Genomic DNA, 143,529 nt, shown 5'->3' with positions numbered 1-143,529 from the left:
GAAGATGCACAGCGTGATCCTGCAGAAGAGAGAGAGCTTTAATGCCTTGTGTCACCACCACCTGCCTCCTCTTATGAAATCTCTTCATGTTCCACCCACTGAGTTTCCAATCCTCCATTCTGCCCTTGAACAGACACTAATTCAACCACCAAATCTAATCCCTAATGTAAAGACCTGATAAATTCTTTTCACTGCCACCATGTAAATGTTTATCATTAAATGGGTGGTATTCATAGAATTATCACTGAGGGGCGTAATGACTTTTTATGAGGTCTGACTAAGGTTTGTGGGTAGATAACCTAACAAAGAGTGCCTAGGTGCTCTCTGTGTGTATTATCCTCCCTATTTGGCTTTGATCGTTTTGGCATTTTGCTGCAGACACTTTAGATATACAGCTGATGCAACCAAAATGTCATCCCTCTTTTTGTACAACCGCTGGAGAGAGGGCCTTTTCATTTAGGGGGAGAATTTGAAACAGCTCTAACCTTTCATCAACAATGCTGCCACTTTACGCTGTGGAATTCCTAATTCAATGAGAGGCGTACCAAGGCACCTGCTTTCATCAGCGCTTAGGCCCTCAGAGAAAGTCTGTAGGAAAAGAGAAAAGGGATGGAGACAGGCATTAGCAACTTGTTGACAAGACCAGGTTGTCAACAACAAAATGAAACAAGCACCTAAGGGCCGAAGATGTCACAAACAAGCTTATACTGTTGGGACAATTGCAAAGCATTTCACACACAAACAAATCCAGCCCCACCTCACAGAAAACTATCTAACAAGGTGTCCAATGCAGCAACCTGGGAGCGTGAAGTGGTGCAATCTTTGAATATCTCTGCACAGTCATAAACCAAACAAAGCCTGCACATCTGCTGCAGTTTTAGGTGTAGGGTTTTGTTTACTTCATGTTGAGTTTACCTAATCAAGAGGAACGTTCGGGGTTCTGACTGACACCTAATCCAAATATGGTCAAAGGGGATGAGCACGCATGGAGCTGAGCTGGGCGGGTGGCAGCATAATGAGTCACCCCACAGGCTGTTTACTTCTGCTGTACAGTTGTACATTTTAGCCTGGAGGTCAATGGGGACTGTTTTGATTTTGGAGCCAGCCTCAAGTGACCATTTGAGGAAGTGCAATTTTTGGCACTAAGGCAATGGCTCCATCCATTAGAGCTGGAAGTGGCTGCTTGGTCAAAAGCTGCACCACAGTTAACAGCCCATTGGTGTAACAATTTTACAACAAAGGTTTTGAAACAGAAGGGTATATGTTGAGTATCATTATTTCCCAGAAAAAAAAGGTGACACAAAACAAACGTCTCTTGGAAAAAGTTGCATGCTTGACTATATACTCCACTGTATTCTTCATCCAGTTGATGCATACTTCATGCTAAATCTCACAACTGCAAAGCTTTTATTGTGATTTGAACGTTTCCATTGTGGACCTACAATGCTTGTGCATCCTTAAGGGATGTACACTTAAGGGCATATGTGCATGTGTGTGTGTGTCCAAATGTTCCTATTGGTGCTTTGTTTGGCATGATCTTGTTCATGTCCATCCTCACTCTATCAGGAGAAGGCAGAGTGGAAAACCCTCAGCCATGCAGTGCACCCTCAATCAGCCTCTACTGCATCATGGACCCGCACGATGTGTCATCACTGGCTTTGTTGTTACATTCCTGTCCCCCGTTCTCCAGTTACCACACAAACATGGCTCTGACTATTATCATGAGGGCCATTTGTTATTTTTTTATGTTTTACTCAGTCTTTTGTCATTTTTTTGACTTCTTTTCTTCTCCCTTTACCCTTTATATCCCCCACATCTCTGCCTCTCATGGTCCCCTCATTCCCCTCCCTCTCCTCACATTCCTTGGTGAGTGGGTGGAAAGTTCAATGGGGATGTGGGATCCCAGAAGGGCAGGGGGTTTGCTTCTAACTGGAGCACAGTGAGTGTGCTAATCAGGGGCTTCTTATCAAGCAATTCAGCCTTCCTGCCAACATCACCACATCTCTAACTCTGCTCCTATACTGTCAGCAGTGGAGGTGACTACTGGGTGGCTCAGGGCTTGTAGAGAAGGGTGAAAGGTCCAAAATACGACCCTGATAAACAGTCTTTAAAAACAGGGAGTTTTAGCATTTAAAATAACTAGATGGAACATGTTTGCCTCTGTTTTGTTTGCATCTGTTGTGTGTTATCACTGTAACACTGGAGCTGTCATGGTTCACCTTCGTCACCTTTTACTGTTCCCAGCTTCAATATAGAGACAATAAACTGACAACACTTAATGAGACAAGGACCTCTGCTGGATATGTTTTGGTACTGCAGCTGAATCTTCTTCATCTTTGTTTGTCTGTACAGTTATGATGAATACATTTTTGTTGAATAATGTTTAGGGTTGTGAAAAATCGGGACTATGATCATACAAAGACAGCATGAAGTCAGCAGACCACTCATCATTTAAAGAGCGATCTGTTATCTGTGATTGCTTTAGTCACTGTACGCATGATTGCTTCAAAGACAATGAAAGGGTAGGGCAGTGTGGATTAAATCATCTCCAGTCAACTTGCATAACCTTCCTATAGGAACAAGCCCATCCCTGTTTTGCTGGCAGTGTTGCTCATGCTGTTGTCACTGTGTTTACTTTTGGTGCTGTCTTATCTTTGTTGCACTGCAAGCAAACAAACTGGTTTTAGAAGCAGCTTTGGTCCGTGGGCTGCGAGTGTAGGAGACACACAGGAAGTGGTGGGCGACCAGCAAACTGTATTTCCCCTTCCTGTCTATGTCCTCCCTCCCTGCCTGCCTGCCTGCCTGCCTGCCCTTTGGCTATTAATGTAACTCTAAGCTACCCACCACACACCCACGTGGCCACTGGGAGCTGCTGTGCACTAGAAATCACAGACGTACATGGACACACACATACATGAACAAAAACAGTCCCAGCAACAGATACCAAGTGATATCAGTGTAAATAATTAGAAGCTAAACAAGCAGGCAACATATTAGGCTGCAAAGTGTTCAGAACAGTATGTGCTCCTGTGCCTGGCTTATGTGTCAATCCATTAGTGCCTGCTTCTGCTACCTACCTTGCTGGCACTTACACAACAGACAGCAGGGAGCAATTAAATAGGTGTCCATCACTCAATCAGCATGTCTATCACAGTCGAGGAGGAGGTGATGTACAGTGTGCCTGCTCAGTGGGAAAATACCAGCAGCGTGATAACAAGGTTTCCCATACTTTAAGTATACCTGCACCTGCACACAAACACACATGTGCAACACACAGTATACATGTACTATTACAGTTCAATACAGCAGTGAAGAAAAATACTCGGTCATTTCTCTTTGCTATTTTTTCCCCCTCCTTCCTTCAAGTAGGCCTGTTATTTCTGAAAGTGGGCTCAAAAGTGGGCCGACAAATTTGGCACTTCAGCTGTGCACTTTCCAACTCTCCATCTCTTTCTCTCTTGGTTCAATTTACCACTTTACACACGTGGCACAGCCTGCACACACACACACGTTCCCAAGATACATGTTCCCATTGCAGTCCTTATCTCCTCCCTTTGGTCATCCAGCTCTTGTGTGTGAGAACAGAGAGAACACACACGCTAGCATGAATCACAGTGAATCATGCAGCCCAAATAGCACCCAAAGAGAGGTGTTGCATTTAACCAGGACACCGACTATTTATAATGGCCTGGGCGTGCACGGTCTCATTATAGGCCACGGAGGATGCTGACAATGGACAGGCAGATGAGGGGTTAGTGAGGTAGTGACTCCTTTTAAATGTCACCAGCAATGTATCTTCTTATCCACTGCTCTTCAGGTGGCAGTCTGTCTGAATACAATATTTAAAGCAGGATGAATCAATTGGAATAGATAGGGGAAAAGAAAAGGTCTTTAATAAGACACGATGATTTGCAGATATTGATTTTTTTTTTATTAAGTCCATCATGGGGAAGCACTTTTTACCTGCAGCTATTAAATATTATATCAAACATGGACTATTGATTATTTATATAAAGATATATACATTTTTCTTTTTTTTTGACAAAAAAGAGAAATGCTTCCTACAACATGAACATGACAACGAACTCCCATACAGACCTCTGCCTAACAAGCTTGTTAAAGTCTAATTAGTGTAACAAGTAGCTGGAAAATAAACAAACATAATTATCATATCAAATACATTAGCTGTTGGGGGGGATGATAGACTAATTTGACAAACACTTTGTTCTTCTGTTTTCTTCTGGCTTATTTTCTCTCCTCACATGCCAATCATGCTCAATGCATCACATCAGGGTAGAGTTGGGAAGTGCAGGCTCATCAATCTTTGGCAAGCTAACACTGAAAATTACACTGTGTCTGATCTTGAAAGCAACAATGCACTGAACCCAACCCCCCTGAAAATTGCCAAATGGCGGGATGGAAAACACATTTCAGGTGAAATGCGGCTTCAAGAGGCAATCAGTGCCTCAGCAATTACATCTTGTGAATTGATTAGATATTGATTGAGGCCAGCCAGACACCTGACCAGAATCTGCAGATCCACAAAACCCACATTGCTGATTAGCATAGTCCTATAACAATGCAACAACACAACAGTGGTGTCTTTCTTCTGTTTCAGTGGAAGAGGGAGAGGAGAAGAAAGGAGGGGCCATTTCATTATCACCCAACATGTAGGCTCTTGCCGCATGGCTTTACCCAACCAACCGTTGTCATGGTAGCAGCTTGTCATGTCATCTGTGTCTCACCTTGAATGAATGGAGACCTGCGGGACATGTGCCCTCCTCTGGGAAGATGAAGGGGGGGCGTAGTGGAAGTGCGTCAGCCTTATGAGCAGCTGGGGACACACCCACGGCAACCTGCATTACCGCCTGTGTGCAAATGTGTATGTGCGTTTGTGTTTGTCTGCTTTCACACAAAGGAAGCTGGCAATCTCAGGACCACGTTGTCACCACAGGGACAGAATCAACAACAGCAACAACAACAACAGCAGCAGCAGCAGTCTGCCAGATGCTCCTCCATTTGAACATTGCACTTTGCTTAGGGGCTGGCCAAAGGAGGCCTATTCCTCTTTACATTATAATCAAGGGTATTTCAGTGTTTGGTTAATTGGAGTCATGAGCTCTAGCTTACAGGTTATCACTGCTAAGTCTCAGTTTTTACATGTTCAAAGTACAGTAGCCAGTATTAGTGGTGGCTCAGGTGGTGGAGCTGTTGTTGTCCCTAGGCAAGATGCTTAACCCTAAGTTGCTTAACCCTTTAACACCACCCTCAATAGTTGATGAAACGCCTGTCAAAGGCATACCCAAATTAAACTACAAGCTGTTTGTGACCCCTTAGGAGTATGTGCAAAAGCTTGGTCTCATTGTGAAGGTAACACTCTGAAATTTTTATTTTAGCTGTGTGATTTACTGCAATTGCAAATGGTTAACAGTGAGAGAAGTCTAAACACAGAGAAATAAAAAGATTTTGTAGCTCGCCTAAATTTTTTTTGTAAAAAAAGGCTGCTTGACAACTGGAGCATGGTGATGTTGATTAGATGACAATATAGTGACACAGGCTGAAGTCTTACCTATTCCCAGTTAAAAGTAGATAGTAATTGGACAAGAAATGACCATTTGGGACAGGTTTTTCTGTAGGTATTCCCAGGCGCTCTCCAAAAAGTGCCATTTGGAGTCTCCAAATGGACACTTTGGCACCAAAGTGCATAACTCTGGAATGCTTCAACATACAGACATCAATGAGAGCTCTAATGAAAGGTGCCACTTAGAGGAACCTCATTCCATATTCAGATTCACTATTAGTATGATTGAAATAATGTTAGTGAAGCAAAAACACATTGAATGCTCATTATTCTACTGAAACTGAAATTGTGCATCACAAGAAAAGACTCAGAACAAGAGATATGGTCAAAAACAACACCTTTATCTAAACAAATACCCAAACTACTTACAGCAAACTGTTTACATGTTTACAATTCCACAGGTTTCACAGCCACATGTTGTTCTCAGTATGCCACTGTTACAGTCACGGGCTGCTACAAAGCACAGCTAGAAAGCTTGATGGGTGTCTTACTGTCACCAGAGATGTAGACTGGCTTGTGATGTTGTACACTGGGAGTAGGAGGCTGCTCTGGCTCTGGTGCTTGGCTCCCACTCTGTATCTGAATCAGTTTGCCTAAAATGCAAAAAATAAGGTTTTCATTCACAGAACAACTGTATCTGCATTCATTGTTCACCTCACAAATCAATAGTAAAAGTGCACACCACACAGGTAAACAAAATAGAACAGTGTTTGCCTAAAATGCAAAAAATATATATAAAACAAAATAACTATAGATGTATGTATGGTTGTATGTATATATCAGATATTCATTCACAGAACAACTGTAGCTGTATTCATTGTTCACCTCACAAATCAGTCCTCCACAACTACTTTTGGAGGAATAGTAAAAGCACACACCTCCCCCACACAGGTAAACAGAACAAAGGACCCACACAGGTAAATGAAATAGAACACAGTGTTTGCCTAAAAATGCACAAAATATATATAAAACAAAATAACTATAGATGTATGTATGGTTGTATGTATATATCAGATATTCATTCACAGAACAACTGTAGCTGTATTCATTGTTCACCTCACAAATCAGTCCTCCACAACTACTTTTGGAGGAATAGTAAAAGCGCACACCTCCCCCACACAGGTAAACAAAACAAAGGACACAACACTGTATTCACTAATTCTTTGAAACGTCTACATTCTATTTATAAAACTGCAACATGTATAAAAGTTACTTACTTGTCATGGACAATATCTTCTCCTTCAATGAACATGTCCTCCTCCACCGAGTCAACAGACGACACATAACTTTGCGCATCCGACACATCCTCGTCAGAAAAGTCGCTTTCCCGTCTCGTACACTCTTCAATAACTTCTTCAACAGTGTAATTCTTCTTTTCCATGCGTTTCGCCATCTCTCTGGTCACTGGAAATACCACTGGAATGGAGATATACGCTCACTCTCACTATTACGCATTTACGCATGGACAGCCGGCATCCATTGTTCATGTTTACGCTTAGGCCTGTAGCCCACCCTCCTTCCACAACCCCTTCATGTGGGACATCCCCGTGACGGAAATCTTATTGGCTATACGTCCATTGCATCAGATTCAGCGTCAAATATAATTGGCTGAAAATACAAGCGTAAGAGTGGGGGGAGGTGCTTCGCTCGATATAGTCGCTCATTGGATTCTTTTGGCTAGGGACAGGCCCTCGATCCTTTTGTATGGTCAAACGAGCTGTCAATCAATAGAGTAGGGAAGTGGCTTTCCAACGAGGTGTAGGTTGTCAACAAAGAGCACAAAATGGCTGCGCCCAGACGGAGATATTGCAGTGAAAACATGAACCGTCCCGTCCTCGGGCCGCGTGTACTTAAAAGACGACAAGCTCTTTGAGTACCTTCATGCAGTTAGAAAAAGGTGGGTACCATTTACACTTGAATAAAAAAGTATCCTTTATTTGTATGTTTCAGTGCCCTCTATGCATTTTCTATCTGGCTGATGTTTGTTTGTTTTGCTTCTTGAAGTCTTCCTTGTGTCTGTTTCTAGAGTAAGACAGCAGTATGTGTTCACACACATGTGGATGAGTGTGCGTCTACAAGTTTGAGCGTGCTGAGGGGCTGATGAGAGGAGGAAAGGCATGGCAGGTTTCCATGACAACAACTTTTTATTGCGCTTCCTTAACAGCGTTGGTGGAGAAGACAGACATACAGACATAGATAGATAGATAGATAGATAGATAGATAGATAGATAGATAGATAGATAGATAGATAGATAGATAGATAGATTGTGGGCTGGGGTGCATTGGCAGGTGGGGATGGAGAAGGCTGCAGAGTTGTATGCCTGCCCACCAGCTTTGTCTAGAACAGAATGTCTACATTATACATACTTGTATACACCCCTCCCTTGTTGGGAGACAAGTAACCAACTTTCTTGCAGTCATCCAGAAATGCTCTTAGGTGTGTTTTCTGCATGCTTGCACGGTTGGCATCTAAATAATATGCCACTGTCTCAGAGCAAATATCTGTCTCAAACTCTACAGATTACAAGAAAGTGACAGAAGGGACACCGAGTGGAGAACGTTATTAAACTGTTACTGTAAGCTCTTGCTGCCGTGGTGTAGTTTGATGTTGAGGTCACATGAATCTGACGCCCACCTTTCTGTAGCAGAGTCAAAAACAAAACAAAGAAAAAACTCACTGTGCATCTGCAATGTCAACAAGTAATTATCCACAGCAAATGCAAGTATAGATCACCTGCAACTTTTGCAACAGCTCTTTGGATATTTTTAGTCACAAACAATGCATAATGGCTGTAAAACCTGATAACTATTATTATTTGACTCTACTAAAACTTCCGCTTGCCCTCCTTTTTTTTATGCTGAGCCATGTGAAACTGACGCCCACCTTGGAAAGTCAACCGAGTTGGTCTAAGGACAATAGATAAAATCGCTTTTCATCTTCAGAATGCAAAGATTATTCCGGTAGATCCACTGCACACTGACACACAAAACCACAAACACACCAAGAAATGCACTGTGTATACAGTGGCATCCAATCTTTATTGCTGACAGCCCTGTTTTATTCTCTCGACAACGATTTGGACATACACATGCGTACTTTCACGTGCACACACACACACATGCATTCACACACACTGATAGACTGTCTATCTGTGTGGGAAATGACTCACCTCCTCCACCTGGAGTAGAGCCAAGCCTTTCTCGCCTCCTCCCCCTTCATCTGTGTGAGCCCTTCACTTCACTCACTCCGGCTCCACTATGGAAGCATTTCAATCATTCAAATTAGCTGTAATCACAGCCAAAGGCATAGAGTGGGAATGGCAGCACGTCACTCTGCATACTTGAGAACACTTAATACATTGATTTTATAGTGAGCATGCTGGGTTTCAAAAAGAGAGCTGGGGAGGAAATAAATAAGCTATCCAGGCCAAGCCTCTTTTTTGCCACACATGCTTCTAAGACAAAGGATGGAAGCAGGGATGAGAGGCCAGCTTTATAATGAGGAGTGCTAAGACTCCTTTCAGTCTTTAGCGCTGACATGTGAGAAGCAGTGCATCAGTAGCACCAGCTGCAGTCTGCACATAATGACACAAATTATTGGCTCGTTAATGGGCAGCTTAGCCTTGAGTGTTCAGCCTGCAACACCATTCTGGAGGAGAGGGGGACACAGGATCAATCTCTGCCTCCTTGGATGTGCTGTAAAACATGGAATGCATCTAAAGGACATCTTATGCACATCTCTCTCTCTCTCTTTCTCTGTCTCTCTCTCCCCTCTCTTTCTAATCCATACTGGCCTCTGGAGACTCATATTAGGAGACTCCTACACTCACCCCTCCCACACCTTCTCCCTCCTCCGCACACCACCCTCAGAACCACTATCTGTCCACCTCCACAGTCGGCTTGTGGACAAATCCAGAATAACAATGTGATCTCGCCTCTTAAAGGCACACAGGCAGCTTTTTGCATCATTATCTTTCGGTTCAAGTCTGTGTTACTACATTTATGTGATCATAGAATAAATAAAAAACAGACTCGGACATATCCTCAGAATTATTAGTTCGAAATATATGCATATATTTAATATGTAGTCCAATAAATAACTTAAATGCATCAAATTCGACCAATTTAGCATCAGACACATTGAGCCTCTGCAAAGCTGCAGCTCCAGAATAGTAATCAACATCAAACAGAGAGTCAAGTGCAGGACACAGCACTTGTATGTTGTAGTCAATGAACCTCTCAGAGAAGGTACTGCTCTACACTCACAACCTGCGTGAGGTTTGCTTAGGGTGCCCCCTTCTGCCATAACAATGAATATTAAAAATGACATTGCAAAAAAAGAGGAAGGTAGTTCAAGAAACAGTGTCACACACAGTGTTACTGTTCTCTCACTGCATGGCAGATTTGCATGCTTTTTATTTAGGAGGTTGATTGAATTAAATATACAAAAAAATATAAATGTTAAATCAACAAGTGCATCAGTAAAACACAACACTACACTGTTATTTCCTTTTCTTTCTTTCTTTTTTTAATAATTAGCTAAAAACCCAGTGCATCTTTACAGTATGTTGTCTCCAAATAGCATGTTTATTTTGCAGCTTCTCACCTGACTAAAGCTGTCAGTGAAGCTTGGCAGGCCCGAGCCGACCACAATGGAAAACTGCGGTGCTGCACAGGAAGCCGTAAGGTGCTCTTGTGTAGGAGGTGCTGAGGTAGAAAAGGGGTTAGAGTTAGAGTGCTTACTGCAGCACTATCTACTTCTATTTTTAACATTACTGTGGTCTTAACTTTCTAATCTTAATTGCCTGCACCGAGTGCATTTTGTTTACAGACAGTCCAGGAAGACGGTTTCAAAAAGTACTTTATAGTTGTGCGTTTTGCTGAGTTGGCTTTAGACAAATTTATATCATATTTCTACTTCTGCTTGTGTGCCTTTTATTAATATCATACTTATATCACACTGATCATTTGGTCACTGGTGACTCTAACTTGCCCCTAGGTGTGCGTGTGAATGTTGTCTGTGTATTGCCTTGTGATGGACTGGTGACCTGTCCAGGGTGTACCCATAGATAGCCTCCAGTCCCCTGTGACCCTGCACTGCAGGACAAAGCGGGTTCAGATAATAGATGGATGGATGATTGTCTTTACTGATTTAATCTTTGCTGTTTATATAGTTTCCCTAATCTTAACCCCAAACATAACCCCAGATTGCAGACTGTCTTCTGCCACTAGTACTCCATGAATCTGCAGGAGTTGCCTACAAAGTTTTGACTAATCTAAACTAATACTCAATATGTCTCATCACACACTTAAAGTGATCTATTATGCATAAAAAGCAATAGAAACGTCTGTTAAAGTTTTAATGTGTTATAATGTTGTGGATATAAAATCAGATTAATATCAATAATCTCTTTGTATTTCTGTTATTTTAGGACCTTCAGTGTTTTACTGGGACTTCATGATGTCCATAACCGTGTAGATGTGCAGTCACTGTCTGTGGAACAGTCATTTCTGTTAAAAAATGTTTTCATTAGTTATACTAATATGTTCCACATATTTGTAATGAAATACAGATGTGAAAGTATCAGTTGCCAACTGGCAGTATATATATATATATATTCTATATAGTATAAGTAGTAGTGTATTTTCACTGTAACCTATGACTCATCAAAGTACTGAGTGCAAAGTGACTCAGTAACTATATATAATAATATGTTGCATATTTGAGGTGTAGAAGAACTTCACCATTAGAATCTATGTCTGTTGTAATGTGTTTTTTTTTGTAGTAAATAATAAAACTCACTATACTTTAAACATGTTGCATTGATATTGCACTTTGCTGCTGAACTTCCTACTTTGTGCCTGAATGGGGGAATGACGTGTCTGTGGAAAAAATCTCCAGCAGAGAAACAGTGGCCCCTAGAGGAGAGCTTTATAACATTATAACGTAACCTTGCTGCTAACATGCTTTAGGTTCATAGGGATCAGTATAAAGACATAAACATGTGCTAATTATGTGACTTCATATTGCTATCAAATAACCTGATAATGATTTATGTTATCAGGCTAATCAGTATCACAGTATCATTCAGTTAAGGCAGTTTTTTTCCTCTAAGAGCTGCAAAGTATGTTGGTGTAGCCTTTAGCACAGTGTCTGTCCTCTATTAGTTTTTACAGGGAAATGTCCTATCATGTTCTCTTGGTGCTTTTCTTGCATCACAAAACATTTTTTGAGATACCAAATATGATGTCAATAAAGACTCTCAGTCATCCAGATCATTCTCATTCAAAAGGCTGAGGAGACATGTTGCTGTTCCACCAATTAGCTTCATCAGTTTTCTGAACTGGACTTATCCAAATACAGTGTAAACCTAAACAATAAAACCCATTGTTGATGTTAACGTGGTTTAAAAGAGAAAAAAACATGTATAGGTTTATCTTTGTGAGGTTAAATGTGATGTGGTAATATTACAACAGTGGGGGTTAAATTGTACACTCATGTAAAAATGGACACGTCCTGATGGTGGTGCTAAAGTCAAGCCTGTCATCCACAGTGGGTTATTTCAGGTATTAGCACTGACATGTTCATTGAAGATCAGAAAATGTGTACACAGATAGTTTAATGTGTTTCCTTTAATGGCTTTACATCTTCAGTAGTAATGAGCTGTGGAACTGGATTATGAAGAATGGAGTGAATTTAGTGTTAGAGTACAGAAAGCATATTAATCTATTAATGCCAATGCAACGTAAAGCCATTTTGTGGTGGTCAGGTACTGTTCTATGACAATAACAACCCAGAAACACTATACTTACTGTAACAATTTTTAATCTTTATATTGAAATGCATTAGAAATTACAGCCCTAAGTACAATTATTATTAAGTATATCATTTCGAAGCATATCTTAGCATAGCAGAATATGATTTCTACATTTGCTAATGTAGACATGCCTAAATGAGGTTGCTTTGCAGTTTTGCACAATTGCACAGTATAAGACAAATCACTGTTATATATTTTGGTTAAAAAAAATATGCACAATGAGAAAGCAGGTTTATTGTTTATGCAGTAATCAGTAATGTCGTAATCAAATACTCAATAGTTAAAGTGATATATTGTAGTAGACAACATGTGACATTTTTTGACTTTTAGACTCTATATCTCTAAATGTCACATTCAAATTACTCAGATTTCTGTCTCGGGTGAGTCAAACTTTGAAATCCAGATATTACTTGATTAGTTAAGCATTATATACTTTAGCACTTTGCTTTGTTCTTCATAACGCAATCAGCCCAGTCTCGGTAATCGGGTATCTTAGTATATTTGGAGGTTGTTTTGCGTTTGCCAGACACCACCCCATACGCCATACCTTCACAGACCAGTGGGCCACCAGAGTCTCCCTGGAAGTACATACACAGTATTTAGCAATAGTGAACAACATGCAAGTGAACATTCAATAATAATTACAAAAAACTATACCTACCTCACCCGGTCCAGTCTCACCCTCAGAACAGTAAAACCTTTGCTTAGGACACCGCTGATCTTCGATCAGCGTTACATTGACTTCCATGAGTTTTACAGACATGTATGGACTATTTTCTGTTCGTCCCCAGCCAGAGACCGAGCAAGACTCTGGCAGGCCGAAGTCATCCTGGCCAGCGAGAGCGATGGGATTCACATTGTTGTTGATCTGTGCCTTGGAGCTCAACTTAAGGAACAAAGAGATAATAAATGAACCTTTGAAAAATATTAGCAAAATATAGAAATAATCTGCTTCAATCATCACTTGAAATACTGTTATTGTTTTCTTTTACCTTAAGAAGCATGATGTCATTTCGTAAATCAGTCACATTATAGCCTTTATGTGGAAATGACTGTTCCACAGACAGTGACTGCACATCTACACGGTTATGGATATCATGAAGTCCCAGTAAAACATTGAAGGTCCTAAAATAACAGAAATACAAAGAGATTATTAATATTAATCTGATCTTATATCCACAACATTATAACACATTAAGACTTGTGTGTTATCAAGCCAGCATGATAACAATTTTGAAATTTTGTGTCTAGCACACAGCTTCATTTCAAATATAACTGACTTGGCTTGACAGTGGGCTGCAGTCATCACATAATCCTCACTCAGAAGGAATCCACCACAGTGTTTGATTCTGCTGTCCTGCATGTGCCTCTGCAACAGCACCATGTATGGACGGCTGTGTGCCTGAGCCTCACGGCCTCCAATGACTTCCCCTGTATGAACTAAAGTAGAAATATTCATTTCAAAATCAGACATTAGCTGTGCTCTGTCCTAGTCTGACATACTATAAGGCCATTCCATGCCATGAAAACAGACTTACCTTGCCCATCAAGAGTCAGTGCGAGCATCAGTACTGCCACTTCACAGCGGAAGAACATGGTGAGATCACTGCCTGAGTGAGCCCCTGAAGAGCTATGACACACAACCGTGAAAGTATCAGTCTTTAAATACGGAAGGAAAAGGAAAGGGAAGTGTGTGTGATATCTGCAGGTGTGTGTGCAATCAGCAGATGCTTACATTTATAAGAAGACTCTATCAGCCTCATTAAAATTCTATTAAAATTCTACTGTTTCTTTAGACATGGGAACTGGACAGTGGGAATGCCACATCCACCCTCAGGCTGTTCCTGACTAGCTTGCAATGTTGATGGAAACTGTAATAACTAAGTGTTCAAGAACTCAACACTAAACTGCTTTTTTGGAAGGTGAGGAGTACTTTTGCACCTGACGTGTGCATGTTTGAATCTTAACATTAAAATATGATGGTTGCAAAAGATAATAACATATCTCACAATCCATCAGTTCACAGTGACTTCTAGGAGTTTGCAAGACATGAATTTAGATATTTTTGTAGACAGCTCTCCAGCCTGGAATTACACATCGCTCTAGCAGAAATGCATCACCCGTCCAGCAAGAGCAATGTGTTTCACAATATTGCTGAGCTCAACTTGAGGGCAAGAACACATACAATATATTAGATTATTGCTGTGATCTGGGTCAGATGCAGACTAATAATGGAGTAATGTGGACATCCTGACAATACTAAGTTGCAGTAGTCCAGTTTTATGTCCTTAAGATATGCCTGTATTCTGACTAACGGCTCTGTTTCTTGAGGCTTCATGGCTAAATTCAATTCAATTCAATTCAGTTTTATTTATATAGCGCATATTACAATCAGACATTGTCTCAAAGCGCTTCACAGGAACCCCCCTAAGAGCACTGTGGCAAGGAAAAACTCCCTTTAAGAGGAAGAAACCTTGAGCAGGACCCGTCAACTTAAGGGGGAACCAGTCCTGCTGCTAGTCAGAGAGGATGAGGGAGAGAGAGAGAGAGAGAGAGAGAGAGAGAGAGAGAGGAGCAAACATGATACAAACATGATACAGTACAGAGCAAACATGACAGCAAGATGAAACAGTGATATATTGTAATGATATCTATATATATCGTCGGTCCATAAGTAGGAATAGTAATTTGATAGTAAAGATGAGCAGCAGGGGCTAGTGAAGTCGATGAGCACAGGAGAGACTGCAGGTCAGTATGCAGGTCTTGAGCCCTGCAAAGAGAGAGAGCGAGAGCGAGGCACAGAACTACAAGGAAGACAGTTAACACAGATTATGAGACGATATTACCCAGTATGATCCAGACTAAGGAGAGTGGAGGAGAGGTCAGAGGGTGTTCAGAGGATCGTGTTTGTGCCCCCCGACAACGTAGAGCAAGAGAGACTTCACGGGCCGGACTGCAGGTCATCATCCAGGTCTTGAGACCAGTGTGAGCCAGACTAAGGAGAGAAAAGGAGAGGTTAGAGGGTGAGAGGGAAACTGCTCAGTGGATCATGTTTGTGCCCCCCGACAACGTAGGCCTAGAGCAGCATAGCTGTGCTACACACTAGGTCTAAGGCTAACTGTACGCCTTACTAAACAGAAAAGTTTTAAGTCTAGTCTTAAAGGTGGAGGCAGTGTCTGCCTCTCGGACCCAGATTGGTAACTGGTTCCATAATAGCGGTGCCTGATAGCTGAAAGCTCGTCCTCCCATTCTACTTCTATGAATCCTAGGAACTACTAGTAAACCTGCACTCAGAGATCTGAGTGTCCTATTAGGAACATATGGTACAATCAGGTCCTGCAGATACAATGGAGCAAGTCCATGAAGAGCCTTGTAGGTTAGAAGAAGGATCTTGAAGTGTATTCTTGAGTCCACTGGGAGCCAGTGAAGAGACGCTAGGACAGGAGAGATATGATCCCTTTGGCTGCTTCCTGTCAGAACTCTAGCTGCTGCGTTCTGGATCAGCTGCAGACTGTTGATGGAGTAATGTGGACATCCTGACAATAAAGAGTTGCAGTAGTCCAGTCTTGAAGTGACAAAAGCATGGATGAGCTTTTCAGCATCACTCTGAGAGAGGATGCTCCTGATCTTAGTAATATTACGCAGGTGAAAGAAAGCGGTCCTGGAGACCTGCTTAATATGAGAGACAAACGACATGTCTTGATCAAAGATAACTCCAAGGTTCCTCACAGTCGTACTGGAGGCCAGAGTAATTCCATCCAGAGAGAAAGCATTATCTGATAAACTAGTTCTGAGATGTTTCGGTCCAAAAACAATGACCTCAGTCTTGTCTGAGTTTAATAGTAAAAAGTTGGAGGACATCCAGTCCTTTATGTCCTTTAGACACGCCTGTAGTCTGACTAGCGGCTCCGTTTCTTCAGGCTTCATGGATAAATACAGCTGGGTATCATCAGCATAACAATGAAAGTTTATGCCGTGCTTCTGGATGATGTATCCTAGAGGGAGCATGTAGAGGGTGAACAGGATCGGTCCGAGCACAGAACCCTGTGGAACACCGTGGTTAACCCTTGTACCTGTGGAAGACACATCGTTAGTGTGAACAAAATGAAATCTGTCAGATAAATATGATTTAAACCAGCGCAGTGCTGTTCCTGTAATCCTGATCTCGTGTTCCAATCTGTGTAGCAGGATGCGATGGTCTACGGTGTCGAAGGCAGCACTGAGATCCAGTAGAACGAGTACAGAGACGAGACCCCGGTCCGATGCCATGAGGAGGTCATTGGTGACTTTAAGCAGTGCTGTTTCTGTGCTGTGATGGGCTCTGAAACCAGACTGGAAAGCATCAAACAGACTGTTACTACACAGGTGGTCGTTTAGCTGACTTACAACAGCTCTTTCAAGTAGTTTGGAGATAAAGGTGAGGTTGGAGATCGGTCTGTAGTTTCCTAGGACGTCCGGGTCCAGTGAAGGTTTTTTAAGTATCGGAATGATCACAGCAGTTTTAAAAGCCTGTGGTACATATCCTGTTTCCAGAGACAAGTTGATCTGTCCTAATATAGAGTCTCCGATCAGAGGAATAGCATCCTTGAGGAGCTGTGAAGGGATCGGATCCAGAAGACAGGTAGTAGGTTTAGACTGCAGGGTATTAACAGCATAACAGTGAACGTTTACTCCATGCTTCTGAATGATGTTTCCTAGAGGGAGCATGTGTAAGGTATAATATCTAAGGTAAATATATGTATACTTCCTGGTCCATCCTCTCCCTCAGAGCAGTATATTCTTTCCTGATGCTCCTCACAGTCAAACAGTGTAACATTGACATCCAAACGCGTGTGAGACATATGCTCATCTTTCGTTTGTCCCCAGCCAGCATGACTCTGGCAGAGAGACATCATCCTGGCTGGCAAGAGTAATGGGTTTCACATTGATGCTGAATTTTGGCTTGGCAGGAACAAGAAGAGATCAATGTTTTTAAGTAGCCTAACATGATCATCGCTACACTATATACAGTATTTAGTACCTCATTTAACGACTTAATAAGAAAAACGTATAAATGATTTGATTTCTTTTACCTTAAGTAGCATTGTGTCATTTTGTAAATCCGTTCACCTTATAATTTAGCACCTGCCTGCCAAACTATATATTTAATAATTTAATACTTGAGCAAAACAATAACCTCTGATGGTACACTGTACATGAGCGGGTGCAGGGACCAGTGACAAGTCAAAAACACCCTGCACAGCAAAGGGAAAAAAAGAGGAGAGAGTTTACAAGAAGTGATTCTCATTAACAGAGCTACATTATAGCTACTCTTTTATTAGCAGGGCCCCAGCTGAATGAAGATGTAATAATAATCAGATTAAGTTTAAGGACAACAGGAACCAATAGTGCAGATGGTTGACATGGAGAAATGGCTTGCAGTCACCATGATGAACAGATATATACAGGCAGCAGCAGTGCAAAGATCAGCCAAACCGATTTAGACTAACAGGAAGCTGTAAGAGGAACATGATTAGTGCAGCAGTTGAAACTCCTTCCAGCCCCTCGCAGGGGGCCCGCCATATGAATCCAGCAGTAAAGCTAGAAGTGCCTATAAGGCCTTAACATGACCTTGTTTTTTCTAGTTCCCTTTCAATTGGGTCTGGTACATAAGCAGCTGCAGATGGAAAGACACTTTTTCTTTGAATACGATGACCTGACTGAACTTTTGCTGAACTTGTGTCATTTCTTCTCTGAACCCTCAGTTGCTACTGTTAACAGTTCAAATCATCCATCCATCATCCGACCCACTTTGTCCTACAGTGCAGGGTCATAGGGGGCTGGAGCCTATCCCAGCTATCTACGGGTGAGAGGCGGGGTACACCCTGGACAGGTCACCAGTCCATCACAGGGCAACATACAGACAGACAACCATTCACACTCACATCTATGGGCAATTTAGAGTGACCAACTGACCTAACAAGCACGTCTTTAGAATGTGGGAGGAAGCTGGAGTACGGTACCTGGAGAAAACCCACACAGGCACAGGAAGAAGGTGCAAACTCCACACAGAAAGGTCCCAGTCAGAATCAAAGCAGAAACCTTTTTGCGGTGAGACCAGTTCAATTCAATTCAAGTTTATTTATATAGTGCGTTTTACTATCAGAATTGTCTCTCTGCACCCAGAACCTGAACCCCCTTAAGAGCAACAGTGGCTCATAAGGGAACCTTCCAGCTGATAGTAAAAAGAGGAGAAGAAGAGGTAGAAAGGACAGATGAAAGAGAGATAAAGGAACATACATGCACAAACATCATACATTACAGGACAAATATGACTGGTTGTTGATGTTGTCAAGCTGAAACTAGTGTGTTTATATTGTAGTGGATGTATATTTCATGGGTAATTATGCATTTTGGAAAATGGATGATGTCAGATTGAAAATAGTTAATGCTCAGAAATCTTTATACTGGAGCTTTAATCTAAATACAAAATAAATAAATGCTATCTGAAACAATGTGCATCACACATCAAAAGTCAGAAATGTTTTAATGTGTTTTAAATGTGTGCAACATTCAGCCTCATTGAACAGGAAGAAGATTATTATCAGGCACCATTTCCTCTGCCTTACTTGTGAAAAAGGCACGTCACAGCTTATCTTTCAGTTTATGTGTGGTTATTTTTTTTTTTAGCACAGCCAGTTTGAAAATGTTAAATCTTAACTCCTGTGATTTCAGTATATGAAGAACGTTTTAGACATAAAGTTAAAGAGTCCTCCTTTGATATGTGACTAATCATATCTGGTGAGCTGGAATCATCAAATAATCCTGGAATTTGAAAGCAAAATGTATCATTCATAACTATTTGATATCTTTCAGTTGACTTATGAATCAATCAATCACACAGTCAGAAGCCTCCAGACAGACAGGCGGGCCACGTGCTAAGATGGAGGACATCCTTATATGTCTGTATTCACAGATCAATAGGACTACAGCATCAAGATATGTAGTTATTGCTTCAGCAGTGAATAAATTAGCATTATTGACTAAAGTTTGTTTGTTTATGTAAATATTTTATAACCTACATAACACAGGAGGACATGCTGGAATGGCACTGATGTCTGCAGAACATGATAGCATTAACATGTGCTTGCCTTTGCTAGAGCTGCCCTAGATCACAGTGGCCTGGAAGGGGAAATCTGATTTCTGCACTCTCTGCAAATAATGGAAAATGGCTAACATTACTGCATCCTTGTGTGGCACACACATAAAGTTCAAAGATGAATAAAAGTATTTAAATACCTTGTGATTATTGTATTTTTAGTTTTCATTTAGTGATTCTCATATGTATTGATACCAAAGAAATGTTGGTTTTGAACAGTTTGTCATGTGGGCATTCTGGTGGGAGCTACAGTAACATAGAGAGGCCACAAGATGGCGATGTTACCCTGGTAGTTGACCATTCATACGCTTCATGTTCTACTACCACTCCAATAACATTTGCTCATTTTGGTCAAAGTTAATAAAGTCACTAAATCATTCCTCCTGTTTAGCAAATGTCTGATGTTTGGGTCATAGAGCTGATAGTGATGCTTCTTCTGATCAATCAATCACAGGTCTGCTGTATGGGAGGACGAGCCTTTAGCTGTCAGACACTGCTAATGTGGAACCAGCTTCCTAATGGTGTTCAGGAGGCAGACACCACCTCCACCTTTAAGATCAGACTTAACACCTATATAGCTAGGCTAAACTGTGGTGTGTGGGGCCATTAGCGAGGATGCAGTCACAGGGAAGACAGGGCCGACGAACTCTTAACCTTTAGCATAGTTGAGTGCTAGGCCTACGCTGTCAGGGGACACAAACATGATCCCCTGAGCAGTTCCACCCCTTCTTACCTCTTCTGATCAGGCCGATTCATACTAGTAATTCTTGTCATTAACAGTGTCTTTCTCATTAACTCTTTGCTCTCTCTCTGTGTGTCTCTCTCTCTCTGCCTCTGTCTTTGCATGCTGACCTGCAGACCAAACCAATGCTTATTGCCTGCACCAGACTCAGAATCTTGTTCATATTAGTTCTACTGGCATAATTAACATATTATATACACATCAGCTGTAATTTACACACTGTAGTTATAGCTTGCTTGACAACAACATCAAGAACCTGCTATGTTTGGCCTCTGTAATGACCTTTGTCCTTTGTTCAACCTTAGGTATTTCTAGAACTAAGTAACTAAGTTACTATAAGTCTTACTGAACTGAGAGAGAAATACTGATGACATTGCTGTGCATCATTACACACTAATCACAAGGAGGCAGTGTTGTCTTTTTTATTGACATGCTGAAAGGCAACACATATTTCAACCATGTATTGTTTACAAATATGATACAACACAAACTGTGTGTTCATTTGATTTATCAAAGGGTACACAATGCAGCATACGCATTGTGTATTCTATAAGCAGAATGAAAAATCTAATATAGAAAAATATATCCTCGGTGTATGCTTCCATTTTTCCTGCAGGTTTAGACATCAAATTAAAGAATATTTTTCTGAAATCAAAAGCAAGCAAGCTATCTTATCAATGAAGTATAACGTCTTTGCATGTCAATGATAAGTTCTGTAAAAATTATGATGACATCATTTAAGTCTTACAGGCATTATGAGCTTCTGAGAGCTTTTCTAATGGTCGAAGTGATCCATTTTCTGTAGTCAGGAATCTTAGCAAACCTGTGAATATAAGGGCCACCAGAGTTTGGCGTAAAGGTGGAGGACACCACCCCATACGCCTTTCCATAACAGACCAATGGACCACCAGAGTCTCCCTGAAAGAATATGCACATTATGTAATTATTGCTTCTAAGACATCAGTGAAATAATTATAATTAATACATTTATTAAGTTACAAAGATACCTACCTTACCCTGTCCAACGTCTCCCTCAGAGCAGTATGCGTTTTCCAACTCACACTTCTTATTGTCTGTAAGAGTCACGTTAGCTTCCATGAGTTTTGGTGACATGTATTGATCGCTTCTGTTGGTTCGTCCCCAGCCGGCGATTTGGCATGTTTTTGGCACGGGGTCATCTTGGCTTGCGAGAGCAATGGGTTTGACATTATCGCTGAAAATTGCCTTGGATTGCAACTTGACAGATAAAAACAGATAAAGGAAAGGTTTGTAATATCAACAGCTTTTGTCTGACTCCGAAGTATGTTCTGAAATATATACTTTAATGTGTTAGTAACAGTTTTCAGATTTAAGTTGTAATCACAATACATTTACATTTTAACCCGATAAACACATAGAGGATTGCTTATTATTAACTAAATTAAAACAATTGCATTTCAAACTGCTACCTTGTGAGGCAGCAGGCTCTAGTTGTATTCCTACTTGACTGTAGATCTACAACTGCCCCACTAGGTGCAGCATTGCACATTTACTTTACATGAATTCAAATCTTCTTTTTTCTCTTCTTTGTCTAATCATCTTACTGATTGCTTTGTACTCTGACTTGTTCACAACACACCCAAACACACAAACATGTTGCAAATATACAAGAACACACTGCTTAGCTTGAGCAGCTAAAATACTAATTAACCTTGTCAATGTTCAGTATTTTTTTAAAAATGTATTAACAAAAATGACAGACATGAATTTCTGTTCCAAGATTAGCCTTACCTTAAGAAGCATGACATCATGTATGAGGGCGTCTGGTTTGTAGTCATTATGTGGAAATGCTTGCTCCACAGGTATGCGCTGAGCTGTTTTACGTTCCTTTGAAAAGTCATGGAGACCTAGAAAGACCTCGTAGGTCCTAAAATGATTAAAACAAATGTTTAAATATTAATCAACATCTTTTTCTTTCAAAAATAATTGCAACACACAAATGTTCAACATTCATGAAAACATTGTTTTACATAAATAATACATATTTTTGTGGAACCTTATTCTCACTGCATAAACCTTGTTTACAAGCTTAAACCATTATGTCTGTGTCTGTCTGTGTTTAAAACTTTTTGATAACAGTTTGAAAAACAGTTTGATAAACTTACTCAGCAATACAATGGGCAGCAGTCATCACAAAGTCCTCGTTTAGAAGGAATCCACCACACCATTTTTCTTGGCTGGTCTTGTTCTGCCTCCTTATAAGCATCATGTATGGCCTGCTGTGTGGCACAGCCTCATGGCCTCCAACGATTCTACCTGCAGAAACTAAGAAAATACATTTTATAAGGAACACTCACACACACACACACACACATATATATATATATATATATATATATATATATGTATATGTTGTATCAACATTTACTTGAAGCATTGTTTGTCCCAATAAAATCTAAAAGGCTATCTTACCTTGACCATCAAGAGTCAGCACAAGCATCAGAATTGCCAGTTTACAGCAGGTGAACATGGTGACATCAGAGTCTGACTGAGCTACCGAAGAGCAGTGGCGCACATCACTGATATTTCAATCTTTAAATACTTCCTTGTTCTAGAGAGACGAGGAAGTGTATACGCAGTTTGCATATGCAAATAATGTGGCTTTGGAGCACAGTCACAGACTTACCACCAGAGCATGACTACATGATTTACTATATTCAGGTTTTTAATACAATTATATATGAGAGCAATCAATTTGGAATGTGATTATTTTAACTTACAATATTTAGGCTTGGATTGAACTGACTTCCAGAAAAGAAATTCTTTTCCCTGAATACTCTTTGTATTGTAAATAAAGTGGTCTTAATCCCTTCTTTTCTTAAATTTATAACACATAAAAAAACACCTCTGCAGAAATGTGTGTGATCAAAGCTTGGTGCAAGCTTGAACATAAATCAGATCAGTGCAGTGAGCTGTGATATAGTGATTTATCCACTGATGCCTCTCTGGTGATATTTACATTTCTGAATGTCTCTATTGACATTTTATGTTCAAAAGTTTCTCAGAGGAGCCTCTGTGTCTGTCACAGAGCTCCAAACAGAACATTATTCTGATGTTATCACGTCATGAGACAGCGCATAATAATAAGATTTCTTTGAAAGTGTGGTCTCTGGAACCAGAGGTGAAATGTGACCCGTGAACCAGAGGAGAGGGAGAAGTCGTTAGGATTCTGTGGGAGAAAAATGAGAAAAATTTTCCACATTATGCAATTTATGATGTCTGTGTTTGATTTGTGTAACGCATTCTCACCAACAACAGGACTGAAAAATAGTGAAGACGGCGTAACTGGAAAAATGAATGCTAACTTTCTCAGGGGTTTATGTCTACACAGCAGCAACCTCCAGACAACCTAAAACACAGTCTAACATAGACTCTTATGTTAAAATGCCAAATTTACAGGCAACATAAACACAGTTACAGCGTAGTGCAAATGCTGTTGGTCTCTCCACGTACAAAGGATGATTTACAGCAACTGACCACCCGCCTCAGCTCCGATCCACCTTTTTTTGCCTGTACTTGGACTAACTGGGAATTTAGGTTCACTGACATGTACTGACTATAACGGCTGGGTGTTCATAGTTACCTGTCCATCGTTAGGGTCTTGTATTCATCACTTTTCTATTTACCTTCATGTTGCATTTTAAAAGATCAGAGACTGCGCAGCCATTTTCTTGGCTAGTCTAACAAGAAGATTTTACATACAATCATATTTATACAAACACAGGAGGGTTTAAAAATAACTCTTAGAAAAATTTAGCTGATGAAGTTATATTTTTAACACCTTGGCGAATATGATCACCTCCCAGTATAACCTAGGTGGCAACAAATCACTGCACTTATGCACAAGTATATTAAGTGTAATGCTTGAAGCAACACTTTTTTGATTCTTGACTACTACCAGTCTTTTTTTTTACTTAGAAAGTTGAAAACAAGTGAAAACTATTTATTTACCAGAGACTTGAATAAATGACTGAAAAATGTGAATTAAATCAAATATTTAAACAAAACTGCATCCAAAAGATTTAAAGAAATCTGCCACACTGAAAACCTCTTTTCTTTTTAGTCAAAAGTATGCAGCTTGCTGACCACAGCATACTGATATGTCGGTTACATCACTTCCTCAGTCTAGACTCAAGTATGTCCCTCTTATATCACAGTCAAAAATGTTATTGTAATTGTTTTGAATGATGCACTGTGGAGGTTTAATGTGTAGAAGAATGAAGAAAAGAGGCTTTTGAGGACGAGGAGAAGGAAATGAGTGAACAGATTCTGGGATGTGAGTTCCTGGAGTCCAGGGCAATAATGGGAATTACAGGAGGAGACAGAGAGAGAGAGGAACTTGCTTGGTAGAACAGGGCCTTTACCGTTAGCCCGTCACTTTTATGGGGACCGGGGGGGCTGAAAGGATGGGCTGGTTTAGCCATTGGACAGGAAAACAAGGAAACAGGGAATATAATAGCCGCCATCAATCAAAGTGCAAATTACATGTTTATTAAGAAGAAAGGAAAATGACAACAATAAAACCAAGACACAGAGAAGCAGACATTCTGAGAACAGTCACACTAAACGTCTAACTGGAATCACATGTGGAGACAGTAGTTTACAGCCTGAGAACCATGTGACACCGACGGTGTTCAGCCAACCCCTTATCTGTGCTAACAAATGAACTTCTTTACACAACATTCTCCCCCTTAATATTTTTTTAACGAGTGTTTCAGTTGTTTTATGAAATAAAAAATATGTTCTGTATCAGCAGGACTCGCTCTGGAGATGGAGGTTGTTAAACCAAAGCACATTTTGTCTGCAGCAGAAAAAGCATATTTAGTTTCAGTCTAGCTAAGCTGTGGTGAAGGAAAAATGTCACAAATAAGACCACTCAAACTCATTGACGTGTCAAGATGGTTATCATCTACACAAAAATAGGTTTGATTTGTGTTTGTTAATGATTCAGCAAAAGGCCATTGTTTCCCCCATTACTTAAGGTCATGAAATAAATGTGAGAACATGTGCAGAGGCGCACTACTGTGCGAGTATTTTAGTATTCTAATGCTTGAACAGTGCCCACTAATTCTGTGCTTTATCAAAATGGCATCTTGATGTACTGCATTTTTTTGCATATTGTGTTATTATTTTGAACTAGTAGACAAGTGACAAGTATTACATCAACTATTAAGTAACTAAATAGCTTGTGTAATTTCTCCTTCAGCACTGTGAGACAGTCTGCTGCAGTCATTAGTGCAATCTTGATGTTAACACTCATTTTACGTCCACTGAAAGGGAAGCAACAGAGGAGATCAGGCACGTAGACATGATAACGTTCAAGAGACTGTTTTTTTTAACAAAGCAAATAAAAACTGAATTCAACCTATTTAACTTAATTTAATTGAAGTGATGGAAGCCCAGCTCCTGACTCAATAGGAACATTCAAAGAACTGGAAGGAGTGGACCAGTGTGAGAAGCTTCATTTCTCTCCACTCAAGATACTGTTGTTTTTAATAGAATGGGCTGCTATTTGGAGAGAGAGAGAGAGAGAGAGAGAGAGGGGGGTGAACATATCAGCCTGGAATAAATATTCATGACTGTTTTTGCATGTGTGATATAATAAAGTTGCGAAACAATCCATGTCCATGCTGTCAAACAAAGCACATTCATGTTGACAGCCTCTGAAAGGAAATTACGTGTTTGTGTATATGTGCTGGACACATTGGGAACTAAAGAAGTTTCACTTTCCCACAGCAGTGACACCATTTCACTGATGCAAACACACTCAGTTCCACCGCAGTAACCAGAGCTTCATAATGTTAGACATTGAGATTCAAATCTATATCCTTTAATACTGATTTATCTTTTGATTGTTTGACAGAATATGCTGTCATTTTCAAGTTCAGGGATACTTTTTTCATATAACACATAACTCATCATTGTGGTAGTGGAAGTCACCCAGAGAGTGTAAATGCTGGAGTTACATGTAATTAATGACTGTATGCAATTACAAAAAATAAAAGACAAGTCACTTCTTGCTAAAATGAGCTGCTGCTCATGTGACATGGGCAGCGAGAAGGAGAGAAAAAAAGAGACAAAGCGTTTGACTGAGCCTTGGACGGCATAAATTATGTCAGCTCTATGGGTGTTTTTCTGTTCAGCTTCAAGCAGTTCAATCCAAAAAACATATGCTGTCTATCCGCTATGGACATGGGATTCATATTTAGATGTATCAGATTTAAACCAGTATAATGAGAAGATGGGAATTCCAATAAAACAGTTAGGCCACATTTTTTTGGGAGAAAACTGATACCAGTAGCTAAAAGCTTCCATGTCTTAAATGGTGCTATTTATCAGGCCTTTGAATAGCACATGTCAAAAGTGAAGAAACAGTATAAACCCCACTTGTGAAGTAAACAGCATGTTCTTATAAGAAATGTGTGTTGGCCTTTTTTTAGGTTAGGCTTTGAAGTGAGCATAGTGTAGATGGAATTTCCATTATGCCCATAAGATATCTGCCCTTATGCATTTTACTGATAACAGAGCTATATCCAGAAGTTTTAAAGCTCAGGCAGCTACTCATAAAATCAGCAGAGAGGAAAAAGATCATACAAAGAAACTCTAAACTCTGTACCACTCATCTGAAAAATCTAATAACCTGATATAGAGAAGGGAGGACATCCTTTCTAAGGAAAAAACCTTTCCAACCAGAAGAACCTGTTTTGGCTAAAGGTCTAAGGCTAAAGGTCTGGTTGTTGATCTCATACCTGCCACAGAGTCAGCCGTTAGGAATACCAACCAGAAGCAGATCAGCTGAGACTGAAGGCATCAATAATGCAAAGGCACCCTGTCCAACCTCACCTTGGAGCCAAGAAAAACAGTTACAAACTGACACAGACACCACCAGTGATGTTGAATATTTAAGGCTGCCACTCCAAAGACACAGCTCTCCACAGCCATCTATAAACAGTAAAAGAGGGATCCCACCAGTCAATACAAGAAAACAATACAAACTCACTACCCAACCTGGAAAAAAAACAAGTAACATTTGGATATAACATGACCTGGATGACCGGTGACATAACAGATGATATTAGCTGATATGATCATTAGTACATCAAGGTGTTTGAAAATGTTGTCGCACAGACTCACAGACTTTGTAATAAAGGGCATTTTACTTTAAAGTTAGAATCCTCCAAATGTGGGATTAAGTATGAAAAAGAGGAAAATGTGAATAAAATGTCGTCTTGTTGTACTGTAAGACTTTTTTTAAGCTCGCTCACTTGGAAAGCAAAATAAAAGTTTATTAATGCCTCATCTACTCACAATGTTTCAACATCACAAATCCGATTTGCCATTGCTGTTGATGAACATTAGACAAAGCGATAAAGGTTTTACATTACTTGATAGAAGCATCTACTTAAAGTCATGGGGTTCAACAACAAATGCTAGCCTAATAACACACTAACATGTATAAATTACTTCACACTAGGTAGACAGAAACTATTCTATTGCAGTTTGTTTGTTTGTTAGACATTGACTTGTACTTTCTTCTACAATGTGACTTAATCTCATCATCAGTGGGTGTACACAAGGTACTGCAAAAATGTTTGTGTGCTTATTCTATATTTTGCAGAAGAATAACCACTTGCCACTTATATTACTTTTGCATTGTGATTTTGGAAATGTTTAAGTTGTAAAAATGGTCAGTTCCAGCTCCATCACAGAGAAAGCACAGGCGTAATGGTTGTTTTTTTCTTTACAGTATGAAAATTCTATCTGAGGCAGCCTCAGGGTAGCAACAGACATAACACAAGGTGACAAATCACACACACGCATACATATGCACACACATGTACAGAATAGCTTTGCAGAGTTTCCTCATCAGTCTGTGTGAGCACACAGATCCAGTGTTCTGACCACAAAGAGCGCCTCTGAAAGAAGAGCATGTTGGTCAAACAGAGTGGAAACAAAAACAGACCTATGAAAGGGTGCGGGATAGGTTTTCACTGTGGTGCAAAAGAGGTCTGTAAGTAAGGCAGCATAGACTAATACATCAGCCTTTTTTCACGGAGGGCAACGTCAGGGTCAGATGTAATTAATAGGAAGGGTAAGCTAATACAGAGACATTCCTGTTAGCCCCGGTATAACTAAAAGAAATGATTGAAGTGCCAGATGTTGAATTTAGGACTCGGTCTGACAGTGTCACATTGGGTCATGGAATCCACTGTATCGCCTGCTGAGTTCAGGATCAATCTCTACTTTTGTGATGGCTGGCAAACATTCCGTCTCTCTGTCGTTCTTTTCTATAGATTTGATGGGTAGAATTGGAAAGGTCATTTTGTCTATGATCAGGGCAGGTTCACAGGTAACACAGGATGACAGCTCTATGGTATCTACCTTCCTCCTGTGGGCCTGGGGATGACAGGAATCTGATATGAATGATGTGCCGTTTTGCATGTTCTGCTTCTGAAGCAGCCCACATGCTACTGTGTTGGTGTTACACAGAGCTTTGTGGCTACCCTTGTTTAGGTTTGCGTCCGACTCTTTTTCTATGTTTTATGCAGCTTCCTGAGTTCCACCTGAACTCAGGGCTGGTGTGTGTTATTCACTTGTGTGCACGTGTGCTGCTTTTATTTCGTGAACCAGGCCACATTCTTTATCCTTGTTCAAAGTACCTTCCTTTTGTTTGTATGCAGATTACATATAAATATGGCTGAAAGGTATCTACGGTACTATCATTTCTTTGTGCAAAGCAGGAATTTTATTGTGGCCAAGCCTCACTGCTCAGTTCCCCAGAGTTCTCTTTAACACAGGAAGCTTTGACTAGATTGGTCCCACCAGATGGGAAAGGATGCAGGTATTCTGAGTATTTGGCAGCCAGTGGGGAGAGAGAAAGGCAGGTATTTGGAAACATAGCGGACAGACAGGAGGTGGATAAAGAAGATGAGAGTGAGAACAATAGAATGTGTATCTTTGGAGTGGCCTGCCTGGAGGTGGAAGAGGACTCAGACAGTCTGTGTTTGTCATTAAAGGATTTTTAAATGGAGATAACAGATGGGCACTTCACTTCTTATCTGATGATCCCTGACAGCTAAGATCACGCACAAGGGGAATGTTTGTGTGTTTGTACTGCATGAAGGGAACACTTTGCATACCTCCATGTATGTTTGTTTAAACATGAAGTATTTCTGATTCTGATTCTGATATAGTTGTGGCAATGAAAATGTATTATGGCTCATTTCTCCCAAAGACCACCCATGCTACTGCAAATATGCTCTGAGAAATCTGCTGCATTTGATCAACACTGTAAGGCAGGCTGTACATTGATGAACTTTCAGTAACCTGTGGCTGAAACCTACAACAGAAAATCTGTTTAATTGCTGATCAGTGATTAATATTTCTGGTGTTATGCCAGAACAACTTTTGTTTTGTTTTGTTGTAGGCATGTTCCTTTTATGATTTAGTAGCTGAATAGCATGACATCAGCAATTTAGTCAATCACTTAATAGCTGCTATATATCAATGTCACACCTGCTGTTTACTGACCGATCACTGACTCTGTTTGGCTGGATAAAAAACTCATTTAGACCTTTCAAAAAGAAACAGAGACAGCTCCCAGGAGCGCCCAAAGTAATGCATTTTTATTATTTAACCCTATTTATTCGTCTACTGTGATCTCATATTAACAAAGTATTAAAATATTGTTTGTATAGGATGTGCATATTGTTTTGAAGCATAAAAGCTTGTTCCCACGGATCAGAGTAGAAGAAGTAAAATGTTTCACCTTGTACATTAGATTGAGTGCTTATGAAATGAACAATCACTTGTTTGCCACAATGAGTCATGTCTCAGACTTTCAGATGCAGCCCTGGTGTATTACTCCTTTCAAGGTCTCAGACTTCTAGGATTACAGGCCATTTGTGATTTGACAAAACAAATAAAGCAGTGAATGGCTGAGGCCAAATGCAAATGGGATCACGTAAGAATTTAAAATAATTCCTCTCTCGAGCATACGTGTCAGCAAACCTGCAAAATGATGAAAATATATCACTGTGAGAGTGACAAACCCTGAGCAGTAACACCCAGCCATGCTCTAAAGCCCAGCTGATTCTGATTCTTGTGTCAAGACAGCAAGAACAAAATTATTATGAAAGAAGGTTTCAGTCATAAACTGTGCTTAGTCTAATAATATTTCAATTGAGGCATCTGCAGATCTATGAGAAAGGCATTAGCAGATAAAAATAAGCACAACCCCATCACTGAGTACAAATGAAAGTGAAAAAGTTAAACCCTGCAGGGTGCATTATCTGCTGTGAAAATGATGTCAATCATATGCACTGATGCCTTAGTAGATCTTGAATTTACTCAACACAAGGTTTGGTATTAACAAAAGATGGATTGCAGTTTTTATCTTGTGTTGCACAATTACACATCTATATGACACATCTTCACATGAAAGGTCATGTCGGGTTAAACAAAAAAAGACAATTTTACTTTTTTGTTTCATTTTTTCATATTCAGTCACTACTGTATTTTTCTGGTGAGGATGAACTAAACTGAGCATCATTGGGGTAATTTGGATTGATATGTTAAACAGTGTTCTCTGTCATCATTAGGGCCAGATGAATGGATTTCTGTAGGAAAATTGGTGTTCCATCGCTCCTGTTGCCTTCCAGAGACCCGTTGAAGTTGTTCTGGCAGCATGTGGCAGTGCGACACCTTTCTAAGACATATTTATTATTATTCCTTTAATTTAATCACCTGTCTGTGTTTACTTACTGTAGGATGTTGTTTAAGAAAGCTGCTTAATGCCCTTACATAGTTTAAAAAAAATATATGAACAAGGTCAATGTGTTGATTTAAAAAGAAATTAACTTCCCATGTCTGCAGAAGTGTTTAGCAGCAAGTGTGTGGAAAACATGAGTAAGCTGTCACGACTGAGGGATGGTATTTGGAGCAGAAGGGAGAGTTGAATTTGCCATTTAAAAAAAAAATGCATAACTGCAATCTTAAACAGCCCTGTGTAAGTACAGACTCAGCAAACCCTTGCAGGAATTCATTTTTAACCTGGAGGAAGTGGACCATTTCATATTATCCACATTTGCTGAAGTCATTTCAGTGTTCCCCTCATTTGTTCTTCTTTTCCATTCCTCCACACTTCTTCACTCCCAATTCCAAAAAATATAAAATGTGAAGGAATGAGCATTTCTGAGGCCCTGTAACAGGGTCATGCTAAAGCAGACAGCCTACTCACACCAGTCTGATATCTTCAACATGCAACAAGTCCTACAGCTACTTCTGCATGGGTATCACCCGTCATGATTGTCAGCAGCTGCTCCAGTGAACTAATATTTGATCTGTGGCCCTAGCAACAACACAAAGAATTGTAGATTGTCATCATTAACCACTTCCTCAGCATGCGTTCCCATTTTACATTGTGTGAGGGCTTCTTTTCAATGCTACGTGCTCAGAGGCCAGAATTCCACCCCTTCCAACTCTAATGGAAGTATTGAACTGGACAATCACAGGACCTCTGGACCTCCACATAAGAGACTGGAAAGTCTCTCAGCACCTCATTAAGTGTTCCACAGTGACTCTAATGCTCCTACTGTAGCTCACACTCCAGCACAGGCAGGGAGACACAAGGATTCCCTAAACACATTCAGCAAGGTAGCTCTTTCCCTGGCGTACTTTTTAACAAGGTATTATAATAAGAATCTCCAGTTCTGAAGGTAAAAGGAGGAACCAAAAGTAGGCCACAGCCTATGTGTTTCTGCAATGTGGTGAAACTGCAAAACTGCAGCCGCTCCCCTGTTACACCAGGTCCATTTCATAAAACATCTGAATCTTACACAGTGGTCTGACCCAGGAGAGGGCAACTCACCATGAGGGTTTACCCTGAAACACCAATATTCATTGTGTGAGAGTAGGTTTGTGGTAACTGGTTGAAATAGGGTGGTTTGGTTATTTGCACAACTTCACCAGAGATTTAATGAAGTGTCTAAGAAATGCCAATGCACTGCAGAAATTAACAATACATTAACAACAATCACCCACTACTGATAAGAGGCAAGCTTTACAAACATCTACACACTTTTTGGGGTAGCTAGAAAGAGTGCTTGTGTGGTGGGTGTTTTCACAGGTTGAAGATGCTTTCTTTATGTTTTATCTTAGGTTAAAGTGCATTGACCTTTCTATGCCACCATAAAATCAGGCCTGGACTAAGGACATGTCATTAACTTTGTATATGCCATATATACAACCGTATATGCTGCATATATATATATATAGACTGTATATGCCCAGTGCAACTTTCCTTCTGAATGAAAAGTCATTTCGACTTTGCATCTTTGCACTTACACACAGTTCACGTTTGAGCGCCACCACACCAAGATATGGATGATAAGAGCTGTGTAGGAAGTGGAATCATGATATGTTAATTTTGCAAAGACAACATGCCTTGCAGATAAATTTCCTTTTTGAAACTAGATGCTTTTTGTAACAAAAAAAAAACAAATACAACATAAGAGTATTTTGTCACATTATTGGCACAGAAATCTTCATTGTTGTGGGGATAGAATCCCATGTTGTGCATATGTCTGTGTGCGTCTCTCTGAAAAAGGTACCAACGCAGCTAACATGCTGTGTTTTACTCAGTGAGAGACCTTTGTTTCTAAACACTCACTTTCCCAGAAGGACTGGTGCTCCTTTACTGATCGGCCCCTCCACTCTAAGCATGTGCTGTCATACTCAAGGAGATGGCCTGGTTAGAGAGAATATGTGAGTGCTGTGCTACATTGGCGCGCTGCTCTTAACCACATCATAGCTCACATGTCCTCTCTAACCAGGCCATCTCCTTGAGTATGACAGCACATGCTTTCCTTTCATGATCTATCAAATGGCCTTTTATAGAGCTGAGCTTTCTTTTTCTTAAATCCTTACATTTATTGTGAATAGCTTACACATAAGATTGATGGACATGTCCAGTTTGGTGTTGTTTTAGTAATCTTTTATAAGTCCTCTGGCCATTACACCATCCTCTCTGATGGAAACTAGGGGAGCATGTTAGATCTATTGGAGCTGGAATGCAGTTGAGCGTGGATTTATTGTGAATTGCTTCTGTTGATGTTTTGAGCAACCACAGAACAGACTATGTCTCATAACCCATACAGCCGGCAGTACTTGCAAAACAGACTGCTTTATAATATGTCTGAAATAAAAACAAAGCATTCAATTTTTGTTTACTTTGTGAGAAAGCCATTGACGGCCATTAACCAGTCTCTGCTCTATCTTGTTCCAGATCGTAATATTCTTTCATCCTGTCTAAAAGTTAAAGGCTAGGAAGTACAGTATGTCCCTGTGAGCGCCGTCATGAGACGCATGGAGATCACTGAAGCATCCTTTAGAGAAACAGTAAGACAGCAGCCGCAGCCTGACCTGCTGATTTAAACAGAGTGGAACAGGTTTAACATGTCTCCCTGGACTACTTTTAAACGCAATGTTCTAACACACGTTTCTGTCGTTTTCTTATTCTCACGAGAGCCTGGACACGAATATTTCATGTCCACACTTTGATCCATATCAGTGAGTCAAATGACTGCTTCCTTTACTCTGTTCTATCTCTGGTAGGTCCAAATCCTCATAGAACTAAAGCAAAAGGAAAAACTGAAGCTAAATTGGCCTCATGGTTCACAAACCATGACAAATTACAGGTTGTTGGTGTGGTAGAGCCAAAATTGTTTTTATTAATATTGTTAAATATTGCTGGGCTCTGGATGCCTCGGGATGGATATGAATAATATTCTGATGTGTTTCAGAGGGTCTGGTGGTGTAGACAGAGAGAGGGTCAAGTGATTATATGTCTGTTAAGGGAGCAGTGTGACCTGTGTATGAACAGTCTTATTATGTAATATATTTATAGGTGGCGTGTGTTTTATAGCAGCATTGTACGCAGGCTTGTCTGCTTCCTCTGATATCTGTTTCTGTGGGCATGTTTGGTGCTCTAGATAAGATGTGTGACTTAATGAAGGCATGTGAGCGTGTGGGTTTGGTTAGATAGGCAGACATTTTCAAAATAGTCTCGTTGCCAGTTCAATTTTATAAAAGGTGCAAACTAATGCTTATTCTGTATTTACAGAAAGAGGGGAATAACCACAAAGTGACTGTTAAACAGCTATATGGGTGCTGGTCATGTAGGTTATTGTCAGTAAAATAGAAAATGACTTCACTTTCTCTCATACAGAAACCAGGGATGTTATGCTTGGCCGTTAACCCAACACCTGAAGTGTCTGAACAGGGAGCAGACAGGGGCTCACAGTAGAGTAGCTGTCATGACAAGCCTCTATGATGACGATGTTACAACCCTTGTGTCCCAGTGTTTTTGCCACTATAACAGCAGTTTGGGTCACTCATGGCCTCCAAAGGACAAATCCTACTGTCCCAGTGAGGGACTACTTGCCGGCATGTTTTGAACTCTGCTCCTGTTGCTGTTTTTACTTTGTAGCTGCTTGTTTTTCTGGATGACGTTCCTGTGTGTCTGTTTTTCTCAGCCTGTCTGCTCTTCATCTGTTCCCAATTGTGTAGCTTATGTTTCCCTCCTTGTCAGTTTGCCTGTGAATCCTTCTGTGTTCCTTTCACCATACCATGTTTGTAACTAGTTTAGACCTTATCTACATGCACTTTTTTTGGAACAAGGTTTTCAGTTGGCCATTTTGGTCAATAACAATCCTGGGAAAGAAAAAAAAACAGTTCACTGGCCTGCTTCTATTGTATTGGATCAGGCAGGAGTGTCCTGTGTGGTGCATTTTAAAGCCTCTGTTACTCAATAGTTGGAGAGTAATATGTTTTTTTGGCAAGGTTAGGACCAGTTTCAACACATACAAAAGAGGATAGTGCACAATGATATCACAGGCTGTTTATATACTGCAAATAAGCAAGCTGTCCATAAGGTCACATCCACCCATATGTTAAGACTGTCTGACTGAGTCACACAAACCACTGTCTTCCCAGTACCTTTGTAAACTGTGTGTTTAGCCTGGTACATTCACATTTTGCAAAGTATTATCTATATTATCTGTTCATTCACATAGCATGAACTGATTAAATCCAGGCTTCCACAAAGCTTTACGCAATGTTTCACTAACAGTGTACCCGATTTTATTTCCTCCAATCAGCAGACTACATCAACACAGTCCAACATAAACCATATGGCACACCGTAAAATCATCATCACAGAGGCACGTCATGACAACTACATGTCTACATTTTCAGATGGTGAACTCCTGCCTTCTTCACTCTTCAGACGCTGTGCCTCCCCAAAGAGTTTGTCTGCTAAGCTGGGAACCTTGAAGAACAAGACGTATTGTGTCTGGATACAATCAGGACTGAGGACATGAAGGAAGGAATGTAGCAAAGGTCTAATCACTCCTGCAGACATGTATGCTGGGGAGGTGAAGGTGGAAGGGGGTGTAGATTTTACAGAGAGTGACTCAGCGGCTCGGTGTCATGCTCATGCTGTCTCACGGGTACAATTAAATGATGTGTTTCCTGTACAAAGCGGTTGGAAGAAAACATACCAAGATTTAAGATGTTTTGGAAGCAAATAAGGTAAATTTTATTGAGTAATGTCATTTGGATGTCTTGCTTTCTGTCTCCTGTGATATAAACGATGTTCTATGGCATCCCTTCAGATCACATGGCCTGCATCTACAAAATGTCAGTAGATGTCAAGTTTGCAGAGAGATGAGTGAAGGCCACCGCTGGTCTCACACTCACAAAATCAAACGTCAACATTTCCAGCAGAGCCCTTTGTCTCAGTTTGAAGTACCTGTTAAGATGATTGTCAATTAGCAGCAAGTAGCTGCCTGCACGTTCTCTTATTTTCTTGAAGTTTCCAGTAACTCAGATGAAAATTTGGTCTGATGAGTAATTGTGCCTTTCACCCTTTTTCCTTCACTCCAGCAGCTTTATGTTTGGAAAAAGCCAGAGGATGCCTTCAGTCTGCATTAACTGCTGCCAACAGTTTAATATTGTGGATCTGTAATGGTGTGAGCAGCCACCTCGTGTCATTAGATCTGATTATTGCTCTGCATGGTTCTGTTCCCTAACCACGATCCTGTTTTCCAGGATCCTGATGCACCCATAAACACTGCTAAACAAATCAAAGGCCGCTCTCATGAACACTATTAAGAACAAGAAAGTGGCCTCCACAGTAACCTGATTTAAACATCATCAAACTTTTATGAGATCTGCAGCGGAGTGTGTTGTTGCTTTCATCCCATCCCTCCAGCTGAGGATTTCCATCTTGACAAATGATTCAATATCCTACTCTGCTTACTTCAGGATTTGAGTTGCTTTTTTCTAGTGGAGTTTGTGTTGTTTTCTTATTTTTTGCTATTTTGATCTTATTCAACACCGTGTTAACCCTGATCATTACCTTCCTGCATTTCTAAAACGATACATACAGTACATACAGTAAGGACCATGCTAAGGAGGAGTAAGGTTCTGGCTGATATTCAGGAACATTAGATCTTGAATAACCAGCCTATCCTCAGAAACTGTTGTTTTGTAAAGATGCAAATAATGTTGTGACCTGAACCCTAACCCTAACCCTAACCCTAGAGCACATTGTGCTAACTTGCTTTTTGCAGTTTATTTAATGTAAAAGTATAATGTCAAGTTTCTCAGCAAGTAGGCTCAAATACCTCATGAATATAGCCTTTCCTTTGATGAAGAGCTGGTTTGTGAATCTGTGAGTGTAGACACTGGGACTGGACTGAGGAGTCAGCGCTGGCTTCAGTATCCTGCAAACTTAACATCAAAGTTAAACCTGGATTTGCATTTACAGTGATATAATGGCACTGTAGCTGTTCCTGTTCCAGAGGACAGTGCAAAACATTAGTGTTATCGTTATGATCTCCATCTGGGGCCCTTTTAAATCGGACTGCCTTCATATCAGTACATGAAACAAGAAGCATCTTCAATGTCAAACTCAGACAAAGCCAGCAGGGACCTGCGTTTTGAGTTTGGACTATGCTGTTGCTTAGCTAATGAAAACCACGCTGGCTGGAGAGTTGGTCCTCCATCCATCCTTGGCGGATGAGTTAGGAGACTTTTGAGGGTGGTTGCTGGGTCGTGGACAAGATGAAGCTAATGATGGATGAGTTTTGGCTTGACTCTCAGTATAATGTGTCATCTAAGCCAGACTTTCTCCACGCCAAATTTTGCCCCATGCAAATAGTTACACTGTCCATTGGTCAGAGCACTGCAATGAGAAGTCAAAGAAATTTATGGACAGTGCAATACTCCTGTGATCATTTTTGGCCTGTTGCTCACCGTCTGCAGCTTTGTTTATTAATCCCATCCAGCCGGTCGATTCAAACTTTCCACAATACATCATTTTCATTTCTGTAATTATTATTTTTTTCTTTCCAAAAATGCAAATCCCTTGGAGGTCAGTTAATTTGATTCCCAGCATGTGCACAGCATGTTTTGTCACCTTTCAGCGTGCCTCAGCAGAGGCTGTCAGTTTGTCATTGCCACCTCAGGCTTTGCAGACTGTTCAATTTACTGTACAGTTCTTTTGGCTACAGTCCTCTGCGGCCTATTTTATAACTTTGGGACCTCACCCTCTTATAACTCACCTCACCCTCTACTTGGAAGCACTGTTGAAAATAAACACCTTTGGGGATTTTCCAATCTAACCCTGCTGTATTAAGGAAAGTCTGCATGATTCCAGCCCACCTGTAATCAGCATGGCAAAACACTCCCAGCTGTGTTTCCTTGCTGCTTGTTTGGGCTGTGTTCCGTATCCTTCCACAGAAATGCTGTTAGCATACGCTGTTGAACACTCACACAAGCTGAGTGACAACTAACTATGGATTATTTATCCTTCTAGTTAATTAAAACTGAATTAAATAATAAAACATTGAGATACTTCATCTCCTTGTATTGGAGTAATGAGTCAAGCAACTAAGTGGTTAAATGCCAATAAAGGAAGTTTACACCAGTTTGCCAGTTTGTCTAATAATACCTACACAAGGAAGAGCTAACATGATGCAATGACCTAAAAAAACAATAAGTGAAAGAGGGTCAGAAAAAAAATAGACTCATTAAGGCATTTATGTAGAGTTTTTTTGATTAAAGATATAGTTACTCTTATAGTTATATCCAAACATTTCTTTCATGTAGTCACAGTGACCAATGAGTGCACAATATAGGATGGACAGACAGTATTCCAATCAGAAGAGAGGGAGTACATTTATTGTGATACAAAAAAAATTTGCTCTGGCGTTTTAGACCCCGATGCAATGACCACATCAAAAAGGGGAAAGAGCAGAAGGCGAGGCCCTTTGAATCAGATGTCCCGCCTGGGTCTAGACCTGGTGGTGGTGGAGAAAGCTGGAGAGGAGGGCTTGAACTGGCATGAATCTGGCAGTGGCTGGGGTGGAGGAGGGTTGCCAGGGTCAATCTGAAAGGCAGCTGGAGGAGAGACGAAAGACTTTTACATTTTTTTGCTAAGCCGTGATTGGGTAGGTGAGGACCGGCAGCTGATTGGCGAGGGAGGTGCTCTCTATTAATCACCTGGCCAGAATGAGAGGTTAAAGAGTAGGACAGCAAGAAGGTGAGAGAGAGAGAGGGGTAGAGAGTGAGATATCAGGGATGCAGATAGCGAGAAGATTAGTGAATGGAATGCTTATCAATGATAAAGAGATCTTCCTGATTGAACTTACGCTAAGAGCTACATTTGTGCAACAGAGAGAAAAAACAACACACAAATCTCTGATTATTTTCCATTTTATTCCACAGTATTGCAGTTAGTATTGACTGTATACACAGAGTTGAAACCTCCAGTGTCCTCTATCTTTGTGCACCAGTAAACATGTGTATTGTTGTAAATGTGGGCGATTTAATTGACTTGCTTTTGGAGACAGCTTTGGATGAGAATCTTCCATTTTTGGTACCTCCACCTCAGCTTCATTCCCTCCAACACAGCAGACTGGATATGGATATATGATGTTTTCTAGCTGGAAACTCCTGTACAGTGACTCATATTGCCAATATCCCCTCTTAGCTCACAACATATTTAACAGTTTGGTCACTTAGATCAGATTTCTTTACACTGGCTGTCCTTTATTTTCTGAACATTCGTGATCCAACTTCTGACAAGAGGCAGTAGCGCTCTTTCTTCCTGCCCATGACACATTTTTCACACTCGTTGCTGCTCTCCTCTGCACTCACGCTGCACTCTTACATGAGTCGGTTTCTCAAAGTCACGAATCAGAACAAGTAGCCTCTGTTATGCATCACTCCAGTCTAGACACTAACTCACTTTACTTACAAGCTCAAAACTGCCAGCTGAAATATTAGAAACAATAGTTGAAGAAAGACAGATCATATATTTGTGTAGTTTTCTTAGTGCATGTTGTCTTTTTGTGTTAAAAAAATATGTATATTATGGATGGTGGACATCTTTGATTACAGACAGATGACACACATGCAGAGGATTTCACAGAGGATGGCAGATCTCTCTGGGTTTATCATCTGTAAAACAACAGACAACACATGCAGGGTTCACTAACAGTCTGTAAAACAGCATTTTAGGGAGAAAAAAACTCTGTAAATCAGCCAAATACCTGTCTGGAGCTCAGTATGGAGTCTGCCATGAAAAGAACAAACGGGCTTTGTAACTGATAATTGAGAAATGATTTAGAACTATTTACAGAGTACATAAAAAGTAATGTTCCACACTCTTTGGGAATAAATCCAATCCAGTCCGTATGTTTAAGTGTTCTCAGTAAACTCAACAGGCCACCAAGAAACGCTGGTTGCGTTGTTTGAACATGAAACAGTGCAGTCAAAGAACAGGAAGGGTCTGTCTGGGTCTATTCACAGTCAAACGTCATGATGATGGGCAGCAGTCCCCACATTAAACTCTGTCAGGGCCGCGCGGTTTGTTTTGCACATCTGCATCACTGTGCGGCTCTGTGAATAATAACTGTGCTGCCCATTCATTATCTGAACAGATGTAGCCGCCTGTGCGCTGCTGTAGCTGGCAGGCTGCAGCCCGGATGGAGGCAGCAGCAGCAGCAGCAGCACGGATGAGCATCGTACCAGCCGGCCTGGTGCTTAATATGGAATATTTGCACAGAGCAAACTGCCAAACGCATTTGAGCCGGCGGAGAGAAAAGGAGCCCTGTAGTAGCGAAAATTAGAAAAGCAGGTCATATCGCCGTTTTTTTATGGCTTCTGGCTCTGAAAATGAAGACGGAAACAGGGAGGGCGCTTCGTGGAGACTCATAGGCCCGGCCTCGGAGCTTTCCAAGAAGCGCTGCCGTCTCATGCACTCCTCTCTCGGCCACGACTCTGATGTCTGCCTCTTCTACGTGAAGGGGGAGTTTTTTGCTATGGATGCCCGCTGTTCACACTCTGGTAAAAAAAAAAGAAAAGAAAAGAAAAAAACAACACCCACCCACGCACGCTTTGCTACATTAACCCTTTGTCTGCCTATAAGGCAGAGTAATAGTTAACACACAAATATCAAATGTAGATACAGCTGCTGAGCACACACATTTGTAGCCTGACATGTCTCTGCAGGTGGCTAACTGTAGTGATCCTCAGAGCCTGAGAAAAAAACATCACCATCGTGTTTCCTAGAAAGAAGACACACATGTAATGTCCTGAGTGCAGTTTCCTGTGTGTGATGCAGGCGGTCCGCTGTGTGAGGGGGACATTGAGGAGGCTGATGGAGTCCTTCAGGTCTTCTGCCCCTGGCACGACTATGACTTCGATCTCAGAACTGGGAAGTCAGGGACATCATTGCAGGTCAGTGATGAAACGTGTCCTGTTTTTCCTTCCCAAACATAGTTGATAATAGGCCAACAATAAATACACAAACATGGTCATGTGACATTAAGTTTTCACATCTGTTATCACACCATAGCCAAACATTTATTCAGTGTTGCTGATATCAAAGATGTGTATTTAATATATAAATGCATAGACTGTAAATACATATGGATGACATGACAGCTCCTAAAAATTGAGGCCAAAACATCTTGATTGCCCCCTGGTGGATGGCTGCAGTATAGGTCATAAACACCCGTTTATAGACATTTTCCCAGAGATGGTTTATGACTGTAAGCGAGTTCTTATCATGGTGCCCATGATTAGAACTTTTTAGTGTTGTCTAAAAGAAGAGAAAGTAACGTTGCAGTAAGCAGGCAACGGAGCAGGCACAGACTGCTAATGGATGGGGTGTTTTTTTATGATGGCAGCATCTGCAAGCTTGACTTTTGGCCTTCATTTTGTACAGTGCACAGCACTGACAGCACTGTGTTGTCCATCCTTATAATATATACAGCCTATGGTCTAGTCTACTTAAAATGTGCTCCATAAAACCACAGGGGTGTGGGAAACACTAGATTTGGCCTGTAGACATATCATCCATTTGTTTTAGTTGAGGTACTAAATGACACAACATGAGACACCAAAGCTTGTCAGTCACAGTAAAGATCATGACAAATGCTAGTTTGCTTTCTCTATTGTGTGCATTGTTTTAGAAACAGTTCATAATTTACATAATTAGGCTAATAATTCAGCAATACAGGAAATATATTACAACAGGCTACGCTCATTGGCGTCAGGGTTTCACAACAGTGTTTACTTTCTTCTGTAAGAAAAGTAAAGTGTTTTGACACGTGTGGTTATTCTTTATTGTATCCCACCTTTTTATTTTTTTACAGCAACAAGTGTATGAAGTCAAGCAGGAGGACGGAAATGTGTACGTGAAGCACGCAAGTCGTCTCTCCTTACAGCCTTTTCCTGTGGACCAGAAAAGCTGAACAAACTCAGCACCGTCCGTTTCATCCTCCAGCCCTTTGTGAGACCTGTGCAGCTTCAGTGAGCCCACTCAGGCTATTTTTAAAACTTTTTTTCCACAGAACATGACCCATCTGAAAACATTCCTAAGCCTTATCTCTCATTTTCTCAGCAGTGTGTCTGCTCTGATTGCTGTGAACTCAGGATGATATCAGAAAGAATGCGTAAAGAGGATGTGACATCATTAAATAGTTTTTTGTTGAGGAAGTGTCAGTGCAGACACCAAAAAGAAATAGATGTGAGCTTACTGCTGATGTTAAAAGCATTTAACAAAAAGCAGCAAAAGCATCTGGCATCATGAAAGCCATTTTCCTATTGATCATTTAGTTTAAAGGTTTCTTTACAAAAAAAATAACTCAACTGTTTTTCCTTCATATTGACCATTACATTGTTAAACACAGCAGTTAATCTGAAAAATCCCAGGACAGGAATTTGTGAAGCCACTGTGTTTTCAATCCATGGCATTCATTCATTCATACATACATGCAAAAAGCAATACTACTGTAGTATCTAAATGCATATATACTGAACATAATGAACAATAGATGTGATGATCATCTTCATTCATGGAGATGATCATCATTCATTGTGATGTGTTTTTGTAGTTTTGTAGTTCAAACGATGGACTGAAATAAGAATGCAGGTTTATTATCAGCTGTGTTACCCTCACACTGAAAACTTTGTGCAAATGCTTTACTAAGAGCAGCAAACCAACATGTCTGGACAGTTGTGGATAAACCTGTGGAAACATTAGCAGTAGCCAGCTCCTCTGTGCTAACCACAAAATTTGTTGGCATGTGATTGGATGAGTCTATCATATTAGTTACAGGCCAGTCTCAACCAATCAAAACGTTTCTCACTGTTTGGTCTTATGGACTGTTCTGGTTTTCAGGTGAGCGTCTGCACAGTCATCGTATAGGCCTGTGTTAGATAAACAGATCAGTAAGGCTGGGTGGAAATCTGTTTGGGGCATGGTCGGTTTCAGGTGAGGAGTTTGGGCGTGTGGACGGAGCTCAAAGTAAAGCAGCTGCTCCTTTGCGTGTAAAGGAAAGAGTTGGGGTGGTTTGGGCATCTGATCAGGATTTCCCTGGGTGCCTGCCATTGGAAGCTTAATGGGCATGCTGAGTTGACGAGCCACCAGCACACTGAAGTGATTATATATACAGTATATTTCTTGCTTAGCCAATGTGACCTGACTCCAGATGAGCAGATGAAAATAGATGGATGGGTACAAATCTGTTTGTATTGGAAGGAGGTACAATGTGTTGGTCAGTACAAAGGAAATGAGCCTTCGGATTCATTTAGTCTGAGGCTATGATAATTAACTAATAATGATAATCACCAAAATGAAACTGTCCCACATTATTGGGTTTTCCTTGTCGAGTATTTGATACATTTAAACACTTATGTGATTCAACAGGGACTCTGTTTCTGAATTTCTATGGTTAGGTTTAAGGCAAACACACATGTACAACACTGCCATCACGACTAAGATGTCTCCATCAGCATTTCTCTCCTTTCCTGGCCTTTGCACAGGCAGGTTTGTCTGTTACTGACGCAATGGGATTTAAGAGGAACAGTTTGCAAGGCGCCTGAGGAAGGTTCATGACCTGAAATTCACCATTGACTAAAGAAAAATGTTACTGTATGTGTGTGTGCTTCTTAGCGTTGAGAGGAGTCACTCAGTATATTTTCTGTCAGCTCAGTTTCTGGCAGACTCTCGGAGCCCAGTCACCAAGGTGTCAATGACAGTGTGGCTCAAAGGGTTTTTCTTCCTGCTGTGCTCCCTGTTGTGCAACTTTATTACAATAATATTTCCACTGGATAAAAAAATGCCTCTTCTAACCAGATGTCACACTGTGCCACATTATAAGTCATCACCTGCAGGGTAATGGGCAGACACAGCAGAGATGCAGCTTTTTCATGTTAATAGAGAAGTCCAAGAATAAACACTGTCTACTATGTGCAGGAGTGATTTTTACATCCCTCCAGTGTCCTGAGACTCTGAAGAAAACTGTGTTCTTGTCAAACCTTTTATGTTATTTTTATTTATTTCCCAAAATACACATTATATGCATCACTCATGTTGATGTATTTTGTTTCTTAAGTATGTATAACATATATTCAGAATCAGAAATTCTTTATTAATCCCAGAGGCAAATTGTTTGAACATATGTTAAACATATGTTAGGAAATACATTCTTAGACATTAAACTGGTTATATTTGGTTTGTTGTGTACTGTGCTTATTGTTGCAGGTGATGCAATGTTTTTACAGGTATTTAATTTACTCATTGATGTATTTTAGCATTATGTGCTGATTTATTATAACACATGATTTATTATAACACATTTGAACTTTATTATTTCAGAAATATCAATCCAAAGGTTTACACAAAATCATTTATTTACAGTTCCTTGATCATACAAGTATCGGAGATTTAATACAACGGACAATTTACACATAAAAACTTCAATCAGAAACAAAGCAATCAGCATCACCATGCAATAGTTAAGCATTACAGGTCGTTATTAAGAGTTCATGTATTTAATCCTTTTACTACCCAGGGTTGCTTCATCTATGTACTCCATAAAGTGGTGGAAAAGGTTCAAGGATGACCTTCTGAATAAATTATGATCTCCCTGAGACCAGCTGGACTGCACAGAAGAGAAAATCTGTTTATGCTTAAATTACCGATAAATTGTTGGAGCTTTCTGGAGACTTGGTGTACTGTTCTGCATGATGTCAAGCAAAGTCAGTGTTTTGAAAGGGTTTTAACATAACAGATTCATTTTTCAATTTTAGTCACCAAACATTACAGTCAAAAAAGAGCACTGAAAACAAATGTGTCACCATAATACTGTTTAGTTGAAGGAGCAATTCAAGATTTTGGAATGTATGCTTTTCAATAGCTGAGAGATGAGATAAGGCTGATGAAGCCTTAGCTTACACTAAGAACACCTGCTTTTGTCAAAAGGTAAAAAAGTGTTGCTATATTACTCTCTTTCCTAAAGAAACTTAATCAGATAACTGTTCTCTTTCCATTAGAACTATGTCTTTAAAGTGTGTTTTATCTGCTGGATTCAGGCTTAAACACACTTTATTTTATTTAATGGACTATGGAAACCTTTTCCTTGAGTCATTAAACCAAACACTGCACAGGGTTTTAATCTGCTTTGAAGTTCTCTAAAGACAAGGTAACTGTTCTGAATCTGAAAGCACAGATTACTTTCCTCATGCAAAGCCTTACATAATGGTTTACTCAGGCTACCTTGTCTTTCAAACTGCTGATAAATTCTCCTCATGAAAAAGCCAATTCTCCTGTCAAGGCATTTTCCCAACAAAACTTGCATTCTTCCATGTGCAACCACTTTTAAAGCCTAGGAATCTGTAAGTGATGGACGGTGAGGCCAAAGACCACTAATATTTTCCTTTCTTTTTTCTTCCTTTTACCAAACAGTACCCCAAAATGATTAAATCCATCACCTGATAATCTCACTATTCTTTTTTTCCTGATGTCTTTTAGGCTAACATTTCCTTCAGTTGCTTTACAGCTGTTGCATTTTTATAAAACTTATATCTTCCTATGTCTGGATTCAATCATCATCTCTCTTACAGGGTGGATGCTGCATCTGCTGCTGGGAGATGTTTGTTTTCATCTGTGGATCTGACCTGTTCAGACGTGGACAACCCACATGCCTGTGATTGGAGAAGTCAGTGATAATGGCAACAGGGCCACAGGCTGTCACTCCACATGTCTCTGCTTTAAAGTCTTGTTCAAGAGTGTGCAGCTACCAAGTGCAACAAGTACAAGAATATGGTTACAATATATGATTTTTATCTTCTTATTGGCACCTATGGAGCTGAGCGGAAGTTCAAAAGTTAACTGTAAAGAAGACTGGGTGCTGATTGATGGTAAATTGATGTTTGACCGAAACACTCTTGGGCCCGATATATATAGTTGATTTCTTATGTTTGGCTGTTTGTGAATGTCAGGGTTGAACTGTTTCAACAGTCCTCAGGAGAATATGTAATTTATTTTCTAATTAGCAGCAGGATTATATTTACTTGTCAGTCTCTTCCAGTTTCTCCAAGGACCACAGCTCCACTAATTTGGGTTTGGATTAGTTCAGCTTGAAGGATTTCTCCCAAGGATTTCTGCCCGCAGGAACACATATTGCAGATAAACAAGTTTGGAGCCAAGTGAACCTTAGCCTATTGAGTTAAACTTGCCTAATTATTCAAATAATCTGCACAACTTGAAATCTACGAAATGCATAGTTTACACGTACTTATATAACACATAAAAACCTACCAGTAAACCCAGTTTTTGTGAAATCATGTGCTGTTATATTAATGGAGAGAGGGTCTATCACTAAAAACAAAGAGATTTATGTGGTACACAAAATGTCATTTCAGCTGAGTCATGCAGCAAAGTATGAAAACGTTAATGGTCTCAGAGGCAAAGAATAGATAGAGATTTTTGTTTTTGCTAAAGATTACAGAAAATGAGTCAAACACCTCATTAGATGACACAAAGAGCAAAGACTTGCCTTTTCCAGTGGACACCACTGAACCTCATTTTGGATGATGGGAATCAACTGTAAACAGGATAAAAATTGATTTTGTCTCCCACCATTGAGACATTCATTTCCCAGACATTTATTTTTTTTTAAATAAGGCTCCATAGTTATCCACTGAAAAGGGAAGACCTGAAAGAGATGCCATTTCATTCACCAGCAGCACTTTTCAAGTACTGTAATATAGTTTAGAGCATGCAGAATTTTACCAGTTCTCAAGTTTAATTATAGTTATTGCACGTAAAGATACAGAGGCAACTCAAAAACACATCATCCAAGAACAAAAGCACAGTTTGTAAGCTTCTTGTAGTCAAAATGGACATTACATTTTGCTTGGTGATTTTTGGAATGTGTGGAGGAAAAAAATAACAATAGAAAAAAAATGTGTTTTACATATAGTTTGTCTGTTCCTAGTGCAGTCTGTGCTTGCTGACAACTTGTTTTGCACATTTAAAGTATGTGCGGGTGGACGTTTGGATGAATCTCTCTCACCCATATGGTATATGACTTACAAACATTAAGAAGCGTGACTGAAAACATCCTCTGTTCGCTGGGGTGGTACATTCCACTCCACTGTCTCTTCTGAGTTTGTCTCTCCTTGGTGGAAAGAGTTCCCTAGTTTGTAGAAAAAGGGCTCAGTGTCTTCTGCATACAAGAACCTCATGTTGGTTTCTTTCCGAAGTATGATTTCAGTGGAAAGCAAGGGCCTATTAAGAAGTGTTTGGGGTTTACCAGAGTATTTACAATTTTTGAAGGTTTGGTTTGAGTCACACATTGACAGATGTCAGCAAAAACAGCCACCATGGGAGAGAAGTGAAAATCCCACAAATTAGATCTATAAAAGTTACAACTGTATTCATTCATAAAATTAGACCAGAGCCAGTTAAATAAATGTCAGTCACTGTGTTACATATGGACAAATGATGCGTCTCTTAGGAGGGAAGAAATACATTAATATACCACACCCTTCAAGTAATGTCTTCAATCATACTTGATAAATTCGACAACCTTTACTAGACGCGATGGCTTCATATTAGTCTCAACTGTGGACCTATAGAAGAAAAAGAAAGAATATGTAAATCATATTGATTTTAATGTCAATGTAATCATTGGTCAGTGTATCTGTATCTGAACTATAGACTGTCAATAAAGATGGATGACACAAAGATGGATTCCCCCACTGTAGAAAATACAGGCCAAAATGTCTTGCTTGGGCGGTGCAATACTAGAAAAAGACAACCAGAGTGTGCGCAGTAGAGGTTGAAAGGTATGGGCACTATTCCGCCCAAACACCCACCCAGCACACCCCTCCCTTAACTTTTTGCATAGTTTGGCTGCTACATTGGCTGCTGACATGTTTGGCCTCACTTTTGGGGAGCGGTCATGTCATCCATCATAATGTACAGTCCGTGATCTCAACCTACTTCTTGTTACCTTTATTGGCGCTGTGTGCGCATGGACAATCTCCTCCTGTTTGTAGAGCTAGCTCTGCGATTCTGGGTCCTGCCTCGTTGTTCCGAAGGATATGCCACCACCTGGGTGGATGACCTCTGCACCTGCAGACCCTCCAGCTCTCTCATGTCCCTCGCCATCTGAGACAATGTCTGACCCGGGTTGGTCTGCAGGCGCTGGAAAAGGCTTTCCCTGTTTATTTTTCTCTCTGGACAACTGAAGGTCAGTGCTACTCCAGAGTCTGACTTCATCTCTCTGGAGAAACCATCTGAAGTGCCATCAAAGCAGCGCCCAATAGCAATCTCTTTGGCCACCCTGGGGTTCTGGTCTGTGACTGTGTAGATGCCATAATTGTGTCCCAAAGGGTCAACAGGTGCCAACATGTTGAATGCATGGGACTCGTTGTTTTGTGCGAGCGGTGGATGTTTATTGAGATACTCTTGTAGGAGGTTGTTAGTGTTAATCCTGCGACAGTTCCCCTGTGGAAGAACTGATATGAGAGATCTGTCCACTTCAGCTTGATCAAACAGCATGCCGCTGCATTTGAACTCTACACAGGCTGCTGATGTGTTGGCCTCTCGCATGTCCCGTGTACTACGAATGTCTCTGATGCCGTAGAGTTTCCCTTTTGTCTCTCTGTGTGTTCCTCCCAGATTTCTTGACCTGACCATCACTTCCTTCTGTCCATGGATCTTGACTTTAATGAAGCATGCTCTGAACTCCTGGGGGTTAGGCCACCAGGAGAGGTAGTCTCCTGTCCAGGTCGTCAAATCATTCTCCTCAAATGGAACAACATTGTATTCATACTTGTCCTTTTCCACTCTGAAAAATCTGAAATGATTTGCATCAACAGGGGCATTTTCACAAGCTATTAAATTCTGATAGGGATATATCGGTCCATTGGTCTCATCAAGATTGTTTTGGTTAGGCTTTGCCAGGTTGATTTTAAAGGCTGTTTTCTTCAGAGCTGGATCCTCGTGGTCTGAACGCTGGTAGTTTATTTTATCCAGATAGGGCTGAGACACTCCAATAATGTTTGGATTCATCTTTGGGGTGGAAGGAGCTGCCTCCAGTTCTTCTCCACCTAGCATTGCTGTAACATAAGCTGTATAAGCATCAGGTCTCTGGGCATCACAGAAAGCTGGCAAACAAGCCCCGTTGGGTCCTGTAATCACGCTGTCAAAACGTCCCCATGCTCTAGGATTAGAGGAATAACCAGGTTTGGGTTCCAGGTTTATCAGGCTGATTACAACACCTTCTAGCTGTTCAGTAGGTAGGAACTTGTCACTCATGTAGGCACGGACTTTAACGTAGCAGCGTCTGTTTTCAGGCACATCTAAATTGAAAAGTCTACGTTCTCTTATCTCCATGTTGCCAATGAGGAATGTGCGCTCCTCACGCTTGCTCCGCCCATGGCCTCCAGTAGTGGTTGTGCTGTAGGAGAAGTCGCCCTCCTCTTCCCAGACTCCTGTGTCTGGGTTTAAAGACCACAGTTTCATTTTGGGAATGTGCTCTTGCATTTTGACATGCTGTGTGTCGAGGAGGACCTGGACTGCTCCGGCTCCAAGAACTTCTTTGTTGGTCTCATCTCTGAAGTCCACAGAAAACATGCCATAGGTCCTCAAAGGGAGCATGTCACCCTCATCGTCTACAAAGTTGAGGTCACCAGGGGCAGCAGCAGCCGTGGTGATGTTTCTTGGGTCAATGAATGTGACGCTGGCTTTCACAGTCCCCTTGTAGATTTCTCCATTGTCCTTATGGAAGGAATTTGGAGGTATGACTAACTGCCCTATGGGGTCTTCCCCTTTGATTTCTCCAAGGTCAATAGAATTGGTCTCTCCTGCATTGATATCAATCGGTGTCTGCTTTCTCATCACCTTCACATCGTGGTAGATGGAACCACCTTTTTTGTCAAAAATGAACACTTTAGGAGTGTCAAGAAACTTTTGAGTGGGGTCAACAAAACTGACCACTAATCTCTGTGTATCGGGAGTAATTTGTAACGTGAAGCCTCCCTGGTAACCTGTGGTGCCCACTCTCTCTTTACCAATGTAAATGTGCCCAAAACGCAGAGGCTCATCATTGTCAGCAGAGACCACTCTGCCACGAACCAGCACAGTTGGCTGCACGCACTTCTGACAGCTGCACTGTGTCACAGCCCGGATAGGGAGGCTATAACTGCCACAGTCAATGACTCTGCTTTCCATATCTTGGACACCACAGCAGAATCCAGCGCCATCTCTGCAGCGCATATCAAAGTCTAGGGAACCAGCACATTTGTTGTGAGGACAGCGGCCAGCGTTGTAGTACTTGGACTGAGTCCCAGACTGAACACAGTCCATTGGTAGTCTGATGAGGTGGGTCTCCGGGGTAGAATTGCATGCTGGTTTTCCTTTTGCTGTGAATTAAACAATAAATTAAAATAAGCTACTGTCGAGGACACATGTACAGTAAAAGAGAAATTATCATGACAATAATGACCTAAGGACCATAAGATATTAGAGATTTTGAGGGCTTTACTAATAGCCTACTAATTGTTCTATTGGCTGGTTTTAGTGTGCAGTGGACATTCATGCTTTTCTATTTTGACATACGGATGCATACACAGAGATGTTATAATGTATTCACAAATACACATGCAGACTGTCTACATGGCTTAAAAAGGCCTTTGACTGGCCAAGTTGGATGGTGAAATGAGACGGTAATTAGACGTGAAGAGAACATTTATTTACCAACCATCCAACTGCAAGCTGGAAAGAAAGAGTGATTGTTCACCCAGACATTGGCAGGATAATTAATGTGCATGATATCATGGTGGCGCTTGTAAGTATTCTTGTTAAGCTGCCCATCTTGAAAGTAAGTCAATAATTGCAGACACATGGAGTGGTGGAATCTGCATAAAACATCACTGTTGTTTTCCTGAAGGCTTCACCAAGAGGATATGATCTGATTGTAAATTACATAACACCTGTATCACCTCATTAAATCAGTTAATACTGTACATTACATAAGGAAGGAAATGCGTGAGTGAGACATGCTGGTTATCCTGCTCTGGGGTGCAGGTGTTGTTCTGCACACATACACTGTCTCCTGCCATTTTGACTTTAGGAGTGCAGGGATTTGTCTGTGGCCTGGGATGGATTGCTTTAACACTCTTCCATGAAAGCACTGTTTGTTAATCTGTGTCTTAACTAACAAGCACCTGGAGACTATAAGCAATATGTGGTTCTCCCAGACGGATGTGGAAATGCATGCTTGTCTGAGAGAGAGAGAGGAGAAACAGAATTTATTGACAAGCTTGGGTTTCATCTCAACACCGGGTGTTCTGGAGAAGTAGGGTTTGAGGTTTTACAGAGTCCAGAGCCATCTCACATAATAAAGAATCCCTGTTTAGAGAGCTGTACTTTCAACCAATGTAAACATAATAAAATTTCTTTTCCAGGCACAGCCAGATTGTTAGCATCCTGATATTTTTATTTTCCTGTGTTTTTTTCCAATGACTGTTAGCAACCCTCCTTCTCTCCTTCAGCTGCAGGACACTGTGGTTTTTATTTGATTCCTGTTAATGCATGGACATGGTTCATGGACGACTTGGTTGGAGCTCAGTGCTGACATTCCACCTAAGCTGTGTATTCAATCTTCGAAGCAGCTGCTCTTTATACAGTAAAATTAATTGCGGTAGTTTGCTTTTTGTCAGTGGTTCCGTTTGAACCTGTGGACAGCTTTGATCAAATACGTCACTGTCAAACGCACTGGGACAGCAGCCATGCGGAGCGATAATCCCTGTGTGCCGCTTACTGTCATTGTAGTAAATTATTTTCCCTCCAGGCTGATGAAGATGAATTACAGTTTAGAACAACCTCACTTTCTGACTCTGAATGAAATCCTTTAGCAAACAGTTCTTACCAATCACAGTGAGGGCAGCTGGTGATGACTTGATGCTGCCCACTGGGCTGCTGGTTTTACAGTAATACTCGCCAGACTGCTCTGGCTTCAGATCCCGCAGTACAAGGTCTTCCTCATACTTGTACACCTTCCTGTCCAGCAGAGTCCCATTGTGGTACCTTGATTATAAAAACAGAGGGAGAAAATTGTGAGGGTGTGATTTAGACCCTTTTTAGTTATTACAATGTCATAGGGCACTGGTAATAACATTCTGTGTAAAATAGTTATAATGGATGACAATAGATCCCCACATTTGTGTTTACTGGGATGTCAATGATCCCTGTCTTTGCAATTTCCTTTGCAATTGTTTTGGTTTTATGACCCATAACTGGTGTGTTCAAATGTGGAATATATAAATATATATAAAAACAGGTTATTTATTTATTGTTACAAACATTTACATTACAGTGGCTCTAATCTTCTTTTACACACAAGGTGTCAGTTAGGGTCCAGCTGACATAAATTTCAGTATCCTCTTCAGTATTTTATTAATGTCTAATATGGTGAAACAACCATCCCATCCCAGTTATCCCTGGGTGTTTTCGTTGTTTTTCATCTCACCAGTAGTATTTGTCAGGTGCTGGAGAGCCTGTTGCCTTACAGCACATCAACACCCGTCCTCCCTCATAACGCACTTTGTCCTCTGGGTGCTTCACAATGTATGGTTTTTCTGTGGGAGGCAGAACACAAGGCATCCTCTTGACTTTATTCTGATTGTTGTGAATGGTACCGCAGGGCGCAGAGAGCTCATAAAACTCAGTCAAACATTATATTTTATTTTCACAATGGTCTCTGTGCTTATAAAAAATTATTGTTGAGGGAATTACACTTTGAAAAGCAGCACAGGTCTATTTTTATTTCAGTTTCCATGCAACCAAGTACTCAAGAAAATAGTCCTGACTGTTATGTTGCAGTGTCAATGTCCTATTTGAGAATATGACTGAAGAAATTACTCTGTGGAATGATAATAATCAGAATCATTTTCTCCAACATTATTTATCATCAAGTCTTAATTTCTTTGCACTCACCAGCTGATCGGAGGATAGCGTGTAACCAGGACAACCCTGTTGTGTTGCTGTAGGTGGAGACGGTGACTGGGACAAACTTCTCCTTCCTGATGGTGATTGAGGCTGAGCTGGAGGAGCAGAGTCCTGTTAGCCTGAACTGACCTTTGGCATCTGTACGGGTACTGACGACCTTAGGGTGGCTGGTCAGTGCCACACTGGCTCCTGCCACAGGAACGCCAGTCACACTGTGGACATCTCCTTGCAGCATGTGGTTGTCACACACACAACGGCTGCAGTCCTCACTGGGATGGCCTTCAGTGCAGACACGCTGACATTTGGCTGTTGTGAAGACGGTGCAGAAACGTAAGTGCAGACTAACAAAGACACCAACAGGTAAACAGGGTAACTTTGCACACCTGGGCATGGAGTTCTTCCACACTTTTGAATATCAACAGGTCGTCCTGTGCACTGCACCGTCATGGAGGTCCTCACACAGGTCCTTCTCCTAATCCTGCGGCCTCCACCACAGGTCACTGAACACCTTCCCCATCGACCCCATGGACTCCACTTAGCTAATCCATCAATAATACAGAGAGGTGATGAGTTTGACCAGCACATCAGTCTTTGAGTTCAGGTTCAATTGTGAGGATTAAAAACTGATTAAAGCTTTGATTACCACTGATAACAAGAGGTTCAATCATGAATACTTTAACTAATGGTTTGCAGAATATTTTCTGGCACACAATAAAAGATCCTTTCAAAGGTCAAAGCAAAGGGAAATCTGCATTTTATACTTGCAAGGACACTTTACTCATTCTACATAGCTCCATAAAGAATATTTTAATTACCAGTCTCTAAAGAAGGGCTAAATGTAGAACAGTGCAGCATTATGGTTTAGTGTAGAGTTAGTTACAGTACAGGGATAATTTAGATCCTGGGATGATCACCTGTACATGGAGGGTTGGAGCACTCCCTCCTCTCAGAGTGGTGCCCCTGACATGCCGGTACCAACAGAAGAGGCGTGGGTTGTGCGCTCATGCATTTCCTCTGGCGGACCTGGATGCCCACATCATTACAAACTGTGGTGGAACAGGGACCCCACTCACTCCAGTCGCTCCAGTAGCTCTGCACTAAAGGCATGAGAAGAAAAACAAAATTTGCAATTATGTACAATCAGAATAACAAACACATTATTCAACATGACATGTTGTAAACAGCCAAGAGGTGTCCTCATTGCTGTGAAAATCTTTGCCTAAATGCTCATATCTGTAATGTGACAGTTTTCAGAGCTGAGTTGCTGTCCTCAGGACTACCTGGGGGACACTGAAAGCGGACATGGTAGTTGGAACAGATGCGACCAGGTGGCTGTTCCCTGTTGATGCACCAGAAGCCTTTCTCCAGACTAGAGTGAACCACTTCGCCAGTGTCTGCCGCTGCCACCCAGTCTGTAGTGCGAGCCTCCATGGCTGTAGGCCGTGCACAAACCCTCTCCCTGTAATAGAATCGAATCGCCTCCAGACGCTCGTAATCTCCATTCCCCCCTGGATGGTCAATGTTGAACCAAGATGTCCACTCAGTCACGCCTGGAGACACGTGGAGGTGCAGACATGGAAGAAAAAGAAAGAAAGAAAGAAAGAAAGAAAGAAAGAAAGAAAGAAAGAACAGACACAATGGAAAGTTAGAAAGCAAGAAAACAATCCACTTCAGGATCCAGGAATATCAAAGGAGCATAGAGAGGCTGGAGCTGTTCTCACATGGAGGGGGGACATGGTGCAGAACCAAGAAAAAACTACATGGAAAACAGCAGGGATGCGTTGCAAACTTTGAGAGGTCTGCAACTACCATTTAAAACTGACTTCATACACCCCAGGGAGCCCTGCATTGTCCAGGTTCCTTCCAAGCCCCCCCTGGCTTGACTGATGAGGCATATTGTCCCGTTTATTTCTTAGTCTGTGGCATGTTCTGAAACCTGAGCAAATTCCCCAAGAGAAATATGAGGAATTAAAAATAGATGAAGCCCATTAGCAGCGTACTGATGAGGGTATTTTTCTTGTACAAAGAATTGCTTCACTCTGAAAGTTAAATGCATGGAACAGAGAGGTGGTAGCGGGGACATGTAGCCAGCTGGATGCAAACTGATACAGGTGCTTTCTGTACAGCTAAAGATTTGGGATTGTTTAGCTAAAACTGTGTGCTTTTCAAACTCTGGTGACAAGACGCTTAATTCTAATTTGCTTTGTTTGTTCCATATCACACAGGATGCTGGCTCGGAGAGACAGAGGGACGAATGAAGTATGTTGGTTTTTTCCTAAAATCTCACCCTGCATTCTTGGTCTTTATGCTTCATTTGTACCATCACATTTCCATCTGTTGCTGGTAGCTGGTAAAATACTTGAGATGTATCAAGTTGACCTATATGTAGATTAGACAGAGGGACAACCATATCCTCTCAGCTCCCCATTCTACATATTCATGGACATCATCCTATAGGGGAGTATTATGTTTCCATGGCGTGATCGGTGGGTAAGAACTGGTTTTAAGCTTATTGTATTTTTAAATGGCATCAGTTTAAGTATGCAGAGTTGCCATCTGTCTCCCTGAATTGCACTGAGCTCAGAGCTGCATATTTCTTATATTATTTGTAGGTGGATGGGCTTTTATTTGTGATGGACATCACACAAAGACACACTGAATGTAAAATTATATGTAGGCACTTAAACTGAGTTATGACTCTAAGAAGTACATATTGATGCTTTCAGGCACTGAATTTATTTCCATAAAGTGTTAGACACAGTCACTGATACTACTGCTGCTGTATCCGTTGATAAGCCTGCTAAATCACTGTATTAAACTACCACAAGTAATTTAGTGTTATTTTTTACGACCTGGCAGAGACCAGCATGCACCTGAGACTGAAAATCTACCATGTGTAGAATCAGCTCCAAATGTCTCTTGGATTTAGTACCTATAGTCTGTGAGTCCGTGAAGGAGTTGAGGGCCATTCTCCTTCTCCTCTCTGATTGGCTCCTGGTCCCCACATGCCCTGCACACAGAAATGGAAAAACATCTTTGTATGACAACACGTTACGCTTCCAGCATGGCACAGCGTTGTGCTGTGTGCTGCCATAAGGTGGCAGTGTTAAAAGAAAACTGTATGTACTGTACTTGGTGCTGTTGTCGTCCCTTTTATTTGCTGTAGTTGAACAAAAACCTTCTTTGTAGTAAAGTGACATGTGTGTGTCTGTGCCATTCTCCATGTTGGGTTTGACCTTGACACATGACCATCCCTGAGGAGTGTCATTCTGTAGGCTGTTGAAGGATTCATTCAGGATTCATTCAGGATACATTCAATGTATTCCCATAATCCTTCACTCTTCTTCTTCTTCAGAGTAAACACACCAATGGCACCATAAAGCTTCATTTTCTTGGTGTGCACTTCCACATCCAGACAGCTTGTTGTGTTATAGGTTTCTTCTAATTACACCTTTGATTTCTTTTTGTCGGGTTTTAATGAGACAGAAAATGTTGAAAGCAGGTTACAAAACTAAATGTTTGGTCCCTTTTTCTTTCCTTTTTTTCTGTGTTTTCTCCTTCCTTCACCTGCTACTCTGCCTTATTGGCCGCCCAACTCCTTCCCCCTTCTAACATCCTCTCCATTTATCATCTCCCCCGTGTTCTTTGCCGTGCGTCTTTTCATTCTTCAGCTTTTATTGTCTCCCTCTGTCCTCCCTTCTCCTCTAGATCCATCAACAAGCAGCCACCACTGTGGATGCTAATCAAGCTCCAGCTGAGACAAATCAGTGCATGCAGTCATCTGTTAAGCAGCAGCCAAGCCAGAAAACTTCACTCTACCTTGCTTGAGTGCTGTTCTCTCTCTCCTTCACACACACACACATTCATATAGGAAGCATTTTTTTATTTTAATGATTATAGCGCAATGTATAGACATGCACACACTGCATGTCTGTATCATAAAGTCACTCTTGCATCACATTCTCATTTTTCATGCATATGTTCACATACACAACAGCACAACATGGAGTATTAGATGAAAGTGAAGGTTGCCTTATTAGAGAGAGCACGATATTAAACTTGGCATTCACTGTGGGCTAATTTTGGCTCTTTGATTTATTAAACTCACGTTGTGACATTTTCCTTCCTGCTTTGATGTGTAATGATTCATTTTCCTATAGTACTCATTTTTTTATGTTTTCAAAAACGTCAGTTGTTTGCTTGACATTTCATCTCGCGAGTTTAACCCGCGCCGTTTGGAAAAAATAAATGTCATGGTCCGTGACTGAAACAAAAAGTCAGTGTGTGCATGTCTGTGTGTGTGTGGGTGTAATATGTGCAGAAGTTAGTACTTTTGGGAGAGACACTGCTGGGTTTATGAGCAGAGACTCCCAGCGCAGAGACCAGTATCGATCCCAGTCCCCGCTGGTTTTTACGGCTCACTTCAGCTCTTTATTGTCCTGCCAGCACATTTCTTTTCTGCCCTCAGTGTTGTTTGATAGATTTAGCAAAAGAAGAACAGGAGCTCAACAGAACAAAGATAGACTGTCCAAAAGTGTATTACATAAGTTTTAAGGTAACACAGACAGTCAGCTGGTTGTTGATTTTTCATGCCCTGGCTTTAAAAACATTGATAGTCTTCTGTCTCTCTGATACACTGGAATGACTTGTTAAACAGAAGCAAATGCTTTCACACAGATCTGCTGAACAGATGTGGCTCTGCTGCAGATTTAGTTTGGTAAATCAAATCAAATCGCTTTTCCACCATTCTCCCACATTTTGTGTCTGTCCAAATTACATTTTAAATGCAGTTAAAACACAATTATTTAATCAGTGCATTCTCTATTGTTCCCTCTGAGAAGTTCCACAGGATAGCCTTTTGTATAACCTGATTAACATTGACTTTTTAAATTTGTCGCTGACAAATTAAACACCAAAGTGCGTTCATTTATTTCCAAGACACTCTAAAGCAGTAAAGTTCTGCTCTTGTTATGTAACATTTTTTCTTCGTCTCACACCAAAACTAAAAGAATTCACAGCAGAAACTTCTGGCTCCTATTATCATTTCAAGATGTCCGATAATGAAAACAAAATAGCAAGCAATTCTTTTGAGTTTTATGAGGTGACTAATGGTTTTAAAAAGTTAAAAGAGGAAACCCGGATTGGCCACAGCAGAAGGCGAACACAGAGGCACTGACCTCACTTATGGCAGGCAGGTACGACCTGGACAGCCTCCCATGAATGGCACACTCACAGAGCTTATTGTGCTTGTGAGTGGCATGTTAGCACTGTATAAATTTTAAAAGCTGAGTGGACTTTATTGGTGCACTGCTTCATGGGGCTGGTATGTGAGAGAATTTACCTCATCAACAAGTAAGTAGCACATGTTTTCTCAAGCCAAAGAGAGCAAGGTTAGAACTTATGATTTCCTCTTCTCTGTTAACAAAAATCTGCCCTGGAGGCCCTGTCTGGTACAGTAAATCTTGTTCCTGCCCATTCATATATTTGTTTTGAGCTTTGTTGACAATCTCTTCAATTTTCACAGATTCAGAAGCATTTTTTTGCCCCAACGTGCCGAAAAATAAATTATTAGGCATGACTGCTATGATTCAGGTTTGTTTATATTTGACGATCCTCCCAAGAACAACAGCATTATTCACATAAATTGACACATATGTTTATGTTCACGTGACAAAGCCCCTCTAGTGGCCTATATATCCCCAGCCAACCTCACTGTGACCCTCATAAACCACAGACAAGGTAACAAGATACATTACAGTGGCACTGCGATCCACATATAGCCACACTGCAAATACCTGAATGCCAAATGACATGAGTTATGTGTCTCCTGGATTACTTCTCATCCTACTGCACATTCATTGTCATCTTTGCACACCATGGGTCTGTTGTGACAACTGCGAGCCTTATTTTAGAGAACTAGCGTCAGATTTAAGAATTTACGTCACAGTGGCTCACTCTAAAATACAGCCGGTGTACTTTGAGCCTGGCTGCACAAGGGCAAACCTTCTATTAATAAGCACCTCTGCCTTTGCAAAAAACAGCCTCCCTCTCCTTCACTTTCTGAGTAGGAGTTTTCTGCCTTTGCCAGAATCTAATAAAAAAAAAAAAAAAGCTGCTGCACCGAGAAATGGGGGGAAAATGCACGACTTTATGAAGTTGCACCCAGAATGGTTTCAGTCATATTACTGAGGTACGGTTGTGCCAGATGCACACTGGCAGACAGACAAGGCTTAAATAGAAGGTCTGGATCCTGTTTATAATATTCCAGATCCTTACAAGAAGGAGAAGACATGAAAACACCCCCACCCCCTCCCATGAGTTATGTAACCTGTTGGACAAAGGAAAGCTCGCTAAGGTTGTTCAGAATTTGTTGATGCAGCTTCTTGACGCCCAAAGTGCAAGACCAGGGGTGTGAATCGTCTGTCTGTGAAGTGTTAGGGTTTAACTTAAACAGAAGTATCTCATGTGTGAACTGAGGGACCCGGCTGTATGTGTGTGGGCCCTTGTATGTGATGATACACTTGCCATGTCATGTGGAAGCTGTTTATGTGCTTGGCTAGCTTCTCTAGCTGGGGTGTGTGTGGCTTCGGGGGGAGTCTGCTCTCTTTCTCTCGGTGTCTCTTTACCTCAATTCTCCTAATTCCCAAAAATCTCTGTGAGCTCTAAACATCTGTAGCTCTTTAAACTCTGCAATATAGTCCCTGACATTAACTAATAAGGCAAATCAACCACATGATTAAAGGATTTACACAGCTAGTATAATAGATTTCACGCAGCATTGTCTCTTTGATATCATTAACTGAGCATGCATTTCTGCATTGAAAATATCTGGAAGTCCTCACTTGAACCTCTGCGCAGGTACAGAGCCAGGAGCTGATTAGTCCTGCAATAAATAATTTCTACATATGTGTATACAGACAAACACACAGAGAGTAGAAAACGAAGGAAGGCTATGATTATGGCTTGTAGGTCACCATTTAAGGGTATTTGCACCTTTCCTTTTGATCCATCGTAATCCCTGTCTTAGTCATTTAAGTCAGCTGGCCAGACAGCTCTGTGTTTGGAGCAGACAGTGGTTAGCATCTGGAGAACTAGCCCTTCTGTCTGACTCACAGCAGCCCTCCAGCTGTTTACACACAGAGAGGAGAGAAGAGAAGAGGAAGAAGGTGAAGATGAGGTGGTACAAACCACAGTGTACCCCTCTGAGTTACACTCAGCAAGCAGCTGCCATTGTCACATTTATAAAACAGTTCATAAATCTGCAAGTTCCAATGCGTCTGGAGAGAGTGACAGAGAACAAGGTGTGTGGAGGGCATTTGATGGAGTTGGCCAGAGAGAAATAGGTGGAGAAAGGTGAGGGAGGGAGTTTGATGGAGAGACAGAAGGAAGAAAGATGGGGAAGGTATTTGTGAGGAAATACCTGGTGGAGACTGACAAACAAAAGGCAACCAGACGTAGATGGAGACATGAAGTCGTTACTGTAGAGGTGAACTGAACTCAGTGACGGGGGGCTGAGAGGGTCATCAGAAAGGGAAAAGGAAAGAGTGACATGCTGGCCAACCTGACAGGGAAAAAGAGGACAGTAAAGTCATTTTACCTGTGCTCTTTATCCCTGCTTTTTATTCCATTTTCTCATTTAGCAGAGCAGGTGGAAAAGTGGGCCATGCAGTTTGTGATTATTTCACCTTGTTTCCAAGGTGACTGGGTTTATATCTTTAGGGACCGCTGGCACTGTGTTTGAGGGTGAAATAAGGACAAAATGCACCAAGTTACTGCGAGACGTGGATGTGCTGCTAAAAAGAACGTGGTAAGAAGCAAAAAAAAGGTCAGAGTGTTCTGTTCAGGCAGAATCAATATGAATCACCATTCACATTCACTGTCCTCTAACCTTGTGATATACTCATCAGTGAATGGCACGAAGCCCACCGTGAGACATTTACAACTCAAATGCCTCAGAGCCCAAAAGATATGAAGACTATAAAACTGTATTCACCCTTGTTTACTTTTATGAACTGCCAGCTGTCTTATGTTTTAATGTGAAGCAGCTGTAACGTGGAGAGATGACAACTCCTGGGAGAAAAAGGCTGTTTTCAGGAGTCATTCAAAGAAAGGATGATAAGAGTAAAATTTAAGGGGAAGAGAGCAGTGAAATCTGTGTTCAAATGTATGTTTCAGTTCAATTTAGACACATTTTCCACAACGCAGGACTTCTGTTTGCTGATAGTGGCACTGCAGTTTCTTATTATAAAAACCAAATGATGTGTCACCACATGCGTTTTGTCACTGAAAGCAGTGTGACTGTCATCAACAGAGCTTTTTTTATGGGGTTAAGCTCCATCACAGTGAGCTTTCATTGACCTCCTCCTCTGTCTCCACATGTTGTTAATCTTCACAGCAGTGACACATGCTGGTGACTTAACATTAGAAATTTAGAGATTAAGATCTAATGAGGTGGTGTATCGGCCCACACACACAAACACCAATGTGTTTGGTGTCTGTCTTTTTAGAGCACATACATTTTTATTGCCTTAACATAAGTTAATAACACCAGTTTTTCTAAATTTAATGATTAACTCCTCAAAAAGTCAGATTATGTCCCTACAGTATGGGGAAAACAAGCACACACACATACACACACTCATGCACTACCACTCTTATCATATGAGCTCACCTCCAGACATTTGCCTAAAGCCATCCAGAAATCCTACTCTGACATCCTTAGGGAAATGTCGTCAACTTAGAAAACTCTGCAGACAGTGTGTGTGTGTGTGTGTGTGTACTCTGGCTGGACTTCTGTTCTTATATTATGATTGTGATAAGTGACAAGGAAGATGAAAATACTTCAACTCAAAACAGGATTCATGTTGAATATAGTCTGTTTTTTAAGTCAGTAGTCACAGCTTTTCTTGGTCTCCATCTATTTTGCTCTTTAATAATGATAACGGTTGAATCATCCATCGGTCATGTCTTACCTTGGCCCAGAGCCACAGAGGCCAGCAAAGACAGCAGGAGTGTCACCTCATTTAATTCCAACATTGTGCCGACGCTTTCAGTTGCAGATGTTTGTCTCCTGTCTTCCACAGCATGGACACGGACGGAGCAGTTGATTCTTCAGCTGCCGGCCACAGCTGAGTTGTAGCGCCTTGACTTCCTCAGGTGTTAGTGATGCTGCTGGCGGAGCAGAGTCACACTGCTGCTTCTCATCTGAGTTGAGTTGCTGAGTTGGAGACAGGAGCTCAGGCGGTTTTAAAAAGAAGGGGCATCAGGAGTGCACACCAATCCAGCCCCTCTCTCCTCACCATTGGCCAGTCAAATGTAACATCTGGGTCCCCCATATAATCGTCCAAAAAAAGGTGAGGGTAAGGTGGGGGCAGGGAGAGGGGAAGAAACACACACGCATAGAAAGTGAGAGGGAGTGTGTGACTGTGGTTGCTGAAAATAGGAGGGTGTTTTCCTGTTTTTCCGAGCAAGATTTCGTCATTTCTCACTTATTTACAGCATTGTTTAGAATCATTTGTTTGAGGGTTACTTTGTGGCAGCAACTTTTGCTCCAGTTCAGCTGTATTTGTGCCCACAACAGGTGTACATGTGCATGAGGAAGCCTTTTTTCACTCTGCATTTTTTCTTATGATTCATACAATATATCTTTTCTGTGTTAAATAAGTGAAGACATTTATAATCATCTTCTGTAAAAAGTCACGTCCCTCACTGGACCTCCATCTGTCTCTCTCCCCCATCTCTCCTCTCTGTTTTCAGGATAGTGCCAGATGCTGCTCTCCCTCTGGTTCAACTTCTGGTTCAGTTTTGTAACTTTTTAACAGTTGCTGATTGCAGGGTGATGCACTGCCAAAGAGTGGAAGTGGCGTCATATGGCATGCCATTCAGGAAAAAGTCCTCGGAACGCAGACACGAGACGTGCTTATGAGGTGCAATGTACTTGGGTTCATTTGCAGCATGTGAATTGTTGCTATTTAGAAAAGATGCTTGTAAAAGTCGTGGAAATTAAAAACATTAATTACACTCAGTGTCTTTATGAATCCCTTTAGGTTCAAAGTGTTTAAAAGGTGTTACAAACCAAACTATGAAAGAACATTTTTTAAGGTAAGTGCTGATTTAAAAGAGTTCTAATCCCTAAATCCATCTTGTTAAACTTAAGAAATATTTTATTGTGGAAAGTACTTCTGAAGCATTTAGTACAATTCTGAGGTTTCAGTTTTCCACTTGTGTTTCATTGTATGCTATTCCATACTTGGCAAAGGGTATTGTTATATAATTTTTTTTGACAAGCATATTTGCTGCTTTCTCTTCAGATAAAGAGTTTAAATACACAGTGATTGATGTCAGCAGCCTCAAAAACTTTGATTTATACATCACTGGCTGCACGTGCAGTCCAGCTCTTTTGGTGACATCAGAAAGGGAAATCCATTGCATCTATGGCATTTTATTAGGCATCTTTTGCCCATATGCAGTCATTTTTTACCTCAGTCTCAAGTCTGATCACCCAAGGATTTCTTGCAGAACATGCAGCCGCACAGGTATAGGGTCACAGTATGGCAATGAAGTGGACTTCTGCACATGTATTACGACCCGGCTCGACGAGGGAAAAGGGAAGTAATACAAAACCCAGATGTTAAAGGTTACGGAAGTTATTTACTTAAATATCCCCGAACACAAATAATACCTCCGGGCACGCAGGCTCCAGGGAGAACTCACAGTTTACAACGAAAAACAACTGGGCCAAAAACAGCACCAGCGACAGCACAAAACGAATTAAAACAAAGAAAATAACAGTAACAGAAAAACCCCAACCACCCTTCTGTAAAAGAAAACGACAGGTAGCAAGCCCCGCAAAAACAACACCCCAACAAAAATACCACACTACTCTCAGTAGTTGCAGCCTTCAGCTCCACAACGTACACAGACATAGACACGGGCCCATACGATCGGCACCCACGGGCGGCTCACAACAGACCGAACAACTCATCCAGCCGCCGCCTTCAGCTCCATCTGCTCCGATTTCAAATAAAGTGCCCCGTGCCCTGATTGGCTGCCCGGTCGCTCGCCCTCCGACGCCCTTCCGCTGCGAGAGAGAGAGAGAGAGAGAGAGAGAGACAGAGAGAGAGCGAACACAGTGTCCACACATGCTTTACTTCAAAACGGCCACCGGCCGTAACACCCCCTCCCTTAAAAGGAAAATACTCTCAATTCAAAAAGAAAAGACAGAAAAAAAGAAGAAAAAAAAACAAGACCCAGATCACTTAATGACAATACACCCTGGATAAGGTGTCTGCTAACACATTATCTGAGCCCTTCCTGTGGTGCACCTCAATGTTATACTCCTGCATCATCAGCGCCCATCGCATGAGTCGCTGGTTGTGGTTACGCATCCGCTGCAGAAATACCAGTGGGTTGTGGTCAGTAAAGACTACTACGGGTAATGGACTAGACCCCAGATACACCTCGAAGTGCTGCAAAGCGAGCAGCAAGGCTAGTGTTTCCTTCTCCACTGTGGAGTAGGGGAGCTGATATTTCAGGAACTTCTTCGAAAAGTAACACACTGGGTGATCGATACCCTCACCATCCTCCTGTAGTAACACAGCTCCCGCCCCAACTGCGCTGGCATCCACCTCCAGCTTGCTGCTCGCTTTGCCGTAACAACATGTAATGTCTTGATGAAAGACATGAACTCTACTGAGACCTCTTAAGACCGCTGACTCATCAATCACCCCTTCTACAGTGAAAAGTTGTAGGAGGTCCTATATTATTTATTCGACTGCTTGTATAAGGCAGTTCTTTTAAAATGTTGTGTGTTGTTTTGACTGCTCTGTATAGTTGTTGTATAGTAGGTGTTTGTTTGGAGTTCAGACACAGAAAGCAGATCAAATCAAATTCATCAAATTCCTAAAAGACACTTTGAATCTGAATGATTTTTATCTTAAAATTTATGATAGTAAAAGGGAGTGACATCCTGCGCAGACTGTGTGCAGCTACACTTTATATTCTGGACTCATCTTCCTACTTCTAGTCTCTGTTACTAATGTCTGTCTTCACCATGTAGGACTGGCTGGATATTACAACAAATGCTGCTGTCAGTTATGATTGTTCAATTCTGCAGGCCACCAGAGACTCCAAAACCTCATTACTCAGCCGTTCTAATGAAAAGCACAAAAGACAGTGTGGTGACAAGTCCTTGTTTCCTGACAGGGATTGGACAGCCATGAAAGGCAGGACCACTGAGTGCTCAGACACATTTTTGCAGCCCGTCTCTGTTCGTCTGACAGATTTAATACCAGCAAGCAAAAAAAAAAAATGGATCAACATTCCTTTTCACTGACTTTCTACACCCACTCACATATGTGCACACACACACACCGGGCATTAGTGCATTAGTATGCAGAAGAAGCTCCTGTGCTTTGTATAAATACACATTACCTCATCCATAAACAGCACGGCAGCCTTAGTCATTCTTACTGAAGCCCACAGCCCTGAGCTCCGGAATGAGGGATCTTCCTCTTCAGCTGATTATAGCCCCATCACACCTGTTTATGGCTTTCATTACCAAATCAAATCCAGTTGGGAACCCATAAACAGATGTAACAGCATGCACTCATTGGAGGAGGCCAGCACTAACTGCATGTGATGTGTATTTTACACAGCTGGGTGGACTAGTTGAACAGTGATCATCCTTATCATATTTATTATCTGGGTGGTTTATCAGTACAATCAGCATTCATTCTGTGTCAAAAGGGCTGTGGGTGTGTGTTTTTTTTTCACTGGCAGTGATGTAAACATGACACCTGGTCAGACACATTCAGTTTATTTTCCAGCTTCCAAGCCGAAAATTCCTTTTGTCTCCATTCAAGCAGGGATCCCACATGCTTCATTCTAACCAGATCTCATGCAATAATGTGAAACAGTCAAGTAATTCTAAACGTATATAATTTATAGGTAATGGATTTCAGTTGGAATTATGCTTCATACCTGCTCCACAACCTGAAGATGTACAATGTTTTCAATGTGATCATTTTTATTAAAAAATAACTGTGCTGGGTCAGTGTGTGTGAAATATTAGACTGAATTTCTTGAATATTTCAGGTATGGGATGAGACTGCTGTTCATTCAGCAGTGACGGTGTAAAGTACTGTAAAGTACTTCTATAAGTGTAGCCAGCTTTGGACTGAAGCATTACACTGATGCAAAAGTGCTAAAAAGGCAGTTTTAGTCTCTTTAAATATTTATTTTCTGTTCATGACAGCCTTGGATTTTTATATGACTCATGTTATAATTGAGGGCAGTGCCAGTTTGATTGACAGCTTACATCTCCATCCTTCAGCTGCTGCTCGCCTTACCTCCAGACACACTGCTACATGGTGACCACAGAAAAGCTGCAGAATTCAAACTCTGCCTTCAGTATTATATTGAATTGAAGACAGGGACTCTTCTACACACGCAGCTCAAAGTCAAACACAATGAATATGTGTACCTGTTTTTGGACAGCATGTCAAATGTCACTCCTGTAAGTTCTATCTTTGGTCTCCAAATCAATGAAAGTGATACTGAGCTACAGACACCTTTATACAGACATGTATACATTAAGTACATACGTAGGCATTAAAAACATGATAAGATTGAGGCTCGTCGTGCTGACTGTCAGGAAAATGATTGGTGCCAGTTTGCACAAACACACATTCAATGACATCAATACTTGACGTGCACTATAAACAATGAATTAAACAATGAATTAAAAACCACATGATTGTTTCACGTTATAGGATGAGACTCATGTTATACAGCCGTCATACAGCCGTCATTCAGGTGTTTGAGGGGCTCCTGTAAGGTCTGGTTAGTGTTCATTCATCGTAATATTAAAGACAAAAACCCAGAAATATGAAGACAATTGATAACGGTGAGCACAAAACTACAGCTTTAATTAGGTGACATTATGGTGTGTTTACTGTGACTGTTTGTTGTTCAGCAGAGCAGCTGCAGAGTATTAAATTGTTCTGAAGTCATTCATTATTAAAAGGTTCTTGTTGACATCGTTTAACATCAATATGCGCTCAGTGACTCCCACAATAAGAGCTCAAACAACGTTCACCTGATGTCTGATGACATTATTCTGTCTCATAACACCCGATTGAACGTCTTTACACCCAAACACGAGGTCTGAATTATAAAATAAGTTTACAGTATAAATGTATACATGCAAAAATGCTGCAGTTATGAAGCTGCATGCAGAAAATCCCTGAACACTGAAAGTCAACTGTTGAGGATGAAACGCTGTTTTACTGACGGGTGGTCCAGTGCCAAAGTGGGCCAGGAAGGTGAGACAGGCCTTGAAGGAGCGCAAGAGGTTGCGTGCCTGCCCACAAGGTAAGTGAGCTTCTGGCCCAGTGAGCTAAATGGATTAGTTCACATTTTAATTAATTTGGCGGCAGAATTTCTTTGTATTTATTGATTGGATCTGCCTCGTACATAGTTCATTTGATTTTATTGTATCGTCATCTGATGGGAGCTCATCATGGTGGACTCTGGGAGAAGTTCCCTCAACAGGTAAGAATGCCTCCTTCCCACTGTTCGCATGATGGGTTCCCTGAGAGGAAGCGTCATCCAGCAGCAACATTAACCTACTGATTGGACATGAAAAATATTGAACTGATACTATTTAATTTTATTCCAAACAGAAAAAGAGTGACTGAGCCAACCAGGAGAGAGCGACATGCAGACATGAGGACCAACCCAGGAAGCCAAAAAGGAACAACAGAGGGTGTGGAGAACCACAGTAAGCTGGTAATCTAAGCTGTCAGAGCGTAGCTGTCCTGCTGAATACAGCTACTGGTCACAGGAACTCTGTGGTAGAGTCTGGCTACAAAGGGGGGTGACACCAACAGGGGTACTCTTCTCAAACCAGTGAAGAAACCACCACTGCCCAGAGTGTTAGCATGAACTGGTGGTCAACCAAGAAAGAGATCCTTCAAAAAAAAAGTTTGCTTTTAACTTTTACATGATGGTCTTCTTCTTTGATAGCAGATGTCATATTTCAATGGTAAGAGACAGTATTTGACCCTCAGGTCCTCTTCAGGACTGACTTTCATCCATGCAGGCTTGTTTCCCTCCTAGAGATTTTTTGGAGAATTTTATGTTATGATTTCAGTGAAAGTTAAACTTGGATTTACAAACTCCTGGACTTGGTGACAGCAGGATTTGATGTGAAAGCTGACAGGAGAGGTTCATGGAAACTTTATTTATAGCACTAACCACACACATTTACACAACTTGTTTTTACTGAGGTTTTAATGTGTAAAAAGTATCTATTTAAAATTACTGGAACAAGGCTTCATGATATCCTCAGAAACAGGTATTTTAATATCTTAAAAGCTTTTTAACAAATGTTGTAAATTATGAAAAAGCATCTGCTGAGAACATCATCAGAATGCGACCTAAAAGATATGCTGCAGCCCGTGTTGAGGACATCTACACAGCATTCCAGTTGTTTATACCACCACCTATTAGCAGATCCTGCTTGAAATGACACATTTTTACTGGCTGTAAAGTTTGATTTTGGAAAAAACAAGTTTTTTCCTTACATGAATCCATGCGAGTTAATGGCAATGGATTTTGTAGAGGTGTTCCAATAAATCTCTGTGTATAGTAGGGTAACATAATTGATAATATAATTAGATATTTTCTTAAGTATGCCACATATAATGAGTGCATTTAAACAGTTTTCTAATGAAAACCAGGATTGTTTTGCCAAGATAATGTACATGACTGCCAGCTCCACTTTCCACTACTGGAGCAACAGAAGGTCCACTTGATGCTGCTGCATCAGTGCTGGGTGGTGCTGCTGAGGTGGAGGTGACAGGAGGAGCACTTGATTCTGCTGCATCAGTGCTGGTGGTGCTGCTGAGGTGGTGCTGAGGAGGATTTGCTACAGTGGGACTGAGGAACCTCAGCAGTGCCTCTGAAGACAGAAGAGCAGTATGTGACAGTAGTCTAATGATGAACACATGATTTTAGGAATAAATTAACATGAAATAATATAAATAAAAAACCTAGATGCAGGTATGATGTAGACTATACTGTATAATATACAGTGAACGTCATCTGATATACAAATTATATTAGTAACAATGTCAATTTTAACTGTGAAATACTAATTAGCAGAATGCAAAGACTCAGTAACCGGCATTGTAATACAGCATGTGTGAATGCTAATTTATGCTCTAACATTAATGTGCACTTTAACACTGATTGTCATTGTTTATTTTGTAGTTTATGTACCTTTGCATTAGTTCTGTTTTCATTGTGTTACTTCCTGTTTTATTTTGTAGTCACTGTTCTCCCTCTTGTTTCAGGTGTCTTGACTTCCCCACATGCATGCTCCCTCTTCCTCCTGTTGATTACCTGCTCCACCCTAATGTGCCTCACCTGTGTCCTATTGTCTTCCCGCCTCCCTTTGTATATAGTCTGTGTCTTTCTTCCCTCGTGTTGCCAGTTTGTCTTGTGAGTTATCCAGCCTTGGAACACTTGGATATTTCTGTGTTTTTTTTTTCTTTAGTTACTTCTAAGTGAAGGACAACAACACAGCACAAACTGAAGACGTCCTTCAAACTGAACTTGTTTTGTTTATTTGACAACAACTGTATGGAGCTTTTAGTCGAAAGCTTATAATGTAACTAAAACAAAAGTAATGCAGAAGTGCAGGCTGAAAACACACCAACAAAAATGTACCTACACCATTTATCTCAGGAGCACACTCATGTAGAAAGCATTAAAAAAAGGTTTTGAGATGAAAACATTGCAGTGTTTGGCATCATAGAAAATTCCTCTTTCTTTGCTGACTGTGGGGAAAAAGTAATGATGAAACAGTGTAATGCTACAGCTTTTACAAGAAGACTGACACTAAACTCCTCATGCCATTCCCTAAAAAGACATGACTCAAACCACAGACTAAATATTATCCTTCTACTGTAGCTCAACAGCACATTGGGCTAATGTGTAACCTGATCTACACAACTGAGATGTTAACAATAAATCACATTAACAATCTAGAAAATACAAAACAAGAGAATAGAGTAACCACATCAGCCCTCATGGTTCCATGTGTTACAATTCTATGAGACAGTCTGTGCCGGGGTAGTCTGGGAGGTTAAGCTCATATTTTTTCTGGATGTCATAGGGCAGGAAGCGTCCGGCCAAGAAATGCTTCCCCGAGAAACTCATGGCACACTTCTTTGGTGCTGTGAGTGAGATGAGAACTTCTGGGTGTATCCCATCCTGACTCGGCTCTTCTACATCCCAACCTGAGGAAGACAAGAGGTGGTGTTTAAGGAGAGGAACACTGTGATCATTTAGCTCTTTGCAGTTTGATAACCTCGTGCTGAACTGACTGTAGCATCATAAATTCTATCCTCCACATGTGCCTTCAGACTAGGAAAACTCCACCCTGTGAGCCAAGGCTCCCTGCTGCCTGCAGGCTCATTTATCATGACATGATGAACAGCTTCTGGGCCTAAAGGCTGGTCGATACAGTTTTTTTATGAACATATGTACCTGAGGGCATATCCACACTGGCAATGGGAATCTTGACTTGCTTCAGAGTGACCAGAATACCAGAATATGGCTCCTTAATGTTGACACAGTCTGCCTCTGGACCCAGCATGGCATCAATCACTAGGTTGTAGGCATCATTTATGAGCTGTACCTGAACAGAGCACATCTTAGTATGATTAGAATGAAACGTTTACTGTATTCACTGTAGTCAGTGCCTTCTATAAGCAGAATGCTGTGACCCTGTCCAATATCACAAACAATAAGGTTTTCCTCAGCAGCATAAATGGCACACTTAGACATTTAAACCATTCATTCTTAAACAGCTGGTTGTCTTATACCAGGCTGCATTTCAGCTGTGACTAAGTCAGGAAGTGCCACCATTCATTTCAACATGAATGGTGGCTTTTTTTTGACAGTGTGAATCATATTGTTAAAAAAAGATGGGAGTTGTTACCATGGTATCCAAGACCTAAACACGCACAGCATCAGAATCAATGATGTTTAATGTGAAACTGAGGATGTGTAATTGGTACGGTACTAATATTTAGTACCAATGTAGTCTATGTAAATTGTTTGTTTTACGTCAGCCACTGGCACTCAGGCTCAGTATGACATGTTTACTTCACACTGTTTAAAAAGCTGTGACATGTTTCATTTTTAGACTTGCATTAAAAAAGGTACAGACCCACTAAACTTTATCTGACAACATTGCTTAATCAATAGCACTCTGTTATACTGGTCTGTTGAATAGCTGGGTTCAGCCAGCAACTCATTAGCTTGTCTGAGCATAAGGACTGGAAACAAAAGGAACAATTATCCCGACTCAGTCTAAAGGTAACAAGAAACAAAACAGTGCCACCTCGACAGCTCACTCATTAACATGCGTCTTTGGAAGCAGTTGCCAGGAAACCAGCTCTCTGTAAAGCCAAAGGTCCAAGCCAAGACATGAACTCCTCTTAAAAGACCAAACGGTAGCTTTTTGTGCTGGTTAAACAAACAATGTGTCTTAGAGGGGCTGGATGTATTACCTCTAGCTACACGGCCAGCTTACCATTAACCGCAGCACTTCAACAGGGAAAGTGTGTACAATCAAACTTCACAAGCTTTTGTGTAGCTGTGACTCTGTTAAAATGCTGCTGACCTCTGTAGGGAGATAGGAGAGGAAAGGGATGTCCATCTTCTCACACTGAACTGTGAAATCCTGGTGTAGACTGTGAGGGGAGCGTTTAGGGTGGTAGATAGTCGGCTCATATTCCTGAATCGGACAAGGCAACAGAGAGAAAAACAGACAAAAGGTTACCTCATATCATGACTCGAGCCAGCGCTTTCAGCCAGCACTGACATGATTGAGTGTGGATGATGCGTCAATGTACATTTGGCTTGCAGTGCACAACAAGTGAAAACACTGTTGACTGGTGATCAGAAGCTGTGGTTTCTACAGTCTGCTTCCTGGATGAATGCCTTCCTTATAAACTAGAAGCTGAGCAGAGTAGAAATCCAGACCCCCACAGCCTGAGAGGCCTGTGATGCCCAGCAGGAAGCACTTGTGATCCGTGACCTCTTCACAAACATAAATCATACAGCTGAGACGTCAGAGGTGCAAGTGTGTGTTTGTTTGGTTTGGTAAGTTTATCTTTTTTTTCCTTAAAAACACAGATACAAGGCCTTTAAAGGGCCAACTCATCCAAATGGCTGCATTTTGTTTTACTGAAGCATCGGGATGGGTTTTGTTTTACTGTATTTGCAGGACTGTAGAAATGACAGAACACACTTTTGTGAGCTTATCTGTTTGTGGCTAAAATAACAGGATCGTAAATTGAACACAGTTTATTAGTTTTAACTATCCCATAAATGTTCAGCTAAAATAAGAAAGATGTGTCACGAGTGAAACAGGTGAATAGCACGTGTCATATAAACAGTAGCGTGAGTGAGACCTGTCAGCAGCACTTTTATCAGGTCAGCTGAGCAAGCAAGAAAAATGTTTAACTGCTTTTCTACAATGCTAGGCTGTATACATAGATCGGCCTGTTGTACAAAAAAGGCCAAAATATTGGGCTTAAGAGCGCTGCCATGTTGGAAAAACACATTATCGTGGAAGCAGAGTGCAACCAGCAGAGCTTGAAAGGCAAAGTCTAATTGTCACTGTTATACCCAAATACCTAACAATTACTAATAAATAGTGCTTTCAGTCTTTAGTTGGACATGTGTCACCTTCACTAACATGGAGGAGACATTTGTGAGAGCTCAGGTTATCTATCTTTATTTACACAGTCTCTGATGCCAATATAATCAAGATATATAAGGTTGTCAATTTTGTACTAGTGGTACTTTTACTGCCATCCAGTGAATAAATAAAAACAATCACATTTTCTTTAGATCGCTCTCAGCTGAGGCTGCCCCACAAAGGAAGTGATCTGTCAGGGCAGCTGCCTCCTTTGAGGATCCTGAACCAATTGTATCGCCACGGTCACCAATCACCACTGTCATTTCCCATCAGAGTGCAGAGAGGAGCTGAATGCCATCCACTGTGTGTCTGTGCATGTGTGTGTGTGTGTCTCCTGGGGTTAGCCCATGGCCCCGACATGCCCTTGACCTTCACCACCTTGACCATCAGCAGTTATGCTATCAAAACATGTGAAACTAAGGAAGAGGTGAAAAAGACTGAGTGAACAGAAATGAGCTGTGAAACAGAAACAAGCAAAGGTTACAGAAAAGGGTCTCCCTTCAGTTAATGCTCACATCTCACAGGGTTACACTTCCTCTCCCTGAGGAAAGATGGTGTCTTCTGTTATTAGACACAGCCCATTAAGAACAGAGAGAAGCTGCACACAGAGAGCAAAAAGAACCCTTAACATGCTGTTGTGTTATGAAACAGTTGATCATATGTGTTCTAACATCATATAGTTTCCATGTAGTGATTGTGAGCCAAACCTAGCATCATGTCCGCTTGTTTTAATGTGAACAACTCACCAGAACTAATGACCGCAGGTCTTGTTTCAGCTTTGATCAGGGAATATTTGTGTTATCCGGTATGCATTTCCTCGCAGTGGAAACAATCAAAGACACAACCTGCTTTTGTGAACATGTACTGTATGTCTTGGAGTGACGTGAGAGAGTGGAAGGACTGCCTGCCTGCAGCTGATTATTCATTTCTACTCTCTGTCTGATCACATTCACAGCTCTGCATCAGACGCTTGTGCACGAGTGTGCGTCTCGCTTGTGTGCTTGCATGTCATCCTGCTGACAGGGATCACATCGCACCGTGAAAAACATACACTGTTACAGCAAGAGAGCAATTTAGAGTCCAAAGTAAGTATTCTCAAGCTGACAAGTCTGGTCCTGATCCGCCTGCTCCCTTTAAAAACAATAATCATTGCACAGCACTTTTTATAATGGAGTAAAAATATCTTTTTTAAAAAGTGACAGATGAAGAAGGTAAATACGCTTGATTTATTTTACAGAGGGAATCAGTGTTCAGCTGCTTCAGTTATGAAGAAGCTTCTCATTCATTTCTGGAATTCCACTGTAAAAAATATCTCAAAGGTCAAAGGTGACCTCTGACCTTCTTCTTGGCCTTGACAAATCAAAGGAAAGAGTGGGAGGAGAAACTCCTCAGAGAGCCGCCAGGCTGCTTTAAGAAAGTCTGTCTTACATGGTTTAAACCACAAGTATCAATGCGCTGTAAATCTAGCATGTCAGACATATGGTAAAGTGTATAGATGCATTCCTTTCAAAACCAAAGATCCCAAAAACACATATCCAATATTTCCCTTTTAATAAAGTCATAGACTGGAGCAGGACTACCAGCACCATCCAATAAAAAGATACTCCTGATGTGTTTGGAGCGGATAGATCCCTCATGCGAAAATTATTTATCTTGTCAGTCAGTGTGCTGCCTGAAGTGCAGACATCGTGGTCATGACATCACACTACGGTCGCAGAGGAGGCATTAACGAGAGTAACAAAAGCATGATATCATGACTGTCTGAGTGCCCTTGCAGAGAGGGTAATGGGATAAGTGCTCAGAGGCGTTTACAGGGGTTGAAATGAAATTCTATAAAGCACTGAGGGCCTGTATACAGGGATCCCCCTGTTCATCATGACGCAAGATTATTATTTTGTCTGAACAACTAGCCTCAGACTGTGTTTTATGGCTGCTAATTTGTCATGTTGCAGGACATATTTGCCATTTTATGTTTTTATGATACTTACAAACATGCGTAGGTGTCGGGCACACACCAGGCCAATGGAGCCATTTTGATCTGGTCCGCAGATCACCAGCACTGTTGGCTGCTTCTTTGAAAGAGATCCCAGAGGGTAGGCCTAGTGGAAAGACAAAAAATAGAGAGGCAGGAGTTAGAGTAAGGGATGAGTATAAGTCAGGGGAACGGAAGAGATGAGAAAATAGAAGGGCTTATACACAGAGAACAATAGTGAGAGGTGGACAGATTGTCGTATTATCCCTCAGACTCAGGTCATTTGATCTGTACTACCATCATCCTGCCTGACTGCAGCGTGCCAGAGATGCCAGACGAGGGTGAAAAAGGCATCAGTGTCTCTTCCGGATACAAGAAAAGGTCCAATCTCATTAAAATAACCCTAGCAGCAATGGAAAAAATACCAGTGTCCTCGCCATGGGATGCTTCCGTATATATATAACACACTTTCCATCTACGTCCTGACTGCAGAGAGCTGCTGGCATCTGACTCGTTTACAGGCTGCACATTCCCTTGTAAATCACACTGCACCTTCTTAAACCAGACAGGTATTCGTCTGCGGAACTGTCTTCCTGAGTGGCTAATCGTCCATCTCCAACACCTTAACAGAAGTGCTGTATGAGTGAGTGTGTGTGTACAGTATACAACCTTGGTCATTACTGAAAACCCCAAAGGTGTGTTGCTTCATTTTCCACATGTTCTTTAAAGCACTAAACTCACTGCAGTGAGTTTAGTGCTATGGATTGTTAATTGATGCTGTGGGGAGGGTGTGTCCACAGAGAGTTTCTGCAAGAATGATTGTTCATCATTTTAAAGGTCAGAGCATCATTTTATGAATTAGAACTTGTACTTGAGGGAAAACAGAGTTCATGCAGAAATTACTTCCAATTAAAACCCAATAACTGTGTTTCAGGATACAAGTTCAGAGACCAATTAGCCCAGTTTCTCAGTGCCATCAATTTTCTATTGCAGCCGTTCACCGTCACATTTTAAATCACAACCCACAAATTATCTTCAAGCATTTTATAATTATGTGGCACCCTGATACTAATCCACCGTCAGGGTGTTACCTACAGTAACAAGCCTGCAGACAGGACTACTAAGCAGCAAAATGTATTTAGGCCATCCTAATAAATCAATATAAGAGTGCTACTTTTATATTATTATCTCCTCTTTACCTCACAGCACATGGAACTCCACATCCATCATTGCCTGGCACTGGTGACCACCATCTACTGTACCTCGTTCACCTGTTGCTGGAGATGTGCTTCAACTAGGCCAAAATCCTTCCACTGTGCATAAAAACCCATTTACTCCAATTTTCACTAATGTATTCACTTGAAGAGAAAGTTCATATGTAGAAATAGGCCATTCTTCACATTGGATAATTGGATATAACAAGACTTGGAGTGCATTAACTAGAGCAATGAATCCTGGAGAAGAGACAGCGGCTGCATCGTAACAGCTCAGCTGAGAAATTATCGCACAGACTCAGTGAGATGGAGGGGAGAGTGCTGAGGGCCACGGGGCTGATAGTAATGATGGAAAGAACCACGGTGGAGATGGAGAGAGGAGAAGACAAAACAGAGCATCTTCCACATTAATGGGACTGAAGCTCCTACTACACACTTACACAGGCTCTCCACAGAATATGTGTTTGTATGCATGTGTGCAGCATAATATGAAGCTTTCTGTGTTGACATGTTCCCCAGAGCAAAACACTATCTGCAATTATTGAAAGAGGCTATTAAAGACTAAACATCTCTGTCCCCTGCTGTGACACATCCATACAGAAGTGTTATTAGAAAAAAAGTGGTTGCTGCGAGGGACAAACTTTAATTAACTTTAGATTAAAAATGTTGTCCTTGTGCCATTTATGAGGGATACATTTAAAGTTACCTTTAAAAATGTAATGTCAGCAAAACAGACCTAACACACACACACACACACAGCAAGTGCTTGCTAATATTGTCTCCTCTGGTTGTTTTCACCACACTGCATGTTATTCCACGATGATCAAATGGCCAAAAAACACAGAAATGAAGCTTTCATTTACCCGAGTTCCTTCATGTGGAACAAAAACAACACAGCCTGTGTAAGCTTGGCCGTCTCCTGCCTCCTTCATTACTTTGAACTTTCTCAGCTTCTGCTTCTTTTAAAAACATACACAAATTCACAGGAGAAGATTTAATGGCGTTCTCTGTAAAAGCTAAGGGCCATCGGGAGGATCAGCGGTATCAGGAGATGGAGAGATTTCGTGCTGCTGGAGAAACCATTAAGCCACACACTGCTGAAGGTGAGCAGCTGTGATGGGATGTGGCTGCATCAGACACATTTCTATTCACGCTAATCATTTATTCTGTTATGGAGCCTTCCAACAGATCGCTGAATAAAATGACAGCAATTAGCAAATGAGGAGTTAAGAAGCATTTGAGTGCTGTTGATTTTTTGTTTGTTTTTTTATGTTAAGTGAGGGACTTTCTCCACATAAATACTGAATTTCACAACCACTTTAATCGTCACATTAAAGGGTGACCTACTTCCGCAGTGTTTTTGATGGATTTTGCATGACCCAGCAGTGGTGATAGCTTCACTTCTTTCCTCAAGTGGAATATTTTGGAACATGTATATGTTACACTGTAATCCAAAATCATGACACTTGTTTCAAACACTTCAAACAACCACTGTAACAAATTTCTTTTTTTTTTGAGAAAAATATGGTTATGAGGATTCTACAAGTGCAGACAGGTGTGTTCTTTGCATCTGTCAAGCAGGTTAGTGATGTGCTTGTTTCTTTACCGACAGCCAGTAAAGTTTCTTTGTGTTGCAGCTCTTTAAATGCAGGTTCTTATGGTGGATGGTACATTCAATTATTACTGTGAACACAGGAGGAAAACTCCAATTAGGAGAAAGGCCAAAAGAGTGCAGAGTGCAGAATGCAGAGCACACACACACATACACACACTGCAGAAAATGCCTGTCTTGATTGTAATAACGCCTCTAAGGGAATGCCTCTTTGAAGGCACATGATCCTTCACCTCCAATCAACCTGAAACACACACCGAGCCTGAGAAAACATTATCAGGCTCCTAAAAACACAAATATACTCACATGTGCAGAAAAATAATACCTTATAATATTTATTCTAGAACACCAAACTAAAGTCCAGGGGCTCCTGTAAACTATATTTATTGCTGTGTGGTAACATGAAGGTCTGCACTCAGGTGTTGAAAGACCTCAGACTGATACAGAAACACACACAGTCCACAGTCTGGACCTGGTGGTTGTGGGTGCTGCTGGAACAGTAAAGGGATTACTTACAGAAAACCTATAATCTCTCTGGCAACCATAGGTGTAGGGGTGTGTGTGTGTGTGTGTGACTGAGCATATGCTCATCTGTGTGGTGTATTTGGAAGCCAGCAGCAGTAGGCCAACAATGAAATAAGTGAAATCAGACTGTCTGCATGTCCTTCTAGTGTAATTTTCCTTAAATAGCAGTGATGTCATGTAAGCGGTGGTGTGCTGCAGGCGGCTCTGGGCAGAGCTTACCCACAGCATCCAGGCCATGTTTGTGTAGTAAGGCTATGCTGTTGGAGGGCTGGTGATGGCTGATGATAATAAAAGGGAAGTGGATGTGGTGGGATTAATCATACTCTCTGTGGGAAGAACATAAAGTCTATCTGCCACTCATGTCTCAGCTCTCTTTTTTTGTCCCTCTCTGTGCTTCATTTGACTTTTTCATTGTGATTCTCCTTAGTCAGTCTTTCCCTTTTGTCTCTGTCTCTTCATCCCTCCTCCTGACGGCAAAGCAAGGTTCCATGTGTCTTGTAGCTCAGACTCTTATTCATCACAGCCTGTTGAAGAGCCCACTAAGGAAACCAATGTGGCATTAAACCAAGCCAGTGGTCTAGTCAAAGGGAACCACATGTGTCCTAACAACCCTCCATAGACACACACACACACACACAGCTTGACACAGTCCAGATCACAACACAAAGAAACAGCAGCCACACCAGAGAAGAAGAGGCTGCTGTGGTCTGGTTCAGGAAGCAGCTCAGGTGTTCTGCCCCGAGGTGAGCCAATCAAATGTTTCAAAGTAAATGTCACAGAAAGTTCCACCACATAATAATCCCACATTTTTTATACAAGTTAAGTTAATGAAAATTAGGAGAGGTTAAGTAGCAGCAGCTGTGACTTTTTACCCTCTTGTACAATCAAAGGTCCACACCAGGAACTCGCTGGGATTTGTGGTGATTAGCGAGGCTCACAGTGACAGAAACCTGAAGAGGATGGAGGAAAATCTGTGACCTTTAGAAATGTTTCGCTGAGTGGTGGATATTTATCAGGTGTGAGAAGAGAGTGGCTTTATCGAGACTACAGGCTTTTAACCATTGTTCTGGTTCTGGGTTTTTAAAGGAAGGACATGTGGAAAGTGTAAAACAGACTGACGAGGAAGCGCAGGTTTTTTTGGTGTTATAACATCAAAGATCCCTAATGACCCTAACACACAGAGGCTGAAAGGGCCAATTAAAGTTCTGCTCCTGTTAATGATCACGTCACCTCACATCTAGCACGAGTTGCTGCAGTGGAAAAACACCTAATCTAAAGAAGCCGATAGAAATGTGTGCAAACACCAGCTGTTACAGAGCAAGAGAAATCCTAGTTTTAATGGTTAATATTTTGAGTTCATATTTCATGTCAAATATTTACAAGATGCTCCACATTTTGTTTTTTAATACTCAGATGTTGTTGTCAGTAATTATCAGTGTAGATGCCTCCATAAACCAGTCAAGCTGGAGTTTACATTACCGGTACATGACATCACTCCTGTTAGGAACGTTGTTATAATTAATGGAGGGATTCTTGACCCACTATATATGAGATATCTCTATCACAAGATTGGCATTGGTGTAACACCTGCAAACATAAAATCTCCATGTACTGCTGGCACACACACATACATAAAATAATAGGAGCGCAGTATGGGTTGTAAAATAGACATACATATGCCGTGGTTATTGGAAAGCACTGCTGAGTGTTTGTTAACTCTGGTTTAATGGTCCAAAGAAACGAGCATTTCCACAGCATAACAGCTCATTCATATAATGGCCTGTTTCACAGTAAAAACAGAGATGCAATAACAACATCTTAGAATGATGTTGTTTGTCTCGATCTTTATGTAGCAATAATATTTGATAGACCACACAAAACTGAATGGCAAGATGGACAAAGAAGGGTCAATGCATTGATGTAGAATTGCCTTGTGCTGTATGTTCCTTCATAGTAAAGTAAAGGGAAACACACATAAAGAAAAAAAAACAAAGGAATTTAAGGGTAGAAGGTGTTACCTTAGTGATGGCGAGGGCGCACGCGTGTCCCCAAATCTCTATGAGCTGCTGCTGTCCAAACCTGTAGTCCCTCAGTAGCTCTGTCTCAATAGCTGCTGCCTCCCCTTTACTGAGAGACACAAAAAACACTGTTAGTATGAGAGGTTTGATGTTTTTTTATCATCAGCATGTGCAGTAGGTAATGCTGTTTCTAGACTCTGATTATACAATGTCCGCCGTCCTGTGTGTTTGGAGGTCAGTGAGGGTTAATAAAGCACCATCTTCTTTAAAATTCAGAAAACTACATGCTGTGTGTTGCTGCTTGCTCCTGGCACTGTTTTATCATACAATCTGACCAATGCTGGAACAGTGATTGAATAGAAAATGACACACAGCATTATGTGCAAATATGGCATTTACAACACGGCTAAACTAGTCTACACACAGACATGCATGCATGTCTCAAGGTTTAAGAGTTTTCCCAGTGGCCTTTGCGGCCGCTCACACATGCCAGTTGTGAGCACCACCTGATGTGTTTGTCGATGCATTTGTGATTTGATTGCTGCTCTGCCTTCTTCAGCTGCCCACTGCATGGTGACAGGGTGACTGGTGCTGCTGTACTGGAGCCTGCTGGTGGTCTACTGTGTGTGTGTGTATGTGTCAGTTAGGAGAGCCTAGCAGTGGGCAGGTGACCACACTGCTGTCACCTGTTATTCAAGGTATGAAAAGCAGAAATGAGAAATCCTTTCTTCTGCCTGACTCCAAAACAGTATATATCCCTATTACACTACAGACACCTGGTGGTCATCCTCAGTACTGCAGTCTAAAAATAAAAACAACCCCCGACTGATGAAAGTAATCGGTTTCAGGCAAAAACACAGCTGGATGTCTGCATTTCTTTACAGGAGCAGCGTAATTATGTTTATTCAGATTAGATGAAATATTGCCTTCTAGCTTATTAAAAACACTCAAATTATTACAGTATGAACAAATAAGAGTGGATGACATGAGGATCAATGAATGCAATCCATACTGTACATCTAATCAGCACTGGCTCAAAGGGGTCACACCTTCCACTCAAAGGAGATCAAAGTGCGTGTATCTCTGTGTTCATGTGTGTGTGTTTCTTTGTGTTACATCATTTGTGTTTTTTCTTGTTACATCATGTGTCAACATGAAAAAAAGTAATATTATTACGTCACATTTAGACATGCATACACAGGAACAGAGTATCCTGATGAAGGAACAGCTGCACAGGACACGTTCAGCAGAGAGAGATTTTTACATTTTTACAATATTTGAATATTTCGATCACTATTGTCACATTAATGGAATGATTTCAGACTTTCGTGCAGTAATAATGCTGTATTATGCCTCTGAAATGGTTATTCAGTTCTACCATTTTTCTAGGAAGATAATCAAGCACAAGCCAGATGGTGCTTCTATTATCGCATACTGAACAATTACAGTGAAGGACCGAATTCAAATCTCTGGATTTGTCTCTGACTTTGCATCAATGTGTGTGTGTATAAGAAAACAAGGTGTAACCGCAGATTTATTCTCTGGGGTGACAGTGTGGCTAATCCTCAGCCTGCTTGTGCTCCTTATAAGACACAGCAGTGTGTTTGTACGTGTATGTGTGTGCATGTGTGTGTCAGCAACTCGGTGTATCCAAGTGGGGCTCCTGGCATTTACCTGTGCCAGTGGAGCAGGAGCAGCTGTCACCCACAGCTCACCTCAGGGATGTTTCCTGAGTCACTGTGACAAGTTGATCTTTGGAAAGTTCACCTCGGTCCACAGGGTTCGCTCTGTGTTTTGCTGCACCGACAGCACCGTCTTTTTTATTGAGCCAAATTGATCCTGCATGGGGTGAGCTATTTTGTCTGTTTGCCTTTTTAAACCAAATAATCTGTGCAAAAATAGGCGTTGCTGTCGATGGGTGTGGGCCGATGCAGTGGCAGTAACAGTACTGCCACTGCAACGGCCCACACCCATCGAACAGGCAATTACTATTGATCCTTAGCATTACTGACAGAATAAAGTGCTGTGGGTGTGCAGCTCAGCAGCTGCTAGCCTTACCGGGAGGCTGCAACCATGAGGGAGCAGCACACAGCGTTCAGGACAGACTAAAGACAGATGGCTGCTTCACACCACATACTGGATGTCTTTTTTAATTACCGGCAATTTTAATAAAACAGACCCAGCAGAAAGTTTCAGTGTACAAAAGTCTGCCATATTTGATTATAAAATATACATGTGGTCATATATGTGTATGTGTGCAGTGTGATTGCAGAAAAAAACAGCTCCTCATGAGCTTCTGCTGTACCTGTAGCCACAATCTCCCTGATGGCGGGTGTTGATTTCCCCATGCTGTGTGTGATGTGGTCCTGCAGTGTGTCACCTTCAGTGTAGCACTGTTCAACTATGATCACAACCTGCTTAATGAGTCTGTTTACCTCACACATGAGATACGGTAAAATGAAACTTTAATAGCCTCCGTGGGGAATTTGGGCACATTGCAGCAGCAAGTGGCAGGAGCTCATACAGTAAGATGAAAAGGAGTTACATTAAAATGATAAGTCATGTATCAGTATTCAGCATTGTTGAATAAACATCCTGCAAGATGTGTTTTTATTTTGCAGAAATGGAATAAATAGAGAGATTACAGATGTATTCTGCATCAAATATTTGCAAAAAACATGAAAAATGTCCTGTTAGAAAGTATGAAGAGCATCAAACATGAATGCTAAAATTAGCCCCTGATTCCAAGCGTACTCACAAACAATATGTTTCTGTATATAGTCTCCATGTGTGAAGCATCGCTGTATCATGTGAGAGGTCATAACTCCTGAATATCAGATGGGCTCCTATTTTTCTAACAAAGGAGGACTGAAAATAGCCACTTTCCACCACCCCCTCCCTCCCTCCCTCCCTCTCAGTTTGCCTAATTTCCACCTTTCCAGAGTGATCTGCTGGTGAGATAAAGAGGGAGGATTAAAATAACTCCAAGTGTCAAACTGCAGACAAACAGCCACACATTACAACTTGCAAGGAGGGTGATGAGAAAAGTATTAAAATCAGTGTAGTAAGACATCACTGAAGTTTTGTGCCACTATGAGACTGACACTGTTTTTGGTCTGGGATCAATGTTTGGACAAAAAAAATATTTATTGCAGTGCTATTAACTAAATGCTAGAAAGCCTTGTGTATGAGAGGAATGACACCGATTCACTGTGTGCAGCTAATAATTAATCAGACTCTGCTTTAAAGAGGACAGGTAGGATAAAAAGACACATTCATTAGTCACCAGCCCTCTTCTGTGTTCCCCTTTCTACCTGCCCTATAACACATTATCCATGCACCCACTGCTCTGTCTAATACTCGACAGCTGTTAACGATACTTCAGGCCTTTTAAACCCAAATAAAGTACCATATGAAACAACATGTTGATAAGTAGGAGGCCACTCTTTTATTTCTGTTTCTGTCCTCTTTATCGTACTAATCTGTGACATTTCTGCATAAATTAACATTTTCTTTTGTTCTTGTTTATCAGCACACAGTAATAATTCAGCCTGAACGCAGCAAAAGCTGTTCTGTTTTCAGCAATTATGTTTGTCCATTGTTGTATACAATATTTTTGAAAAACATTTTCATGTAAAAAAAATATGTAAAACTAACCTTTTTATCTTTGGTGCGTACATTTTTATGGCATAAACATTACACACACTAAAACAGATTAAAGCAGCAAGGAGGTCAATGTTACTACTGCAGACATTTTGGAAAGCTGACAGTAAAAACCACCAGTGTTCACAAATCTGGAAGGCACCTAGTGATATCAACACTACCTGGTTGGGTTTACGCAAAGATAAATGTTTGTGTTAAAACAGATCTAAAGACGTGTTACAACGCTACCTCTCCCTTCAGCTTCTTCTTGGTTACTATGGTAACATATCCTGCCACAATATTGAGATTTCACACAACCACTTAAACATTTGACCAATTATAAGAATATTTCACTAGAGTTCATCCTTTGTGGAACGTGAATGCAAACTTTCATGGCACCTTCTCACACAAATGTTACAGTCACCCGCCATATGAGTGAATCACTTATGTAAAATGCATGTGAAAATAGATTGTGAGCATGTGCGACTGTCTGCATGGGCAGCAGGAGGAGGGGGTTGGACAGAGTGTGGGTGCATTGTCTGTTTCCCTTTATTTTCTTTTCAATGATCTGTCTGTCAGCCACTTTAAGACATGTGCCTGTGCTGAGAGTGAGGCAAAAACGGATTCTTTTTTAATAATCGTTTTTTACAGACGTGCAGCAGACACCTCATGATACCTTCCACTGTGAATATTCCCCTGACTTCCTGTTAGTGTACCCCCACCCACCCCTCTGTACTTTGATCTCCAGCTTTACTGATCTCACCTTATCAGTGGCCCCAGTTTACCCTTTTCCATTTTCCTCCTCTGTATTATCTTTCTCTGCCACTCTGGCCCTGCTATTTTCACGACCGCTCTCTGTCTCTGTCTATCCCTGCTGCTGTGATGAATGTTCACACTTCACTGAACCAGAGTGATGGCAGATGGAGGGGTGACAGCAAGAACCAAAGAGTGAGAGAGAGAGAAAACTGGGGCGTTGATTCCGCTTCACTGATTTAATCTATTGTGTTTTAATATTTTTTATAAGAACAGGTGATTAACCTGAAGAATCTTGAGTGAGCAGAGAGTTAAGGAGTGGGAAGTATTCAAGTACTGAAGATGACTATCTTCTAAAGACCCCTCTGCTGCCCCATCCACACTGATCAGTGTTTAAGAAGCACTGTGCTGCTTTACTGAAATCTATACATTTCTGTTCTTTCACTCACTGCAAGTAAAGTTGCAGACTTGTGTTACTGGTTTTAAGCCTCACTTTTATAAATTACAGATAATCTTTTAGAGACAATCAGCCATGTTCAGCTAAAAAGCTTTTGGTCATAATTGTGGTATCATCAAATCAAAATCAAAAAATCATGCTGGAGAGCCATGTCTATATCCTACTGGGTAGCTAAAGATAACTCCCAAGCAATTATAATGAGCTCATCAGAGGGCTTTCCCTGCTGTATGTCTGTATGTGTGCATCTAATATAACAAGTGTCATCTCAGGACAGCTTTCATCATCAGCCACAGCTCCTGGAGTGTGCCTCCAGGAAGTGCTGCAGCATCCAGCTAAGACACGATGTAAAGCGTAAAGCGTAAGTCACACAGGGGAGGGCAATGGAGGAATACAGTGTGTTGGTTCAGAGTGAAACTGACTAATAGTTAAGATAACAAAGGTGTATTCTTAGTGGTATAAATTGTAAATATGGATTAAAGAGATAACTTTGGGAATCGTAAAGATAAAAAATTGTGGCACAACTGTTTCTACTGAGGTTACAGAGGTAATGTTCCTGTACGTGCATCAGCATAAACAGGTGGGTACATACATGCCTTCACTTATATAAATACTGTTTATAATGTAAGATATAATGTTGGTTCCTTTGGCTGAAAGATTATTAAAGTACTCTGGCTTTGACATTTTTATTTATGTTTATGCTCTGTACTGCTTGTTTTGTGTGGGAATATAATACAGGCTTTATTAAATTACATGTATTATAAATGCATTGATTTCTGAAAGAATAATAAATCATCAGTATCATCAGGCTCAAAATACATTTTATGAACTGTATGACATTAAAATGGGGTTATTTGTAACCATAGCTAGCTAACATCTTCAAGTTAAATAGTTTCATAGGCCTGCTGTCATCGATATATTAAGTATAGTCTACATTTGAATGCATGGCTCATTAAAATGTGTTGATGATGTCTGACTCCATTCTGATGATAGGCTTAATGTTGGGTGCCATAGCAGGGGGAGTGTCTGATAAAGAGCCTCAGCTGGCAGATAGGAGTTGGCCCTGTGCCTCCATATGGTCCCATTCCAACTGCCCAGTATGAGTCCCTTCATGCTTCTCAATTCTTATCAGATCAGGATGGCATGATCCACTTTGTTTCAAGTCTCCTTGGGCAATAATTTAGGACAAGCTGTATAGAAGTGTGTGTGTGTGTGAGAGAGAGAGAGAGAGAGAGAGAGGGAGAGAGAGGGAGAGAGAGAGAGAGAGAGAGAGAGGCACACAATCACATCCATACGACTGTCTCCAGTAGCATCATTCTTTTAAATCAGGATTAATCAGTTTAGCTGTCTGCTCTTGTTCCTCATATCCGGTACAATGAGACAGATGTTCTTTAGATAATCTACATCAGTGGCTCCTGCATTTTGCACTCATAACTCATTTCATCCCCCGGCAGCCATGCACCTGTAGACGCACAAAGGATGAGCATGGATCATATTTACCTAAAGCCACAGGTGCCAGTGAGCTCATTTCTATGTGTGTGTGTGTGTGTTCTAAAAATGTCCATCCATGAGTCAGATCTACTTATCCCTCATTTTTAGATCTCATTTGATCACAAAAGAAGAAGGGCTGTTATCTAGATAGATGAGAACCCACACACACCCACACATCTACACACACACACACACAGACACAGGTCACACAGATGCACTGAAGCACTACTTGACATAAAATGCACAAGACATACACCCATACGCCCGCAGGTTACATCAGGCCCATGCCCCCTCTGTGGTCTTGAATATTTCGTCCCTATTATCCAGAATATCCATTTATGACCTCTGTTACCTCAGTGTGAGGCCAGAGGCCGTCAGAATCATAAATTACAAGGACTGTTGTCACATCTTATTCATTTCTTCTGAGGCTGGGTTTCGTCCTCTAGCGAAAGCAGAGCAGAGAGGCTAACACAATTTATAAGGCCGCTGGTCAGGACATGCCAGATTGATGACCTATCTGTGTTACTAAGTGACCTGAAGTTTAATAACAACAATGTATCAGCTGCCCTGAGCCTCAGGAAGAATGGCTGTAGCCTCTCCCTGGCTGTAGTCATACATGAATGTGCTTCTCTCCGACCTGAACTTTGCTGCATCAGTGTAAATCCACATAAATTGAATTCTTTTCCATTTCTACGAAATATAAAAAATAAAAAGTAACCCCATACCCTTTCAGTGCAATGTACATAATGCTTTAATATACTACCAGAAAAAGTGACCTCATTTTTCTCCCCTGTTCTTCCCTTTTCCACAGCCTGGGTGCCATAGCAACAGAGCATGTTAAGAAGAAAAACTACTTCAGTATGCCTCCTTCCATATAGTGACATGTAGCAACTGACCTCTAATAAGTCCACTAAGTAAGGAGTACATTTTCTAGATCAATGAAGCATTGAGCACCATGGGATTCAACGTCCAGTGCCTTTTGGATGGACTCACATCAAGTCATAAAAACCTGCTATAGCAACAAATTTAGCTGGTAGAGACCAAAAACAGAGGAGAATGAATGTTGGGCTCGCCTAACCTGATGTTCCATGTTAGATGTTTTAAAAATACTTTGGCAGTTAATTGGATGAGTCTTCTGTAAGTAAAGAAAAAAGAAAAAAAGACAGCAAGCCACTGAGGATCTGAAAGCTTGCAATTAGCAAATACCTCTGTATTTTCAGCCCGTCCTCACCAGGAAAACATAATGTGAGGTTAAGAATTCAGTCCTTAAAAATATCATCCTATATCGGCACCTATATGTGTTCATGGGGGGTGGAGGAATCCCAGTGGGGCCGGAAATGGCAGCCATGTGATGGGAGGGGTTTTTCTTGTTACGAATTTGTGTGTGCTAAGATGATCTTTACCTAAGCCCTACAGTGTTTTTAATGCGTAACCTTAACCAGTAATTTTTAATGCCAAATTAAGCTGAGATTAAAAACAAAAATTAACAAAAAAGAGACAGGGCACAGCTCACAGTGTTAGGGGGACTCAAACCTCAGACTCCTAAATGAAGCTTTGCTGCATTGCACAGACCTCCACCACCCCCAACCTACCTAGTTGGGCTTTTTTGTGTTGTGTTTTTGTTAAGAACATAAAAGTCCCCTAATACATAGAAGAAGAAGAAGAAAATAGGAGCAACCAGTTGCCTCCACCCTATTGTCACTATGGGCTGTGGGCAAAACATGCTGATTACTGCTGGTATATCCTGCAGGCCAATACAGGGATGGTTGAAGCCTGACTTCACATGAAAGGAGGTTTTGAAGCTCAGTGTATTGGCAGCACCATGACAGGGTTTGCCTCCACCTCACTGTGGGCTAAAGAAATGGGCATACACGTAGAATATAAATCAACCCAAGACAGGTAAATGATGGAAAGGAAGACGGGGAGCAAGCTGTGGGTACACACATCTGTCACTGAGGAATGGTTATAGTTATGTAGTACATACTAAACTATTATGGCCATATAACAAAGGATAGATAGATTAGTGGGTGGAGAGGCTGCAAACCGGGTGAAGAAGAGAAGGGGAAAGTGACACAGCATAATTAGACCCGCCGCCACTGGCGATACTGAAATACAAAGGAACAAGTCAGACTAATAAAACCCTGCCATGAAGAGGACAATCTTTCTCCGGCCTTGTCTGCTGTATGTGGCTAAATAACCACTTTTCTCCTAGGCTGAGAGTACAATGTTTCACTGTGACAGAGCCAGATAGCGCTTAATCAGAGCCCATGATGTATCATTATGAGGCTGGTGCTGACTGGGAACGGAGCACTGACACGGTTAAAAAAAAAAAAAAAAAAAGGTGGTTTGCACAGCTTTTGCACCCATTCAGTTCCAGATGTCACAGTTGGTTAGCTGCAGGACACACTGTAACTGAGTGGGGGAAATGTTTCACAGTGACGCATGCAGAAGAGGAAAGATGAAAAATATGAGCGCAGGATGCTGATTTTAAATGCATGCATGTGTTGACAAATATATCTACAGTCAGGAAGATCAGTGAATAATATGGTCATCAATAACTGTACAGAGGGAATGCAGACCAAACTGCTGAAACACCTAATCCTGTCTGGGCCTTTACATTAACAGAAGTGCTTGCTGTTGTTTTGTTAACTGTGCTGTTAGGCTGAAGGAGTCATCTAATTTGATCTCCTGCTCATTCTGACTTCATGTCAGAAGCATTTCATTAACATGGTTCCATGTAATGGAAGCACTTATAATTGCATATGCAGTTTTTTGATTAATTCTCATCAGTTGCAGCATAATGATCTGAGAACAACCGGTTAGTGACGCTGCATCATTCAAACCTTTTAGTAACTGTGTGAGGTGTTTACAGCTGTTGGAGGGAAATATGGTTTAAACCCTGACCACAATCACTTCATTTTTTTGTACAAGGCTATAAACATGTTTATTTCTGCTGTAAAGTTGGATATTGGAGCACTGAGATCATGGGGCATTAACTGCCTTTTGAAGCCGGCCTCAAGTGGCCATTTGAGCATCTGACATTTTTGGCACTTCCTTGTAAGCTTAATTTCTCAGCCACTCAAACAGAACCAACCAGGATGCTCCTGAAACTGCTTGGAAAGGGCAGGTACTGGCACCTTCTGGACTGGATAACCCACTTTACTTCAACCAAGTACATTGCTTTTCATGTAGACTGTCATTGCACCTGATCCACCACTAGCTACAAAACAAATCAGCCACATGCACAACATATAGTGAAGCCTGGCAGTGTCTCGTGAAGCTCAAATAATCCAAGTAAGCTAGAAATGTTTACTTAGAAACTGCAGAAACCTCAAACTGTGCTAGCCATGGAGTAAATATAAAATATTTGATTTTATCAGGTCTATTCACTGTCTGCTAGTTGAAGAAATGAGAAACAAAATGCAGGTTTACATAAAAGTTAGTAATAGTGTGTGTCAGTGTCACACAGCTTGTGTCCACTGCTGCCAGCTGGCTAGAAAAACTCAGAAAGACCCCTCAGAGCTGCATCACAAGCAAATTACCAGCTACTGCAGAAACTTCCTACATCCTGGTTCAAAAGATCTGTGAGGGGGCAGGAAGATTATGATGGTCCGACAGCAAAGCATGGTCGCTTGAGAGTCTGTTAGAAAGATCTGACATGAAGCACGTGAAGGCCATAGCTCAACTCTAATCTGAACGCCACACTCGGTAGCAAGCAGCAAATGATCAGTGCGATCAGACGTTTTAGCACAGTGTGACTGTGAGGCGTTAGCTTGTGACCGGTTGGTTTCTGCTGACATTTGGAGTGAAGGAGAACAGCTTCCATAACATGTTTACTGCACAGCTCTGTTTTCTACCGAGGCAAAAATAGGAGGTGTGGATGATCTTACCTGCAGGGCATGTCTGTTGCAACTCTTACATCTCACCCTCTCTGCATTGTATCCCCATGCCAGTTTCACCCTCAGCGGGACAGTGCAGCATGAAGGATACACAGAGGACATCATTTCTGTTAAACTATGCCTTTATTAAGCCCAGAGACAAGACACCAAACCAGCTCAAACATCGTTATAATTGTGATTTTGAAGATAAAATCTTGGCAGCATATTTTTTTGAGTTTGAAAATCCCTTCACAGGAACACACAGAGCCACATCATAGCTCAGCTGGTTTGGGTACAAAAGACTAATCTCCCCGCTGCTCGCAATTTTTTTACGACTTTATTTTGTATCTTTGCCAATAAAAGGCAAGAAGAGAAAGAGTCCTCAGGCAAAGCCAGGAGAGGACAAAAAAGAAATTGAGGCTTCTTCTGCTGCTGAAAATTCTCCAAGGCTTTCTTTGAAGTAGCTTCACATAAATTGTTCACCTTTTCCCTACCTAATCATCCTGTGACTGTGCATTCAACATAAGTATGTGAATGTGTGATCCAGTCAGTCTCTTTGCAGATGTTTCATAAAGAAAAGGCAGGTAGGTCAACTGAAAGACAATTAGATACACAACATATGCAGCACATATGCACCACACAGCATATTAATCAGGCCCATGCAGCCACCGCTCTCATTTTCTCACACTATTTGTCCAGGAGCCTTTACACCAAGCGATGTTTTTGTTTTTGACTTAAATACATTCCCACAAAACCTGTACCTGCACACATACATACACAAACACACACACTCACACCCAACATGCAGGCTGTTCATAATTGATGAGAGCAGCAGCAGGCGGTACCATGAGAGGGACCAGAGAGCCATCATATCGAAACTGGCATTCGGCCGACCTTTTACAGCTTCACTGGCATGTGTGTATTCACAGATGAGTGTGTGTGTGTGGGAGTGTTTAAGACGCTTGGGTGACAGGTGGCACGAGGAAATGTATGAGAGGTGTAAGGATGGTGGAGATGATGAGGAGAGTATTCTTTAGGGATGCTTTGAATAAAAACAATGACATTGATGAGAGAGAACAACGAAAACATGAGAGGAATACTCCAGCTAGTTGCCTCTGATTGGAGCAGAGCTGCCAGACGTTATCATGGACAGGAGTGTTCCAGAGCAGGAGACTGATATGACTCAATTGCACAAACATTAAACTCCTCCCTTGGTGAAGAGCCTTTTTACACAGGCAATTATCCAGCCCCTGTAGCACGGTGTCAGCTTATTGACACGCACTCAAGTAACACATGTCACAAGCTCACAACTTCACAAATGGATATTAAAGCCCAGCTGCTGCTCAAATGTTCTCTACCTTGGCATCATCCCTCACTAACAGACCAGTTTGTCTACTAAAGGTCCATGTGTGCAGCCGTAACCTCGGGCAACCAACGGCTTTTGCACCAACATGCTCAGCTGAGTAATGTATGCACATGTGGCATTTTCTATACATTAGCAACAGAATGTCACACAAGCTGTGCAGCCTAGGGGAGCCTGGTAGGGTGTAGTAGGGTGTAGATTTCCACATGACATGACATGAGTGAGTGCATACAGTCCTTCTCACCTCCTTCACAGATGATTAGGAGGTGAAAGAGCAAGAGCAGCAGGAGGTACAGATGTGAGCACTGCATGCTGCAAAGGTGTGATCTGGAGGAGCAAAAGACTGCTACTGTCATGCTGCCTACAAAAACACATTCATCACCTCACCATCACAGCTGATAGTTGTTGTAAATGTTCTTTCAAAAACATTCATTAATGTCATTACAGCCATAAAAGTTAGGTTTGTGTGACATATTTTAATAAAGTGGTGCTTTTTTAGCACATGATGTAAAACTGGAGGGAGGGAGCTGTTGTTTCTGTCAGCTGATTTTTGGGTGTAGGCAGTGTGAGGAGGAGGGAGAAGTGTGGCAGGAACTCTGTGTCAGGCTGAAAACACACCACAACTGGTCCACTCTCCCGTTAACTCTCCTCCTGCTGTCAACTGGCCACATATGTCAGCACTAGTTATGGTAATGCTTTCAATCAATGACAACCAGTCTGTCACCAAAATGACAAAAGGTAAAAAGATACTGTAAATGAAAGAAAAACAGCTTTGTATAGGCTACTTCAGCTGAATGCTATATTGCACAGTGGTACAGCATGCTACTTTAGAACATATGTCTGCAACATAATAAAATCATCATATATATTTAATCAAATAAATTATACCAAGTTGCTTTTAGTCATTTAACAGGCGCGAAGCCCCATTATGCAATAAATGTTAGCCATTGCAATTTATAGCACAGACCTACAAACAAACCTCCTTGCCTGTGGTAACTGATGAAAACAATCGTCCACAGTTGAACAACCAAACATTTTTTTTCACATGCATGACAAATTGGATGATCATTATTCAATCTCCTCAAGGCTGACTAATCTCATTACCCTGACCTTGAATGTTTGGTAGATGGAAAGAGGAACTGCTTCTTTCCTTCAATTTCCACTCACATATAAATGTTAGTGAATGATCTTATTGTCCTAACTCATCGTAGTGGCCAAGCCCCATCATACTTGTGGACCTTAATATTGACATATATTCATATTGCTGTCAAAGTCCAGGTTTTCTCATGGTTCCCAAAATCTCCAAACATAGTATGGGAGACCCAGCATGTCTCCTGTGGAACAAACTGGGTTCAGGAGGAAGACACCACCTCTACCTGTTCAACAAAGCTTAAAGTAAGACTATGTCTTATGTCCACTGTTGCCTTACTGCTTACTCAAGGGTTAGGTCTGGGTTTTTGAGACAGTTATTGTAAAAGCTATACACTGTACAGATAAAATGTATAGTCTCATTTCTCATCTAGGTGTACGTAACAGTTACTGATTGAGGCGCATGGCTTGAATTCATTATAGAGACGATGTCTGCTGGCTCAAAATCACTGGAGGAGTGGGTGGAAATCCATGCAGTGATGCTGTGTGGTCATGATTACATGTAGGCTACACTGTTTACGTGTGTTACTGCTATGTGTGAAACGCATTGGAATCAGGCTGAGGCTTAAGGAAGTAACACAGTAAGGTATCTGTGGAGGCGAGGCACCAATCACAAGGGTTGTGCTAAATAAGAACCAGTTTAAATGATGCAGTTTATTCAGTAAGTGTGTATTTTAGTTGTGAAATGTCACACTGTAAAGCTAGTTATAAATCAACATTCCAATCAAAATCAAATCGGTCATGGAGAGCTGAGAGACGTCCTTTAAAAACAAAGATAACAGCACACATTTTCAGACAGCCTCAGTTGAAAGATATTCACAACACAGTTATTCACACAAAAAGTGACACAACAAATGTCTGTATAATGAAAAAATTCAGCTGGAGATAGAACTTGACTCAAACATGAGCTACTTTCTCACCAGAGTTTCAAAACACACATTCAGTGGATGAATGGAAAAAGGCTCCTGAGTATAGACAGGACATTCCCGTCCTCGTATCAACACATTCTCAAAAATTAACAAAACATTCAGTTGATAATCATGTTTCTCTGTCGCTCTGACGCAAATGCATCTCAGTAGACCATCCATAGGCCTTTGTTTTTAAAATCAGCCATTGTCAACCCACCTCTGCCACATCTGTACCATGTGCCATTCCTTTCTATGGATACAGCTGGTTGTCTATGTTCCCTTTGTTTTTCCTTTTCCTCCTGGTCCTGTCCCTGCTTGTACATTTTTGTCAAGCAAAACAACATTGGTATTTCAGCAGTGTTACATAAAAAGCCTCTTGAGAAATGATGTCCGGTGTTGACAATTTCAGAGCCACCCACTCTGTCTCATGTGACTGTGGGAGACCTCAGGGCTTTATATGTACTAATTACAGTGAGCTGACAAAAATCATAAAAAAGCTACAGAATTGCATGTTCCTCCTCTGTCTAACCCTTCATGATTACAGAATTGTTAGATAGCTTAAATACAGAAATCAGATTTGTCGCTGTGTGAGAGACTCATATATTTGTGAGCTCAGAGAAAACCCATGGCTCCTGTCCATGTTTCTTCACCTGTGTTTCTCTCATTTCCTCCCCCTCATCTCTCGTGTTTTGATATCCTCATTCAGTGTAAACATTCAGTTGATTGTGTGTTGATTCCCCTTGGTGGTTATTGCTGCTTTCCTCTCTCGGCTTCACCATTAGCCTGCTGGCTGGCAGGTCACCAGCGTGTCTGCTCTTAGCAACTGTCCATCAAGACGTGCAGGAGGAGAACATTCCTCTGCTGATTGCCTCATTATAAGAGCCCTGAGTCTGAGCTCAGATGTGTAGTTAGGTAAAAAACAATCCCTAGTATTTCTAGGTAATTAGAACTGCATACCAACAGCTAATAAATGTTATTAACCATCTCACAAACAAGCATGTGTGTTATAGGTGCTTTAGCCTTTACCGACAACAGTCAGTATGTTTTCTGTGCTTTTTAATACACCTCATATACAAGGAACACCACCAAGAAGCTCTGTTGCTTTGCTTTATAATCTTGACTTTCAAAAGCCAGCTTTAACTCCTCTTTATATAATCCAGAGGAGAAGGCAGAGGGTGTGGTAAACAACAATGACAGAGAGCTATATAAAAGACAAGACAAGTCATTTACATAATCAGAATTCAGTGACAGTGTTCCCCTGATGGGAAACAAAACAGAACCACAATCAGGACTCGACAGAGCGAGACAGTGAACCCAATTAGTGAAGATTGGGAAAGCCTTCCTGGCTGCAGGCAGTGGGGCACACTCTGTATATGAAGATGTACACAGAGGAAAGAAAAAATAACACAAACACAAAATGTCACAAGGACACAAATGCTTTTATGGAAAGAAAAGTGCATCACTGATTAGGAATCTATGTAACAATATTGATTCATCTGTCTCCCTCTTTGCCTTCTGCCAATTTATTTCAATGTAAACACAGCACAGGTGATGATCATCTATTCAACTGATCTACACATTTCACTTGAGTGTTGCATTCCTCCCTGTTAGGAGCTTTAACAAACAGATCACCTGCACACGACGCACTCAGCCAGCCTGTATCTTTCACTGGGGTGTAGCTAGGGTCAGTTCCTATGGCAACTGGCAAAATAAAAAACACACACAATGTGACTGACAAGTGGTAATAACTGATAGAAAAGTGAAGGCTAGGATGCCACCTCCACCGCCTTCCACCGGATCCATTTATCGCTTTGATTTTTCTCTCCATCTTAATACACTCCCCTTATCTCCTCCTATCTCCTCCTCAGTTCTCGTCTCTCCTCTGCATCTTTTTCTCCTTCTCCCTGCATTGATTTGGATAACATAAGGCAAGCTGCTACTGGGCATCGCTCCCATTCTGTCACCATGAGAACACTCCTCTTACTCTTCACAGTCCTCAGAACAGCTCTGACCTCTGTCAGCAAATCTCCCAAGTGAAGGAGGGGAAAATAAAAATGGAGAGTTTGGTCATTTAATGGAGAGTATTGTTTTTGGAATCATGTTGCTCTTGTAAGAAAAGTTGAGAATCTGTTCTCTCAGCAGCTTCCTGCTCAGATATTCAGATGTAGACTTTTTGGCAGGGAGAGATCTCCAACTGCCCACTGCAAAGAAAACAACCACCCTGTATGGGCGGAGTACACTCTGTCTGCGTCTTGAGCTATTGTGGATTTACTGAAAGGATGAGGCAGGCAAAGGTCAGCAGGAGGTAATGACTGAAATCTCAAAGTCTGAAGAGGCAGTCTATCAAGTGAAAAGCAGACAGTGGTCAAAAAACAGAAAAGAGAACAGAAGAGGAGGCTGGAACCTTTGATAGATGCTCTATACACACTGATGCATCCTCCAAGGCACTAGGGGTGCTGGAGTTTGTTGCACTTCATGTTTGCTTGATCACCATCAAACAAACACTTTCAGACACCACTCATAATATTTTCTCAAGTGGGTTTTGCCATTTGACTGTACAGAATGCTAATATAGCTACCACTGATCATACACTACATGTCATGACGCATTGTGGGATACACTGATTCTCACTACATATTCGGACAGCAGTTCAAAATGGTGAACACACTTAGTGTGTCAGACATGCATTTCACTTTTGTATCATTTCAGTGAATGGCGCATTTGGTAATCATCTACTCCAGATGACCGGAGGTTACCACCGGATGGCCGAGTTGGCACTCGACACCTTGTGGCTAATCCAGTCTGGCTGTGGGGCTGAATGGTCACCAACGGAGCAGCAGGAATAGATTTGCTCCAGACTTTGGTTCACATCCACCATGGAACCATTTATTTATTTAACCTTTTATTTAAATTATGCTAAACTCACAGTATTAGGTTAGTTTTTTGTGGTTTGGGTTAATACAGACACTTTTCACAACACATTTTATGAACCATGACTTTCCTTTCACTCATTGCCATTGTCAGCTACTGTGGTATTTCCTCCCCAGCACACATTTGACACTATTTAAATACACCTACAGGTGGGCGCTAGTCACCACATATGTACACAGTGGTCATTTCATGCCTGGAAATATCAACAACATTTTAACATTTTCCTGGTGAGGCTGCGCTACTTAACATGCCAAACACAAACTGCTCCGCTTTTTCCCCCTCATCTTTTTCAGAGCATACACCAGAGTCCAGGTAATCTTTGCTTCATCTAATCCAGAGAGAATCCAGGCCTTACAGCCAAACACTGCTGCAGCCTGTGCTGAAATCATAATGCAACAGGCTGGTCACATGGTAGTTATACTTGACTTATAGTGGAATAGGTGGTATAATTTAAAGCCACCACAACCACTAATAATACAGCACTCATAGCCAGGAAGCTTGCACTTCTCACAGGAAAATTGCATCAATCCAAAAGTCCGTCAGTTGGGGGGGGGGGGCATACCGAGCTGCCATCTTTGTTGTTTACAAGGTGCAGCGCCTGCACTCCTGCACTATCTATGATGGAAATGTGTTTGAACGGAGGGCAGCATATATATTCTGCTAGAAACAAACAAAACGAGATGTTTTCATATTACTCTAATGACATTGTTTACTATCTAAAATTTTACTATCAGATTTTATTGATTTTTTTTAGCCCAACATTGTCACAGATAAAGTGGGAAAAAAGCCAACAAAACAAAAGATTAATGGGGACTGAATCTTTTTATATAAAGTTTGGCCATGACCTATTTAAGTGACTCAAGAGGAGAGACTGTCACTGAGGAAGCTGCCTTACATACATTTGATTAGCCTCATTGAAACAGAAGATCGAGGTGACAGTGGCAACACACACACAGAATAATATGACTTTTTTCCCCACGGCCTGCCAACACTATTGTCTGGTACACACACTACCATAATCCCCTCCTCTTTTTTCTCTTCTTCACGCCTGTCAGCTTTCTAAATGTAGCTTGGTAAACAAAATATGTAACAAATGCTCACACACAATGACAATGCATCCTCTACACACACACTGACTGCATGGTTTAGACACACATTTGATAAAAGCTTACAGATTTACACGGGCTCTGTGCTGCTTTTCCTAAAAATCTGTCTGAGTATCTGAAGCTGTCATAAGTAAGTTATAGGTAGTTGCACAGTTCTAATGTTTTCCACTGGATTTTATTTTAAAAGAAAGTCAGAAAGCTCAGAAGGATTTTTTTTAAACCTGGATCTTATTTTCATAATGTCATGATTTCTATCATTCATTTCCCTGACTAATTAGGAACAAACAGCATCAAGGGCAGGAAACATGGGCGGATTCATAACAGCCACAGTATCACAACATGGAACCAAAAAGGAGCCTGAATAAGAGTAAGGAAAAAATGTCGGAGAGCAGCAGGCCAAGAATATGCATCACCTGCACTGTACAATTACTGAAATATTATATTAAAAGATCATACTTAAAGCAGCACAATAGTTTAATTAACAGCAGGTAATTGAGGCACAGTGTGGAACTGCCAAATTAAATAATGGTCTGTCTCTAATAATAGCATGGTGCTCTGTTTCAGAGTCAAATTAAAGCCACTGTCATTAGTGCAAGTTTTCACTACTTTAGTGTTTTATAAAGAGAAAAATGATCTGAAAAGAAGAATGACATCATCTTCCACACTGAATGCAATGGGCCAGCCACACCTTGTTTCCACAGTAAAAGTATCTGATTCCCCACACTGCAGGGCCAGGATGTTGATTTTAACACCTAAAAACCCTGAAGCATTACTCTATGCTTACTGTAGCTTGAGCTTGTGTTAGGCTGCAGTATAAGACATAACATCCAGTCTGGATAAAAAGTCACAAAAACTTCAGTTTAAATGAATATATAATGTAAAATGATTGATGACCTCAATATGTAGCTGGGTAATGATGGCTTCCACTTTGTGTCAAAATCCAACATCACCCTGTCAGAGATACATTTGCTATTCCCTAAGTTTGCCTCTTCTTCTTCGTTATAGCATGAGTCCTTGTATACGTGGAGTAATTGGCAATTTTTACATTGATATTGTTTCCTTGCCTTCCAGGCATCAGTTTCCTTTGCTTCCTGCAGATTATATGTAGCTGTAGTGGAGTATTTGATAAGAATTTAGCAGTGAAGGGCCTGGAGGCATCTAGAAGAGGGGTTCTTGACAGATGCTGAGCTTGAGTACATGCACCAATGAGACACTACATGCTGTCAAATCAAATGGCATAAACAAACATACAGATCCTCACAAGCATCCTTTAAGTTCACATTCACGGTTTTATAAGCCTCGAGTGTGCAGTCTTTGATACCTCAAATACAGTATGTGCTTAATCACGATGGTAGAGGCAGAACAATACATGACACCTCAAAGGGCTAATTCGACAGCAGCTCTGCTATATAACCACCTCCTTTTTGTGTGTGAAAGTCCATTGTTTTAGAGATGAGGAGAGAACACAGGAGGTACAATCAGGGGGAAAAGAAGGTCCATTTCAAGGACAAGAAGTACCCTCTTTCTATCGCAATTATCTGGTCTAATGTAAAGCCAGCAGTAATCAGAGGTGAGAGGAAGGTAGGAACCTGATTAGAGTTCAGCTGCAAATCAACGCCATCCTGCTGTGTCCCTGCATGTCATTCCCCATTACAATGAGACACACGGAACAGGCACACACACTATGTATTCACAGTGTGAAGGTCGCCCAGGTGACATAAAAGCGCGTAAATAATTAATACAGTTTGAGCCGATTACAACATGATAAAGATAATTACAAGTGATTTGCTATAACTGCTGTAAAAAAAAAAATCATTATTGGTTTTATCATTCTGAGCTGCTTAAACAACATCACTTATTCATTCTGCACTGTAAATTTGTTATTGTGTGTGTTTAATAATACTGACGGGGACATCATTGTAAGAATGCTCCCCCTCAATACATCTACTAAAATCCCTTAAACGATTCACAATGTGGACATAATGAGGAGGACAGAGTCTTGGCTCAGCCTACCTCAAATGGCTCTCTTGTGTTCTTCATTAACAAAGGCTGCTGCCTGGAGACCAATTTAAACCTGAATCTGTACTGTTTTGTGCTTTGGGCCAGTCAGGCAAATGAACACAAGAGCCATCAAACCTCAGGTGAAACACAGCTCGAAAAAGCAGTATTGTAAAATTCATTAAAATACAATTATCCTGTCCCTTCTTATGTAATGCTTTTATACCAATATATATGGTCACAAAATATATTAATTTCTAATATATTTACAAAACAGCTAATTGTATGATAATATTGGTATGTTTAGGAAATACACTAGATGTAGCTACATGCTTTAGGCTAATTATTAAATATAGACTCGCAGTGCAGCTATAGACAAGACAATCTGCTCCAAGGAGACAAAATTCAAATGGTGTTGATGCATGATTTGGCCGTGGGCTATGGTAAAACTCATCTGAGCAAAGTATAAAATATGTAAACATACAAATTAGTTACTTTCTAGTACATGTAGTATGGTAGTTATTGCTACAATTTAATTCAATATCAGTCAAACACAAATACTTCATCATACTTTGCATCGTCTGTGGGAACATGAAAGCATTTAGCCTCACTTGCTCACTAGCTTATATATTACTATTTAATGGCCAGGTAATAGGTGAGTTGTGTGATTTGAAGGAACCACAAAAATACCGTAATACCTCGAGCCATACTTCAGGTAATGAAATCATTTGTGTATGAATGCACTTCCAGCTGCCTGTTTGCTTCTTTAATTCAGTTAGTTCACACTTCACCGCTATACAACGCTGCTTAAGATAAAAAAATAACACATTTACTGTGGATCCCATAACTCACTTGAAACCCGTCCTCATCCTGCTTACCCTCTGCTGACTGTCACTCCCCCTCGCCCCCACATGTTCCACTTTCACCCTCACTGAATGAAGAACTCTTACAGCTAATCTCACTTTAATGGAGGAGAAAAAAATGATGGTCAAAACACTGCACTGCTTGCAAATCATCTCTCCCCTCATTCGCTCCATCTCTGCCCCAATCATTACATTTGGCCTATAAATAAATGCCTGAGCTGTCACACAGGCAAATGGAGCTGCCAACATGGGAATTTGTGGCAGGGAGCTGAAAGGAGGGAGGCGAGCCAAAGGAATAACAATAAGCCCAATATTCATCGTTGCCGAGGTACGAGGGACATGAAGGCAAAGCAGGTAAATTCAGACAGCTTGGCGAGCAGGGGGCGGCTCAGACAGGCAGGTAGACCAGCAACAAAGGAAGGACTGAAGAAAATGAGTTCTCTTTGAGGCTAGCTACAGGACTCAGGTATGGTGGACAAATGGAGGAAAGGTTGAACAAAGTGGATCATCAATAGAGAGATGAGAGAAGAAAAAAACAAGGTGCTCAGATTTGTTGAGTCACCACTACATAATTGCCACATATCACACATACTCAGGTTTAGAGAAATGTAGGCTTTTGTGCTGCTGCATATTCTGTTCTCTCCCTCTCTGATCTCTCTGTTAATATTTGCTGGAATAAATCACACACAAACCCAAAATTTGCCCTCTGAATATTGCTCATCTGTACTTTCAGAAGCTGTGGGCTACAAGCAGTAACCATGCCAGATCCAAAGCCATCCCCAGCTCAGAACCACTGCCAACATTTACAGGTTACCTAGCACCTCAGGCAGCACATCAACACCTGCACTTTAATGTGGGGATACTCATAAGACTGTGCTGAAAGTTCTTCCTGTTTCACGAGCAGCACTGTGCACGTCTGTGCGGTTTGTCATTCTGTAGAAACAGCAGCACGCAAAATGAATCGCGCTCGGAGGGCTTTTTGATCTTTCTGTCTAAACCATTATCACACTAAAACAGCAGGACTGTCACATATTAAGAATTTCATGCATTAACTTAATGAGTTTCTGCTTGCCTTGGGCAAATCCTTTACTTACAATTTCTATATAATTATATCAGATCATTGAACAGCTTTATCTAGGTTGTCTGTGGAGCTTACAAATCATGAAGCTCATGGTGCCAGACGATGATAATCTTCATCTGTTTGTTCACAAAATCCTCACTTAGCTTTCGCTGTAACAGCTGCTTGTCGCCTATTAAGTGATGTAATTTAAGAATGAATTGTAATACACAGATTAAATTAAAAGGGGAATCCTTTATAAGCATAAGGAATGTATGCACAAACATGGACTCTGATGATGATGATGATAATGATATTAGCTGTTTAATCAGTTACCTCTGCACATATACTTCTGTATAGAGACTTTAATTGACTGTCTTAATTGACTGCCAGCTAGGCCAAATAAAGCTGCAGAGATCTGAGAGGTTGACTTCTGGGACATAAGCCTCTTGGGTGATAGTTATTCTGCCAGCCTCAGCTGCTGGGATGTCAACACACAAGGAGAAGAATGCAAATGCAGTGCAATTATATATGTTGCTGAAGAGTAAAATAAGCGCAGAGAAAAGATTTAATCCATACATGAATGCACTGATTATGTAGGCAATAATATGTAGACAGTGTTAACAGATGGCTGTCAGGAGTTCAGAGTAGCTGAATCAATAATCATGACTGCGAGCGTTGGACTCACAGCAGTATGTAGGTGCAGCATATTGTTGGAATTATATTTATACGCGAAGAAATAAGAAGCCTTGGGTGAAGGCTAAGCGCATCATCCTATTTGAAGTGCATTTAAGGAAGACAGAGCGGAGTGATGTTTCCTCCTGAGTGACAACATGCCCAGTTTACAGTAGATTAGCCAGAGACAAAAAACGGCGAGGCCAGGAAGCATCCAGCCAGAAAACATTCTGATCCTGCCATCGCAGTGGAAGCTTTAACACCATTCAGTCTTTCAAAAAAGGGGTTCAATGCACAGTGTGTGTGTTTGTGTGCCTTTTTGACTCTTTTTTTCTTCATCATTTGTCAAGAAATGCACAAAACTGAAAGCCCTTATGGAAATGTAGAAGGAGGCACACAATATTGTGTGACTGTTGTTGTATTTCAGAATCAGAATCAGAATCAGAATCATGTTTATTGCCATGTAAGTGAAGGGGGTTCACATTACTAGGAATTTGCCTTAGTGATTGGTGCATACAAAGAACATATAACAATTAACATGCAATAAGATAAAAACTAAGATAAAATTAAGTAAATAAACTAAAGTAAGGCTAAATTTACATGACAGACATGGCGTAACAGGCATACAATGAACAGAACATAAAATATAAAATATTTGACAGACCCAAAACATGTTTTTCTAAACTAAACCAAGTAGTTCTGGTGCCTGAACGTAACCAAAGAGTTACTTGTGTTTGATTTTGGCTCTTTGAGTACAGTGCCCACAAATTTAATTGGATGTTTAGTAGTGAACAGTTTCATACAGTCTGTGTCAAAATTCTGTGTGTGTGTGTGTGTGTGTGTGTGTAAGACTGAGAAAAGCTCTTACCTGTGTTTTAACAGCAGCACATACAGGTCAAGTATATTACAAGTAGGCTACTTCTGTTTTTTTGTGATTCCATCAGTCACAAAGTAAAAGTGAAGCTACAGAGGCAGCCAGCCTCACCACGGTAACCTCCTCTTGCATAACAAAATGATTGCACATCTCATCCGCAAAGAATGAATGATGGATCATAAGAAGATTGGGCGGTTGGTAATATGTAGCCTGATGATGCCAAATTAAGCATGGACCTCCTAATTCAATCATAATCCTAATTCAATTTGTGGCTTCAGTGGAGTGGAGACTAGCAAATGAGTGCAGAAGTTTCCTGGGGCGTACCAGTGTTTTTCTGCAGGCATCGGAATTATTACCTTCCCTGTCGCCACCGTTGTTGGCGACTTAAATAATTGATACTCCCTCATTATCTTTTGCAAGCTTGCTTTGAACAGAGTAAAACATGAGTGTTAACTGTTCCCATCCTGTATTCCACAGGCTGATATGGATGTTCCTCTCTGTCTAATTCTGCCCAATTCTTCCTCACACTGTTCACTGATTTCAGAGCAGCCATGTGAATTGGCAACAGTGTGGAAGGAGAGAGCAGAAAAAGAACAGTTGAGAGAAAGAGAAGCAAAAGAGCAATACACAGAAAAGAAGGGAGATGGGCAGGTGCCTACCTGAGGTAACGCAGTGGTTCTATGGTTTCAGCCTCTGCCTCAGCTGAGCTGTGGTTCATTTTGTCCATCTGTTTTCACCCAGCACGAGTCTGCAAATATGAGAAAGGATGAGCTGTGCCGCTCCAAAGAAAACACTTCCGTTGCCTTTCTGACTCTGATTCAATAAACACACTGTCTACCTCTTTGCCTGGGAATAGAATCTAAATGTGCTTCTTCCCTCTGTATCTCTTTCTACAGCTCTTGATTGGTTTAGATGCTGGAAGGTAATTACTGACTGCTGCTGCACACACACACACACACTCTGAATCTTGCCTCTGTATCGCTGCCTCTCCTCTCAGTCTCTTTCCCACCGTTTCCCAGGCTCATTCTCTGATAAAACCAGCTGGCTCTGTGTATCAGCTGCGCTCACCGGGAAATTCAGCCAATTAAGAATCAGGAGGCATGGTGCTCGGCGGCTGATTGGCTCAGGCTGCCACGATCGTAGCTGTTCAGTCATGTAGGGTGCAACACCCTCCCCTCACATCACCCCAGATTCACACACACACACACACACACACAGCCATGCATACTCTGTGGTAGCAAAGGGACCCCATGATGTAGAATCTAGAGCAAACACCGGAGTGAGGAAACACTTGACTGCTCAGTGAATCACAAACACAAACAACTTTTATATGATGATGGCAGATGAATGAGGTCTATTATCTCAGCTGAGGTAATGAAACCATGATACCTGAGTAGCTATGTAGCAGCTACTTGGAGTTCTAGTAGAAATGATGAATGGTATGAGCAGAAGTGCAATGGGCCTGACCGGGCTTTGATGCATGCAGACTCATCATATGCATATAGGGCAGCTGGGAAAACATGAAGAAAAAAACTAATTAATACCACAGAAATGTAAATGTATTACACCCAGCTATACACCCCCACACACACACACACTCATGGAGGATATGTATAGCAGTATCACAAGGAGAACCCGTGGCTGCTGAGGAATGTGTCTCATAAGTGGGTCGTGGTAACAAACAATAGCCCACTTTCTTTTTTAAAGGTCTCTCTCTCTTTCTGTTACTCCCTACAGTGTGCTCTTTTTACTCTTTACAGCTCAGAGTGAAGTTTGTGGTTTTCTAACACAGGCTTGATCTCACACACAACAGATATTCACATTCACAGCATTCACATTCACATTCACATGTGAAATTAAATTCCTCTTTAAGGTAAACAAACAGTGGGTATAATGAATATTGGTATACACTGCCACCCAGAGTTTAAAATGAAACACTGCAGCTATAGCAGGTAGAATATTTTCAACTTTACTTGCAAAAGAAAGAGATTTTTTTTCTCAAGTTGTATGTTTCACATACAAGAAATTTGTCTAGATATTTAGTGCAGGTACATTAAAATAAACTTTAAGGAAAGGAAAAAAAACATTGGGAATAGGTCAAGTATTGAGATATAAATAATAAACACAGTGACACATCATCTTAATGGTGGCTGCTAAACATGCACACAAACCTGTACACTATAAGAAACAGGACAGAATCCACAGTGGTAATCATGCATAGAGTGCATCCTGGGTAAATAAAAATGCACTAATATGTGGACTATTGGCATGCAAAGTTTACTTAAAAATAAACACAATCCAGTACACAATCCTCCCACGTTCTCATTCTACATCCCCTATATGTTGACTTGTCCTGCACTAGGGCATATGCTTAACTTTTTATATCCTCTTTTTATGCCCAGTGCACCTGCAGAACTGATGCAAGCAGACATTTTTTTTTTTAGAGAAAGTGTTTGGATGACCTGGCTTTTCTAATAGACAAGAAGCAGAAAAATGTTGTGCAGACATCTGCATAGCAGTTAAAATTCTACATCATGCATACTTAAACAAGCACAACTTTGGCTTCAGAGTCAAGTGGAATATAATGCACCAGAATCCCATACTTCCCCCTTGCGACCTCAGATGTAGTAGAAGTAAAGGTTACAGTGTGGCTTTAAACCTGTTTTTTGTACAGAATAAAGGCTGAGAGGTTTGTATCAAGGTGCAACTTCGTTGATTCAAGTGGGGGATTTGGTTTCCATTTTGAAATTGAGTAACCTAATTCAGTCATTTAACAGTGAGTTCTCCAAATGCATTTAGGCTGAGCAGTAAATATAACAAGCTCTACAGACTTAACACTAAATGTTATTCTATCAATCAAGTATTCCACAGATCATTTAATGGTGTCCACAGCCCAAGTATCTGGCACTCTAAGTGCTTTACACATGGTCACGTGTTTGTTCAAAGCTCCAGCACTTTATGTGCCAGTGAAACAACTCAAATACCACAAATAACCTCAACAACAGGCTATGAACGAGGGGTTAAAATTAGTTTTATTATTATTTGATAGAGCAGAAAAAAATCCAAAAAAACATTTCTCATACATTGTTTTCTTTTTCATTTGGGCTGCACTGGATTCAGCAGAGCATTGACCCCAAACAAACGGAATGGTGATTTTTGTTGTCAAACAGCAGCAGCAGCAGCAGCAGCAGCAGCAGGCAGTAGTCAGGACAGCACAGGGTTACACTTAGCAGGGCACAAAGTGAGAGACTTGTTCCAGATTGCTTATTTTGCATCCACAGGACGCAGGCTGCTACCTTCTGCCTGTCAGGAATGTACAGACAACCTGGAATACTTCAGATGCTACTCTGAGACAGAAACACAAAGTCTCAACCGATTTCAATTAAACTTTGCATTTCTATTGTTTGCACCGTCCTAAATGGAACCCAGGTATACAGTGATGACACCCCAGCACAAAGAGATAAACGCCAACTGATGCCCATTTACCTAATGCAGTGCACCATCTTGCCCAACAACACAGGGCACAGATCCTTAAAAGGTCATCATGGATGTAAATCTGGAGTGAGGCAAAAAGGGCAGCAAGACACTGGGTTTATAATCTGTGACAACATAATGAGGAATATATCATTTCAATGGGAAACGGATGAAGAAGAAATACAGGAAATACAAATAACTGCTGGGGTGCTCAGCCTCATGTTAGCCATGTATGCTAGCAAAACAGATTTCTTTCTGATTAAACATCAATATTTTTGATAACTTAAGCAACATCAAGCCATGTTGAGTCTGCGACCCCAGCGGCTGAAATAAATGACAGCACAATATTGTTCAGTAACTAAAGTCTGCAAGCAATGGTGGGGACTCACTAGCTTATCCTGTGCTGCTGCAACCTGATACAAATGCACTATAGCTCATGTGAAAGGCAGAGTTAGCTTGATGCAATGACCTGACAGAAATCATACACATCTTAATGTTAAAGACTAAGAAGTTCATGTCATTTGTTGCTATAGGGGTTTTTGCATAACTACATTCTGAAAGCTCTCCAGCTTCTCACAGACCAATCGAAGGGAGCGCGGGAGCCACATGACACGAAACAGGAAACAAATTTTAAGATCCATTCAAACTTAGGGCATAAGCGTATGTCTACTAACATGACCCTATAAATAAATTCAGACAGTTTTGTCTATGGAAGAAAAATATATATAATGCACCACAACCTATGACTAAAAGCAAAAAACAATGTCAAAAATATGACATTCTTTACACCCCCTCAGTTTAGCATGATTTCATGTTTATATCCAGCGAGGGTTCAAATACACTAGAAACCTTCTAGCAGAAGGGATTCCATTTGGGCTCCACTAGTTCTTTGGAAGGTTTATTTTACAATATTCAATAAGAATAGTCCTCCAAACATATGCTCTGTGTTTTTACATGAGTTGGTGAAACCTTAAACTTTATTCTTCCTCGTCATCTTAGAAAAAACAAAGTATTTAAAAGTAGGCCACAACATGGAACCCAGCAGATGTAAAACCACCTCAACAGTATCATTAGCTTGTAAATTCAAACCTCAACAAGAGGCCACTTCCAAAGTATCAGGGAGCACATTATTCCAACACAGTATATGACTTACAGAAGAAGACAAAACCCTAACATTCAGCCATACAAAATAACCCAACACACATCAACTTCTCTACTGTACACGCTGAAGGTTGGAGAGAAGAGGCAGTCTGTGTGCAGATAGAGATACTTTTTTTTCCTTTTTTTGATTTTTGTTTTTTTAAACACAGTCTTTTTTTTCCTTTTTCTCATTTTTGCAAAGCTGAAGCAGTTATTATTTTGTGGATGGTCCTCGAAGCTCAACAACAATCCCTGTGATGAGGTCTTCACTGAAGTTCTTTTTGGCCAGCACATGGGCCCAAGTCTGACTGGCTCAGACAGGAGAGGGACAGGACGTAAGGCGAATATGTTATTGTACTGTATATAATAGCGATTATTATTTTCCCCTGCCTAATCCAGAGGCAGTAGAGTTCAGGGTTGGTTTGCAGCAACTTCCTCTTGGTGCAACTAGGTGGTTCAATCAATATGCGAGGAGGGGGAGGCAACATCACTGGAGAATGTTTGTACAGTTGTACACACCTATGTCAACCCTGACCCTCCCAAAAAAAGGTACCCAAAATCTATTTGACATATTCCTTGTATCCCTGAAGCTGTCGCTGCACAACTCCAATGTGGGAAGGATCAGATAAGGAAGAAGGTAGCAGAAGAAGACTGGAGCGAGGTGTCAGAACACCTATCCAACAAGAAGCTGATTCTCACCTGAGCCATCTTGGCAAAAGGCAGAGTCCATACAGAAAGGATTAGAACGATAATGAGAATGGCTGTTATTGATATTAGGAGGACTAATAGTTATGGTGTCAGTAGGAAGTAAGATTGCATTATTTCCATGTGTTTGCTGCTTGGGAGATAGAACGGGAGGGAATCATGTCCAGCAGATATTCTCGCTGACGCTCAACAGCAGAGGAGGTCTTATGAGCAGACAGGCTGGGGTTCACATAGGCCATAGTCACACCTGTCAGGACACAGAGAAATGGTCAGTGTACTGAATATTATGCCATTCTACAATTATTCTTAAGTGTTATGGTTAAGTTAAACTTGGAACTTTTAGGACTTTAGACCCAACTACTGTATAAAGAAATGCTGAAATAAAAAGTCCAGGGAGGGGATAGAAAGGGGGACGACCTCAAAGAGGATGAGAAACATGTTCTCATGTTTATCTACCTGTGTTTCCACCGCTCTGCTTCCTCCAGGCAGCCACGTTGCCATGGTTACTGCTGCTGCCGGCGCTGATCTTTGCCCCCTGGTGCAGTGAACCTGCTGCAGCATGCTTACCTGACCTGTTGCCCAGCGCTGTCGCTGCTGTCACCACATTTTGCAACTGGGAGGTGGTGAAGGAGTGGGCCACACCACGAGAGCTCATGGCAGACTGGAGGCTGTGTGACAGCTGATTCTGTACATAAAGCGACGACGGTGTTGGTGCGAATACAGATGAACATGCACATACTGTGAATATTGATACAGATAAAATTGTTTTACCTTTGCCATGTTAACCTGCTTAATGGTAGAGTGGTGGGCAGACACTCTGCCAACCTGCTTATACTGCTGGGACAACAGCATGTCACTTTTGGACAGTGAAGAAGAGGACAAGGTGGTTTTGGAGGCAGATGAGGAAGAAGAGGCTGCCTGCTGGAGGATACGCTGTTCAATCTCCTGCTCCTGTTGGAGCGCCTTCACAAAGGCTGCCTTCAGTCGATTGGTGTGCTCAGCCTTCAAGGCCTTCTTCTGATTGGACGACATGCATTGGTCACAGAGGATGGTCCCAGCCTTCTCCTTTCTCCAGCGGGAGGTAAAGTCCGTCTTGCACTGGGCACAGGTGTATGGCTCTTTGGGAATGGAGCTGCTCAGTGTAGCAGCTGGGCCCAGATTACCTGTGTAATGGTTAATAAGCAGAGCTTCTTTACACTCGATTTTATACTCTGTAGTTATATTATCTGCTCATTAACATCCCTAAACAAGCTACTGGTGTGCAAACATCTACCCACCCCTGCCGTGCATCTCCAGAAGTTTTTGCACAACCTCTTCCAACCCCAACAAGTAGATGAACTCATTATTGGCAGCAGAGGGCAGGAAGTTGAACTCAGGAGCAGGAGGTTTGGGTGGAGGAATCTCCAACAGTGTCTTTTCCAGCTGCTTACGCAGTGCAAGCTTAGCGGCAGCCTGTCGGCTGGCAGGGGAGTCATTGACACTGTTGGGTGACACTGAAGAGCCCTTTAGGCTGGTTGGAGAGGCCTAGAAACAATCAAAACAAAACCATGGGAGGAATAATTAAGGATGTCTCTTACAGGAGTATGGGCAGCAAGGATACAATTTCCTTTGGTGTCTCCTGATAAGTGTTGAGTATTGTCTTCTCACCTGAGGGATGTTGACCATGACATTGGTGTTGGCCACGTTAGCAACCCGAATGAGTCCCTGCTGAATGATCCTCTGGCCCTGGACCTGGACATTGGGCACAGAAGCCCTGGGAGCCAGCAAGAGTGGTGGTGGGCCTGAACTGCTGTGCTGCTGCTGTTGCTGGCGCAGGCTGGCTATCTGCTGAGGAGTCACAGCAATAGGCTGATAGCCACACACAAACAGCCAATACAGAGGACAACAATTCAGCAACAGGGATAGATTGAAAAGATAAGGTGACAGTTTGATCAAAAGCCCTGTTTCAAAGTTTAACAACTATCCTGAAGTTGTTCCATACCTGAGCTCCTCTGACCAGGGGAGGCATAACAATCTGCGAGTTGTGTTTGGACGGGATGTGCTGCCCACCCCGCACCAACGGAGGGGGGATAACTGTGCCAGAGCTTCGACTGGTGACCTGTGAACACAACAATGACAGCACTATTTTACCTTCATCCTACAAAACCAGTGACCCTGACCTGAGCATCCACTTTGGCTGCAGCATTCCATATCCAAATACAAATCATTGTGTCGGTAAAATGGGGAAAATAAATAGTTACCTGAGGGTAGGGTTGGGCGATATTGGCAAAAAATGAATCACGATTAATTGTGGCATTTAGCCGATTAATTTGACTATTAAATTGCACTTAGATGTTTTTGACTCTAAATCGCCACATTGTTCTAAAATAATACGGACAAATCATCAGTCAAGTTAACTACTTCATTCTAACAGGTTAAGCTGGTGAGTAGTGATTAGGCACCAACCAGCCATGTTTGAAATATGTATTGATAACAGATGCACAATGCAAAAACTGCTTCAAAATAATAATGAAGCAAACATTATCAACCTGCATTACGTTCTTCCAGCGCTTAGTTTGGTCGTAAGGAGCACACTGACTAAACGTATCGCGGTTCTTGGCTGAGTGGAATTCCTTCCAACATCTGCTGGAGGAGACTCCTGTTTTGCTGTGGAGTCCATTAATAAAGATCGGGAGGCAGCATCTCCAGTCGGAGTTACTTCTTTTGATACGAGCAAACATTTGGACTATGGCAACAACCAACGCTCCACACCTAATGCATGTCGCGTATGCATGAGCGGCACTATACACTACAGCTGTAGCCAGCATTGTAACCTCGTCGCGCTTTCTTCGGCTTTCTTCATACTCCGGCTTATGGTGACAGATGTTGAACCTCTGTTATTGTTATTGTGGGCACACATGTGCACGCTTGCGGATGATGGTGAGAGTACATCGCACACAAAAATGCGTCATCATGACGAGGCACTAATCGCCATAATGGATAAGTGGCAAATTTTAATTGGTGACAGTTTTTCTGACGATTAATTGCACACGATACGATTTTGCACAAGCCTACCTGAGGGGGCCCTTTGCTTGAGGTCATGCTTCCTCTGACCAGAGGAGGAGGAGTAGCCACAGAGCCAGCCGCCTGGACAACAAGCACACAAGAACATTGTGACAATTGCAAATTGGCACTTGCACCTCTGAGATCAAATAAAACACAACAAGGAATCGGCACCACTTTTACCTTCTGTACTGTGCTCTCCTTTTGGATCTGGCTCTGTCGCAGTTTCTTGAGCAGTACTAGTTTGGCTTCTTGGAGTCTCAGTTCCTCCTTTAGCTGTTTGATGATGCGCTCCCTTTCCTCAGGTGAACTCTTCTATAAACACAATTAAAGATTATAAAGCTATTGTATTATTATAATTATTTTATTTAAAATTATTGCATGCTTCTAATTAGATAAAAATGTAGTGTGTTTTCTGTTTGGTACCATAAGTTTATCTGTATCAGTCTTCGTAAAACAGTGGCCATTCATGACAGGACTGGATGGCTCGTTGTCCGATAGCACAATCACATCATCTGGCGAGGGTGGCTGACGCTCCTTTTTAATGTCACTGATGGGAGAATACATGAGAAAAGGTCAACATCCAGCACAGACTCAACATTTTATCATACCTCAGCTTACAATGCTGCAATTGCAATTAATTTGTAATCTCTTCTTCATCCAGTAGATGGCAGTATATAATTATGTTTTTATCTCCTATGTTGCAGTGTGATTGTGTGCTGGGACACACAAGAAGGCAAGAACCAAGAGATCAATAATGGAGTAATGGCGGCAGGGGAAGAACGCAACAACCCATTATCACTAGCAAGGGTAACATCGACGGACCTCCTGCTATCTCCTTTCCAACAGCAAACTCACACAGAGAAAACAGGCAACCAAACGCCAAACTAACTGCATTGTTGTTTTCAGTGAAGAAAGAGCTGAAGACCTTTGATGAAATGTTAAGTGGCTTTTCCTGTGGACTATGGAGAACAAAGGCGACTAGCGGCGAGCTTAATTAATCTGGAGAGGGGTGGAGATAAGAAGTAGGATGGTGGTTGTAATTTTACAGCATGTGGAACATGAATGAAGAATCAATCTCCCACCTTCACCAGTGGAGATCTTTTTTTTAGAAAAATCTGAATAGTAAGGACAAGTAGTGGCGGATAAGGTAAGCTAGGGTCATACTGTAGAGTTATGCATATGCACATTAGTCAAGTGATTGTTCGGTTGCTGCCGACCGAGAGGTTTCAGGGCTTAAAGCTCAGACTCAGCTTACCACCCAGACAGGGCCTCACCCCTCCTGTACCTCCGTGGTGAGGCCTGTGGCCTACCCGGATCGGCACAGCCTGGGCCTCAGCTCTCCCATGCCTCCCAGCTGCCGACAGCAGAGTCACAAGCTGAGCAGAGCGGAGGTCCGCTGGAGACACTGGAGAGGGTGACAGTGAGAGGGGGAGGGGAATACATGGCCAGGAGCCAACCTATTGTGTACACTCTTTCAGTCAGTCACTCAGTCACTACTTCACACACCCCTCCCCCATCCTTACTTGTTCATCTTTTATACACCAACTCACCAATTCCATATTTTTTTCCTTTCTTGTACGCACTCTTGTCTCTAGTCACACTTCTCTTCACAACAGCTGTCTCCACAACCATGCATCCTTAGTTCACTGAGGTCACCCATTTGACAAGATCTATTTTGTGTGCATAGATTATGAGATGAGAATTTCAGACTAAACAAACCATGTTTAATGTTGAAAACCTTTCCCAGCTGCTGCTATGAACACAAACATTATAACTCAACTTCCTGGAAAGTACTTTTCTGTTGTGTTTCTTTAATATCTAGGAAGAACAACCAACTTTCAGAACATTACTGTTCTAGCTTAGTCTTCTTAAACAAATCTCAGGCCTGAAGGGCAGCAGCTTTCCCCTCGTCTGTTTACATTCCACACATACGATGATAAAACTAGCACAAGAGAGATATAAGCATTGGAGACCAATCGTGAGGTTTATCATCTCTCTAAATGGCTCAACGGCAACCCAAGGCCTTCACCTACTTGGCCCCCCTCACAAACTGACATGGACTAGCTTGTGGTGGTTACTAACTATTGAGAACAGCTTACACAAGCATCACAACACACACAGGCTTGGTTATGTAAGGTCCAGTGTTTCTGCATGCCTTGGCTTCCCAATCATGGCTTCACACTGACCCAACTATAGGACTGCTGAATCAGTCATTACGATGGGGCTCTTGCATTCAGAATGTGATGCAACAATAAGTGTCATTTTAAGCTACATAAGGCTCTAAGTAAATGGTCAACAGGCCCAGCAATGATGTGTTCAAATGTATATATTTTTGTGTATACACAAACTCAAACAGCAGAGGGATAAACAGAGGCCAAAGGTGACATTTGTGTGTAGTTATGATGTACCACACCGAATCCCCTCTCAGTGCCACTTTAACTGCTATCACAGTGTGTGTATTTATTGCTCTACCAAACACACGTCACATGACATCAGGCATTTCTCTGGTCATATGACACACCCACCACCCCGGCCCCTCCTTCCTCCAACAGCTCCTTCTAATGTTGGAAACCATAGCAACGGCCAGTTGGAACCAGTTTGTGACACATAGCCTTCATTTTGTGTGAAGTGTGAGGCAGAGTTCAGGTGCTGCTCTGGGAGAAAATGGAGCCCAGGGCTCAGGAACCTCAAAGTTTTTAAAATGGTGGCAGGCTGGCGACAACCACGCAGCGACTTCCTGTATGACTCTTGTCAGACCACTTGCGAGTGCAAGTTAGAGAGAAACCTGAAACTCTAACAGTCACATCTCTACATAAAACCACATGCTGCACATGCACAAAATCCACAGTGCATAAATAATCCTTACAAAGTGTTCAAACACATTTGCACACAATGCAGGTTATAAGTGTGCTCTAGTTGTGATTATTGTTTGCATTCTATACTTTCACAAGGTAGCTAGTAAGCAGGTTTAATTGTGAACTGTGGACAAAGTACGCCGACTGTGTGATATCGCTGCCCCTCCATGAACATTACTTATATTTCTCTAAGGGGTTAGGTAGCCAGCCCAGGACTAAATCAAACTACAAGATCCTTTTCTTACCTTTTGGAAGTACTCATGTCAACAGGTTCATCTCCAGTCTGCACCTCCACTTTGATTGTGGCCTTAACTTCTCCAGCCTTTAGGATGCTGGCTGCTACCTTAGCGGCCTGCTCGTTCTTTAGCTTGACACCCTCAGCTCCAGTTCCCACCAGGGCCAGTGGGGTCCCAGCTGCATCACCCTTCTCCAGTTTAACCCGTTTACTGTCCATGTCCCCTGGGGACCCAGGGAGAGTTGCATGGTCCCTCTCCAGAGCCCGCTTCTGGCTGCGCGTTTGACGCACTGCCTCCTCTGACATGGCTGCTCTCACCCTGGAGAGAGATACAGAACAAACAGTTACAAACAGTGTAAATACAAATATAAAACAAACACGGGCAAGTTACATTTACTTATAGTCTTCTTTTGCAAAGCACAATCTTTCCACTAACTTGAATGTTCTGTTACCATCAAATTCCAGAGGGCAGTAAGACATTTTAAAAGCAAGTACAGGTCTGGCAAGAAAAAAAAAAGTTTTTCTTTATTACCTACTATAATTCTGATCAGATTATATTCCATAGATCCCCATAACATTAAAAGATTATGCAATAAAATGGCTCACAATAAGCCCACCAAATATTTAGTAGAAGTTCCACCAAGACAAAATAAAAAAAACCCTTAACCCCATAACAAATATTAAACTTCGCTGTGGAGTTGTGAACATGCGATGTGAAATATTTGGTTACGGTTTGTATTAATATTTCTACTACAGACCAGCTGAATAATAAGTAATAAGTAACTAGCAACTTTTAAAATTCTCTAGCTGACAATTACATCTGTATAAAAAAAGGACAGCCCTGAGGTGCACAGGCGTCTCCTGTCCTACTGCCAGTGCCCCAGATGCTGACCCAAATCCCACACAGTACAGTAACAGCAGAGGATGAGAGACCCACTTAGAATTCTGGGAAAACCTATTACACAGCAGAAAAACAGCACCAGCAAAGTGCAACATTCACACCACTAACATCAATGTAGGCCACAGACTCATTATAAAGCAGGATCTTGCAAACCCTTGTTAAATTTTCAATACAAAAATATGATGCATTTTGTACAGAGCAAGCAGATGAACATATTGATTCTGCTATGAAGCCGATTATACATATCATATTTTCTAGTGCTGTAATCAACCAAAGAAAGTCTTGGTCGACTGAAACCCTCTAATTTTGACTAAAAATCGACTAATCGCACGGAGGGGGTGTTACCTGTGTGCTGCTCCTGACTACGGCGGGGAAGTTGAAGCAATAAAGTTCAACAAATTAAGTAACATAAAGACTAAAAAGACTAGTATTTATTTGCTTATTATTACTTCGCTTTGACCTGATTATTTTGCAGTGAATTAATCACACACTCGTCTGTCGGCCGAGTGTGTGATGTGCTGCGCACAGAGCGAGACTGAACACAGGCGCAGCTTCGCTGAATGACGCTTGGATGATGGTTTGACATCCAGCCTGGTCTGGGTATGTCTGAAGCATGCTGCTGCTGCTGTGAGCAAATGCACCTACAATTTATTAGATTAAAACATTGAAATAAATCAATGTTCATATGCTTAAAACGGACGGGGGAGCCTGTTTGTAGTCAAGCTGTGACAGACACTCTATTGATCCACGAGGGGAAATTCAGGATGCAAACTTTATTCCATTGTCATTGTCTATTAGCTGCCACGCTCCAGATGTCTCTGACACGGTAGAGGAGGACTGACTTAAATGACATGGTCAAAACTAAATTAATATTCAGAAAACCACCGGCCTTGTACGCTTCAGTCTATCTGTGTCTAGTGGGTCGGGCTAAACCAAAGTAGTGAAAACAAGGGGGGTGTTCAAAGATCGACTGTTACCTGTGGAAACGGGTGCTCCGAAAACACCCCCATTAGCACTTGGTACAGTCCTCCTGTATCAATTTTGGTCGAGCCAGAACGTGTCGACCAATAAATCGACCAGTCGACTGGGAGATTACAGCCCTAGTATTTTCACGACTATATGGTGCACCTTAAAGCCTAAAATTTTCTCAGAAGTCGGCCGTGCACCTAATAATCCGGTGCGCCTTATGTATGGGTTGAGTATCTGACACAGGGACATAATAGGTACACTACGTAAGCTGGCAGCGTCGGCTTTCACCGTTGTTGGCGGTTGCCATGGTAATGGACAAAAACTTCCGCCTGTGGTCATTTTTAAGAGGAAGACGCTGCCAAAAGAAAAGTTTCCAGTCAGGATGAGGGGAAAATGAGTGGCTCAGGGAGGTTTATGTAAAGAGACCGGATGGTTTTTTTTTTTTTTGCGCATCACCGTCACCGCTGATCTGCGACTCTGCGTGCGCCTGTATCACCACCGGTGTAAAAAACCAGGCGAAGCAGATAAATTCAGAGCTTGGCATAATCCCGGGAGGGTTAACAAAAGAACTCCAACCACTGGACATTGGCGTAAACAGGGCGTTCAAAGTAAAGTTGCGAGCGGCATGGGAGATAGCAGACGGCGAGCACAGCTTTACTAGGAGGCAGCGCCAGGTGAGTTACGTCAGCATATGTGAGTGGATTGTGGATGCTGCATTGACTGTTGTCCGAGCTTTTGTGACAGCCGGCATAATTTCTGAACAATAATAAGGTAAAAACATCACTGCAACTCGGAGCACAACAAGAAAAAGATTGCTTCACCACACAGGCGTGCATGCAAAACTGAAAATTGTACACATTTCAAATTGTTTTGCAGAATAACGTGTGAGTAACAATCAGCTGCATCTGTATTATGTCATTATTGCTTGCTACAGCTCTATATGCAGCGAGTAATCAAACTATATACACAGTCGTTCCTTCATAACAATAAAGTTCGACTTAACTCACTGCTTTGCTCCCGTTACCTTTTTATTTACGTATGTTGTAGCATGCGCCTTATAATACGGTGCGCCTTATGTATGTGTCGAATACAGAAATAGAGCCCGTAATTAATGCTTATGGTCGCGAAAATACGGTACATATTGGTTGTTTGATTCAGGAAGCTAGACCTAAGGTCTGTCTAGTCTAGTCTGACATCTAAAATCCTCAAGATGCTTTGGGACAAAAAATGCTTCCCTAAAGAACCAGTTCAAACTGGTCTGCAAATGAGAAGGCAGAGGTTTAACCTATAGAGAGACAGAGAGTATGGCAGAAGGGAGGGTGAGAGAAGGCCACAGACCCATCTCACAGAGGGAACAAGGCAAGAGGGTGGAGGAGAATAAAACGATGTCTTCAGACATTCCAAAACAGTCCTCTCAGACAACAGGGGGCAGGCACATCCCTGACATGACTTACTTTCATTTCAGTCTAAAGTCAACAGTCAAAAGTGCAGCAGCACCCAGATATGCTTAAAAACACTATTTCATGAGTCCTGTACACAATATACCCCCGACATGCATTGCCTGCAATTAATTAAGGACGTAAAGATTAAATGATCATAACTCACCATAGGGATCTATTGTATACACAAGCTCATATGATAAATGTGCCATCTGTCTGACAAGGCACCTAAAGAACTGCAACGTGCAGTGGGGAAATTAGTGTTTCAGCAATTTCAACAAATTGCTGTGCACAGTAAGACTGCAGTGTGTTCAAACTATTCACATCTGTTAATGCATCCTCATATCACAGGCATCCTTGACATTTTGCAAATGTTCACCTATAACATTGAAAAATAAAGTGAATGTGAATGTTTGTAGCCTAAAATGCCCCCCTGCTCTGGTAGACGGCAAGGACAGATGTGCTCTGCTGTACCATCTCTGAACACAAAGGCTATCTATCAGTCAGAGCTGACAGCTTGTGTGTGGGTGTGCATGCCCATAGACCACAAAATACTTCATAAATCATGCTTCACACTGTAAAACTGTAGAAATGGCAGCTGCTGTGGAGGTGAAGCATGTCAGGTAGAAAATGAGTGCAACTATTCTGGACATGGCAGTCAGATCTCCACGTCACTAGGATGGCTCTGACTGCTAGTTTCAGGTCTAGAGACACGTGGCTTCCCTTTGTCCCAGAGGACAGGGATGGCATTGTGAACCCACTGTTTAATGCACTGGATGCACTGCTGCTAAGCAACAATGGGGGTGGCAATAAAGTTGTTGTCCATGCATATGTGCTCATGTGTTACGTATGCACTTGAGACTGACTAAGAGGGATGTGTACTAATACTCACTGTTGCATCACACTAAGCCTTCAGTGGAGCACAATTACTCACTGGTTCCTTTAGATATTGAAAAACCTTTACATGGATAACTGATAGGTTGTTAAGTTCTTACGTAATTGTCTACAGTACAGACCATTTTTTATTGTAAAAATACAACAAATATGATTCTAGAGCAAACACCAGCTGGATAGGATCTGAGCCACATGACCTCCTCACTACCACCAAGACCTGGTAACAGTATATTGATGCCATTTACTTTGACAACTGAGAGCCAAAAACAAGCAGAGACTTTATGTAGTCAGAAGCAGAGGCAGTGTTGCACTATGGCACTGCTGATGAGTAAGGCAAGACAAGAGCAAGCACGTGTATTACAAGTCAAAACCCTTAGTGACAGAGCATTATATAGAAGGAAGCAAGAATTTGACTGTCAAATTCACAAGTCACATCAGACTGGTAGATCTCTGGGTTTGACATAAGGAATTTGTATTTTATGGCCAGGCAATCACCTGCAAAAAAAGATCCTAAATCAATCAATTAGCAGTGCTCCCCAGCTCCATCTATCCAGCATGTAAACCCAACTGAAACTGACACTACAATCTCACAAACAGGTCTGACTTGTCCATCATTAAGTCCATCGGGAGTTGCCTGGAGGGAACTGGTAGCCCAACTCTCATTGCTGGAGAGTCAACAACTCAAGGTAGCAGTGCCGATCAAGGAGTCAAGAAAAATAAACCCTATTTTAGGGATGCACCGATTGTGAAATTCTGGGCCGATACCGATACCGATGTTTAACATAACAACTTGGCCGATGCCGATGCTTTTTCTTTTTGTTATTTATTCCTTCTTTTGTGCACAGAAACATACAAGTCTTTCAACTCTTCATCATACTATCCTTGAATGAGCACAAATTTAGACAAATTTATGGAACAACCTTTAATGTCACTTTTTATTTGACATTTAAGAATAAGATTAACCTTAATTCACATGTAAATTCTTTTCTTAAAAATTACTTTCAAAAACCCTCTTGGACTGCTACCTAATCATTGAATAAATTGTACCCGAATTGCCCAACAAAATGTGGTTTTAGCCTGATAAACAAAAACTTACTCAATGAGAAGATTTTTTTATGGCCCAATAAAATATTTTTGCAAAAAATAAAAACACATCAAGTGTAAATAAAAATAAAAAAAAAATAAGTGGGAAATAAATTATGTTCTTCATGCAATACAAAATACAAATATAAATAGGGCTACCTTTCACCTTGTGTGCTTCTCATATTAAAACATTACAGTGTTTCAGAACTCACAGGCTAGTGGGGCATCTTTACAAAACAAAAAAAAACAGTCCCATACAGCGGACTTCCTTTTCTGAACGTTAATGATACATAAGTCACCTGCTGTGTCTCTCGCCTACTTTTTAGTAAGATGCACGTTTTTTTTTACAAAGATACGCATCTCTGCCTTGTCGCAGCAAAGTCTATTTCTCTTTTCATCCATCCATCCATCGGCAGTTGTCATCTTTATTTGCCGATGGCCGATGGCAGTTAACGAGGCAAACATCGGCCGATACCGATGTTTAGCCGATGCATCGGTGCATCCCTACCCTATTTTGATTCCGAGGTATTGGTTCACATTTTAGGGTTTTCAGTTCTCAAGCATGATTTCAAAATGCTAACGTTACCTTCAGCACTCATCTGCAGCAGCCCCATCATCTCCTGCTAAAAACATTTCCTCTTAATGTCAGACATATGTGAAATGCTTTCTTACATGTGCTACTTGTTTCGGATCTAAATTACCTGCCTGCATTGTCTGACTCACTGGTCTTAACACACAAGCCTCTCTGGGGGTTATTTTCCTCTATCAGCCGCATGCAAGCTAAAGTCACCGGTAGATCTCACAAGAAATAAATCATACATAAACAATGATTGATAACTGAGACATAACTACTACCAAATTTATAAACTAGCGCATTGAATACTACACTGACCGAGCAAAGTTGATAAAAGAGATTTAAATATTTATATTGATAAAAATGTACACTTTAATCAGCAACACCAATGATTTCCATATATGCCACCATAACTACTTCATGAAGATTATTCTTTGTCATACAAATGCATTACCAACAAAATTGACAAGAGGACCAGCCAATGATTTATCTGTGTCCGTTTCTTTCAGGAGACTGTGGAGGAGTAGATGCATTTCTCACTTGTGCCCGAGAACAATAAGGCGTGAGGGCAGAGCAGATCAAAAAAAAAACTAAACCAAAAAAAGACATATAAAAGGTTTTTACCAAGGCATCTGCTTCTACATCGATGCATAGGGTGACATTAAATCTCGCATCCATCATCTGTGTGTATGTATGTGGACTTGCTTGAAAGCAAATGGAAATTTTATGACCTGGACTGAACCTACATGTTTTGTTCCTCAGATGCTCTCCTATTGTGTCCAGCAGTTCACAGACACCAGATCAATGGCAAAGGCTCATCCCCTCAGGTAGCGTGCTAGCCTCTCATCTCCTGCACTGTAATGATCTCCCCACTGGGACTGGACTCAGCCAGCCAACACATTAACAGCCATTTTAAAAAACTGGGGCTTTTCAACTGTGTCCTTAGGGCTCAATACAAGGGGAAACAACGATTATACTGTCCAATAAAAGCAATACACGAATAGATTACTATTGCCCAATACAAGACATCTCTTTTTTTGTGTAGCCAAGGGTCCTTGTCCATGTAATATTGATTTAATCACTCAAACTGACAATTATTTTACTGGAAGATATGACCTGGTGATGATCTGATAATAATCCTAAATTCAAGAAGATCACTTGCTACAAACCAACCATAAACATCAATATTGCTACAGCCTTTGTAATCATGTCAGCCTTGCACAATGTTTCTTGTATTTTAATTATTTGTATATTTAAGTCATAAAGGCACCAGATACTATCTTCTGGAATATCATCTAATAATACAAGATCAGAATACCTATGCTAATCTGTGCACCAGGCTAGGAGTGGGGGCAGGGACCCAACTGAAGTGGTGCCATGGTTGGGGGAGGGAGAAGGGTGCAGAGCGCATGTGGTTAGCTGAGCCATAATCTAACTGTACCCAAGTGAAAAATACTCTTCCTTGTCTTCTCTCTCTCTCACTTGCTCACTCTCCGTCCTCCTCTCTACCCCCTCCCTGTCTCACACACACCCTCCTCAGTTGTTCTGTTGCAGGCTCGGCCTGCCCAGAAGTGTATGTGTGTGTGTGTGTGTGTGCCCCTACTGGTTGTGTCCCGAACGCCAAGGGTTAAGCCCCTGCCATTTTAACGCCACTGACAGATCAGACCATTAGGGTGTTACCTAACAAAATGGAAGCCTTTAACCCTGAATATGCCAGACTGCCTCTGTGTGTGTGTGTGTGTGTGTGTGTGTGTGTGTGTGAGAGAGCCGGAGCCACACAGAGTGTGTGCATTATGTGTGCGCATGTCTCCACCTGGATTCTCCCTCAGCAACATGACGACGACAGCAGCAGTTAAGTCCAGGAAGTGGAAACCAGACTTCTGTGCATGATCACACAAGAATGCAAGCACGTATAACCATATTAAAACACACACGAAGACGACCAACAGTCGTCACACTTGGATACTAACATATCCTCCTCACACAGAGAACAAAAGTGCACATGCCTCATGTAGTATTCTGAGTAACTGTTCCACAGCATCACAAGAAATAATGTACTGACCATCAAAGACGCACAAAGCATCATAAAGCTGTAAAACAACATCTTAAGTCAACCTTAAAGCAGACTTATTTAACCTCTAATTGCAATGTCACAGGATACATTTTCAACCACAAATGTTTACTAGCTATAATAAAAAGGAATAGCTAAATGTTTTCAAAATCCTAGACGAGGATAATCTCCAATTTCAGCCAAATTGCTTCCAAATGGTTACTCCATAATCCTGTAAAACCAGAAGCACATACCCTCATACAGACTGGAGGGCCAGGGCACACGCAGTCTGCTATCAGATTACATTTCTCAGAAATGGATGGCAGCAGGAAGTGACCAGAGAGAATAAAGTGTAAAAAAGAATCCTGACAAAAAAGCCATCAAAAAGATATGCATTGTCCACATACTGCAGCTGGACAACATAACCTAGTGAATTACATTAGTTATGTCATATCTTTAAGACAGTAACTTTAGGAGCTCTTAAAGTTAGTAGACGGGATACCAAAACACAAAAAATTCTGAGCAGCAGAGACATCAAATCAAGATAAGGGTATGCACATTTAGAGAAAATCTGAAAGCCAGGTTTCAGCCATACAAACTTCTACTATTAATCACGTTTTCTGATGATTTATGCAAACTAATAAATCACCAACACAACAACCCTTTCATACCACCAAAGGGGACAAACTTGATATGCAGCTTTGTTATTTACTGTTCAGTATCACTTACAGTAAGAACTACGGACAAAGCTTTTGGCTGTTTTGAGGCTTGGTGGGGTTCCAGGATGCCATCGTCACTCCTAATACAGACTGGACAGACTGCTTTGACGTTAGACATTTTAACATGGGAGTCTATGGGGATTAACTCGCTTTTGGAACTAGCCTCCAGTGGTTGCGGTGTGAACTACAACTTTTAATTAAGAATTAAGAATACCTTTATTAGTCCCACAACGGGGAAATTGCGTAAATTGCGTACACTTCCGCATTGGCTTCAAGTCTGTGCCCCCTACTGCACATTCCCAAGTTTATTTAAGAATCCATAACTATAAGGCCGTAGAACAAGGATTACATTTTTAATGGCTACACACATCCTTTCTTACCATTGGTGCAACCTTGTATTGTTGACCCCATTTTAACCACACCAAGTATTGAACCTCATTTTGTGTGAAAAGCAAATTGGTCTAAAATATTTATTTGTTCAAAAGCCTAATGAACAGGCAGGAAGAACGTAAATGATAAACTGGTTGAGTAGGCTGTGATGACTTCATGCGTTTGGGCAACATCAGTATGCGTTTGTCTCACACCTAAAACTTGGGTGAGAGACAAACACATTCTGACCATAATCACCCTTGGTTCAGATGACACATTAGTTGTTTACCAGTATGTGTAATTGATAATTTATCATTACTATAGTGTTAAATTCACCAGATGGTTGAGTGACACTTAAAAATTGCAAAAAAAAACTTCCTATCAATCATTGTAACTTTTCTGATATAATCTGTCCAGTTATGATTAATAATCCTGTTATTTTCTTCCTTGGTGACAGAACATTAGGACGCCATTCAATGCACATAGAGCAGTAGTACTGGCAATCTGCTTGAAGAATAAAAACCAGGTCATTTTTATGTGACGTGCGATCTAAGACGCCTGCTCACAGCCCTTGAAGGACTACTTGTACTACTGTTCAATCAGTACCCTGTAAATTCCTGTGATTCCTCACCCTGTGGATTTATTATTGCGCACTTTTTACAAGCAAAACTGACAATTCTGCTACTCATAAAACAGGCAAGTGACCAGTGATGTCAGTGCAGTTTATTCTTGTGTTGATGACTTTTTCCACTAGGCATGACAGCATATTGATGAAAAACATGTGTAAAGTTTTTTTGTTTTTTTTTTTTTTAAATCAGCCGTGTGACAGGCAGTCAGCTAGGACACTTTGTCCCCTCTTGGACACATGCCTTGATGCTACCTGTCCAAGTTGCTGGCCGGCCAGTTTGCTGCACTGACTGGGAGTTGCCATGTCAGCAACAGCCACGGTGGAGGCAATTGTTGTAGACAAACTGGAAAAAAAAACACGTTTAGAGAACTGTATTCCATAAGGTTTAAATATCTGTGGATGCTCTCATTCATCCAGGTCATAGTCATTTCCAAGAGTTTAAATCGAGGCAACTGGACTCAAGGATTGTTTTTTTCAAGACATTTCGCCACAAGTGGCTTCTTCAGTTTCTGCTAAGGTTCAAATGCACCAATAGTTGTGTTCACATTAAATTAAACACCCCTTCAGATAACATACAACATGGTGATTGTAACTTGTGAGGTAAATTGTAGCAGAACCAAATACAAGCAAATGATCACCATCAACGTTACAGAAAGTAGGGTGTAGAAACATCAAAAATCATCCAGCGCAGCAGTATCCAGTGCTCCACTCCAAAAATAAGTGTTGGGTTCTACCTGTAGAAGTTATATTGTTATACAGAAGCATGTAGAACGCCATTCAGCCAGGATCTAGCGCTTGGGAAATGTGCTGAAGCCCTCATTCAATATTAAATAGCCTCCATGCATTTGAGTGTTATTTTCAATGTGTTAAGTAGGAAAAGGAGTACATCTGTAACCCTAAAATACCTGCCAAATACCTGTGGCGGCTGCCCCAGTGATATTTATGTCTGCTGAGTTCTTTAGTTTCTATTTGAATAAAATAACAGTGAATGACTACCGAGCAAGTTTCACAATATTTGCATTACTCACACCCACATTCTCACCCATTTCTGTATTTCTTTGTGCTATACACTAAAAAAACCCACTTGCAAAGAGCAAACATTATTATTGTTTTTGTGAAGAAGAAATGAGGTATAAAACTTGCACATTTGACTAGAGCACAGTGTAGACACACATACTTAATGAAGTCCAACAGGGCAAACAAGAAACAGTTCCGTCAGTCAAACACTGGTGGAGTCCTTTTCTCCAGCCCCAGGCCTTTGGGTGGGAAGCCCTGGCCAATACTGTACGTCTACTCCTGCCCTCCTGCAACTACTAGGTACACTGACAGACATTTCTCAAAAAAATTTAAATACGAACCAAAATATCTCCTAAAACACTACGAGGAAACAACACATTTGGTGTATAGTACTAAGCTTACCCAAGTGTCAAAATATTCCAAGAATGCAAGATTACAAAGTAAATATTCTATCAAATTGACATCACAACACTAAAATTTATCACTTTTGCGTTTATCTGATAAAAACAGGCTTACACAATATTATCCTAGTAACATCACTGTGAGATAAACTCAAAAACTAGGACAACATGGGTCCCTGATCTGTCACACACTTACTTTGTCTGGGTAGGTCAAAACGTTAAGATTAAGAAAACCTTTATTTGTCCCACAATGGGGAAACTGCATTATTGCAACAGCACAGACACTGTAGCAAAAAAAACGATAAGATAAAAACTATATACATTATAAAGTAAACTACCAATATAACATACAAGAGTTATGATGGTTTCTGTAGCACTTCCTGTTAACCTACACACATCCTACCAGACCAACTGCTGTGCTAAAACTGTGTCCGACACCGAGATACTATTATAATAATACCTCAGACAGACATAGAAGGATGGAAACAATAACAGTTAAGTCACATAGCCCCACAGAGAGTTATCACCTGTACTAGGTCTACATATTGCTAATAATCCAGGTAAGACTGAGGGGGAACCTTACAAAAGAGATATATATGGATAATTTTCCCCCCACCAGTCATGGTGTTCAATTTTGTGTAACAGATGTGACCAATGTCCAATGACCAGTGACATATGATGGTGATAAATAGACATAAAAATGTAACTATAAATCAAATGTGTCACTAGAAGAATAAACTTGATTTCATACTGCACAACTAAACAAAAAAAATGTTAAATGAAGATGAAGCAAATTCCAATGCTAACAACAAACGTAACAATGGCAATGATAAGCAAAGCACCCTTAAGCCACATGAGTGCCAAAAAGGTTAAAAAAATGGATGGTACAAAACACTGATGTATCTTTAAAAGTTTTAATCCTGATGCAGCAGAGTAAAAGAGGATCTGGAGTCATGCCTGTCTAGTTACATCACTCTCAGGAGGGTTTTTCATAAGCGGCACCCCACCTCAGGCAAATCCGAGGCCCATCATAAAATGCAAAGCGACACGTGTCCCCCATCTCTAGCCAAGGGTGCCAACTGTCTGCTTGCTTTTAAAAAGGAGGGCACTTGCTCAATACAGGAAGGGATACACACTACTGTTTGGGCAGGACACACTTTAAAGGCAGGTGAATACAGAGCAGACTTGTCCACTTAAACAACATGACCCATGGTTCATGGACTGCTGCAGATGAAGACACCACGTACAAAATCTTCCTGAGACCCAACATAGCCACTAAAAGACTATGGAGTGACATCACACAATTAAAGTCAAATGATTAAAATTACATAAAGGCTTCCAAACGACTGGATGCAAAGCACGTCCTTAGACTTGACAGTGACACATTTTGTTACACATTGAGTGGTGAATTTGATCTGATTTACAGAATTATTGCTATTTTGGTTCGAGCACTGAGTAGGCGTTTTGTTGTCTGGTGTGGGTTGATAGCTACTAAGCTGTCGTGGACACACCGACACTCACACCCCGACGGAGGCACAGCCGTCCACCATTACGCCTCCATAAAAAGGCTTTTCACGGTTGAGCTAATCTGACAAAGTTCTGAGATCAATGGCTCATAAAGACACAATAATCATAGCCATCCACGGTTAAAAGAAACAACAGGCATCTCAATATCCAGTGGCAATGTTGATTATGATGTAAACTTAAACTTTAGTGATCCAACTTTGCCCAAAATAATAGCTGCCCATTTCTAACTAAACCATCAACAACAACAAGCTATCGTATGCTAACGTTAACTTGGCTTGCCAACAACAACCTGTCCATCTGTCCGGCTACAAAACCAGTAGCTAACTAACAAGAGCTAAGAGCCCATTGTAATTATCAGTCGGTTAAAGAGGTAACAGAAAAGTCTGCGAGCGGCACAGTCTACATTACTTTATATGTGGTGATGTAAATAAAGATGTTTAGCTTGGATGTCTGTTCGCTTCCAAATAGCGATACACGACAGACAATGAAATCGACCCCGTATCACTGAGCAGCTAGTGTTACAAGGCTAGCTAGCGAGCTAAGTTAGCCTGCTAACGCTAACTCCCTGGTCACTTGTCTGCAGACAGACAGTCGCTAAATTTATTCACGAATAATCAAGCGTTAATTAAACACAGAAAATGACAGATTTGCCTCCGAGTTTGCAACTTCATACTGGGCAAATAAAATCAATAACTTATTAATTATCCTGATGCTGGTGCATCCTACTACAAGTTTTGCCGGGGAAGTTTAGTTAATATTTCCTACTTTTGAGGCTTGTTCTTTGGCAGTCGATGCTCGGTAGGTGTATGTGTGTAGCTGAGACACACAAACTGTTACCTTGCACGTTAGCTGAGATCAAGCTATGCTAGCTAGCCTAACTTGCCTTAGCCGAGCTAACACCGACAGAGAAACTTCCGTCGTCGTCATGTTTTAATTGAAAAGCAAAATAATGGACTGAATTATGATATACTGAAATAACGTTATATGAACTTACGGAGTCTAGGAGGAGCTTGATCGAGTTCCCCGCGATTTTCGGTTGTTTGGTGTTAGTATCTAGCTGGCTTCGGTGTAAAAATCCCGGGGATCCCCTCTCTTCTGTCCGCTGCCACTCCGGTTGCCAGATAATGTAATGAGCCACCACAGGCGGCGTCATGCTGCGTTCATACACACCTCGGAAATATTAAGTTTCCAACGGGTGCCATGCAAAGAAAATGATGCGTTTGGATGGCAAAAACAAGGTCAAGAGGACAAATAATGAATGGGAACCTATTCTACTACGGGAATAATATTTTAAAAAAGTATGTAATAAAAAACTGCAAGTATTTGCTATTGTAAAGCATCTGTTATCTACTCTTGTAGTGGACAACATTTACATGCTTGGTGACATAATGTTCTTGCTGCTAGATGAATTCCCTGTCCATGTGGGTCAGGCATAAAAACAACATGACATAATACATTAAAATATTTAACCACGTTTTGACACTTGCAGTCTTTTTTGACATTGCTATGCCATACAGACACACAGGCAGATGTATCCATCTGAGTCTTAAATATTATATAGTTTGTAACATCCATTGTACAGCTGTGATTATGTGTTGATGTTTACACACATGTGCACAGGTGAGATCTTTTCTGTGATGCTTTGCCAGTCATGAGGTTCATCCTGAATCTGAGCAGATGTGGCCGTTTCATAGACATCACAATGAATCTGGCCGACTGCCATCCCCTCAGAGTCTTTCTGAGACTGCAATAGACCCTATAGAAGCAGTGGAGACAGGAGTGTATGCATCCAGTACACCACCAAGTAACCTCTGCCCACTTTTGAGGTACAGTAGTCCTCAGGGTATGGCTGCTTCTAAGGTATACAGAGAGACACAAACACATTATCTGACCGAGCTGGACTGCTCAGACCGGACCGCTGGACTACTGAGACCACTTCAATTGCTACAGCTTGTGGTGCTTGTTGTGGGTATTACTGTGGTCAATACCTGAGAGCATCCCTTTGTTTTTACAGATCTGTTCAGGCTGACTCAATAACAATCACATCAGAATCTCAGGATACCACCCACAGAGACCTTGATAGGTACAAGCCAGAAAAAATAATGGTTCAGGCCATCTGTTGCTCCTGAAGTAGTATGAAAAAGTTTATCCCTATTCTATCTGCTCTATGGAGTCAGCGCAGGCACCGAACAGGTCAGGAGAGTAAACAACCTTCTTGCCATGTTCCCTCTTTCTCTTTGAGCAGGAAGGGATGCAGGTCTTTGCCTTTAGGGCAGCTACTGGATCCTAGTATACAGCAGGTCCAAACCATGCTTTGAATTTGTGTTGTATGAACCCAAGAGGACACATAAAGGGATTAGAGTAGGCTTAAGTTTACTGGTCCACACAGGCCTCAAATAGCTTGTTAAACTCACAACTTGAGTGCTGCAAATTAAGCTTCCTACCTTCTACTCCCACCATTTTCTTCAACATACACAAGAATGTACCAGAGGGACTTCACCAGAAATGATTTTTAATCCACAACACAACAAGCAAATTTTTCCTCAGCTGCTGCATTCACATCTAAAACTAGTTCATTTTTAAGCTTGACTTTCAGTTTCAGTATTACTCTTTATTCTTTTGAAGAATTCCTCATATCAAGAGATCGTTACTAGAACAAGTGACCCAGTTTAGCAGCTTCATCCACACACAGCAGCACACAAAGTCAACATGTTTAACCGACATATCAAAATCCAGACCCAGACGAGCTACAAAACATGGATACATAAATCAGGAGGTCAAAATTTCATTCATATTTTTATTGGAAAATTGTTGAAAAGAATTAAAAACATAGGCATCGGATAGAATATGGCTAGTACTCAAGCTTAAACTGTGTGCTTACAGAGTGCTTTAAATACCGAGCATTGAGAAATACCTACATGGGATAGCTAAAATAATACATATCACACTTTACTAAATTGACTTTATAAAATGTCACTGTACAATAAAGGTTCAACAAGTGGCAAATCTATACAAACATACTGTGAAGAAACCATTTAGTAGAACTATCAAGACAAATTAAAATATAACAAAATAAAATAAATTCTTTTTTTTTTCAATATCTGAAGGTTATTGAAAGCTCCGAAAGTCTAAATATGATCTGTAAAAATTAATTCATCAACAGGATTTATATATTATGGAACTTGGAAAAATACATCAGTTAAATGTGTGTGTGTTTAAAGGGTGTGTGGCAAACCTGGCAGCCACCAAATAACAGAAGGTACAGAAGTTATTGAAAGACTGAACATTTCTAGTTGACCGATCCAACAGAACACTCTTCTGCACTGTAACCAAAACAATGTACACTGCCAATTTATAGTGAAAACTACTATTCAGTGAAAATAAATTATAATGTCTCTATTATTTCCTATTATGGATTTTGTGCAAAAAAAAAAGAAATCTACCAAGAATTTATTGTTAGCGACCCATGTCAAAAACTATTATACAGGGAGTCCACATCAGTAACTTCCATGCGTGGAAAAAAAACATCCATACAAAAAAGGCAAGATGTAAAATATTTACCAACAGTTACAAAAATAGCAACATGAATAAATTAATTTTCATCTACATTTCTTTACTGCCCTCCTCCCATCATCAAAACCCAGAGTTTTTCCAAGAAATGGAAAAGAATCCTGGCAAAAGCAGAGAAGGGTTCTCTATATCTGAGGCAAAGAAGCCCTTTTATACATTGCCATGTGTCTTTCATTAAGCCTCCATGCCGTCAGATAGCAAAAAAAAAATACATGTACAACAGCAGTTGTAATTCTTTTTAAAAATGCAATAGACAATCAGGAAGAAATCTTAAGAGGCTAATAAACTGAAGACCCAAACTGTTACCTGTTAAAATCCTTTTGAAGCTACAGTGGTCTGGATAGCGGGTTTTGTTAGGCATTAATTTGCTGCTTGTGATAATTTACCAATTACAGTCAAATGCCAAACGGGAAGTTTCTCATAGCAAGCTTGCAAGGCTGGTGGTTGGACCATTCTGGGCTTGGATCTGGACAGGAGGCGGGCCATCAGTCCACTGAAACAGAAGAAGATACACTGTAATCACATTGCTCCAAAACAAACTCACAGAAAACAAACATTGAGAGAAAACATGCTAATCCAATACAGCACATAATGAAAAGTAACCAAATGTAAATTTGCAATTAAGTTGTTTCACATACACTGATTAGGTTGTGCTCAGGGAGGCTGCAGGCTGCAATGTGGTCCTGCAGCAACTGCTGGGAGAAGTTCTGATGCATCTGGGCCGCTTCATGGGCATCCATAGTGTTTCCAAGGGCCTTGTTCAGGTCTGCAAGCACAAGACAGCTTATATGTCTTCTAAAATCAAGATGGTATCTCTAAGCTGTGCTTGGGTGTGGAATAAAAAGTCATTATGTACCTTTTAACAGTGCTGAAGACCAGAGCTGAACAGACATATCAGGAATCTTGCTAGCCAGCTGCATGGCAGGCACAACCATGTTGTTACTTTCCTAAAGAACAAAGTGTTTAAAAAGTGAGAAATAAAAAAGGTTTAAATATGCTGCTTTCCAGGCAGACCTGTAAATACATCAAGGGTAAATCCTATTAATTCATTTATACACACAAATGGACACATCAGAGTACCAGAGTTTAAGATTGTCGCTGCATTTAGTTAGAAAAGAACTAGCAATGGTTGTGTGCAATAGATGTAATATTATTAAATATGAAGTTGATTTCTGAACACTGATTTCATTTGATCTTGAATAACACTAAAGATATGAGGAAAGGGAAGGCAATGCAATGTTTCTTCTTCTGCACATTACATGTGTGCTTTACACTTTATTTGCTTTGCAAAATTAGTGTTGTTGGGAGTTCTCAGCAAATGAGGTGAATAAACTAAAGCTGTCAGTGTTAGTTTGTTTTGCCTCAGCCTGAACTAACAAGCAGCATTTCTACATCAATAAAGGAGTTACTCATTAACTATTGTGTAATGTCAATGCACATAACACAATGAAAAGGTGACAATAGGGTTTAGAAATCTAGATATTCAGAGTTAGTTTTATAAATTACTCCAATTGTGCATTGCACATCCACACAGTTAGAGAAGACTGGATAATGAAGTTTGTTTTTTTTTTCAATTAAAAAAGATGAGACATAATGTTATTTTTTTGTGACTGTCTATGGTCCAGTGGCTTATAGTGAAATTTAAGACAGCTTTAGTGCAAACACGAGCACCCAATTAGCTAATTAGTGGATCTTACTCTGTGGTTTCCCAGTACATAGAAAATGTGGCCGAGCAGAACCAGGGAGCAGGCCGTCAGTCTGTTCAGATCCTCAGCATTAGACATCTTCAGGGTTTCCCTTAGGAAACGTCTGCAGGGCAAAAAAGTATAATTATGTACAGCACAGAGAAGGGTTTGTGTGTGTGCATGAAACACAATTTAGAATTTGCCATACTTTGCCTCATTGTAGCGTCCTTGAAAGAAGGACAGGAGTCCCCTGATGTAGAAGGCTGCAGCGCGGAGGCAGTGGGAGCTGAGTCAAGAGCAAAGGTTGTATACTTAACAATTAGTATGAAGTTCTTTATAGTAATGAACCATCTTGAGTTATAAATACAAAACTTCAAAACTGCCTCTTACCTTACTGGAAAATTATGATCTGGGTTTATTCTCTCAAGGAGGCTGTACAGCTGAAAGGAAACGACACAAAATGTCAAATCAGAGGGAGTCCTCTTACTTTATATATTTAGTAGTTTTTATCATTTCCTTTATTTCCAAATGATTTTTCTAGTAAAGGAAAACCTACTTTAAAATATCACAATTCCATTGGTCAAATGTTAAGTGAGACTTTTGAAACACGAATATCTCAGTGCCCTCTGCTGGACACACCATGTAAGGACAACATAATCTTAAACAATATACAGTGTATACACTGTATTTGACATCTTTACGGCAATTTCTCATTTGGTGCTATTTACTAGTACTAATATCTCTGTCATTTGCTGTTAGCTGCATCCACACTCAGCTGAAGAAAACCACAACCATGAGAAATGCATACTAATCACACACTAATCACTTGTTTTGCAGGTGGTTACATTGCATTTAAAGACGGGACCCATTACTGTACTGACCTCCTGGTGTCGGTTTCCTTCCCTTATGTAGACACTGGCCAAGTTGGTTACGATGTATGTCCACAGTTCCTGGTGTGTGGTTAGCTGGAACACACAGTAATATGGACATGTTTGAGATGAGAGGGGAAAAAAAGAGCAGCTACAGCAGTGGGAGAGGGAAGACGAGAACAGTCACAGTATCTCAGGAGAGGAAGGAAAAATACTTACCCGCAAGGCTGTGGTAAACTGTGCCTCTGCATTATCCATACAGTTCACTGAGATACAGTACAGACCCTAAGGTATGAGGAGGACAGGAGAAAAAGAGATTATTTACACCATTCATAAGACATGGGAACATTATAACCAAACACAGCTAATGTCACATATTCACATATTCTACAGTTATTTGTATGTGGGACCTGTCTGTATTTTTTGTCTTGGACAGTAATGGGAACTACAGTCACTTTCTCACAAACCCACAGGTAGATTATAACGAGAGCTTTAGTTGAAAGTACTCACCAATAGTGTGTGAAGCTGAGCAGCGTGGTTGGTGAATAACCTGGGAGACTGTTGGCACAGCTGACATACCTGTGAGATCTGGTTAGACAGGACAAAGTTATATAGTTAAAAGCATGCCTACTAAGTTTTGTAAAAATGGAACACAATTTTCAAAGGGACTGTTCTTGGATAGACTGTATCTTTGCCATGACAGCACAGAGTAGGTCAAAAAATAAACATACAAAAAACAATAGCTAACAGTGTACCTCTTGTAATGCAGTGGCCTTGTGGCCTGTGACGAGTCGGCACATGATGATGTGCTCCAGTAGAATGACTTGAAAAGTAGAGAGGATGGGGCTGCAGTCCAACACTGTAACAGGAAAGATAACAATGATGCAACATGGTGCAACGCATGCTATTTTTACAGCAACAGTCAAGTCATATGTTCAAATCAATGTTCCAAATGTCATGATGTGTTTTACTCACTTTTTAGTTTCTCTAGCTGCATAAGAGCCTTGTCTGTGTACTTCTGGGCTTTCTCCAGATAGCCTGCTTGCATGGAGTGCATGACTGTTACCTGAAAAATGGGACAAAGAGAGTTTGCTCTCTTTACTCTCTTTACTATTTTTGTCTTTTAAATACAAATCCAAAGCCTGAATTATAAACAACCGAACAGACTTTGTACTAAATAACTGAATAACGTTCAGGATATTTGGCTCCTCACTAGGTAAACCAAGCTGTGACAGCTATTCAGCTATCTTTGTTAAAACATTTAAAGGGTTTTAAAGTGAAAGAAATGTGGCATTACCAAATACACAAGGACACACATGTGCTCCTTGGGCAGCCAGTGGAAGAGGTCAGCTGGGTTGCTGGGCAGAATCTCATCATCGTGGAGCGTGGAGATAGTCTGAATACACTGCTGCAGCTGCTTCAGACACGGCTTCACACTCTTTACCTAGAAACACAAACATATCTTACTTCCTTATAACTTTTTACTAACAGACATCTTTTGCTAATCCTTCCAAACTGTGCTCCTTACCTGTCCAGCATCTAGGTAGTGTGTAACCTGTAGTACAAGGAAGAAGACCCTCAGGGACTCCTTCTGGATAGGGTTTCCCTGCCAGTTTTCCACAATAGTTCCGCACAGTGTGAGAAGAGGATGCACCTCCCCAAGTTTCCTCTCCATTAGCAGCAACTACAGGATTACAAGAGATAACCAGAATTACAATTTTGCAGCAGTTTTATTTGACATGGTAATTCTATAATATTACTGTTACATAATGACTAAAGACTGTAATACAGGAAAAGATAAGTATGCTCTGGTGTGAAAATATCCAACCTTTATATAATGTTTATGTTGTAACAACTGCAACAAAATAAAGACTCACCATTCCTTTACTAAGGAGAAACAATGCCCTAAAAAAGCAAAACAAAAAAAACACGTCAGTTTTTACTTAAAAACCCACACACAGTAAATACAGATTTTAAAGGTGATACCTGGTTTAAGAGACCTAGTGACATGGCTCTGGTGCAAGGGAGTGAAAGGCAGTATAACATGGCTACAATATTATAGTCTTAACTGTTTTTAGTTTTTTTTTAAAGTGCAATGGTTTTAAGTCAATTTCATTTTGCACAGCAGCAACTATATATTCATTACATTAATTGATAAATGGATTATTACTGCAGGGATACCAGAAAAGAAGTTCACAGGCAACTTTTGATTACCTGGTTAGGGTACATTTATCTGGTTTATATGCTTTATTAAAAATGTACTATATACTACCTTAAACTACAAACAAAAAAGTGATTTCACAATGAAGTTTTATTGTTTTTATAATAGGTTTATAAAAAAATCTTCTCTGCTGTGCAAAAGGTTTGACAAACCATGAGCCCAAAGTTGAGCTTGCTACCTAAATTATGTGTCCTGTTACACCCTCACTACTTAAGTTCATGTGTACCCTGGAAACATCTAACGTAATCACATATTTTTAAAGATAACAATTGACATGATTAAATGCAATCCACAGAGGTCAGTGTGCTGTTTACCTGGTATATTCTGAGCCCACCACTCGGGCGTACTCTGCTCCAACCCCTAGAAGATCACATGCTGAGACCAAGTCCTTCTCCAGTGTATGAAGTTGCTGAGAGGGACAGTTAGAAAATTCCAGTTGGCACTTTGAGCTTTGCCATTTAGAAACACAGACAGATTACACCAATTGTAAAATACAATATTATTTCAACTATGAGGAAACAGCTCTCACACATAAGAGTTTTACTGAAGGAACGAATAAGAAAATAAGTCAAATGAAATAATGTCACTCCTTCAAGGACACAGTCATACTAAACTAATACATACCGCCAACTGGAACAACAATCTGCAGTGCCAGTATGGTGTTTGCTGTGAAATCTGGATAGCTTTGCGCAGCAGGGGTTTTGCAGAGTCCACCAAATTCTGAAAATTGATTGAAAGATGGTGGTCAATAATAAATAATATAAATAGATATAAATCACTACAAGAAATGAGAGATTCTATGTGGGAATTTCATTTCACGGTTCATTTAATATACATAAACATACTGTACTTTTACCTCTAGCTTACTCTATAATCAGTTTAACATTATTTAAGCTGATTTACCTGTTGGCAGAACAGTTCTGACAAAATGCTGGCAGCTTCAAATTTGACATCTTCAAATTGAGGAACTTGTTGAGAGATGTACCACTGCAAAACAGAAAACACAAGAGGTTAGCGGCGTCACATCTTTTTCAACCAATAATAATTTCATGCAGTAGCTTATTAAGCTAACATCAGAGAAAATACGAAACGCGCCTGGTTACATGCTTTAACAAAATAACTGATCCTATAAAACGTTAACAAACCACACAGTTAACCGTGTTTACATATTTAACCTCCCCGAATGAAGAGTAATTTAAAGACTTCCGCTGTTCACTGTTTTCGCTGTTTGCGGCCTACACTCGCCCGCCTGTGCACCGCATCCCCGCTCTATCCTAGATCTAGTGTCCCTCACCGCTTTCTCCAGGTGGCTGCGGGCCAGCTCGCTGTTCTTGGTGTGGTGGTAGAGAACCGAGCCGAGCTGAAGGTGTGTCCGGGCCTCTATTCTCTGTGGAGGCTTAAACTGAAACACGGCCTGTAAACAGTGCACACAAAGTCGTATTTTGGGCGGACTGGAGGTTCGGAAATGTTCCGCAAAGCCGAGAAGGGCGAGGTACCAGCGCTCCGGGGCCTCTACGTTTGACGCCATTTTCCCAGACAACAACAAGTTTTTCAGCGCTATGGCCAGACTGGAGGGTTGCCAGGTTCGGTGACGTAAAACCCACATCCAAAGCACCCCAAACCCGACTCTTTCTTGTTTGCTTCTGTAGTAACAGAGAAAACATGTAGTACCAGTAATACAAATGTTCAAACTGTGCAGCGATTTTAATATACTGTATATCAGTAAACAGGAAACTTTAGATTCCTTTAGAATATTGTTTTCATGTCCCTTTTATGTAACATGGAAAGGTTAAAAATGTAAAATACAGCTATAATGAAACTACTGTGTGAAGTAGTATACACTTTTTAAAGAATAGTTTATTATAATTTAGTTACCTAGAGGGTGGATAAGGCAGTAGTATTTCTGGTATTTTTATATTATATTTATTTATTTTATTTTGAATTTTGAAGATTTTCACATAGCCACATAGCCTAAAATGCCATCCCAGTATCTAAAATGGGATGACCGTAGACTGAAAGTCTTTGGGTTTTAGTGCTGGTCAGGTAGCCAGCAATGTTTTCTTAAATGACATTGTATTAATCATTTTTCGAATTGATTATAATAAAAGATGTACTATATGTCTACAGTACTTATGAAAGTCTTTGTTATATTTATCTGTAAACAAAGAAAACATGTAAAAACGTAGTCCACGTTGATCCAACAACAACCTGGCAACCCAATGTTGTAAATAATCTCGCGAGATTTTCTAACAGCAGATTGATTGGTCTTGGGGATTGTAGTCCAAAACAGTGGCATCCTCTGTCCCAGTTTCTTCAAGACATTTTGAAAAGCCCAAATAATCTTGTGCGTGGGAGCAGTGAGCAGCAGCGTGAGGACGTCGCAGGCCTCGTCCATAAATAGACGCCTGTGCTCTTCGGTGCAGCGTGACACTTGTCTTTGACCATCATCTTCAGAAACGTCAACAACGTGAGGGGACGTGCAGACACCTCGCAGCGTGGTGGCTGCAAGTTATAAGAACGAGCCCCTGGACAGTAAACAAGAAATGCGTGCAGGGACCCGCAGAGGGAGAGTGGAGTTTTAACACGTCGAACATTTGTAAAGCCGGGAGCCGAAGGTAACACATGCAGAAATTAATCTCAGTGAACCGTTATGTAATTGATTTTAGCTGCAATAACGAGACACATTGTTTATTTATTGATTGTTTGTATAAGTGTGTCTTGCAGTTTGTTTGAGGTGCGGTCACTTGTCTGTCCCCATCAGTTTTAGACAGTGTGTAATGATTGGTTTGGTCCTGCTGGATGAATAAGAGTGGATTGATCTTGTGTAATGCAATACCCTGTTTACAAGCAGGCTGTTTGTGTAGAACAGGGGCGTGCAGGCAATCACGTATCAGAGAGAGAGGGAGGCACTGCGACACACGGGCTGCTGCTGCTGCTGTGTTAAATGAACAGTCTGTCTAAGTTCTCCGACATTTGTTTTTCAGCAGTCCGGTTTTTATTTCCCTGAATGAGTACCCGGGTGTCTGACAGCCTTAGTAACCTGCGAAGGGCACACATGGCCCATCAGAGCCGCCTGCCAGTGGCCCAGGCCACCGTGCTGACCCTGCCACCGTCCAGCCAGGCCAAGGTGAGCTGTATTCCTCTTTATATGACGCCTGTGTGCAGATGATTCAGTATTTAAGGAACAGTTTGAGTTGTGTTGGGATTGTTTATTTTCAGAGGAGGAAGTTGGAGATCTGGTTGCAGTTCTGCAATTTAAGTGTGATTCATTTATGATAAAATATAGAAAAAAACAGCACATCTGAGCTTGTGTTCTGAGTGTTGTTTTTGTTATTGTGATAGCCAGCGGAGCCTTCCTGGTATTACACATGCACTCGAAGGACATGCCTCTACTGGTACACTGCTGTAAATAGATGGGAGTTGCCAGCTAATCCAAAGCTGGCCTAAAAGAGTGTGGCACTTAATAAGGGAGGCCATGATAGACAGATTGTATTTAAGATATATGTGAGTATATGTAAGTGTTTCGATATCTCTCATCTAAACAGGAAAAATGAAGCTTTTAGAAGCAAAGCAAAGTTTGCTATAAATGCAAATTGCTATGATAGTTTGTTAAATTAAAGAGTAATATGAATGATGGCACTAAATATGAATGTAACTGAAGTCCCAGAATCAGATCTTCCCTCCTCAGGTTAAAAGGTTTGTTTACCATGCCTGGTGTTCATTGGGATCAAGTGCTGCGCTGAATGAGTGTGGCTCAGGCTGGTGTTATCTGTTGTGTTTCTGTCCTTGTGGCACTAACACACATGCAGATTGTTGCACCTCTGTCACAGTTAATCTGCTGACAGATACACGTGGAAGCATTTCTGCTGATAAGCACACGATGTTTGTGAGGAGCACATACACACAGATTAATATCAAACTTATGTCCATGCTCTAAAAATAGCTGGTGTGAAGTGTGAGTAAGTGAATAATGTGACCAAATGTCTTGGACACACAGGATCTGAGGCCCAGATGGACGGCCCTGGACTCCCTGCTTTGCGGTGCGTTCGCTGGAGCCGTGGCCAAAACAGTCATTGCACCTCTGGATCGGACCAAGATCATTTTCCAAGGCAAGAACAGCAAATAAAGACAGAAAATGTCGTTTTACTTTTTTACCTCAGTTTTCACAGACTGTAACTGTTCTGAACAAACTGTTAATCCTCTTAGTGGATGTTTAGCCTACATGTGGGAGTGGTGTTTAACCCTGATGTTCACTGTATGTCTTGTTTTTTTCAGTGTCCTCAAACAGATTCTCAGCTAAGGTGAGTTCATGTGACCCTCTGCCAATAAGTAACCAATAGAGGCTAGATTTACAGTTCCTGTCCACCGTACTAACACTACATATCTTCTCACTTACTGTAGGATTATACTTCAGATTATCATCTGCCAGAATGTCAATATGTTTATAGATTTCTTACTGATAGTTAAATATAGTAAATCGCTCAATAATACTTCTTCTGTTGTGTTGTTGACACACATGCTCATTCTTATCCATTTCCGGTTATGTAATGCTAATATGTTGACCCTGTTAAGATGATTACGGTAGTTGTAGAAAACCTGACACGCCTCTGCCTAACTCAACACACACATCCTGTCTCCAGGAGGCCTTCAGGCTCATCTACTGTACCTACACGAAGGATGGGCTGCTCAGTCTGTGGAGGGGGAACTCTGCCACCATGGTGAGGGTCATGCCCTACGCTGCCATCCAGTTCTGCTCACACGAGCAGTACAAAAAGCTGCTGGGCAGTTACTATGGCTTTCAGAGCAAGTGAGTGAAGAATTTGTTTATTTTTTTGATACATGAGAGCAGTGTGTGTGTGTTCGTGCAAGTTTAAAGTTACGCCTGGTCAAAATTTCCTGTTAAATTATTAACACAACAGTTAGGCTGTTTTGTGCTGACTCAACACACCCACTTAAGAACTTGACGCAATATGTTTTCAACCCTAAATGTAATCATTTACATGTTGGGTATGTGTATGACTGTGTGTCCACTGATAGACCCACTTTATGACACCATGACATGGTTTTGCCCTCATTTTTATATTACATTAGATGAATGTTGAAATCCTGTTTATTTATTTATTTATCTATTTATTTATGCTGTAGTTGTACATACTCTGCAGACACCCATGTCACTACATCCATATATTTTCTGGAAATACCTATAGATTTAACCTAAAATGTAAATGTTCTATATACCTGGGCCATTGTATTGTTTGGAAATATGTTGTGCTGTCTTTTAGACACAAAATCTAATTGTGAGTGGCAGCAGTGAATGCTGGGATATGTTGTGAAAAGAAGGTCACATTATGAGGTTACAAACTGGGGCAGCTCTGTTGTGATGCAGCTTCTAAATTGAGACACAGCATTTAGACATGAGCATTTAGGTCAAAGCACCACAACGCCAAAGGACAGCTTCACACAGCTGCTCGCACACTATACACTATATTTCTTAATTTTTTCCTTTTTCTGTTCCTTACCCTGGATTATTGTTTCGTTTGTTGCAGAGCTCTGCCTCCTTTACCGCGTTTCCTGGCTGGGTCTCTGGCTGGCACAACTGCTGCTATGCTCACCTACCCTTTGGACATGGTGCGAGCAAGGATGGCCGTGACCGCCAGAGAAATGTAAGCACAAATCCAATGTTTAGTTATTATAACAGTTGCTAGTGTTGATATGACAACATACAGTCTTATATGCTATGTGTTTCCTCTAACAGGTACAGTAACATCATGCACGTGTTTGTGCGGATCTCCCAAGAAGAAGGTGTGAAGACACTGTACAGAGGCTTCACTCCCACCATCCTGGGTGTCATCCCATATGCAGGGATCACATTCTTCACTTATGAAACCCTCAAAAAAGTACACACAGGTACTGACATATAAGACTCTCTCAATGTTGGCGTTAGCAAAATATCTGTCAGATCCTAAACATCTTTTTATGTTGTTCATATTTTGACTGTACAGAACATACTAAGCGACCTCAGCCTTACCCGCATGAGCGGTTGGCCTTCGGTGCCTGTGCAGGCCTGATCGGGCAGTCAGCTTCGTACCCTTTGGACATTGTACGTCGGCGGATGCAGACCGCCGGTGTCACTGGCTCACCCTACCGCACTATTTTGGGGACCATGCGTGAGATTATAACACATGAAGGAGTTATACGGGGACTGTACAAGGGCCTAAGTATGAACTGGGTCAAAGGGCCTATTGCTGTGGGGATCAGCTTCACCACGTTCGACATCACGCAGAACTTTCTGCTCAAAATGCATCAGATGGGCTACTTTATCCACTGAGTTATGTGAAGCCACAGAGCGGCATCAAAAAGCACAGGTGAGACAGGCATGAGGGAGGTGCTTGAGTCTGTCATACGGCAATATTATGTGGACTCTCTGCAGCGCCGTCCTGCTGCACAGTGCTGTTCACTTCAGACAGGATGTCTGAGGAGTGGACGGGGATGTACGCACACATGCAGCATTTCAGTAAACTCACAGACAGCGTTCACTGTCGGAGAACGTTAGGACAATCAGAACCTGTTTAATAAAGATACCATCATTGAAGGCAGTGACGTTTGTGATGGATCAAAATGGAGGACTTTGTGTATAAGAAATAATGCTTGCACTTTATTAGACCTGCAATGTATGTTTTATGTAATCCACAGAGAACTTGTTTTAATGCATTAAATTTGGAGAATGTTTATTTTTTGATTGGGGTAAATTGCCCGACAGGATGCAGGGTAGGTTAAACTACAGGGTGATTATGGAGAATGTTTTGTTTTCATTTGGATTGAATATATGATGGAGTGAATAATTGATCATGTCAGCAGGACTGCACAGTTTCACTGTCTATCCAGCACTGAGGTCTTATAACATAAAGTCTAAAAAGAGGACTCTAATCAAATAATAAATCTATTTGTATTAGTAAATGTTGATTTCACCTTTTTAACTGTGCTCACATGCAGATTTTCACATTGCTTTTATTATTTCTTGTGAAATAAGGAAAAGTTCTCAATCATGTACATTTAAGATATCAATAACTATATCAAAGTTTACGGTTGTTTTAAGTATAACAAAACTTGCAATAAAGGTGTCCATCCATAGCACTCAGGCAGCAATGAGTTCTTGTGTCCACATGGGGGGGCCATTTAATAACAAGAGCTAACAGCATCATTTACAGCTTTAAAGAGCTGGATTTAGTTTTATGTTACAACCAATGGTTAGAATAGTTTTGTTTTGGTAACAATATTCAGGATAAACTACTCTCATTTTCATTAACAAAAATTTTATATACATATACATATGATTTTCAATGGAATTAGTGTTTTTATATCAACCTTTGAAGATTTATTCTGGACTTATTTTACAAATTGTGACATTAGTAATAAATTAAAATGTAAATAAATGCAAAAATCCCATATCTTATGTATGATCGTGTAAAATTTAACACATACATTTCATATATTCTCTCTGACCCATGTGTGTGAGGCCACCTGTCCCTTCACTGTCAGTAGATGGCAGCCTGGAGCAGCCTCCCTTCTCTGTGAATCCTGGGCCATTATGGAGGTTATTTAGGCTGTGATCACCTCATGGCCTGAACTTGACCTGCCCTCTGATCACTGAGACACTGTAGCTGTTATTTTAAGTTTTTTTTATTTTAAATGTTTCA

General features: G+C 41.1%; 8 protein-coding genes across 14 annotated transcripts; 2 read left to right on the top strand and 6 right to left on the bottom strand.

The window, feature by feature from the left end:
* Positions 1-12,523: 12,523 nt before the first annotated feature.
* LOC114434440 (granzyme B-like) lies at positions 12,524-14,019 on the bottom strand. Its single transcript, XM_028403696.1, has 5 exons — positions 13,938-14,019; positions 13,680-13,839; positions 13,392-13,524; positions 13,061-13,285; positions 12,524-12,977 (listed from the first exon to the last, which is right to left on the bottom strand). Exons 1-5 carry the CDS (start codon positions 13,993-13,995, stop codon positions 12,834-12,836), a joined length of 720 nt encoding a protein of 239 aa, XP_028259497.1. The 5' UTR covers positions 13,996-14,019; the 3' UTR covers positions 12,524-12,833.
* A 6,696-nt stretch (positions 14,020-20,715) lies between these two features.
* Positions 20,716-22,834, bottom strand: LOC114434439 (granzyme B-like). Its single transcript, XM_028403695.1, has 5 exons — positions 22,731-22,834; positions 22,424-22,583; positions 22,050-22,185; positions 21,291-21,515; positions 20,716-21,197 (listed from the first exon to the last, which is right to left on the bottom strand). The coding sequence occupies exons 1-5, from the start codon at positions 22,786-22,788 to the stop codon at positions 21,033-21,035; spliced, it is 744 nt and encodes a 247-aa protein (XP_028259496.1). The 5' UTR covers positions 22,789-22,834; the 3' UTR covers positions 20,716-21,032.
* Positions 22,835-40,373: 17,539 nt separating this feature from the next.
* Positions 40,374-44,332, top strand: LOC114434669 (Rieske domain-containing protein). The gene is made up of 3 exons (XM_028404005.1): positions 40,374-40,733; positions 41,011-41,126; positions 42,047-44,332. Exons 1-3 carry the CDS (start codon positions 40,544-40,546, stop codon positions 42,143-42,145), a joined length of 405 nt encoding a protein of 134 aa, XP_028259806.1. The 5' UTR covers positions 40,374-40,543; the 3' UTR covers positions 42,146-44,332.
* Positions 44,333-44,570: 238 nt separating this feature from the next.
* Positions 44,571-62,428, bottom strand: cilp2 (cartilage intermediate layer protein 2). Its single transcript, XM_028404544.1, has 10 exons — positions 62,172-62,428; positions 56,132-56,209; positions 54,480-54,749; positions 54,114-54,296; positions 53,583-53,738; positions 53,188-53,505; positions 52,721-52,829; positions 52,121-52,278; positions 48,197-50,612; positions 44,571-47,813 (listed from the first exon to the last, which is right to left on the bottom strand). Exons 1-9 carry the CDS (start codon positions 62,233-62,235, stop codon positions 48,199-48,201), a joined length of 3,750 nt encoding a protein of 1,249 aa, XP_028260345.1. The 5' UTR covers positions 62,236-62,428; the 3' UTR covers positions 44,571-47,813; positions 48,197-48,198.
* Positions 62,429-70,013: 7,585 nt separating this feature from the next.
* yjefn3 (YjeF N-terminal domain containing 3) lies at positions 70,014-104,705 on the bottom strand. 4 transcript variants are annotated; one of them, XM_028404193.1, is made up of 7 exons: positions 104,531-104,705; positions 104,122-104,210; positions 80,321-80,429; positions 74,968-75,078; positions 71,897-72,010; positions 70,756-70,906; positions 70,014-70,505 (listed from the first exon to the last, which is right to left on the bottom strand). In XM_028404193.1, exons 2-7 carry the CDS (start codon positions 104,187-104,189, stop codon positions 70,309-70,311), a joined length of 750 nt encoding a protein of 249 aa, XP_028259994.1. In that variant the 5' UTR covers positions 104,190-104,210; positions 104,531-104,705; the 3' UTR covers positions 70,014-70,308. The 4 variants fall into 4 exon arrangements, with proteins under 4 accessions (XP_028259994.1, XP_028259991.1, XP_028259993.1 ...); XM_028404190.1 differs by having other exon boundaries at positions 104,434-104,556; XM_028404192.1 differs by lacking the exon at positions 104,531-104,705 and adding an exon at positions 104,301-104,432.
* A 1,768-nt stretch (positions 104,706-106,473) lies between these two features.
* On the bottom strand, positions 106,474-128,617 carry gatad2ab (GATA zinc finger domain containing 2Ab). 3 transcript variants are annotated; one of them, XM_028403676.1, is made up of 11 exons: positions 128,482-128,617; positions 114,927-115,235; positions 112,250-112,373; positions 112,007-112,138; positions 111,836-111,907; positions 110,763-110,879; positions 110,429-110,629; positions 110,059-110,305; positions 109,553-109,944; positions 109,238-109,466; positions 106,474-109,028 (listed from the first exon to the last, which is right to left on the bottom strand). In XM_028403676.1, the coding sequence occupies exons 2-11, from the start codon at positions 115,220-115,222 to the stop codon at positions 108,895-108,897; spliced, it is 1,944 nt and encodes a 647-aa protein (XP_028259477.1). In that variant the 5' UTR covers positions 115,223-115,235; positions 128,482-128,617; the 3' UTR covers positions 106,474-108,894. The 3 variants fall into 3 exon arrangements, with proteins under 3 accessions (XP_028259477.1, XP_028259478.1, XP_028259479.1); XM_028403677.1 differs by having other exon boundaries at positions 110,429-110,608; XM_028403678.1 differs by having other exon boundaries at positions 110,429-110,605.
* Positions 128,618-130,264: 1,647 nt separating this feature from the next.
* On the bottom strand, positions 130,265-137,382 carry LOC114435051 (MAU2 chromatid cohesion factor homolog). The gene is made up of 18 exons (XM_028404568.1): positions 137,127-137,382; positions 136,736-136,819; positions 136,457-136,552; positions 136,147-136,241; positions 135,489-135,516; positions 135,140-135,295; positions 134,909-135,055; positions 134,587-134,677; positions 134,367-134,470; positions 134,122-134,199; positions 133,831-133,896; positions 133,624-133,707; positions 133,133-133,182; positions 132,951-133,028; positions 132,755-132,866; positions 131,914-132,004; positions 131,696-131,823; positions 130,265-131,550 (listed from the first exon to the last, which is right to left on the bottom strand). Exons 1-18 carry the CDS (start codon positions 137,358-137,360, stop codon positions 131,476-131,478), a joined length of 1,797 nt encoding a protein of 598 aa, XP_028260369.1. The 5' UTR covers positions 137,361-137,382; the 3' UTR covers positions 130,265-131,475.
* Positions 137,383-138,136: 754 nt separating this feature from the next.
* LOC114435086 (mitochondrial coenzyme A transporter SLC25A42-like) lies at positions 138,137-142,966 on the top strand. Of its 2 annotated transcripts, XM_028404625.1 has the most exons (8): positions 138,137-138,447; positions 138,817-138,959; positions 139,830-139,941; positions 140,108-140,133; positions 140,473-140,639; positions 141,379-141,495; positions 141,588-141,739; positions 141,835-142,966. In XM_028404625.1, exons 2-8 carry the CDS (start codon positions 138,840-138,842, stop codon positions 142,158-142,160), a joined length of 1,020 nt encoding a protein of 339 aa, XP_028260426.1. In that variant the 5' UTR covers positions 138,137-138,447; positions 138,817-138,839; the 3' UTR covers positions 142,161-142,966. The 2 variants fall into 2 exon arrangements, with proteins under 2 accessions (XP_028260426.1, XP_028260427.1); XM_028404626.1 differs by lacking the exon at positions 138,137-138,447 and having other exon boundaries at positions 138,707-138,959.
* The last annotated feature ends 563 nt before the right edge of the window (positions 142,967-143,529 follow it).

Source organism: Parambassis ranga, chromosome 4 (assembly GCF_900634625.1).
Source record: "Parambassis ranga chromosome 4, fParRan2.1, whole genome shotgun sequence".
Classification (NCBI taxonomy): Eukaryota; Metazoa; Chordata; class Actinopteri; family Ambassidae; genus Parambassis; species Parambassis ranga.
Note: the sequence above shows the minus strand (reverse complement) of the source record. Positions and strands in the feature narration are given on the sequence as shown.

Bases quoted from the DNA above. Each gene is read 5' to 3' on its own strand.
- LOC114434440 (XM_028403696.1), bottom strand. From the start codon at position 13,995: ATGTTCTTCCGCTGTGAAGTGGCAGTACTGATGCTCGCACTGACTCTT. The intron at 13,840-13,937 runs GTAAGTCTGTTT...TTTCTACTTTAG, and splicing joins ACTGACTCTTGATGGGCAAG to TTCATACAGGGGAAGTCATT. The intron at 12,978-13,060 runs GTAGGTATAGTT...ATGTACTTCCAG, and splicing joins GTGAGACTGGACCGGGTGAG to GGAGACTCTGGTGGCCCACT.
- LOC114434439 (XM_028403695.1), bottom strand. From the start codon at position 22,788: ATGTTCACCTGCTGTAAACTGGCAATTCTGATGCTTGTGCTGACTCTT. The intron at 22,186-22,423 runs GTAAGTTTATCA...TAATCATTTTAG, and splicing joins GCTGCCCATTGTATTGCTGA to GACCTACGAGGTCTTTCTAG. The intron at 21,516-22,049 runs GTAAGGCTAATC...TTATCTGTCAAG, and splicing joins ATGATGTCATGCTTCTTAAG to TTGCAATCCAAGGCAATTTT.
- LOC114434669 (XM_028404005.1), top strand. From the start codon at position 40,544: ATGGCTTCTGGCTCTGAAAATGAAGACGGAAACAGGGAGGGCGCTTCG. The intron at 40,734-41,010 runs GTAAAAAAAAAA...TGTGTGATGCAG, and splicing joins TGCCCGCTGTTCACACTCTG to GCGGTCCGCTGTGTGAGGGG. The intron at 41,127-42,046 runs GTCAGTGATGAA...ATTTTTTTACAG, and splicing joins AGTCAGGGACATCATTGCAG to CAACAAGTGTATGAAGTCAA.
- cilp2 (XM_028404544.1), bottom strand. From the start codon at position 62,235: ATGTTGGAATTAAATGAGGTGACACTCCTGCTGTCTTTGCTGGCCTCT. The intron at 56,210-62,171 runs GTAAGACATGAC...TTCTGTGTGCAG, and splicing joins CTCTGTGGCTCTGGGCCAAG to GGCATGTGGGGACCAGGAGC. The intron at 54,297-54,479 runs GTAGTCCTGAGG...TCATGCCTTTAG, and splicing joins CCGCTTTCAGTGTCCCCCAG to TGCAGAGCTACTGGAGCGAC.
- yjefn3 (XM_028404193.1), bottom strand. From the start codon at position 104,189: ATGGACAAAATGAACCACAGCTCAGCTGAGGCAGAGGCTGAAACCATA. The intron at 80,430-104,121 runs GTAGGCACCTGC...TGTGTCTCTCAG, and splicing joins GAACCACTGCGTTACCTCAG to TAAAGGGGAGGCAGCAGCTA. The intron at 70,907-71,896 runs GTCAGCAGCATT...TGCTCTGTTCAG, and splicing joins TCTCCTATCTCCCTACAGAG to GTACAGCTCATAAATGATGC.
- gatad2ab (XM_028403676.1), bottom strand. From the start codon at position 115,222: ATGTCAGAGGAGGCAGTGCGTCAAACGCGCAGCCAGAAGCGGGCTCTG. The intron at 112,374-114,926 runs GTAAGAAAAGGA...TTCTCCCATCAG, and splicing joins GACATGAGTACTTCCAAAAG to TGACATTAAAAAGGAGCGTC. The intron at 111,908-112,006 runs GTAAAAGTGGTG...CTTGTTGTCCAG, and splicing joins AGGAGAGCACAGTACAGAAG to GCGGCTGGCTCTGTGGCTAC.
- LOC114435051 (XM_028404568.1), bottom strand. From the start codon at position 137,360: ATGGCGTCAAACGTAGAGGCCCCGGAGCGCTGGTACCTCGCCCTTCTC. The intron at 135,517-136,146 runs GTAAACAGCACA...TTGCTTTTTTAG, and splicing joins GTGGGCTCAGAATATACCAG to GGCATTGTTTCTCCTTAGTA. The intron at 133,029-133,132 runs GTAAGAGGCAGT...CTCTTGACTCAG, and splicing joins GATCATAATTTTCCAGTAAG to CTCCCACTGCCTCCGCGCTG.
- LOC114435086 (XM_028404625.1), top strand. From the start codon at position 138,840: ATGAGTACCCGGGTGTCTGACAGCCTTAGTAACCTGCGAAGGGCACAC. The intron at 138,960-139,829 runs GTGAGCTGTATT...TTGGACACACAG, and splicing joins CACCGTCCAGCCAGGCCAAG to GATCTGAGGCCCAGATGGAC. The intron at 140,640-141,378 runs GTGAGTGAAGAA...CGTTTGTTGCAG, and splicing joins TACTATGGCTTTCAGAGCAA to AGCTCTGCCTCCTTTACCGC.